This window comes from Labrus bergylta, chromosome 4, assembly GCF_963930695.1.
Source record: "Labrus bergylta chromosome 4, fLabBer1.1, whole genome shotgun sequence".
Lineage (NCBI taxonomy): Eukaryota > Metazoa > Chordata > Actinopteri > Labriformes > Labridae > Labrus > Labrus bergylta.
Window position 1 is genome coordinate 19,005,214 of NC_089198.1, and position 122,232 is coordinate 19,127,445.

General features: G+C 40.6%; 6 protein-coding genes and 1 long non-coding RNA gene across 8 annotated transcripts; 3 read left to right on the forward strand and 4 right to left on the reverse strand.

Annotated features, from left to right (window-relative positions):
- Positions 1–7,071: 7,071 nt before the first annotated feature.
- LOC109984082 (spindlin-W-like) lies at positions 7,072–13,454 on the reverse strand. Its single transcript, XM_065953954.1, has 5 exons — positions 13,336–13,454; positions 12,643–12,684; positions 11,079–11,338; positions 8,931–9,164; positions 7,072–8,362 (listed from the first exon to the last, which is right to left on the reverse strand). Exons 2-5 carry the CDS (start codon positions 12,660–12,662, stop codon positions 8,157–8,159), a joined length of 720 nt encoding a protein of 239 aa, XP_065810026.1. The 5' UTR covers positions 12,663–12,684; positions 13,336–13,454; the 3' UTR covers positions 7,072–8,156.
- An 18,363-nt stretch (positions 13,455–31,817) lies between these two features.
- LOC109984052 (potassium/sodium hyperpolarization-activated cyclic nucleotide-gated channel 2) lies at positions 31,818–67,689 on the reverse strand. Its single transcript, XM_065953955.1, has 8 exons — positions 64,200–67,689; positions 61,128–61,551; positions 57,567–57,728; positions 49,878–50,096; positions 39,111–39,257; positions 38,661–38,901; positions 38,399–38,563; positions 31,818–37,863 (listed from the first exon to the last, which is right to left on the reverse strand). Exons 1-8 carry the CDS (start codon positions 65,390–65,392, stop codon positions 36,914–36,916), a joined length of 3,501 nt encoding a protein of 1,166 aa, XP_065810027.1. The 5' UTR covers positions 65,393–67,689; the 3' UTR covers positions 31,818–36,913.
- Positions 67,690–67,840: 151 nt separating this feature from the next.
- Positions 67,841–73,908, reverse strand: LOC109984013 (E3 ubiquitin-protein ligase RNF126). The gene is made up of 9 exons (XM_020633986.3): positions 73,755–73,908; positions 72,684–72,742; positions 72,519–72,579; positions 72,189–72,427; positions 71,925–71,993; positions 71,772–71,841; positions 71,402–71,495; positions 70,700–70,815; positions 67,841–68,918 (listed from the first exon to the last, which is right to left on the reverse strand). The coding sequence occupies exons 1-9, from the start codon at positions 73,827–73,829 to the stop codon at positions 68,766–68,768; spliced, it is 936 nt and encodes a 311-aa protein (XP_020489642.1). The 5' UTR covers positions 73,830–73,908; the 3' UTR covers positions 67,841–68,765.
- Positions 73,909–75,670: 1,762 nt separating this feature from the next.
- On the forward strand, positions 75,671–84,106 carry sugp1 (SURP and G patch domain containing 1). The gene is made up of 14 exons (XM_020634022.2): positions 75,671–75,822; positions 76,294–76,462; positions 76,623–76,723; positions 76,980–77,228; positions 77,385–77,508; positions 77,872–77,972; positions 78,830–78,953; positions 79,037–79,362; positions 79,818–79,924; positions 80,124–80,301; positions 80,433–80,539; positions 80,900–81,045; positions 83,237–83,366; positions 83,531–84,106. The coding sequence occupies exons 1-14, from the start codon at positions 75,804–75,806 to the stop codon at positions 83,555–83,557; spliced, it is 1,908 nt and encodes a 635-aa protein (XP_020489678.1). The 5' UTR covers positions 75,671–75,803; the 3' UTR covers positions 83,558–84,106.
- A 776-nt stretch (positions 84,107–84,882) lies between these two features.
- stk11 (serine/threonine kinase 11) lies at positions 84,883–102,934 on the forward strand. Its single transcript, XM_020634023.3, has 11 exons — positions 84,883–85,233; positions 86,037–87,008; positions 91,691–91,774; positions 91,978–92,067; positions 93,079–93,211; positions 93,400–93,536; positions 96,014–96,141; positions 98,579–98,636; positions 98,773–98,966; positions 101,184–101,432; positions 102,191–102,934. The coding sequence occupies exons 2-10, from the start codon at positions 86,725–86,727 to the stop codon at positions 101,390–101,392; spliced, it is 1,317 nt and encodes a 438-aa protein (XP_020489679.1). The 5' UTR covers positions 84,883–85,233; positions 86,037–86,724; the 3' UTR covers positions 101,393–101,432; positions 102,191–102,934.
- Positions 102,935–105,131: 2,197 nt separating this feature from the next.
- On the reverse strand, positions 105,132–117,312 carry LOC109984034 (voltage-dependent calcium channel beta subunit-associated regulatory protein). 2 transcript variants are annotated; one of them, XM_020634019.2, is made up of 11 exons: positions 117,171–117,312; positions 116,818–116,994; positions 113,726–113,797; positions 110,736–110,881; positions 110,518–110,579; positions 110,265–110,427; positions 109,989–110,169; positions 109,704–109,847; positions 108,334–108,532; positions 107,399–107,597; positions 105,132–107,311 (listed from the first exon to the last, which is right to left on the reverse strand). In XM_020634019.2, the coding sequence occupies exons 3-11, from the start codon at positions 113,771–113,773 to the stop codon at positions 105,430–105,432; spliced, it is 3,024 nt and encodes a 1,007-aa protein (XP_020489675.2). In that variant the 5' UTR covers positions 113,774–113,797; positions 116,818–116,994; positions 117,171–117,312; the 3' UTR covers positions 105,132–105,429. The 2 variants fall into 2 exon arrangements, with proteins under 2 accessions (XP_020489675.2, XP_020489676.2); XM_020634020.2 differs by having other exon boundaries at positions 117,090–117,304.
- Positions 110,920–116,212, forward strand: LOC136179058 (uncharacterized). Its single transcript, XR_010666329.1, has 2 exons — positions 110,920–113,853; positions 115,916–116,212. It is a non-coding gene; the product is annotated as an uncharacterized lncRNA (long non-coding RNA).
- Positions 117,313–122,232: the final 4,920 nt, after the last annotated feature.

The following is a 122,232-nucleotide window of genomic DNA, read 5'->3' on the forward strand; positions in this document are numbered from 1 at the left end:
CTTCTGGGGTTCCTCTTTGTCCTAATAGAGTGTCCATTCTGCTTTCTTTTCTCTAGTTTGTACACCCCCTTCCTTTCCCTCCCTCCTTCCTTGCTTCCTTCCTTCCATCCTCCCTCCCTTTCGTCTTCTCACTAAACTGTCCCCATCTTCCCATCCCCCCACTTCCAATGACTCCCAGTCTTGTTGCATAGCTACCAGCTTAGAAACATACTGGAGATGCAGGACAATCTGTCTGTCTCTTTTCTCTTTCAGTCCAAATGTGACTTATTGGGGGGGAGCTGCATTTATTTTTTTCTCAATCTAATCTACATACTGTGCACAGATTGTATTGCATATGTTCCACAGCGTTTATTCTAAGTGCTGGGCTGTGATCCCCCCCCCCCTCCCCCTCCCCCGGTCCTGTCTCTCTCTTTTGAGTGGAGCTGAAAGGTTGGCATTACAACAACAAAGGAAGGATGGAATGTCAACAGGCTTCAGAGAGAAATGGGTTTGAGAGAAACACAGAGATCGGAATTGCATGTAGTATTTCCATCTCTGAAATCTAAAGTTCACAAGCTATCAACACAGTACTCAGATGCTCTGCAAAAGCTGTGACACATCCTGAAATGTTTTTTAACTCTGAGGTCTGTACAGGTGACGATGCAGAATTGATAAATCACGTGTCGCATTTGAACTGTGCAGGGAAGAGTCAAGCTTTAATGTTTCAAGGCTCTGTGTTGTTACAAGGTTGTTAATCTCCTCTTTTATTGCAGAATGAAGCTGTGGACGTGGCGGTCCTGAGAATGGAAGTGTTGTTGGTGCTGAGTGGAAGACTAGTGATTTTGTTGTGACGCTTATCAGAGAACAACAAGTCCCAGTCTGCCTCTAAGCACAAGCAGTGTACTTCAGTTTACGTCTGCTTTAACCTGCACAAATCAGAACGTGTTCACATTTCAGTCATGTCTTTGTGATTGAGTTTTCTCCTTTTTATTCAGTTGCAACAGTGCAGAACCTGCCCATAAAAAAAGCCCTGATTCATAGCTGCCTGCTTGTGCCTGTGTGACTGCTACAGCTTTCATGTTCAGCAATTTCAATCACCAGCAGAATTGCAATCAAAACCATCATGTATGCATGAAAATGAATTTCGAATTAAAACAGCTTTAAAACCTCAGGGGACTACAGTAAAAAAAAAGGGTAAACAGCAGACCAAACAGTCTGAAAAACATCACAATCCCTCGTTCCAATTACTTTCCATTCTACACTTTTTACATCTTGTGCTTCAAAAATGTAATTCTTGATCCATATATCATTTGTTCATAAATAATCTGTAATTTCTTATTTTCTTTACTCTCAATTTGATAAATAAACCTCTTGTGTGTATTTCTTCAGCTTCTCATCTCAAACCACCACACAATACTATGCATGCAACACACACTGGGTCCTAAAGAGATCCTAAAGGAGAAAAGAAAATGACTATCTTCTTTATGTGTCCTAAAACTTAGTAGACTCCATACTGTGATCCATCATATTCCTCCTTTTAGATGAGATGGCGTGCTGCCAGAAAGCCTTAGAGCGTAACTGTGTAACACTGATTACGTAGTGGACTAAATACACGTCATTCATCAATAAGAGAGGGGTCTAAATCCCTCTGTGGACTTGAAGGACTGTCCCATTCACTGTTATGGACGACACTTCTCCTGTAGTGCTTTAGTAGTGATTCTGCCTGGATTTTCTTTTTGATTCTGAATGGTGCCAAAGAGAGCATAAAGTGTGAACTAAATAGCAGTTCTATGAGTTTATGGTCAGAAAAACATCCAAGACTGAGTCATGAACACACAAAAGCACCCCCACCCCCTTCTTGTTTAAATATGTTGCTTTTTATCACAATTAGAGGCCAGAATGTTGCCTGCGAATAGGGTAGTACACGGCAAGGCATGTTCTTCACATTTATATCATTGAACTAATCTATAAAAATAAAATACAATTCTTCAACTACTAACAATTCTAAAGGGCAGAGATGCTAGAAAAGATATAAGTCCAATACATCCTTTTCTTAGCTCCACAACAGGTCTGCTAGCTAGTGACATATTCAAATATAAAATAATATTTCACTTAAACAAACAGAAAACACAGTGACAGACACAGATTTCTAATCATCAAATTCTTAATCAGTTGTCAGATTCTGACAGACGTACTTAAATATATAAAAGCAGTAGAGGCTAGGATGAGTATTTATATAGAGAGGAATTTAAAATGATTGGAGGGGAATGGTGGTTAAATCCTGTGGCTACAGACAGACAATTACAAAACGCACCACATGTGCTCTATTTTTGCTGTTGTTACCAGGATACCTGCATGAGTGACCTGACAGGATCCCCATTTACTGTTACGAATGACTAACAGCCAACCATGAACAGAAAAAATAGTTCTTAATATCAAGTCACTTTTTTAAATGCAACCAGATCAATATTGGGCAAAGCTTGTTTGAATTACCATCAGTGAAATCCAAAGCTTACATGAAGCCAACATGTAAGTTACATTTGAACACCAAATCATCATCTCCACATGAAAATCAATCATGCGCCCATCTCCTGCTAGTAACGATCCCAGACAATGCTAACAGCCCCCAAAGCTTACAATGCTTTAATTAAAAATGCTTCGTGGCTGGTCTCATTCACACCGCACCCTGCAAGTCTCCAGATTGGCAGCATGCTGGTTTTTCATATATAAAAATCAGGGACTGGCTGCCGTTGCTAGGCAACACAAAAGAGTCAAGTGCATTTGTTTATTGGCCAATAAGAATATAGACAAAGTTTCAAGGTTTTTGAGGAAGGTCCTGTCATAATGACACTCTTGAAAGAAATAATCGTTGATTCTCTGGAACAACCTTCATACATTTGTGTGAATGCCTTAATAGTGTTACATATAGAAAGAAGCCTTCATGGAGTTGGTACACAGATCCCAGCTTCAGTCCCTCCTGTTTTAACCAACGTTCTTCTTCTCTTTCTTCTTCTTCTTCATACTACCAGTAATTAAGCCTACTATCAATAAGCTAAACTTGCACATGCATGCAGTTTATTGCAACAGTGCATCCATATGTTTTACTGTGAACAGTAATGTAGACAGTTAGTGCAAATTCATGCAAAATAAATCTAATTCTTTTATTAAAATGTTTTTGTTTTATGATCATGGCTGATGAAATCAAATCAATAATCACAATAACTGAATTTCTGTCAGATTTATTTATTTTATCTTCATTTGAACTTTTGCAGTCTATGGTAAAAAAAAAGAAGAAGCACATTAGTCACATATGGAGCAACGGATGTTAGTCAGCGTAAATCACAAACATCCTGAAGTTGTCTAGAGGAAGAACACAAAGTCTTAGAGTATTTATATTGATAACCAAATATTTGACACTAGCCGCCTTTACATACATTGATGAAGGCCTAATTGTTTGAGTGAAACCACCTCTTGTGTCTCTAATCGATCTGAGTAGCTCAACATGATCAAATGATGTTGACCAATGTTGTGATTTCAAGACCTCTGTAATGCTTTGTAAAGGCATTTTGCTTTGTAAAGTTGGGTCATGTGATTTCAAGCTGAAATTACAAGTTTGGTTTAGACAGTTGTTGGAAGAGAATCAATTCACATTCATGGAAACTTGGGTTAGAAATTATTATGTATGAACAATAAAAACAGTTGCCATGGCCATGAGTCCAGGCAGATGGTTTCATGAAGAAAGAAACTGTTGGAAAATGGTGATGGATGTGCAAAAGGAAGTGCACAACAGGTGACACTTTGCATTAGTCACTTTCTTAGGAGCACAGACCTTGTGTGACACGCGCTCTCTCTCTCTCTCTCTCTCTCTCTCTCTCTCTCTCTCTCTCTCTCCCTCCTCGTTGTTATTACTCTCTGGGCATCCAGCCTGGTGCGATGATATGCCAACTGCCCCCCGCTGTCTGTACTGGCACCCATCGTCACCAGCACCCTGGCACCTCATAGAAGAGTCTCTGGAAGAAGGAGAATCAGTCAGAAGCCGGCAAGTGGCTACATTTCTGGTTAGAAAGAGCAGGAATGAGGAGATAACATGTTAACTTGTCATCCGCACAAAGCTGACATTTAATGAGCTGTCACAGACCTGACCTGTGACAGATACTATACTGTGACAGACATATGCTCAAACTCATGGCAGACTGTGCTTGGAATTTCTAATTCACATTTCTAATTAAATGTAAGTATTAAGTATCTCAAGGAGAAGAAATAAATGCTGCTGTCATACAAAGACATATGAAAGATAACTAGACCTACCATTATACGGAGGCCTTCTGCCTGATCAACGCCGCTGCTTCTTTGATAGGCCACTTTGTGATGCTCAAGTAAGAATTACAGAGAAAGTTTATGATAGCTGTCTACTGTTGTATTAATTCACAATCATTTAGAAGACATTTATCCAAAAGGATTAACTGTTGACGTTTATGGTTGATATCCACCTTACTTAATCTGCCAAAGAAAACACAGAGGTCTATCCGGAGGAAACTGAGTAAAGTCAAGCTTAACACAATCAAGCAGCAGGTCTCCTGAAGCTCATGGCACCTGTCAGTCAGTCCACTATTTTGGATCAGTCCCATAGGTAGCAGGAAGCTGGTAGTGGAACAGGTACGGCGACAAGAGGAAGTTGTAAGGTGTACAAAGGCTGTGGCTCAGACTAAGCAGGGACAGGGGATGAACTGGGAAGCTTAATTGGAGGGCCTTAAATTCTTGATAGGGGCTACTTATGGTTTGCTACCATAACCCCAGAAACTAAAACATTGAGTAGACAGGCACACATTACATTAAGGCATATTCTGTCAGATTGTAAAATTAGCCTGTTGCAAGGTCGTTATACATGATGACATAACCTGGTGTTGAAAAGCTTAGCAGCAGGAATTGAAAGTAAAAGATGGCAGGTGAATTCAGAATGTAATCAGGAAAATAATGTAGCTATTCAGTTTGTTCATGAGGGAGAGAAATGGAGGAGGTAGATCTTTGAGCAGGCACCATTGAGGCATTTGAAAGAGTGCTTATAATTGGGAGATGCAGTTAAATTACGTGGTTGTTGTGCCATTGTGTTTGCACTAACTAGACTTGACTGTGAATCAGTGGATAGTTTATTTTATAGAACTGACTGTTCCCTCGGAGGACTCTGTGGGGGAAGCATATGAGAGGAAAAAGGTTTAGGTGCAGAAGTTGAACAGCGAGGGTGGAAAGCTAGGGTTCGTCCAGTAGAAGTGGGATGTAGAGGGTTCATAGCTAGATCCGCTGTTTCCTTTCTGGGACTGGGAGCTGGGTCTGCAGAGGCAGAGTTAGTGAAAGATACAGTAGTAAGGGAGATGTCGGTGGACTTGGATGAGGAAGAGTAAAGCCAGTTGGAGCCAAGATAAAGGGAGGAGAAAACCATTTGTCTCCTTTTTTCTCTCTCTTCTCTTTACACATGAATATTTGGGGCAGTTGAGCGACAGCCCGATCAGGCAGTGGTGAGTACCAGCTCAGACCAAACAGCTCACCCTAGTAGGGTAAGTCAGAGGTTCCTCAACTTCCTAAACCAGAGACTGGGGACCCCCACTGTCCCTGGAGATGATTAATGACAATAGCTAATAAGCCTATCCACACACTGGTTACATAAAAGAACAGCACAAAAGAATTCAACAGCCAACCATATAATTTTTTATATATTACTTTTCTGTATAAAAAAAAAGGCTTGAAGAAGAATACAATGAATGTTCATGTATGAACTGAATAAACACAACTTAATAAACAGCCACACAGGTGTGTGCATCTGTATGTAAAGTGCAGCAGACACATATATTGTTGCTGCCATGTGCAAACTTACATTTCAAATACTTTTACACGTTCATTTAATTTCACTTAAAGATATGGCTTTATTACAAAATTGAACTACTTTTTGGTGTATTTTTTTTCCCAATAATGAGTAACATAATGATTTAATTTTATGCGGTTGTGGACGGTATCCCACGACTGCCGTCTTGGTGGCTGATGACCCACCGGGGGGTCCCCACCTCCACTTTAGGAACTACTGGAGTAGGTAGTATCACTACCTGCAGCTTGCATGTACGGAGCCTGGGTCTGTTGAAGTTAGCAATGGTATTCGGGCTGTGATGGCCATGTGGTAGGGTAGGTAAGATATATAGAAGTTCTATGTGTGGGTACGATGTGCGGTGAGGGCTAGCAAGGACGTGGGTCACTCTATGAAACTAGAGCTCACTGTCCGGCTTTCAAAGGTGTCGTGGGACAAATTGGACAAAAAAGGGAGGTTCTCACTCCTTCCTCTTGCTGCCCTTCAGTCTATACAGTTGAGTTGTGGAAGTCAGAGAAACCTTCAGGTAGGGTAGGTAGGATCGGCTTTGTCTCTACCTGGAGTTTGCATCAACAGAGCCTGGGTCTGTTGAAGATGGCAATGCTGTTTTGTTTGCGGTGGCAACTAAGGACCATAGGGTAGGTTATGTAACTAATCAGTGAGACTTAAGGACATAATTGGAATGAGGGGTGTCTTCACCAAGCACTTATTCTTTTATTAGGGCACAAGTACCTTGTGTTTATTTAAAATTCAAAGTTTAGATACTATTAATTATTATTGGAAGCAGCAGCCAATCAATTTTATAAGTGTTTCTTGTATCAATTGAAATATAAAGTCAAGCTCTGAATTCATGCATGTTTTTAAAGCAGAGTATTTGAGCCTATTCACTGTTATAAAGTATTCACTTTGATCAGAGGAGTCAAGGAGAGTGGGACTTAACATTGTGATCCACGTGCATCATTGAAAATACTCACATTCTGAATAGTTCATTTGCGTCTCTATATCAGCTTTAGAAAAAGACATAAAACTAGAGGTCATACTAGTTTTACCTTAAAGTGTAGAAAAACATTAAGAGAGGGTTAGAAGACCACAGACAGCCCAATCATAGAGACAGAAAAGCAGATATCAGAAAAGATCCAAAACCCTTTTAGTCAAGTACAGTGCTTGTTTTTTTGTTTTAGTGGAAAAACAGGACTCATCTTACATGTAGTGCCTAACCAGCTCAAATGTGTTCAATATGTTGTTGCCCCAAAATGATGGATTTATTCACATGAATTATCAAAACATCCCTTCAACATTTCACAATTACAGGACAACAGAATCATTTTCAAGCAGCTTTGTTGAACGTTCATAAAAATGTCTCCGATTATATTTACAGAAAATAAAACATATTTAAGGTCACAAATAACAGGCCTGTATATATCTTATCACATTACTTATTTTTGGCAAATAATAAAGACTTTAGTTCCCAAATACTAAACAATGTTGGAGGCCAATTCAAACTACATAAATAGTGTGTATTACAAACACGTTGAAACATCTTGACAACATCAGAATATTTTTTCATATATAATCATGTAGAAAACTTGCAGTTTGCATGTTGAAACATAACAGATATATGATACACGCTTTTTTTTTTAAAGAATAAAGATTTAAATGCGAGAAGTGAGACAGTCACTTCTCACTGATGTCTATACAATTCAACTGAAATCAGACTTCACTGTGATGGTAAAATCAGCACACTGGTTAGATGAATGTCACCTCTATAATGAACTAACTGAAAGGCCTACCCAGTGACACACATAAAGCACTGCAGACAAGATTTGCCAAAATGTTACCATGAGAACAGCCGGATATTCCAGATGAAATAAATGGCACAGGCATATCAAAAGAGAAGAGATACGTGTTAAACACAGAGGTGTGGGTAAGAAAGGTGATTTTTTTTTTTTTTTTAAAGTTTGATGTTTTTTTCTTACAAAAAGTATGAATTTGGAGTCTGAAAGTTGCACTATACAAACATGGTTTCACCACACTCGTAGCTCCATTTCATCTGCTGGGCTTTAGAACAGCTCTCAGACATGCTTTATTTACATTGGAGGAACTCGTAGTCAAACATTAAGATAAACTTCAAACTGAGAATCAACCAAACCAACATGTCTTATGTCAATGTGTAATTGAAAAAGAAACCAAAGAAACGGCTGTATTGATCTTCGGCACAGCGCCTCCCACTGGAGCAAAACTGAAATCAGTAACACTTTTAACAGGTAACGACTGGTGGGTCAGAGACGTGCCATTGGCTGAAGATGAGAGCAGACAGTCAGTACTAGGTGGTCTTCACCAGATCATAGACATGGATGTGGACGTCGTCGTCATATTTAATGTAGTACACTGTGGGCTTTGCAGGAACCTGGTAGATGACCAAGCCCGTCCTCTTAATTCCGTTATCTGTGACGTACTCCACCTGTTTACCCACAAGGCTCTCTGGCTCCTCACCTGGCTTCCTGTCTGCTGGAAGTAGGTGTTTGTTTTCTAAGTAATGGAAACATAAACAACAGCAGGGTAAGAGAGAGAATGACAAAATACACAACGTTTGTACTGTTACTTTTAAGAAGCTAAAGTTCAGGTTGTAAATGATTTGAGTGCTTATCAGCCAAAACTCAGTTTTTGGACAATCAGATGTTCTTCATATTTACCTATGTTTACGCCTGTGTTTGCATTATGTTTCTCCTGAAAGTATTGCTCGATTAAATAAATACAATCTAATTGGATGTGACAAATTCTGAACTTTGCAATGTGTTTATTGCAAATGTTCATATCCAGTAAAAATCAAGTGCAAATAATTGTGCAGTCCTTCTCCTAACCTTCACTGAATTCTAGTTAATATTGACTCTTCATAAGAAAAAAATAGGGTCCGTAATTATTTCTTGTTTTAAAATCCATCAGAAACTCTGTACAGAATGGTGAGGGGAAAAAGACACCACAGAGATTGGAGTGTTTTGTAATGCTGACTATGTAAATGTCTCCCGATCTCTTCCTCCCACCTTCCAGCAGTTACTGAAATATGAAACAATAAACAACAAAGCCCTCAGTACTGTACCTGATTCAGGCAGGACACGGAGATCTCCGTCCTTGTAGTCGTCCCACAGCTGGTACATGTACAGCACTGGATCTTTCTCGTAGGTGATGTAATACCAGTGGGTCATGATGGGGGCTCGGGACAGCACCATGCCCCGCCACTCGTTTTTCTCCCCGTCCTCCTTTTCGAACAGATGCTCCACAGCTCGGCCCACCAGCTCCTCGGCCCCTGGAGGCACCTTGATCTTATTGTTCACTGTGCAGAGAAGAAGCATTGTTAAGTATTTAACTTTAGAGATCCAGAACAACACCGAAAAGAAGGAATGCATTGGCCTAACTCTTCAGCCGGACCACGCCTCCTCAGCTGGACTTACTATCAAAACATTCTGAAGCACAGTTGTCTTCAGTAAGTGGCAAGGATGAAAAATGGGAGTAAAACAAACAAATATCTGCTTAAATTAAGGACATCTCGACTCAACAGAGATCCCGACTGTTTACTAGAGACACAGTGGACATTGATATAGGGCCAGAAATCATGTTTCTTGAATTTTATATGTACTTGATTTCAAAGCGAGGGAAGTTTACAAAGCATAGAATGAAGGCACACATGAGCCCAGCTCGATCAGTGATGGATGTGAAACTACATTCACTTCACAGTCGGGGTGCAGGGTTCCAATTAGTTCTCTGTATTTAAGTTGTTTCTCTTTACTCTTTCGCTTTCAGTTATGTGTAAAAAGATCATTAGGTGTTTGCTTTTTGGGGCTTTTTAGGTCGGGTAGAATCAGTTAAATCTGAACCAGTTTGCTTTTCCACTTCCATCACTGCAACACCTGTTGGTTTGCTGTTTGCCTGGCAAACTGAGGGGTGTCCAAAACAGCTTTGTGGGAGTGTCTTAAAGCTGCCTACCTTCTCTGGTCAAAACAAATATGAACCATTCTGGACCGGAATTTAAACTCAGAAGGAGGACATACTGGCTGCTGCATTGTTGTCAGAGAGCCCAGCACTTCAACATGGCATGTTTGTTTAATATCTCATGATAAAGTAAGGTAATCTTTTTATTTAATTCAGTATAAATCTTACATATTGCTCCTTTAAGGTCTTAACTTCCCCCTAAACAAACAGGTAAAACATGGGAAGAAATACTGGAGTAGGGGAAGAATATATATATATCGCTCTGTGATATTAAGCATACAGTAAGTGCTTCTGTAACTGCATGGTTTGTCCTGCCGCTTTATAAACATAATGTCACAAATCCAAACGTACTATGAACATATTACATCACCTGAGGATCTATACTGTCCGCGGAAAAGAACATCAATTAATAATTCCAGAAAAGAAGGCACTTTTCAGCTGAATTAAAGCTGTTTACTGCTTGCTCCCTACTAATTCCAGTAACCAGTTTGAGCTTTCTGCCAATCACTGGCTGTAAGAGCAGTGACTCCCTCTAACCTTGACAACCTGCATACCCTCTATAGTCTCACATTATTTATCACCTCATGTTGCTGAAATAGCAGCAATTAAATCTGCAAAAACAAAAACATGGCAGACTAACAGTTTTGCTTTATGTATACTTTATCCAGGGCCTTACATAAGTATCCATCATGCAGGAACTTGATGTCTAACATTTGATAAGACAGCTAACAAGGGAAGCTAAGCCAATAACAGTCCATTTGAATTGTAGAGGATATTACTGTTAAATGTGGAAAGATTCCAGGGGGCATAAACTTAGGTAAGGAAAAGTTTAACATGACCTGAAATTATTGACTGATGTATCAAATTGTTTCCCCTAACTGAATAAAGTCAAGAATTGATTAGTCTAAAGTGATCACACTGTCAGTTTTATAAATTAAATGGACAGACTATCACATCCTTACAAAACAGTGTCTTAATAATCTGGCTTTATGATTCTGTCAGAGAGAACAGTGGTGCATTAAGAATAAACCGAGAAGAACTGGGTAGAGTTAGCACTAGCACCAACAATCACACCACTTGAAGGACAGAATGGGAAAACACCAACTCAAACAGCAAAACAGTGTGGTGCTGTTTAACACACAGCATGAATATGATCAAAATAATCAAAACCACTTTCCAATACTTCACATTTTGAAAGTGCAGAAACACATGAAGCAAAACTGTGTCTATAATTTCCGTCAGACTGTTTCACACTCACCGACTTTCTCTGACAACACCTGCAGGTTGGACACCCGGTTGTCTTTAAAGAGCTCGATGCCATAAACACAATCAAAGCCGTCATATTTGACCATGTAGAGAGAGCTGTTCACTGTGAGCCGTTCCAGCACGGTGCCTTTCCACTTGGTCATGTTACCCTTCTCCCTCCATGTGTGCTGAATCCTGCGGCCCAAGAGGTTGTCAGGGTCTGGGCTCAGGGTCGGCGCTGAGCTCTCACTCAGCTCACCACTGCTTCGCTTCCTGGGTAGATTGGGGAAAAAAGCTTTATTAACATAAAATTAGTTGTTGGTCTAAAGTAGGATGAACCTTTTGGGATACTTTATGAGCCTTGCAGTCAATACTGTATTTGTTTTGTCTGCACACAAGATATGAAATGAAGTGCTGCCGGCTAAAAACAATGAGGACTCTATTATACAGAAAGGCTTAATATGCGCCTGTCTAAGCCTTTATAATAATAAGGGCCCTCATTCACTAATATCTTTCACTAAGTATTTTCTGAAATGTGTTCTTAAGAAGGTCCTTAGAGGGGCGCCAGCGGCCAAGTGGTTAGTTTGCGCTCCCCATGTACAGAGGCTACAGTCCTCAAAGTGGGAAGTCCGAGTTTGAATCTGACCTGTGTCTCCTTTGCCGCATGAAATTCCCCACTCTCTTTCTCCCTGATTTCTGACTCTATTCACTGTCCTGTCTCTCATTAAAGACAAATACAGCCCCAAAAGTTTGTTTTTAAGTTTAGAATTCAGTGTTTCCCCTAGGTTTACAGCGTTGGGGGGGTGACATGCCGAAACGACGACACAAACACTTGAAGGAATCTTGGTGTTCATGTGTTACTTTTAATGACAGCTGTCCTTTTCTATCGGAAAGGTATCCTAAATGACTTCTTTACCTGATTTCCGACTCTATCCACTATCCTATCTCTACAATAAAGGCACAAAAAGCCCAAAGAAAAATCTTTTTAGAAAAATAAACAAACCCCAATATAATGGTAGTGGAAACACTGGAATTAGCAGATTCTTAGCAAATATTACTGTAATGCCACGTTGACATCAGAGTCAGTGCTTATTCTTTTCATACTTTCTGTAGACTGACCTTCTGTGTAGGTCAATCATTACTGACTCAGGCTGTGCTGACAAACCCAGCCAAAATAAAAATCTTAACTTCTTTATAATCCTAGTATGAAGGCTTAATATGACTGAATCATTCAAAGAACAATATCATAGTTTATAAAAGACAGTCAACGTATTCTACTTTTGTATATTTCATACAGCCTGAAGGATGTGATGAAACAAAAGACAATATTTATTTCACATCTCAAACTGCACATGGATAATGAGTCCTCCAAGTTAAATGCCAAATGGCTATGAGGGAAATAACTGAAACACTGGGATAAAAGTTGCAATTATAAGTCATAGATTTTGAAGGACATTAGTTAACAGATCACATTAAAGTGTTTGCTGCTTTGTCTTTCATGATACAAAACGATGATAACTGTTACAAACTTTAACACAGCAGGATAAAAAAACAGTGAAGCCAGACTTGTTCCTTACCTGCCCCGTTTCTTTGACATGTTTCCATAAATTCACAAAACCCTGAGACACAAAACGCAGGTTAGCTAGAGAACATGACAGAACCAGAACCAGAACCATACCTTTCTTTCATATACATCAACACAAACAGTACTGCGCTTGATTTACTGCAGATTGACTCACGACAGCCCGAAAGTCTGCTGCCCAAAACTTACTCAACTGCAGTCATGCAAATTAGCTTCCCGGATGTAAACAACATAGGTGCGACAAGCCAAATGCTAATGCTAACTAACTAACTAACGCAGCTAAATGCTAACACAGGTAATACATGTACACAGTCTAGTGTAAGGTACATACATATGTAACTTCAGCAAGACTAGCCCAATAAATGTCGACGTGTCGAGTTTGGTCATTAATGTGCAGCTACAGTGGGTCCAAAACTGTAAACAGCTATGTAAGCAGTGATGCCTTTAAGTGTCTCTGTTTTATTGAATATGAGTAATAGTTATGAGCTTCTGTGTTTCTTTACATAAGCTAGCTGAACAAAAGGAGATGCATCGCCATGTAAGCGCTGATTTTACACTCTGTGTTTTAACATTAGCTTCTAAATTGACATTAGAAAACAAAGACTGACCATAAGACCTGAGGTGACATGTTTTATATATTTGGTTAATTCAATAGGCGGGAGTCGGTAGAATAATGTTGTGGCCTTACCTGATCTATAATTTCACATGTGTTAGTCTTTGAAGAGCAGATTCCAACACCTAACGTACGCAAGACACACGGAAACGATCACCCCGATGTGGACTACAAGTACCAGAAACCAACCACAGCGCTCAAAGCACTCTGGGACTTTGAGTCCCTCCAATGTTCTTTAATGTGAATGAGTGAAATCAATAAACGAATAATCACCTAACGTTGACCGGTGTTTTATGTTTGTTTGTTTTTTACTCGGAAGGTGATGATATTTCTAGTATTTTGTTCAATTTCAATTTCAGACATACAGGCCAATAAAGGAAGTCCCAAAACTACATTACCCATCATTCATCAAGTCCTCAGTTTTCAGGAATTTTAACACCTTCCTTACGTCATGTAAGTTATTGTAAAAACCACAGACAAAGCTAGGCAGCCTATTTGGCAATGTCTTTGAGTTTAGGTTACATTTATTCCACGCAGACAATTTACTTTTATTTAAATTTACTGTACTTCTTTCAAGGCGCTTATTTCATGGCATATTGGAAAAAGGGGAATTACAAATTAATTTACAATTTAATTTTTTTGGGTTCTATGTCAGCCTGTAGCCTAAATATTTAAGGTTAGCTTAGTTACAGTCCGTCCGTAAGATTTGTCATGAACAAAGAAATGAAACAGAACACAACTTGTACATGTGCTGTTTATGCTGTTGAATGTTTAAAGAGTTTTAGCAATGAACTGATCAAGTAACTTCTGTTATTTAATAGTTGTATGAGATACTGAATATTTAAATTAAAAAAAACCTCATTGTCTGTTTAAAAGAAGTTCTCAGTGCATATAGGCTATTACAAAAACACACCACAAGCATTGCTATGACACGAACATGCTTAAGACCAGGTGACTAGCTGAAATGCTTTTTTTCACCACAAGATGTCAGACTAAACACAACATCCCTGCCTCCGGCCTTTCCAGCAGACTGATGGACTGAACGGTGTGCAGAGTGAATGATGCAGTACCCTTGGGTGCACGTCTGACTGCATTTTCAGGGTGAAAGCTTTGGTTTTATCTTGTGCCAAACCACCTGTATGTGTATGACTCACCTGAAATGTGGTCGTGAATGAAAACAGCCTGTTAATGGTATCACACAGCAATCAGCAGTTATCAACCTAATCATAAATCCATCATTGTGCCTCAATTACTTGATGAATAAGTTTATTTTAATCGCACAGCATATTATCCGTTCATAAATTGTGACTGACTCATACCAGTTATTTTACAAAATAATGCCCACATCACACACAATACACATATTATAATCAGATAAAGGGTAATGTGTGTCAGTTACAGAGTTTTTGTTTTATAGTTTAAATATTGAACATAGGGGGTGTTTTAAATGCTCATTCTAATATAAGTAATAGACTCAATAAATAAATAATACATTTAAAAAATAAAATAAATGATTCAACATCCCAAATGTTATTCCTGGAAGAGCTGACGTTTTCCAGCAGCAGTCAGCAGGAATTCATTTATTAAAAAAATGGATACCTCATAATTGCCAAGTTTTTCGGTAGGCATGTTAGAGACTATGGAGGAGCCTTTCTTATGGCGCTGGAGGGTAAACTCTTGACCAAGGCCTTAATTGTGATGCACACATGTCTGGTTTAAAAACTGGATAACTTTTCTGCGAGAAACAGGCAGTTTTTTTTTTTTAATCTCATCTACAGTTCTTGAACTTCTTTTCACCAGCCACTCAGGGTCTAAACTTTAATGAGGCTTTTCAGAAACAAAATGATCTCTTCACCACATCTATTAATAAAAGCATTTTACCCACAGAGAGAAACTTTTTGTCCGCCATTAGCAGCTTCGGTGGTCTATGCGGCTTCAGCAAGTCATGATGCTTGTTGAAAACGGTTTGACCACAGAATAATTCAGATCAGTTCATTACAGACGGTATTGTTTGTGAGGTGTGAGTCAGTGCTGTAAAGCTGACAGCCTTCGTGAGGAAGCCAGTGTTGTATCGACACAAAGCTGTCCGCCGTCCAAGGTTGCATCCTCATGTCCGTGTTGTTGTCACAGCAACAGAAAAGGCCTGGATGTTGGAGAAACGGGCTGGCAGGCCTTTTTTTTGTTGCTATTGTTGTTTTTGGTGCATTTAGTCCCATATTGTTCTAGAGTGGAGGTCACTGGAGATTTGAGGAAGTTGAATGAGACTCTGCACGGATATCTGCTACTTGAATTTCTTGGGGTTGAACGGAATGTTTTACAATAGTAATTCCTGGAAATCTGAACCGTTATGGTTCCTCATAGTTGACTGATATTCTCTTCTTTTACACAACTTGCAGGTTTGTCTGGTGCTGCCATCTAAGGAGGGGGAGTTCACAGCAACTCTATCCCATAGGACACCATGAGAAAACCATCTCCATATGAAGTTCTCCACTTTGGCAAGTATCTGTCTCTTCCAATTGATTAGATAACTATTATTAGCAACAGCCTTTGCAACCTGAACTTTAAGCGATGGCATATCAATCTGTATCAAGCATGTTATGAACTGACTCGAACTTGACTGTGATTTTGTGTGTGTGTGTGTGTGTGTGTGTGTGTGTGCATGCATGTATGTGTGTGTGCGTGCGTGTGTGTGTGTGTGTGTGTGTGTGTGTGTGTGTGTGTGTGTGTGTGTGTGTGTGTGTGTGTATATGTGTGTGTGTGTGTGAAGTAGGGTGTCGGAGCTAAAAGAGAGGTGAGTGTTTTCAGCTTTAATTGGCATGGCTCTTTTTCTTTCTGGTTCACAGCTCACCTCTCTAAAATGAATACATCCAACAAAACCATGTAAGCAAAATCAAACTAAAGTTGTAGAATCACAATCTAGAGTGTTATGATTTGTATTGTATATGTGTTTTTCATGTTAAGATTAAAGAAGACTTAAAATCTTCGAATGCAAAGATGTGACCCTGGAAGCTTATATTAAATATTTGGCTTTGTACCTGTTGGATGGTCTGGTGGTTGGTGTTGCAATCCTAGTTCTTGGTTTGATTATTGTTGAAAACTTCTCTGGTCTGATTGTCAGCTTGGCATACAATTGTGTGTCAGTAGAGTCCAGGGTCTGACCTGGGGAGGTATGCCCCCACATGTGTTATGCTACCACACATGCCCCACAATAATTCTAAAGAATGATTGGCTGGTCTGAGGTCCAATTTAGATTCAGAAATCTGATGGTGGTGGTGAGGGGCAGGCAATGACAGAGCATTGTCTGGTAAGTGTGGAGAATGACACGTGAAGTGTGAAATCAGTGCAGCTCGAGTTGCCTGCCTAGACTTGCTGGCGGGTGTCTCTCCCTTTGTAAAGTAGATATGACTACTAGAGACAGAAATGGTAAATAAATGCTATTTTAAAGTGTGCACAGATACTTAATGACACCAGTACATAATTCAGTGCCCACAGTCAAAAATGTCTGGACAGAGGGGGCTGATTTCGCAGTGGGTAGTGTGTGCGCCCCCATGTATAGAGGCTGTAGTTTTCCAAGTGGCCCAGGTTCGAATCCGACCTGTGGCTCCTTACCTGCATGTCCTTCCCCACTCTCTCTCTCTCCCTAATTTCTAACTCTATCCACTGTTCTATCTCTATAATAAAGGCACAAAACACCCAAAAATAAATCTTAAAAAAAAAAAAAAAAAAAGTGCGGACATACAATTACTGCAGGAGGTTCATAAATGTAAAAATAAAGAACTGAAAACAAAGTGGATATGTTAGTCAAGCTATAACTTGTATTAAAAACGCACAAAAACCATTAGACAGTCTTAAATAACAATCAGGAATGCCAGAGAGTATGAGTATAACAATATAATGTAACAGAAAAAAAACGTCATGATGGACAACTGTCCTTTCTGAGAACTGATGTAGCCGCAGCATCTGCCAACCAGCACTTAACCATGCCGCTAAATGTTTAAATGTAATTATATCCAGTGGGTGTGATAATAAGTAAATCCTCTCATTAATTGGGTCTTAGGATTGTGTTGCTCTTGCTGTCACAGCTAATTGACCCCAAGAATAAGGTGGAGTACATCTGCCTTCATTTATGCACAGCTCTAATTAACACCACCACCACCAGGAGGGGACGCATTTGCGTGTGAAAACATCGATGTGGTTTTAAATGTGTGTGTATGTGTGTATTTGTGTGTATTTGTGTGTATGTGTGTGACATGGGATCTCTTGACCCCAATCAACCAAGCCACACCATAGAGACAGAAGCTTTAATATAATGCAGTTTAAATCATTGTATGTGAATATTTGTCTTTCAAGCTTCATGTGATTATTATGTGTACCCACACTTTAAAGAAACTAGTCCCGGTCTTGTTTGTTCATCATCCCCTAAGGGTTTAAAGAGACATGTTATCATTCTTTAAAGTGATAAACCAACTTGTTAGCAAACAGTTTGAACATCCATCTGACATGACGCAATATCATTATTCATTTGGAGGCACATTTCTTAGCTGGCAAACATGAGTAAATTAATATATTTTTGGTTTTGGTCTGTTTTGGGTCTTTACCAACTCCTGAGAAAACTTTCTTGCGATCTTGCAGCTACACTAAGTTTACCAGCAAGTCCCAAACTTAATCTGTCGACTGTTCAATGCTGAACTAGTGCTTCCTTATTAGAGCCTTTTTGGCCCAAATAGGCAGCCTAATATGGCTGATAGCGAAGCAGATGAGGCAGTGAGTGGGGAGCCAAAGTCAACATAATAACACAGATGTATGTGGAAACATTACGTCTGCTCAACGGCCCAATGCATTTGTTAGTGGCAAGTATGAGTAAAACACATGTGCAGGCACACAGAAACAATGCCAGTCCAAAGGAAACGTTCTCACATGAGATTAAAATTGTAAAATGGTCACATTTTCTTTACTTTCAGACATTTAAGTCTAAAAAATGGCAGTTTGGATAAAAATAATTACTTAATTTTTTTTTAATAGTAGTTATAGTTTATAGTAATAGTAATAGTTTTATAGAAACATAACTCTAGATTACGGATATCGCAAAAAGCCAGTGTTAATTACAACTTGGGTCCAGCGTTTGAGTTACATCAAAACATCTCAAACGTCCCCTGGTGACTTGATGCATTAAAGGTCACAAAGCACACCTTCTCCATGCTAACAGATGGGAGATAAAATCAAAATACCTGTCAAATATGTTTTTCTAAAACATGATTTTTGTTGTTACAGTTAGCTCTCATCATGCTGATTAAGTCATGTTAAAACAAGGTGGTTGAAAGCCATGATTGACTCTGTTGACAAATGTGGCTCCTGTTGTGCTACTGAATAAGGAGCAACAGAGGAGAGGTAACAAACACAAGGGTCATTGAACGTTGAATCATAGTTAATGCATAATCTGATGTGTCTGCTTTAGACCAACACAAAAACAGTTCTGCGAGGTTAATGTAATTTGTTTTTGGGTAGGGAAATGGGTGGCACTTCAGCACGGCAGCTCATACTTTGGCTTCACTTTCCTGCAAAAAAAAGGGGGAGACACGTTTATCTTTATACACAACACCTGGTTCAGACAAATGAATAAAAAAGACGCTGCTGTATACATCTGAATGGGACTGAATGAAACTGCAGAATCATGGGACATTTCTTTCACTCACTGAGCATTTACTGAAGCAGTCACATGATCCCCTTTATAAATACAAATAAACTACTACATTGTTTTTTCCTCATAAACATTAACATATAAATACGTATGTCTTTTATTTGAAAATATGACCTGGCTGAGACCTCTGCACAGTCTCTATAGGTGCCTCCTGGTATTTACAGAAGTGTCTAGATGGATATAAGTATGAAGATGACCCCAATGTCATATTGCTTTTTTGTGCAATTGATTTGAAGGTCAATATACGTGTCACCTCAGAGGACACACAAGTCTGTCCTTTTACTCCTCATGGATGCAGACTGTATTTGAGCTTTATATTATTTTCCTGCTGAGATAATAAATTGTGCTGCCGTATTGATCACTCCCCTCCAGAGGTGATATGGATCTAATGTTGATCACAGTTTATTTTCATGAGTAACAGTGATGTGATTATTCGCTGTGGTCGCTCTGCAGGACTTAGTGGACTTTCTCTGCCCACGCCTTCACTCCCTTGTTCTTCAATCCTTTAATCTCTACATAAACCTACTCTGACTTCATAGTCCTGAGTCATACTCTATCTCCTCTCCTCTCCTCTCCTCTCCTCTCCTCTCCTCTCCTCTCCTCTCCTCTCCTCTCCTCTCCTCTCCTGTGTTCTTCTTGTCAATCTTACACAAACAGCAGGGTGCACTGTTATTTCAATCAATATGCAATGCTGCCTGAGTCCATACCCTTGCTCCATGTGTTTACATGATTGTATATACACAAATGTATTTCTGAAACACTTTCTTTTCCTTCAGCTGCTGTTTATTTTTATCTTCATCATTATAAGTGTACTCAAATGTAAGTGCTGATGTTCTTTTGCCAAATTGGTAATCAAACAGAAGTACTAGCACCTGACCATAAGCTTGAAGATCAACTTCTCGATTTCTAGATCAAGATGATGTTGGACACAACATGTAGACCTTATGTGCCTTTGTTTCCTTATTCTGTAAAAAAATGTTCACAGTTCAAAGACAGCAAGAGCATTTTCTTTGTTAGCAGAATACTACAAAAGGTACACAGAACAAGATGAGCAAACAGACCTATTGACATCTGTTTGACGTATTGCTTTGTTCAGGGTTTACCAAGGTTAACAAAAAAATCAACCTCAGCAACAAAATGTAAATAGTTTCCATTATGTCATTATGCATGCTCCCTCTTGATGTTATATTATTATTAGGGCTGTCAGAATTCTATAATTGATTTCAATCAAATTAGGTCTTAAATTAATGAAACCATATTTTTATCGCAATTAATCACGCCGTAGATAAGATTCTTCAGCGTCTCTCTGTAGTCACAGTGATGAAGAAAAACAAGACTGCTGCATCTTTGAATGTCTCATTTCACTTAATGTTTATGTTGCAACCTTGGATCTACCAGAAAGACAGTCATAATTTCAAAATAAAAGCCTAACAGTTTTTATTTATAAATGTAAAATAATGGAATTTCAAACAAACATGCGATTAAAGATGTGATCCATTGCAATTAACTATTGAAATGTAGCAATTAATCGCAATTAAAAATTTGCATTGTTTGACAGCCCTAATTATTACACATCCGATTATTTCTTTTGCTGCAGGTGAAGGTTAAGCTACTACTGTTAACTGTTTCTTCTACTCCTTAGAGGTCGGCTCTCTCACATCATTTAATAATGTATGATACTTTGCATTTAAACCTGAAGCAACTACAGTTGTCAATAAATGTAGTTAAGAATAGGAAAACATTTCCCTATGAATTGTAGCAAAAATAGCCCCTTAAATGTAGAATAGAATATAAATACTTATGTTAATATATTTATTTAGGTTCTTAAATGATCTTATAGTTACATTTCTCTCTTAAGAAGCTTTTCTGATCCAAATGGAATCCAGGATTTGCTATCGTCACTCGTGTTTCCATGAAAATATAAGTAATTTCTGCTGCTGTGGTTATATACTTGCTGTTGGCTGTACAACTATAAATAAAAACCATCCTGACCCATCAAATAAAAGCTTTCTGCCCACTGAGCAGTGTAATAGATGGGATTATCAAGCTTTGCCAATCACTGATTTGCACACACTAATTTCTGCTCCGGAGGGCTGTGAATCTGCAGTAAGTAGAGCATGTGACTACATATGGGAAAGATATGTCAATCAAGGCAGATTTCATAGCATGTATGGATGTTGTGCTGAAAAAAAAATCCCTCAACATAAAAATGCCATCTGTAACCAGGCTGTAAACTGTTTCAAATCTTCAACCTGCTTTTTCTAGTAGACACTTTTGTGACACACATATGAGATCAGATGTCTTACAAACGTCATCTGACTGCAATCTGCTGCTCTGGTTGAAAATAATTGGATTTCTTTAACTTTTTGGTGTGATGTCGTTTGTGGTTGTGAGTCTTTATGACGAAAGCAAAGCTGAAGTTGCTGCCACATGATCGCTTTGGAGTAACAATGTGCCTCATCCTTCTCCCTCCTGCACCCTTTGCTTTGTGTGTTTGTATGTATGTGCGTAAATGTCTTTTTTGGTGGTGACGATGTTGGCGGGGTGGGGACAAGCTGTGTGTCTTGGTGTGTGTAGGGCTTCTGGGTGAGGAGGAGACAGAAGGAGAAAGAGGGAGCTGTTCTGCAGCTTTATCCTTCCAGTGACTCAGCAATTTCACAGATGATTTTTTTTGTAAATAATCCCCTCTTCTCATTTCTGCTCCCTTCACTCGTTATCCCCTTTGCCCTTTTCACACTCCACCCCCATCCTCTCTCTCTCCCTCCCACCCTACCCCCCAATAATCATTTATGTCTCATTACTTAATTGCTTTTGTTGTATAAAAATAACATCTCATCACTGTAATGACTCTCAATTAGACAAAAGGGCAAATTTGAAAAGTCATCATCAAACATTCAGTGTCTTATGTTTGCTTCATTTCTAAGAAGACGATTGAATTGGGAAACATAATGTGTTGGAATTTAAAAAAAGGGAATAGGCATTATTTAAATTTGGATCTTCAGCTGAAACCCCATCACTGACATAACTCATCTGTTTAGTACAGAGAGAGAGAGAGAGAGAGAGAGAGAGAGAGAGACGTCAGTTGCACTTTGCTGAGAGCAAAGAGAGAGACGCAGGGACAGAAATAGAGCATGCTGGGATATCTGAGGAGAGGGAAGAGGCCCTGGGTATTTTGCCATCCTAGATAACGCCAACTCTGCAGCATAGTGGGGCGGAGGACTAAATCTAACAGAGACAGTACGGCGCAGGAGCGTGCACTGGGTCATCGAGGGTGTGTGTGTGTGTGTGTGTGGTGTGTGTGCGTGTGTGCGTGTGTGTGTGTGTGTGTGTGTGTGTGTGTGTGTGTGTGTGTGTGTGTGTGTGTGTGTGTGTGTGTGTGTGTGTGTGTGTGTGTGTGTGTGTGTGTGTGCATGCATGTGTTAGATGGTCTGATAGAAGAGAGACAGGAAATTGAGAGGAAATTAGCTTATGTCATACATTATGATGAGTCTATAAGAATAATGGAAACACTGGCGGTATCCCATAATTATGATTTGGCATGTGTGTAACTTATAAGCAGAAGATATTGATCATTTTCACAACTGGTCTAATATGTGTTCATTATCAGCACATTTTGGTGTCTATCTGACTGTATGCTGGCCTGATCAGCTTTTTTAAAGCTATTTATTTTGTCATGATTCAGTAAAACATTTATTGTTCATTTTAACCATGATGCATCTATCTTTTTACAAGTTCAGTTTTCACCTATGCAGAGGCACTTTTTGAGGGCATTTAAGTGTGCATATTTCACACCTGTCAACAAAAAACAACAACAAAAACTGTTTAATCTGAAAATTTCAGCCTTTCTAGCTGCACTTAGTGGTGCCTATAATGTTAATATAACATGCTAACATACAAAAATGACACCTAATTATTAATGTTGTCTGTACCAGAGCAGAGAGTCTGTACAATGTTCACTAGCATGTTAACAAGTTAATATGCATCTGTTTGTTCTAAGCCAAAGTTTTGGCCTTCCAGGAAGAAGTCATTGAATCATGGAAGTTTTTTCTTGTGGGGAGTGGGAATGTCTTTAAAAACGTTGTGGGCAACATATCCAGCATTTTGGATAAAAACATGAAATTACCACTCGTTTATGGGTTAAATCTAGCATCAAAACCATTGGGTTTGAAACGAGGGCAATGGCAAGGGAATGAGGCGAGGTATTGAACAGAAATCTCAAGTTGACTCAAGTTGTACTTTTTACATAACCTAGTGTTTCTTTTGACATTTAATTTAAATATTTAAGAGTCAAACGTTTTTCTTTACCCAACAAAATAGCCAAGTGGATCTGGTGCATTAAACTATATTTTTAGAAACACTAAAACAACTGGAATCAGAAATATAATGCAGAAACTTTTGGTAACAGTTGTGAATTGGCATCACCAGAAAGTCTATCTCACACACTCACCCAGCACCCTCAGATTGAAAATGATATCTATTAAAATGTTAATGGAAAGCCAATAGGCGCCGTAAATCTAAGTCATCAAGACTTGTTTGACTTTTCCCAAATCTTAGACTTCAATCTCATTACTCACAACTAATTTATATGTATTTCAGACTCATGAGGCATTTTTCAAACTAAGTCTAATAACAAATACTGGAGAAAGTAGCCTAGATAAAAATGGATAAAATGCATAAAATTCAAAATTCATGGAATATAACAATAAGAATTAATGGATGGAAATGACAACAAAACATATCATTTATAAAAAGTTCAAAGTTTATAATTGTTACTTGTCCTTGTGAATCTTCTTGGTAAGGTATTATTTTAATTTCAAAGCAGGGGACATAAACCACTTAGAGTCCACCTTTAATGACCTTCAAATGTTAGTTTGCACATCGGGCCCACTCACGTTCCTTTAGCCAAACGCTTTGATGGACTGTCGAAGCGCCCACATCTAAACCAGTATGACACACTCTTGAAACAGACACAGTGAGGCTCCATGAAGTAAATAGAGATAAATATGTCACATCTTGGTGAGAAACAAACAGATACAGAGCCGGCTCATTAGACACTCAGCTGAGCACAGTGGATTTGGTACATTTTTGCAGCATCAGTTTGTCTGAGCAGGACTCACTGAGGACTGTTTGTTCCCAGCTGAGAGAGAGAGAGAAGGTGCTGTAAGGACCCAGGGGTGCTCTGTGTGAAGGTGATGGATGCTTTGGGGTTTCTCTATTCTCCTGACAATAACATCATCACTGCTGTTCAGAAACAATCGTCTGTTTCAGATGCCTCAGCGTTCAGTCATCCATCTCTTCTAAGGCCACTTAAAAGGACTTCCACAGATTATGTTTCTGCACAGACAGCTGGATGCGACTTGTAAATTTAAGACCCCACAGCAGTGTGTTAGTGATTATGGTCACATCGCCAACACAATGACGGAGCAGAACAGACCAGCCCCTGGGCTAATGCTCGACAACAACCACCGACCCAAACTGCAGCCTGAATTAAAGCGCTTTGTTAAAGAATCACAGCAGCACTTCATCTTGTTTGTAGTGTTTCTCTGTATTCTGTTGTTTTCCCTCTAACTTCATCTAAGCTATAGTTTACACAAACAAAATTAATTTTCAACAGCTATGAAACAGAAAAAAATGACCCTTGTGCAAAGCCAATGTTGTGTTGTGCTTTCCATTCTTCTAAGTGTCAAAATAAGGGTTGTTCCTTTCAGTGTGAATGTCTTTGACAGAACATTAACTACATTAGAAGTTTCACTTCAATTTTGACTCTGCATTAAAAATAATATTTTGGAATCAGCAGACCTGAGAGTGCGGGTGGGAGTGTGGAGGAGTGTGGAGGAGCACAGACAGGTAGGGGGGAGCCAGGTAATGGAGGGCTTTATAGGTGAGGATGAGGAGTTAGAACTGGATACGCTGGGGGATGGGGAGCTAGTGGAAGTTATGAAGGACAGGGGTGATTTGGTCACGGGTGCGGTAGTGTGTTGGAAGACGAGCAGCGATGTTTTGGATGGTGAACCATAGATGAGTCTGTTGCAGCAGTCTAGTCTGGAAGTGATGAATGTGTGGGTGAGGGTCTCAGCAGCTGAAAAGGAGAGGGATGGACAGAGGTGGGCGATGTTTCTCAGATGGAAAAAGGCTGTTTTGATGATGTGTTTCATGTGTTTTTCGAAGGACAGGGTTGTATCGGAGTGTGCAATTTTCTTATTACAGTAAATAATTTCTGTTAAAATTACATGTTTAATTTAAATCACAGCTCTTAAAACTTCTCCAAAGATTTTTTTGCTTCTTTCATTCCTGAAATCCTGCATCAAGGGGAGAGAAAATGCAAAAAATGAGAAGTGGCATCTATTAATGGCTGTTAATCTTCCTCGTCACTGTTTCTACTGGCAGGTTGCTGTATTTCTTGGCACTTCACTGCCACCTGTAGATCAGAGGAATAACGTGACACAATTGGCAGGAATGTGTGTCACCAGCATCCTCCTGAAAGTGTATGAAACAGACCTACTCATAAGAACATGGCTCAGTATAAGTCGTCAAAAAAGACTTTAAGTGCACCTTTAAATTGTGTTAGATAGATACATGGATAGATACTTTATTGATACCGAGGGAAATTCAAAGCATCCAGTAGCAGGTTACAAAGACGTACATGTTTGTTACATATGTTACAAATTAACCACAAAACCGACGCCCCCCTCCCATACATATATATTAACCCGAAAAAAATATTTAAGAATACCCTAGATGAATCAAAATTTTTAGAAATGTTTAAAAAGTAATAAATAATAATAATAATAATAATAATAAAATTATCAAAAAACAGATATTAAATAACAGTCAGTGCAAACATTTAAGGTGCGATTTAAATAGTTGAGGTTATCATTAAAGTGTCCAACTAGAGGCTGACTCTTGGGACAGCTGTGCAGATGGGAAAATGGAAAAAGGAATATTTAGTCCAAGAGTCACTGTGTGCTTTCCCCCTGCCATAACCGTGAGGTGTTTACAGACGTATGGCCAGGGGGACAAAAGAGTTCTTGAGTCTGTCTGTGGAACAGGATTGTGACAGCAGTCTGCCTCTGAACACACTCCTCAGCCTGGTGAAGGTGCTGTGCAGAGGGTGGTGGGTGTTGTCCATGATGGAGTGCATTCTGTTCAGGGTCCTTCTCTCTGCCGCCGTCACTAGAGAGTCCAGCTCTGCGCCCACCACAGAGCCAGCCTTCCTCACCAGTCTGTCCAGCCGTGCTGCGTCCCTCTTCTTGCTGCTTCCTCCCCAGCACACCACAGCATAGAAGAGGACACTGGCCACCACGGACTGGTAAAACATCTGCAGCAGCTTCTTACAGATGTTGAATGACCCCAGCCTTCTCAGGAAGTACAGATGGCTCTGTCCCTTCCTGCAGATAGTGTCCATGTTTGATGACCAGTCTAGCCTGTCGTCCAACTGCAGCCCCAGGTACCCGTAGGTCTTGACCACCTCCACGCCTCTCAGTAGGAGGGGGTGGATGGTATTAAAGCGATTGAGAAATCAAAGAACATGATTCTCATCACGCTGCTCCCTTTGTCCAGATGAGAGTAAGCCCTGTGTAGTGGATCATCATCCACGCCTACCTTCGCCTGGTAAGCAAACTGCAGTGGATCCTGAGCATGGTGGACCTGGGGTCTGAGGAGATGGAGCAGCAGCCGCTGCATGCCCTCCCAGACCTCTCTCGTGTTGTTGTTCTGCAGCTTCTTCTCCACCTTCCTTCTGTACTCCTCCTTTGCCTCTCTGAGCCGGACCTTGAGTTCCCCCTGCACGCGCTTCAGCTCTGCCTGGTCTCCTTCCTTGAATGCCCTCTTCTTTCTGTTAAGGATGGCCTTGACATTACTGGTAATCCAGGGCTTGTTGTTAGGGAAGCAGTGCACATTTTTTGTGGGGACCACAACGTCCATACAGAAGTTCATGTAGTCAGTTGTGCAGTGTGTGACCACTTCAATGTCCTCACCGTTCGGCTCTTGCAGGGTGCTCCAGTCAGTCGACTCAAAACAGTCTCTTAGTGTCTCCACTGCCTCAGGAGACCACTTTCTGAAGGTGCGCGTGGTTACTGGGTGTCTCTGAATCTGTGGCTTGTACTGTGGGTTGAGAAGGACCAGGTTGTGATCAGACTTCCCCAGTGGTGGTAGAGGGTTGGCAGTGTAAGCTTCTTTCACATTTGCATACAGGAGGTCTATTGTCCTGTTCTAGCTTACAAACTGGTGAAAGTCTGGTAGTGTTGAGTCCAATGTAACATGGTTAAAGTCCCCAGAGATGGCAATGAATGCTTCAGGGTGTTGTGTTTGTAATCTCGCGATGGTGGAGTGGATGAAGTCACAAGCGTTCTCAGCATGTGCTCGCGGAGGGATGTAAACACGAACAACAATGGCGTGGGAGAATAAACAGAGCAAACCCCCCTCCTTTCTGGGTTAGGGTTATTGTCTCTCTCCGCTCTCACTGTTGTGAAGCCCGGTAGATCCACGTTAGTGTCGGGGGTCTTTTGTGTTAGCCAGGTTTCTGAGAAGCACATTAAACTGCACCCTCTAAATGTCCGGTCGTTCCTCACAAGGGGAAAATGTTAAATGTTTATAATATGAATACACACCTAATGCACCCTGGTGACTTTCATGTGTTCCGCTATCTCTGATAAGTTCAAAATCTCTGCAAAAAGAGGAACATTGGGTTTGGGAACACTTTTGTCTTTCTGTGTGTGTGTGTGTGTGTGTCTGTGTGTGTGTGTGTGTGTGTGTGTGTGTGTGTGTGTGTGTGTGTGTGTGTGTGTGAGAGTGTGTGTGTGTGTGTGTGTGTGTGTGTGTGCACTCTGATGAATAGCGGCAGTGTCACTGGGAGCACAGTCCTTGACAGAGCAGAACAGATGAGATCATTCAGAAGCCAAAACATTGTCCTGGCTCTCATCACTTCAGTTGGCGGCCCAGAGCAAATATTATAGCAGGAAGTGGATGATGGAGGAAAATTATTGAACAGGCGCCTTCATTTCCTGTCGCAAAATTATCACAGCTGAAAGAGCCTAAAGACCCAGGGAGATTAGATGTTTTTCTAACAAAACAAAGCATTCTGAAGGTAATGTCTGCTCAGAATGTTATTTCTCATTTTCTTCATTAATCATTTCTTCTCCTCTCCACATTGCTAGAATATATCACTGCCATGCGCTCTCCCTTTTTTCACTTCACCTCTATATGTCACTCCTTTTCTTTTCACTAGGGGCTGCATGACGTTTCTGGGGCGTCTGTAATAGGAAGAGTTTAGCAGAGTAGATGTATGGAGTGCTCCCTATAGTCTTTTTTTTTTTTTTATCCTTTAGAGAAGGAAAACTTAAATGCCTTTAAAGAGTTAAACTCAAGAAAAATGTATGCTACATTTTCATTTTACACTAAAAATAGTGTTAAGGGACTTTCTCAGGAAGCTAACATGTAAAAAGTTCATCATTTATACATAGCATTGCGTGGAAAGGCTCCATACTGCATGCCGGCTGTGCCCTTGTTTCTGCTGTTGCCCTCCTCATCCTCCTCTTCCTCCTGTCCCCCAAGAGTCACTCTACTCATATAATTTGTTGGTTAAAGCAGAACACAGATACAGTATTTTACAGAACAAGATTTATTGTTAACATTTGAATTCACATTTCGTTACTCAGGGGCATTAAATAAATAGTTTAAATGTAAGGTGCAAAAACTTTAATTTTAACTTTAGTACTATTTTTAGATAGTCCAAGCTGTCATTGCTCAAGAGGCAGGGTACACCCAACAATTCACAGGACTAACATCCATCCATCAGTCCATCCATCCATCGGTTATCTGTACCGCTTGTCTTGTATGGGGTGGTGAGGGGCTGGAGCTGATCTCAGCTGTCATGTGTCGAGAGACAGGGTGAACCAGGGACTGGTCACCTGCTAATCACAGGGCTGATATATAGAGACAAACAACCAATCACACTCACACCTACTGGCAATTCTGAGTCACCAATTAACCTTACCGACAAAGGAGACAGAACATGACTCCACACAGTGGGCCCCTTGTTTGGGATTGGAATCAAGAACCTACCTGCTAGCACAGTAGTTTATAATGCAATATTTACGAGGAGAACAATCATAGTAAAACAGAAAGCAATAGATCATCGGCACATCTTTAATAGTTGGTCATATTATTTTTTAATTGGGTTGTTTGAAAAGAAGATCTAAGACATCATTGTAATGGTCGATATCTATGGAGTGAGACTGATGGGTACAATGGCTATTAAAAATGAATTCTGTTTAAAGGGGCTATATGTAACTTATATACGTATATGTAAATACTGCGTTTGTAGCGATACCGCAGGCCATTAGGCGAACTGCTCTCCCTTGCGTGCTCGTCATACGTACTCGTACGTACACAAACGAGCATCATCATCGGCCACGAAACACTGGATATTTACCAGCATAATGTTTACAGAGGAGGTAAATGGTCATACACATGAAAGTCTGTGAAGGAGTCTGTGTGTCTGTATTCATTCTCCAGCCTACAAACGACAGTCTCTGCAGGCACTGGCTGAGAGCAGGAGTGTGTGATGAGTTTGTCCGCCTTTAAGAGCTCCTAGGGCGGATAGAAGTGTGTGGAAGGCGGCCTCTGGCTGTAGCGGGAGTGTGAAATGAGTTTGTACTGTTGATCTCTGTAAGTGGAGCGGAGTGAGGAGGACGTTGAGAACATGCATAAGATGTCACTTCCTGGAGCTTTCGCGGAAAATACGACCCGGGGAAACTTTTTATACAGGCAACACAGACAGACAGTGAACATCTACTTTTTCACATCAGTTAACCGTTCGCTTATTAATGGGCGATTAAAAACGATTTATGTATGTAAAAACTTACATATAGCCCCTTTAATGACAGCAGGTTTTATACATTGAGAATTATGTTCAGCATAATAGGTGGAAAATACATTTTGTTGCCGTATCATTTGGCTGTGTGCTTCCAATGAGTAACAGTCTGAATTGTAGTTCAGTTCTTTGTTTTACAGGCCAAATGTCCTTGAACTGCTGTGATCCATGAGAGAGAAAAAAAATGGTAAGGTAAAGGTAAAGAACGATATGAGATCAACCAAATAGAATTGAACCTTTTTTTCTTTTTGAATAAGATGGCAGAGATTATAGTAGAGCATGTGACCTGCCCTCCTGCCACTAACTGTGTATTTTCCTCTTGATCATTTCAGCTTGACGCACTTCTCACTTCCTCCTCTGCCAACTGACTGTCCAGCAACTGAGATGTGACTGAAGCTGCCTGCAGCTGTAAAATGATTTACTGTAACCCCACCCCCCCCTCGTCTCTCTGTGTCTTGCTCACTGACTCATTCATGGAGCTCGGACCAAATGCTAATCCTGGCATTCAGATGTGAGCTGTGTTCTCTAGATGCTCCCCAGTGCAGAGAGACATGGCTGAAGCAGCATGAGCAGAGGGCAGGAAGGTGAATGTTTGTGCCTGTGTGTCCTCTTTCCAAATACAAAGACATAGAAATTCTTTTGCGTGGACTCCCACAAGAACATACGCAAATGTTACGCCAATATCAAACTGCACCGGTTATAGTTAAAAATGCAGGTCTTTACTGGAGTGACCCCTGGGGAACACCACCATTTTAGCTTTAAAGGCAGACCAAAAGCGAAAAATTTGCAGTTGTGGATCTGTGCGAGGAAAAACCGGAAAGAGATGGATGGGACAGGGGGAGGATGCCAGAGAGAAGCTAAATAAGCAAATTGCCCTCTGGAGGTAAACAGCCAGGGGGGTAGCGCAGGAGATGCTGATATGATTAATTGAAGTAGGACAGCCAGGGACACAGCAGAGGACCGGCACTGCAGAGGAAAGCAGGTAGAGGACAATGAAACTATACACTCACACTACGTATAGCTTCACAACCTGCTGTAGTATCTGCCTGCAGCCACTATCAGTGCATTGCTTCCTCATTGAATTACAATGAAATGGTTAGTGTGTGTGTGTGTGTGTGTGTATGTGTCAGTAAAGCTAAAGAGAGAGAGGACATTATGTCACGTCAAGGTAAAACTCTGAACGCGCACTGCGGATGGCCTCACCCACATTTGTACCAGCCGCATGGAGGCAACATCAACGATGTGTCTAAACCTCACCTTGCATGTAATTTTAATCTTTCTATCTCAGTGTGCCATGCATAATCACTGAGGATCCAGACAGCAGTGTGTGTGTGTGTGTGTGTGTGTGTGTGCAGAGGAAAGAAAATAGAGAGAATGGGTGGATGCTGCTCCCAGGCTGCCAGAGGAGTGTGTCCTTGGACTGCCCTCATCTCTGACGTACACACCCACCCACCCTTTCACACACATGTACACACACACACACACATGCATGCACACCGCTGTCACTGGTTCATTTACTCTCTCTCTGAATCAGACAAACACAAATGTAGGGCTTTCATTTGCACACACGCTCTTTGGTACAAGAATGAATACACTTGCTGCTGTTCTCTGCTGTCTATACACACACACACACACACACACACACACACACACACACACACACACACACACACACAGATTTACACACGTGCAAAGCTCTTAGACTGGGCTCAGACATCTCATCAGGGATGCAGCAGAGCCCCTGTCTGCAGAGAGGGAGAGAGAGAGATCTCATCTATTGTGGGGTAGAACAAGGGTGGAGGGGTTGTTGGCTGATTTACAAGGCTAACGTGTGTGTTTGTGTTTTTGTTTGCAGCGACCGTTGTAACCCCAGGAGCTACAGTAAATGTTCTTAACACACACACACACACACACACACACACACACACACACACACACACACACACACACACACACTGCAATGAATAAAAAGTCCACACACAGATATAAGTATGCCAATGCGCTCATCTTTTTATTGCACAACAATGTATCGTCTTTTTACGAACGCTTAAACGACATTGCCACTGACTGACAGACCAGCTTATTGAGAGAGACCAGGGTGTGGCTCTGTGCACTTGGCCAGCAGAGGTGGTGGACAAGACAGCCTTTTAGACGCAGGATCAAATCAGAACCCACTGGCCCCCTTGCTGCCAGCTGTGCAACTCAGTCTGAAAGGACTGGACGGCAGTAATATCATCAGAATCCAAAGTATCCCCCGACCCCTTCCCTCTTGTGATCCTTTGAGATCGATTTGGAAATGCTGTGGCTTGGGCTCAGAACTGATTTGTTCCTGGACTGTAGACATCAACTTAGACAGCGCTGGAGTTCTGAAATACTTTTAGTTAAGAGCAGAAGCGGAGCACAGCCTGAGATGGTTGCAGATTGGCCTCCAGAGAGAAGGAGAGAGGACACACGCTTTGTCAGATATATCTGTGCTGTTGACTACATGGTGCTGGTAAAGTGTGTCTGGATGTCCACACTGAGCTGCTCGTGCATGCTGTGGAATGCTACTAAAGTCGTTTCTAGGAGCATTACAGTGTTGGGTTTCTTTTTCGAACGAGTGGATTTGTGACTGTGTAACACTTTCCAGCTTGTGCCGGCGTCTCTCTCAGCTGCATGTGGGTCTAAAACCCCCTAAATGGCGTCGTATTCTCAAGTGGGACCAACATTATAGAAGGAAAGGCACAGGAACACACGTACACACACACTAACACACACTAACAAACTCAAGCACACAATACACAGAGTCCTGAAGCAGAGAGAAGGCTTAGGTAAGCTAAGCAGGCTACAGTAGCTACGACACAAAGGTTAAACTGTAAGACTAAATAAAATCATTGTACAGTAGTTGGTTCTTGACAGTGTCTAGATCTGAAGGTCCCACTAAGAATCGTACACAGAACTCTGCTTAGAGAAGAAAAATACAAGCATGCACTCTGCTTGGAGCTGTCAAGGGAACTCAACTCTGGTTTGAGATCGTGACTGCTGAGGCTTGTTCAGCCTTGGAGAGATTTTTTTTTTTTTTTAAATGGCAAACACCAAATTAGTGTGCAACCAGCGTCAGTGCTTAAAGACCTGTGCATCAAGACTATTTTTAGAAAGATTTTCCAGCATACAGTATATGTTGTGTGTTTTTTTGTTTTTATATTGTGCAGGCGTCTCCACCGTTTTGTTTGTCACTTTTGTTTCTGTGTAGCAAGCAGGTCATCTAAGCTAACGTCTAGACTGCCGATATCCACCAGAAGCCTGTCAGAGCTCACCCTCTAACTGTAGAAAATGTTTTTAATACAGCAGGTTGTGGACAAACACGACAATGTGCCCCACATCTCTGTTTATACCATATGTACAGAACATGAAAGTACAGAGTACAGCGCGCATGGTGTTGGAAGGCTCAAACCAACAAAAATGTGCAATTTTGTGTTTCCCAAATCAGGGAAAATTATATATACTGACATTGTCATTTTAATTCAGAAATACTAGTCATCATCTAATTTTTTTTTTTTTTTTTACATATATTGCAAGTTGAAAATAAAAACACATATTTGCATTTTTACAGGCACATACATACCACAAAAATAGACTATGTGGAAACTAGATATACTAGGCACAAGGTATATACAGTCCATGTGCATGGGGCACATTGCAAAAACAAGAACCAAACAAAATATACTGATAAATCAAAGACACTTTTACAAACAAAAATAATACCCTGATTTGCTAACATATCAACACCAAGGCATCCAGTACCCTTTAATATCTGGTACAGAAAGAACGAGAGGTTTGAAACGTAGAAACTCTCAATAATTGTCAGTCAGTGTCAAACAAGTATGAGGGATTTCAATCCCACTTCACAGCAAGGTCCAGAAGAAGAACCATTAAACAATCACACTTTGAACCCCCTGTCATTGGGCGAACACAGCGCTGTGTCACACACACGTCGACAGCGGCTGGAAGCCAGAACACACTTGTGATACGGACACAAAACGGATATCTTACAGAAGTGTGTGTGATGTTAGCGCTGTATCAGGTTCATGGCGGAGGGTTTGAACAGAGTGGTACTGATCAAAGTCTGGGATGCAATCCTTTGAGTTGGAGTGAGTTACACTTTATCTTACTGGATGGATGCAATGAAATAGAGACGGTGCCTGATATTGCCTGAAACGTTCCGGTAGCTCTTTAACTCTCTGTCCATCTCGCTCTCACTGACTGTGGACTCATTCAAATAATATCAGCACAGTCCTGTTAGCAGCTTAATAGGGCAAACTCTGGTATTAGCACAAAGGAACAGGGAAGAGGACTAACTGATTGCACTGAAACAGTATCGAAGCACACAACAGCTATTGACTCAAATGGACTTGGTTCATTCACAATCGCATTGGCATTTTGGCATGTACCTTTCCCATAGGAAATAAAAAAACAATACAAAGTGATGCTGATGAAACAGGTTGTAGAATTGTGACAAAGAACAAGATTTAGTGCATGTGACTGATCAGGAAAAAAATGTAAGTGAAAATGTGGCAGCTCTACAGAAACAATGAACCAGGGTTTACAAGCCATATAATGAAGCCCTTGGATAAAAACAATCACCTATACCTTGTTTCGAAAAGATCTATTTAATCAAAGCAAGTGTCAGCCAGTTTTGCTTAAACAATCTAAGATGCTCCTTTTTTTTCAGCCAATCAAAATGCAAGGGGAGTCTTTCAGCATGGTTAAATCAACAGGTTGATTATGGGAGGATGGACAAGTGTACATAAATCAATGGCAAGCCACGCTGCAGCACTCAATACATCTCTCTGGAAAGGTAGCAAACCTGAGTGAAATGTCCATCGCATCGATTTTACAGTTTAGCTCTGGATTGATTTCTCAGAGCCAACAAAGTTGGACGCGGTGTTTATTCAACACATTGAATCAGCTGCCTATTTTCTACCCCGATTGGATTCACTTTTTGTCCTTACTTTTTAACCAGATAACAGCTCCAGGAGAAGTACTATAGCCGTATGAGCAGAATGGAGCATCGATTTTCATTTTGATTACAAGGTCGAAGTGCAACAGAAGGTGCTTAATTGAATGTCCTCAGTGCGCGCTTTAAAGTTCAAAGCGGTTACGACTTGCTCTTGTTCACGCCGAGAATTAAAAAAATTAATAGAAAAAAAGTATCCTCTCATGTGTAAGGGGTGGTGTAAGGAAAGGAGTGGGGTAGCATACAAGTAAAATACAGCAACTTTCAACCCAGAGAAGCATCATAGAACTTAAAAAGATCGCAGACACTCAGCAAGACATAAAGCAACGGCCACAACCCCCTTGCATCATAAAAGCCTCTTTAAACCTCCATCCCTTTATTTACATGGCAGTTTAAACTGATTAGCTGTCTTCCTTCTCGTATGGCATACATTCAGCAAGAGAAGGCTTTAAGGTTCAGCAGGATCATTGATTTTGAACAAATAGAACCACAGCCTCAACCATATCTAAAAATTTGAACAATAGGATCGAAATGTTGAGACATTCATGGGGGGTTTGAGGTGATCTGAGCACACAGAGACTTTGATATGGAGCAAAGAGTTTTTAAAGTGAGGCATTTTTACCCCATGCCGCCCTTCCCCAAACCCCCATTCAGCTTACAATTTGAATGGGCTTTAAAGTGACATTTTTGAGGATCTGACTTGCTAATTTCAAAGCGTTGGTTCCTCCTGTGACTTTGAACCTGTTTGCTTCTGTTTTCTACGAAAATGACACAGCCTCTCATTCCCTCCAACATTTTTGGTTAAGGTAACAACATGGTCACTGGATTACAATACCTCAAGTGAAGCCACAATAGCTGCTGGATTCTTTAAGGTTTCACATTGAGAATAAAACAAAAGGAGAAAAAAAAACAAGTTCACTTTCCTGTACAGCATATGTATAGATATTTATATTCATATATATTTATATATAGGCGGGGTAGAGTATTGCAGAATCATATTGCGTGTGTTAATCAATAAACCTAGACAAAAAACAAGCAAGTATACAGTATGGGTTGTTCACAAATGTTTCCTTTCGATAAAGCTCAGATTATTTAACCACCTTTTGCCTTCAGAGTTACAATCAGAACACCGGCTGAACATCTGACCGCCTCCGAGGTGTTTCATGAAAAACAGGTCAGAGCAGACGTCAGCATGTCAAACCGATTACGCTTGACAAAGCAGTGCAGAGAGTGTGTGAGTCCATTCTCTGAAAATAGAACCAAAAGGTAACCAACAAACTCACGCACACAAACTTACGCCCACGTATACACAAACACACAAACCAAATATATGGCTTCTAACGTTGAATCAAGGCAGTTAAATAAATGGCATTTTCTTCTATGTTTCTTTTTTAGTTGATACAGACACAACCAGACTTTGTGTTCGAGCTCAACTTTGGTTTGGGTAGATACAATGAATATAATATCCCTCTGACTTTTTCATCAACTATTTACACATCGATGTAAGATCGACCAGCGGTCTAAAACACTATTTCACTACTATTTGAAACAATATGAAGAGCAATGTGTTCTTTTGCTACGACAGCTTATACAGAAAGGAAATGACACTCAAAAACACTTTGAACGCTTAAAATGTCATTGTCATTTGACCTCAAGTCCCTGATTTTCATTTTTTAAGTCCAGCTCCAGCTAGATTGCATTGCATGGATTCTACACAGTATGCAATAGTTACATTAATCGTACTCTTCTTCATATCTTTACAGTAAAGACAGCGATATACAGTAGGTGTTTGGAAGCAGAGTGTAAGGGGTGATACTAAGACTAAAGGTGCTGGCACAGTAGACTAGACCAGTTCCACCTTAAGTTATACTAGTTTAATTGTATAGACTCCTCCTAGCCAAAGTGTCTCAAGATTTGAGTTGCTCTTTTTCTTCTGCCGACTCAGCACACAGTGCATCCAGGTCCAAAGATGTGTGGCGCTGGCGGTAGCTGATTGGTCATTCAACAGGCTGACAGATCAGCTGGACTGACCTAAAACAAACAGATTCTCCTACAAAAAAGGCCTCTTTCCTGAACTCTACCAGGGTCACAAGTTGGAAGACAGCCGGGATCTGGCAGAGTCTAGCTCTGGAAGGCTGACAATTGAATCTTTCTTGGGGACTCCAGAGTCTGGAGGTCCTGATCCAGCAGCTGCTGCTACTGCCCCCACCCTAGAGGGTTCACCGGGAGGGGGCGTGGAGGCAAAGGCAACCCTCTGCGGAGCTCCTGCCGATCTCCCAACCCCGGACGGCCCCGGCAGGCTGGCATGAGACGGCTGTGGGGGGCCAATGGAGTTGTTAGAGGTGCGGGTGGATGGTGGAGGGCTGGGAGCTGCAGAGGCAGCTTGTGGTGTTCCCTCCTGGGGGAGTGAAGGCTGGGAGGCAGACAGCGCCCGGGTATCCTGGCTCAGGCTGCCTGTATGAAGGGAGTGGGTGCTCTTGTGTGAGGCTGGCCTCTGCTGGGTCTGTGTGGGGCTGGGTGCATGGTGCTGTACAAGGGACAACTGGGAACCAGAGGGTCCTGCACTCGCCATGTACTGGAAAGTCCGTCCTGAAGCAGCGAGTGGGCTTTGGACGGGTGGGCTTGAGATCGCAGATCCAAACACCCCCCCAAATGCCTGAGGGGGGTGAGACTGAAGAGGAGACATGGAGACAGGACTGGCCAAGTTCTGCATCACCTGGAACCTTCTAACCATTCGAGGAGACTGCAGGGTCCCTGGGCCCACAAGAGGACTCGCCATCTGAGGACAGAAGCTCATCGCCACTGCCTGCTGCAGAGTAGCAATAGCAGAGCCCGTCTGCGGCTGGCCGGGAGGAGCAAAGATACCACCGATGGAGGGGGTCATAGACATGGCCCGCGGTCGCTGGAGGTCCACCAGCTTCACCATCTCACGGTCGTACTTGACGATCTCCTGGATCATCTCGTTTTCCTGGTTGTTAAACACCCCAGAGTTGAGATCATGCTGAACCTTGTGCATCAGGATGGAGTTCTTTTTTCCTGAAGATAGAGAGAAATGGAGAGATTATCACAGAGCAAATGGAGAAGGACATTACAGAGAGGACAAACAGTAGAATTCATGAATGGTAACAAGCGAAATTGGAATAAGAGAACAATATGAGGTAGATAAAGCATGTGATGTCCTTCACACCAGGTACATCCTCCTGCAGAACAAGCCCTGAGGAAAATGGAAGTGTCACTCTGTCCTCTCATCTACTGTTACATACTGTAGTCCTGTGTCATTTCGAGGGAACAATGTAGCTCATTTTATTGCAGATTTCAACACTTGTGTTCTGGAAACATTAGTGAAGAGGGGAATTAGTTCTTTTTCTGTACATGAGGTTAATTTCAGAGTGCGTTTAATTTTTTTTTTTTTTTTTTACATTTTTTTCTTTTTTTTGTCTTGTTAGAGGTTTGTTAGACTTCATACATGTACTAATATTGGGTTATGATCACATGATGTCGTGCTTGTTCCATCTAAATGATGATTTAGTTATGAATGTATAGTTTGTTTTGATAAGTTAGGGATTTTTACCAATGCGGTCCAGACGGTCAATAGCAACAGTCTCAAAGGCTCGTCTCATCATGGGATACTCTTCCAGCACCTCGTTGAAGTTGTCAACAGACAGTGAGTAGAGTCTACAGTAAGTCTCTGCTCGCACGCTGGCTGTTCGCCGACCTCTCGTCAATAAACAGATCTCTGAAAGAAGGAGGGAAGAGTGTCACATCTTAAAATGAAGAAGTTCTACATAGCATCAGCAGAATGCAACAAATGTAAGCTGCCAACTGTATCACACCTCCAAAATAAGAGCCATCAGAAAGTTTCATTGCAAGAGTTCCCTTAGTGATGACACTGCAGACCCCGTGCTGAATGAAGTACATTTTCTTCCCGATGGTTCCCTCTCTTATGATGTAATCATGCGGCTGGAAAACCTCAAAACGCAGCTTGGTCAACATGGCGGTGACAAAGTTGGGCTCTGCATTGGCGAACAGCGGCATGGAGGCGACGAGCTTACGACAGTTGAAGTTAACAATTTCCTAAGAAAAGACAGTGTTAGTGTTGAATCTGTCAAATTTGCATATGAATTACTACACCACCAGAAAGTGTCTACTTTAAGCATATGTGAAGAACAAACAACAAAATAGAAGCTCAAATTAACACATTTGTCATTATTTTAATTTAATAATCCCTACAATAAAATATGATACAAATTGACACATTTATGATGATATTGTGTGTGTCTTACCTCTCTGAGAGGCTCGCTGAGTTCTCCTAGAATGCTCTCCTCATCAAACATCTTGCCCTGGTATCTGTGCTCATAATAGTCATGGATCTTCTGTCGGAAGTCAGCAGGTAGCTTGTGGAAGGACATATACTGCTCCACTTGTTTGTACTAAGAAAGAATGGGACAAACAGAGATAATTTTAATGCAAAGCATATGATGATAAAACATCCTTATTTCCAACTCTATGGCTGTTTAATTGTAGTGTCCTGCTCAAAGGGTGAGTCTTGTGATAGTCTACGTTTTTCATATTGTCTAAAAAAAAAAAAAAAAGGGCAAAACTAATTTATTTTTGACTCTTTAGTCTTAGCCTGATGTAGATTATTCATCTGGAACATTGAGCTCCATTGTTGTCAAAATACTATCAAAGCACAATAAGTGAGCCTAACTGTTGTGACATAACACGTAACATGCTCTATCATTACGCATGCATCATATCATTTATTCAAAGTTAATCCAATGTACAAGGTCCTGCAGCTCTGACACAACCAAATGTGTATTTCTGCAAAGTTGAAAATAACCCCACAGTTAAACACCTTGCACTCCTGTTAGAGTAAGATTTGTGTTTACAATATATTACAGTGTCCAGATGATTCATGAAACTATCAGGTCTTTTAAAGCATAAACCTAAATATTTATGACAAGTTTGTAAAGACTGAAACAACTAATGGGATTGATATTTTGATCTACGGTAAATAAGTATTGCAGATCAGACTGCTTGTTTATGACTTTCATTCATATCATATTCACATTCATTCATATTTTTGACAGAGACAAAGATATACAATAGTTCAAGTTGTATCCATTAAATACACAAACCGAAAACTTGGAACAAAAACAGCTTTGGAAACAAGACAAAGTCAACCACAGACCTTGAAAATACCTCTAGACGATACATTTGAATAAAGGTTTAAAGGCATAAGGGATCAGGTCATGTGTGTTCATACATATCTTTACACACCTTTGTCTATACAACCAGCAAGAATCGCAGCATAGCCTTTTACCTGTCACCACTTAAAAAGCACAGGAAAACACATTATTTTTTCTAATATTCAGCAAGTTGTCACAGAGTTTTACCTACAGTCAGAAGTCAGTCTAATTCGGCAGCAAATCCCAACTTTATGAAGGTCATGATGTTCAGTTAATAAGAAAACTGTTTACAGGATGCTGATGCAAAGCTGTAGTTGATGGTGCTGTTGAACTCTGTAGCATCCAATGAGATTTATGAAACATGTATACTCTGGTAGAAAACAATACAATAAAAAAATCTTATTAAAACTTAATGTGATTCAATAGCACCACAAACTGAAAGTTAAAAAATCAAGGTCATCAATAAAATACGCAATGACCATTTGACGATGAATAAACAGTGGTTCACCCGATTTTCTTCCAGTGAGTCAACAAACACAAAAAGAAGCCCCAGCACACGCCCTTCAGCTGTCAACTGAAATTATCCCACTAACCGCGGGATAAATGTCGCCTAGAAGTTAATCAATGCCTGATCAATGGAACGTAAAGGTTCAACACGGCAACAACACAAACAATCAACTTCTATTGTTGAGATATGATAATCACAATCCATGCAGAGTAAGCACTGAGGAACAGACATACCCTGGCTGCAGAAAGAGGGGTGGGATAGATGATAGGTAAACAGAACAGACAGGAAAATGTCAAGAAAAGATTTCTGTTTGTAGTTTGCTGTCAGGCTGTGTGTACTTTGACCCAGCTTAAATGAAAAGCTATACAGAATGCACAGCTCAAGCCTGCATCTATGAAGTGGTGTGAAACAGATCTGAGAGGCAGAGTGACAGCTCAGCAGGCCGACACATACCGTACTATGGACTGTCTTCACAGAGCAAGAGGGTCATCGTCCATCTCCATCCCAAAAAACTCTTCTGAATGTCACATAAACTATCAGCTGTTATTATGGGACACCTTCTGACTCTGTGTACGGCAGGTCTGCTTTGAAGTAGCGCGACCAGCCCGCAGCTGGAGCATCCCAGGCCATTTCTGTTTCCGACAATATTGTGCATAGTGTCCTGTCAGGGGCCCAGAGCAAAACAATGAGGCCCACCTGCTCGAGTGGTGTTACAAGGTCTGGGTACACAAAAGCAACCAGATAAATGTCTCGATTGGAAATTGTTTTCTGAAACAGACAGAACGGCTCCCTGTTTGCTAAAGAGGGATATATTTGGCAAACAATGGAACTACTGCACACTATGAGCATTTGTTTACACCGGGAGAGTCCTGTAGTACAAGGTAATGAAATCCAGCAGTACAATGATTCACATTTCAAGCTGTAAACAAAGCATATTATATACCACACTTAGTCCCACCTTCAGCGTCTGCAAGGTACACACCAGGCTTTTAACTAAGTTTAATAAAAACCTCTCTGCAGAAATAGTAGATTCTCAGGGAAGGGTCATGGAAGAAAGACAAAGTCTGCCTGCGGTCGGTGGTAAGGGCAAATGGGTGAGATAAACATCACAGGAAAACCTTCCTGGAGATCTCTTTCAGGGATCTCTAATTTGGTTATTATTTAAACCACCATGATACTTACACTATAACTGTTATTATATCTGTGCCTAAACCAACGGCAATAGACATTAAACATATTTCAAGATTGGAGGAGAACAAGCATTACCCGTCTGTATACAACAGAAAACCTGTGAGACAACGCACTGTGATTTACAACATGACATAAGAACATGCTGACAAACCCTTTTATAAAGTGATTACAGTTGATGTGATTCTCTCAAATGTGTTTTGGACAAAGTAACGAGTGAATGTAAACTTCACAAATCTTCATCATTCTTATTTGGGTGGATATCTTGTCCTACCCATTCCTGGCTGGACTCTGTGACCCGCAGACATCAGCAGACAGTTGGCATCTTCCCCTGCGTTTCTCTGCCAGGTTTGCACTTCAGCTATTTACAGTTCTTGTTTATTTTAGGCAAAGCAATGCCTTGTGTTCAGTGTGTACATTCTCAGCCAGATCCTGGTGCAATTTCCTAAAATGATGGATAGGCTTTAAGTCCAATATTGTCACCAAATATGGATGGAAGACCCTTACCCTATGACCCAAATAACACTGGTCTTGTCTAAATCAAATTCACAATGCAAAACACCTCAAGGTTTCTGCAGCCTATTCTTTTTTAGGATTATGCAAATGAGTTACCATGATTTGAATTAAAAAGCAATAACAAAAAACCCAGAAACTCTATTCCAACAGTCAGAAATGTTTTAGCAATAAAAGTCCCTGTTCTATGTAAAAGTTCATTAAAAACCTTGGTCTCTGCAGTGTAAACCTCTAAAAGTCCCTTGTAACTGGGGTGTGAATGCTGCTAAAGGTCACCTTAAAAAAAAAACTGACTATTAAACATCTCCATACATGTTTTGATAGTGTTAGCATTTTGTGTATACTGATGACAGCATCTAGCTCACAGTAGCCCAAAACCCTGTACCAGCATCAGGGGTGAAGGAAGAAGGAAAAAAGGAAACTCACTTCCTGATTATGTGTTGATTTAATGCTACTATGCAAGAATCACAAAACATACTGTTTCTGTAGAACGGACGATTGTATGCAGCGATCTCACTTTGCTACACAAAGTGAAGACAGTCACAGTCAAGAAAAAGAAATGTGTGCTTCAGACTGATGCCATCACCCAGACTTATGCCTTCTGCCATATAACATAAACATAAATAAACAAAACATGTCAACATTTTAGAATCATTCAGAAATCCATGTAAGGAAAAGTCTCCCTCTCAGGGGCAGCTGTTCGGCTCCTCTGATGGAATTACACAACAACACAGTCTCACCTGCATGAGTGACTCTGCTTCCTGACATCTGCAGATGGAGAGTGGCCTGCAGAACTGACCCTGTGTCACAGCGCTTTACCCAACGTGTCAGAGCTATCACTGCAGCTGGCGTGCAGCTCTTACAATAAAATTGCTGATTGTGGACAAAGCGGAGGTGTGAGGTTAGTCTGGCAGCAGGGGGAAAACCTCACACTCGCCGTAAAGACGCGGCAATAAAGAACATGACGTGAAACTCATGCCGTACAGAGGATTGTGACTCAGCTGAGTGCGAATGAATGAGGCAGCAAAAGCCTATCTGATTGGACTTAGATGGTGGCATTTAATGACTTGACTTTGAGGGCCATGTCACAGTGTGCGTTATCGATCATCAACAGGCGGACCTGAAATCTCTCCAGTGTCACAGAGGAGAGGAAGCAAGCGTCAGAGCATCCAAAGCAGAATGACAAACAAAACTAAATGATGAAAGTGAAAATTACATTTTCATCCATTTTCTGTATCACTGTTGTGACTTCATGTGGCAATGCAATGCTCCACTGATATTTTGTGATATAAACTCCTGTGTTTTACAGTTTGGACTCTTTTGTCCAAATGCACAAAGCAGCCATTTACGTCTGATGTTAAGGTCATGTGCTGTTATTGTTGTGCTGCAGTGTTTAAGGTTCTTAGTCGTAATAATCTGTCGTAATTATTACTTACTTTTGTTGTAAGATGTATCTGACTTAACATGTCGCCTGTTCTCAATTGGTCATCACCGCCTACGAACTACGAACTGTAAATCTAGGGGGAAATCGACCAATATGATCTGTCATGTTTAAAAAAATGACTCTTTCAGCTACGAACAAACAACAGTTAACATAAAAGACCTTAGCCAAATGGTTATATAGTTTTTGTTGTTGAAATAAGACAAGAGCAGTTAGATCATTACCATTTTCATTTACTCACAGCACAGTACAACATCATGTGAGCTATCCACCTCGGGTGTGCTGGAGGGAAATGGCAGCTGTGTGAATATGGTCAATTTCCCTCCTTGTCTCCTCACCTCACCTCTCCTCTCCTCTCCTCTCCTCTTATGAAATACTAATTCAGGTTCATCCCAAATGTCCATGTGAATGTGTAATTAATTCACTCCATTTGCTGCACAATAGCCTTTTAATACTATGAAGCACATTCACCAAAGAGAGAGAAATCAGATAGTGGTAAGTTTGAGCTTGTCTGTCTTCATTGGCAGATGTGTATTTAGGGAGGAACAACACACTGCGGTACAAAGTATCATTAAATGAAACAAGGCTTCTGAGGCAACACTGAAAATCTTTTATTTCAGTCAAAGGGAGTGACGACCAAAGAGGACCAGCTGATAAGAGCTTGTTCATCAGACACGTTTTCTACAACAGTAGTGGATATCATTTGGCTCAAAGCAGGACACACTGTTTTTGTTGTAGACGTTGGCACGGGAATCTCTTTGGCCACTATCTCCTCAAAGTCAGCCTGGTTCTGGATAATTGGAGCGATCAGTGACAACAGACAGACTACTGTTGCTGATGGTGGCATAAAGATGAAGAGAGAGGAGGGGGTCGGGCAGAAAACAATACTATTTCCTGTCCTGTGTAACGTCTCGTCAGAGAGCTCAGACTGCTGTCTGCTCTCCATCTCAGTCTTGCTGACTGAGATATTTTTCCAGGACTACAAGAGAGAAGAGCTGATTCGATGGTAAACCTCCTGTTTGGCCCCTAAGAGCTGATTATTTATTCAAAACGTGCATCTGTGTAGACCTTCAGTATATATATGTCTGTCTCATGTCTGAATTGCACAGTCTGTGATCTAAATGAAAGCATGAGTATAACACCCAAACATTAATTTGTAAATTGCTATAATTCTCTTAATCCACAGGTCTCAAGGACCAAATAAGAAGTTCTGCAAAAATTTAGATTCTTAAAAAAAAGAGTTCAGCAGGCCAGTATTTTAAATACTTTCACACAAAGTGCACACGAAATCTAATTTGTGCATTAGGGTTTTTTTTTATGAAAGGCTTATTGACATGACACAGGTAAACATTAAATTAAACATTAAAATAATGATGGCTCACATCTGTTAGGCTGCTCCAATTTCACTTCCCTGGTGCTGGGCATTCTGCCCTTGTTAATATTATTATTAACAGCTGTGCCTCTACTGCTCTGACAAATCAAAGTGTCAGGAAGTGATGTCACATATTGATTAACAGCTGCTGAATGTTGAGTTTGAGAAAGGCAAACTCTGAACTAAACATAGTCATCATGTTGATGAAATAAGACAAGTCATCAGTTGAATGATGTGATAATACACTAATCCGCTGCAGTCACACAGACATTGTTTTTGTAACAAAGTAGCAGTTAGTATAGGAAATTGTAGTGTAGTCCAAAAATGTTTTGCAGTCAATTACTGCTTAAACTGTTCTTGCCCTCACTTCATCCAGACAGCATAACGTCTTCTCTGCTGCTTGAAACATTTTACAATGCAGATTTCATACAATACTATACACCAACAATATTTCTTCTCCCTGCTTTCACCACAGCTTGACATTTGAGTGTCCTAAATAAATCTTTGGTGTCAAAGGTCAATCAGATTCGACATAACCAATAGCTGAAGTGGTTTGCCCCTCACCGCACTGTATCAAGGGACGATGCAGTGACACTAAGATCCCAAAGGAATTATGAGTTTTAATTTTGTATGAATTCAAGTCTGCGATAGATGTCACTCAAGCCCACACAGTCCATATGCACCATTCAAATTGTCTAATTAGACCATAAAATAGTCACATCAGACTCAATGGACAGTAAAGATGTTTTTAACTCAGTGAAAATAAGTGTTGACAGATTTTTCTTTTTTACTAGTCTGCAAAAACACCAATCCTGACTTTTGAATAACAATGAACAAAACTTAGATGATTAAAAGAGAGATTATGAAGAAAACGCCCCGAATATAGAATACCACAGAAGGAGCAATGGGCTGTAATGTGAACACTGAGGATGGATTTTTGGTTCTTCATTATTCTGCTAGAGATGCATAAATGCAGAAAAAGACATTTAAATGCTGCAAATTTTTACATAAAACATGGTAATGTCAGAATACTGAGGGACCAAAAAATCATGTCACTTATGGTCAACCATGCATATCTGCATATATCAACAAACATGAATTTTGATGTGCAAATTTCCTTAGCTCAACACAGCACAGACAGCTATAAAGGCGGAACATTAAAGGTGGCACAATTGGGACTGCCTCCATGCATGTATGTAGGTCTGTCTGCCCCTCTGCTGTGTGTCACTGTGCACCATGTATAAATAACTCAGAGGTCCCTGCACAAAAGCCACCAAGTGGAAATCTGCCTAAATTTAACCAGCGTGGATTGTGAGTTTGACATTACTGCTGATCCGAAATGGAAACTCCGCACAATGCTTGCTGCAGCCTCAGTAGGGCTGCACCAGACTGCCAGCAGACGTGTTGTGCTAACAGTCTCCCAATGAGAAAAACGTCACTCTCAGTCCTATCTGGAGGCGTGGCGAATTCAGCCGGCAGCATCAGCCCCACTGGCATAGCTGCCACTTCTCTGCTCTATGCATTTATTTTTATTTTTTATAAACACGTCTTTAGCTGAATTACTAATCCTCACAGAGCAGCCGGAAGAAAAGAGAAGAAAATATGACAACTGGTCAGAAGAAGGGTTTTGGGGAAATGCAATTTCTTCCCTTCAGCAGAAAAAAATATTTATATATTCTGCGGTGAGGCTGGGTTAGAACAAATATTTAAATATGAGTGAATACACACAGACCAGACAATTTGTGGAATGAAATTCTGACATTAAAAACCTGCATGTTTCCTACTTCTCAGTTTATCCTCAGACTGAACAAAACAGGCTGTTTGAGGATTATACACGTTTGTGTGACTCATCTCTGCTCCTAAATACATAAGACTTACGTTTTTGTCGGTGTTTAGACTGCTTATGGTGCAAATTTAACACTTAGGTGACTTTTTGTTCACTGTCAGACAGGAAAGGGGACAGGTTGCTTGTTCTCTTGACCCCTAATGTGGAAGAAACATGTAGGATGGAACCAGATGGATTTCCCCCCTAGCCTTTTAACTTCATCCAGGACACACAGAAAAGACAGGAGCACCAGTAATCACTTCACTTGCTGAATCGCTGTCTTCTAAACCCTTTATTGGATATAATTTATACCCAAGGGTCCAGACTTATGGCTGATATACCCCTACAGGAAGTTTCACACAATACTAGATGGACAAAAAGACAACATGAACACTCTAAACGACTGCAATCCACATCTTGCAGTGCACCAGCAAGACTTGTCGACAACAAGGCCGTTTCCGTCACCCACAGGTTTCCCCTCCCCCTCTCTGTGCTCCCTATAGCAGATAGTTAGCAGTAGCAGTGTACCTTTCAAGGACACCAGCACCAGAGAGGAGAGAGAGAGATGGAAAATAGATGAGAAATGTATGCTGAAGGGTGAGGAGAGAGAGGAAAATTAAGCTAACTTAATTAGCTGCATTTATGAAGGGACCATGTACAATATTGAATATAAACGTTGCCATTTGATGCATTGTACCAGAGAAAGCTCAAAGCTTATTTGCATCTGCGGGTCAGGTTGAAATATTAAGGAGGTGGAGGGGAAGACAAGAGGGGATGAGAAAATGTGAAGAGGGCAGTAAAAGATGCATAAGAGATGATACAGAGTGCAGCTAGAGTGAGAACCGGTGAGCGAGTGATCAGATAGAGAGAAGGAGAGAGAGAAAGGCAGCCATGGTTGCTTACGTCACCTTCAGGATGACATTGGCAGGACACACAGGTCTGCTGCCTCATCAATTCTACTGCTGCCCAAGGGGACATCATATCACACACACACACACACACACACACACACACACACACACACACACACACACACAGTCTCTCTCTCTCTCTCTCTCTCTCTCTCTGTCTCTCTCTCTCAACCCCATCACACACACACACACACACACAAGCATACGCCCAGCCCTTGGCAACGTGGCTCTACCTGGCCAAACACACCCGCACTCTCTGATTGGATGCTGAAAGCCAGCAACACTCCCCCTGCTCCCCATCGAATGAGACTCTGCTTGGAAACAGACAGGCTGTGCTGTTACCACCTCAGGCCACTGCTGCAGCACGTCTCAGCACCGCTCTGATCCACATCATGTTTTAAAAGATGTCAGACAGGCAGAACAAAACGAGCTATCCGCCTTTAATGACAAAAAAAAAGCATGAGGGGTTAAACAGGATAATGTGTGATTAAGGTTAAAATGCGGAGGAGAGTGTTTGGGTGTGATCTGATGCGGCACTGCAGGAGAATACACAAAGTTACACACAAAAAAAAAACACAGTTTCTAAAATTCACATTCATTGTATCAAAACCCTGCGCTCTCAATACATGAAAAGATGACGCGGGAGACTCAAATTTCCATTTATCAGCAGCAAATATTCAGTGATGCAAAATCCACTGCAGCCAATGATTAACAACAAGAGAGAAGGATGTGATCAAGAGCTATGCTATTGTTTAAAAAAAAAAAACAATCTCAACCACTGATGAACCTCTTCAACAAAACTGACTCAACCCTGGTTCAGTAGGGAGAAAACTTGCAGCCACACGTTATTAATCAATATTTACATTCTGACACCCATAAGGTCATATGGGGTTGTAACGTCATACTATGACATTTTTAAGAGCGATTCATTCACCCACATTTTTAAGGCTGCTGCAAGTAAACTTTAAACAATATCTCTCCAGGGCGGTAGAGACCATGTGCAGAGGAACAAGCACTTGTCCCACTGCTCGCAGGTTCTGCTTCCAATTCTGATGCTGTTTGGTGCATGTCATCCCCCACTCTCTCTCCCAACATTTCCTGTCTCAGGCAAATCAATATCTCTCCTTCATCAAGCTTTTATAATATGAAATACAATCAATGATCATACTACTCACCGAAACAGCTCAAAAACTATCTGGCTCATGTTTATGGGTGCAGTTACTCACAACACTTTCTGTTTAACAACAAACAGGTTAAACTACCAGCTAATAATATATACGAATGGAAGATTGAACGATGTAATGTTTAAAGTGGAATATCCACTTACTAAGATCAGTTTCAGTGGTGACACCAACTAATCCTAAAACCAATAAAACTATATGACAAATTGTAGGCGATACTAAAGATCCAAAAGATGCCTTTCATGTTAGAGTTTAATGAAGCCACTTTCTATAATCTTAACATGAAGCAATGAAGAAGTTACTGGCGAGTCCAGAGAACAGAGTCCAGAACATAACTTCCCCTTCATTTTAAATGAATCCTTTATACATTTCAGTTTTGGAACAGTTCAAACAAATGAGAGAATACGTGTTCAATAGAGAGTTTGTAAGCTGTTGATTTTAGGAGGTTTTTGAGAGCATAAGACAAAATGAATCTCATGCTTCTCCTGTGTTTTTAAACCCTATAATGCCGTGGGTATTATATTTGATACAAACATTTCTGAGACCTATTGCATCACCACATGGTAAAAACTTTGCTCAAAACCCTGTTGTATACAATCATTTTTTTTACATTTTGTTAGAGGGCCAAATTAAGGATTCAAATTCAAAATATTAGAATTTTCTGTCCATTATTTATCAGGTCAGGCATTATAGGGTTCAGTTAAATTAAGTAATCCTTCTACAGGTAGTAGTTTTATATTAACTAAAAAGCATAAGAGAGAGACTCATTTTCTCTAAATGTGGGCAAGAAAACACTGAGTATTTTCAAAAATGTCGAACTTCTACTTGGAAAATACATGTTTAAAATTGATATCAATGTGTTAACAGCAAACAGAAAAGTGTTGAGAAGATGGCACAAAGTAGACTTAATGACGCTCTTTACCTTCTCCTGATACTGGCGTCTGGAGGAGTCCAGGGATTGTATAAGAGCTGTTGCATGACCAATGAAAACCGCATAGCATGTAGCTCCTACAATCATACTGAGCATGGTGAGCCAGATATCTGATAGACTCTCCGGGGCCTGTCGACCGTAACCGATGCACAGCATGTGACTCATGGCTTTGAATACAGCGAAGGAGTACAGCTCTGACCAGGTATCATTCTGTGGAGAGAGGAGAAAAAAAGAGACAAATAAAACGTCAAAGGACACCAGTGTTACATAAAAAAGGCATGTTTTGAGGCACAGAGGAGGGGACTAAAAGGAAATCTTCGGGGATGGCGAGGTCATGGAATAGCACTTAAACAAATGAGAGCTCGAGGGAGAGAGCTGCATTAAAAGAAAGAGGTAGGATGAGGAACGACATCAGGGGAATCCTTCGAGGCCTAATCAGTAAAGTGAAGACAGTTTGGAAATTATTTCCTTTGAGAGAAATGATAATGAGAGGTCATTAGATATGCCCTTACAGAGCTGTGTGAGTAGGAATCTACTACAGGAACATAGTGACAGCCAGGCAACGGTCACCAGGCTGCTTGTGTTCAGATTCATGAACAAATGAACAAATCTAAGGCTTAACTTACAAAAACGAGAGGATTAAGCATGTTTCTGGGTATCTATAATAACATATTGTTCAGAGTATATACTTTTTACCTTTAAATATGTGTTTTTACAATGATATTGTATGTTTAAATCCTTCATCAGAAGAGAGGGAGTGTGGCTGGGCAATCCACAGGAGATTGATTGATCTGATACTTTGGTCTGCGGAGCTTTCTTTGTTTCCCTTTTCTCTTTCATTAGCACTGAGTTGTGACCGCCATGACCCCAGCATGAACACACTGCTGATGCCAATTAATTCAAGATAAAGCCCAAAAAAAAAAAAAAAAGAACATGGGACTGAGGCCATTTTCTTGTTGGATTAAAACAACTCCCTCAGACAAGCTATCCTGGGTAATGAAATTGTATTTATTAAATCACATCATCTGTGAAGTTAAAAACAGCAACCCTGAAAACATCTTAAAAGCCCCAAAAAATGACATTTTCTGTCACGATACTGACTAGCACACAGTCCTTTCTAAAAGTGTGCGAGAGTACACAGACGTTACAGTATGCACTCATGCAACAAGTACCTATATCCTCTTTTATAACCTATAAAAGTGCATTAGCAGTCTTTTAGCGCATCTGCTAACATTATACACTACACTTCCCCCTCCCTGTTTTTTTTCTGATCTATGCATTCATTATTATCCCAACACCATCCTGTTAAAACAATGTTGTCTAAAGTGTCAAATTGTCAAAACAAAAACAAAAAAATGTTTTCAGCTTTGCAAATTCTAACTGTTTTAAATATGTTTATTTAGATGAAAAAGTTTACCAAAAGGGAACATTGGATCCTTCAGTAAAATTCACTATATTCAGGTACATGGTTTTCACATGAGCTAAGACTGTGAAAGAGAAAAGAAGGAATGCATGGTGTGAAGGTATTGTTTATTATTATTATTATTATTATTATTATCATTATTATTATTATTATTATGCAGGTATTAGCTGATAAAGTGAGGAATCAAATAGTTGAATGACGAAATACAATACATTTTTGGATATTTAAACAGTACATATGGTACAGATTGAATTATTTTTGCTTCTCAAATGTAAACCTCTGATGCTTTGTTTTTTTAACAGTGTGAATTGTTAATTTTGATGTTTTTTTTAAGTGTTAAAAGACCTTGTATCTATTTTGACAAAAAAAATGTACAAATCCATAATAGAGTGCTAAATATAGACTGATGAATAGTTAAATGACTCATTAGTTGCCTTAACAAGTAAACACATGTAATGACATGCAATTCAGCAGGTGTTTTCTGTAGATGAAACTGTTACGGACATGAAAGGGCCACACAGTGATAGAAGGGCTCCTCCGTCATGAGCAGACTCCAAAAATAAATACAGCTCCACCAAGTGGGCTGAGGCTAAATGGTGTATGTGCAAACAGAAAGAGAAACAGTGGAGTGAAACAGATTGAATAATAGATGAATGATGAGCACTTCAATTCTGAAATAGCACAGGCAGGAGAGAGGGAGAGAGAGACTCCAGTACCCTCATAAGTCTCAACAGCCCTCCCCAAAGATTTCAGTTTGGCAACTATCCGAAGCTTCGTTGGTAATCACTGTCTCCATCAGTCTGGGTGAGGTTGGCTGATAGCGCAAGGGAGCTTTAAATTTATCCTCTAGTGTCCTAAAACGCCTCTTTGTTAGTGTTGCTGCGACCTTGCATCCCAACAGGCCTTATATATCTCATAAATACACTCTAACATAAATGTCACCTGCCCGGCAGAAAGTCAACATGCAGGTTAGTTATAGCTCTCGTAGGGACAAAGAGTTCTAGCATCTGGCTCAGGGTGTTTGTTAGAAGTCACACTAGCAGCATTTGGCGCCTGTAAAGCTTAAGAAGAAAGGAACCGAAATACAAAATTTTTGAGCATTTATGTGTTATGATTGGTGTGTGTTTGGCAAAGTGACAATGGAGTCAGCAAAAACAAATGTCACACTGTCACAGGTGAGAGTTTGTGATATCACATGTTGGGTTGGCTGAAGAGATGTAGGAAATACATTCCTTGTTTAACCCACAGTTATACATAAATTGTGTTTAAAATCCTCCAGTTTTGATTATTTTTCTACTTTGTTAATATTATAGCATGTTATATGGTATCTGCAATTTGGGCACACTCTAACCCTTAGCCAGGAAGCAAACCTGGTCAGGATGGCCTGAGTTTAAGTGAGAGAGTGAACATGGCTAAAAAAAAACTCCAATTATGATTAGTAACAGTTATGAATCATTTATGTTTTACCATCAAATTAGTTCTAATTCGACAACCATAATATCATTGGAACACTATTTGTTAACCTGACAAATATGTTGATTTGGAACGGAATAATGAAACATGAATTTGCTTTGGTACAAAACATGATATGCAATAATGTGGACACTTGGAAGAGTAATATCATAAATAAAATTATATAGGTGATAAGTTACTTGCTAGTCGGAAGACTAGAAAAGCGATACAAAAGCACTATACAAGCTCAGGCTCATTTACCATTTACTGACTGACACTGATTATTGTTTGATGGGAAATCTGCAGATTGACTCTGCTTTGTAACTTGTAGTAAACTGCCTATTAGCCTATTTGCTTTTTGATTCCCTGTGTGATCTTTGAAACCCACCACATTTCCCATGCTTATATTTTCTAAGTGTCACAGAGAACAGGGTACAGCTCAGGCTGATGACAGAGTCATTGTTTCAGGAGGGATCATTTTATCAAAAATGCAACATGAATGTGTAGACATTTTACTCTAACCACATATTCTAACCTCCAGGTAAAAAAGTCAAGCGATCAGCCACTTCTTAAGGAATCATCCTCTGCACACCAATAATGTCTGTACACAATTTTATGGAAATCTTTCAGAGAAATATTGAGAAACTTCGGTCTAGTTAAAAAGAGTGGAGCCACGGCTGACCAGCATTTAAATCCCTGGCATAACGCAGCTAGTTTGGCTCAAAGTCATGAAAAGCTCATCCAAAAACACACAGGAAAAAAAAATATTTTAAAACATTTATTTAAGTACTCATTCCGTCACTTTAACCCTCTTTGCACAAAGTGTTGAAAGTGTTTTTGGGGTCTAATTGATACAGGGATGGAAGAAATCACAGGGTGAAGCAGATCACATAAAATTGAGTTAAATCACACTGAATGACCGACCACTTTGTTTGTCCATCGTCCAATAATCCAAACAAAAAACTGAAGATAATCAACAATGCAACAAAGGTTTTGGCCCGTCCCTGTCACACACCCACCACTTTAGTCTACAAAGGCTTATCTGAGTTTATTGTACAGTCAGCTGTCTGTGTCTCTTGCTCTTTTCTCGTCTGCCTCAGTGAGTGTGTGTGGTCTCTTTGTAGTCTGTTTGGTGGGCAGTGAAATATGTTGTTTTTGGATGTGAACGGCAAGTCATCCATTGTTCCCCCGACAGTTCATTATAAGGCCAAAAGAAAAGAAAAAATTCTCTTCATAAATTGTTCTACTTTGACTCTTGTACAGGTTGTCAACATGCTTATTATTTTATTTTTGCCAAAATGGAAAAGATTCAAACATGTTTGTGTAACTATCTTATGCGAGCCCTGAATAAGATAGATTACAGCTTGCCTGGCTACCTTTAGAAGAAGAAGAACACATACTTTATTAATCATGGGAGGGGAAATTTTCCAATTTTACACTCGTTGTTAAAAATCCAGCCTTTTTAATAGACGTGCTCCAGGCCTGTTGAGGTGCTCTGTGAGACAGTTCATTATTGATGTTAAAGAGTGAGGGAGAACACACTCTTTACCACTGAAAGTTTTGTTTATTTGGGAAAGTTGTATCATTGAACAACAGAGAATGACATCAATATTACAGGAACATGGAGAGTTTAAACAAGTCCGGCCTGGATGAGACAGGGGTTCCGTCGTTGCAGCCCCTGGGTACCTGGGGCTAGCACTAGCTGTGGGGCTAATGAGCTCCGGCTCTAACACATCTCTCTGCCCCTGCTGTCACAGCCTGACCCACCGTGTTTTCACCATCCCTGCTGTCAGAGTCCAGGTTGAACTTGCCGTTAATATCGTGGTTATAATTTAACATAACTCAATGTCATCAAAGAGGTACACTTTCCCGACCGAGAACGCCCTGCCCTGACAATTCCAATCTCTAGGTGGTCTGAAGTCTCGTGCCCACACCGGGCAACAGTAGCCTGCACTTGTGATGAGTAGATTTCAACAGAAGTTGCCTAAGTGCTTCTTGTGTGAAGTTTAAGTGCAGTAACATTACTTGGTGCATGAGTAGGATATTCCAGAACTGCTTGTCCTCAGCACAATGAGATCCTTCAGAACAAAAACACCTGAGTTCCTCTGGGACAGAGATAATCACATCCTCTCCTCTGCTCTCCCAGGAAGCAAACACCACCCAATCCCCAGTCCATTTATAGAGGCAAGACTGCAGCTTTCACTTTCCATGTTTGTATGTCGTTACAGGCCAGGGGAGTAGTTTAAATCAAATTTGCAAAGTCCAGCAGCTGACTGGAAATACTGTTTGGTCAAAGTAGGTGAAGAGAGTAAATAAAAGGATTTAACACCTTACATGACAGGCTTGTTTCTGCAGAGGCCGCGTCTGCTGATGGTGTGGGGGATAATAGGAGAGACACATCTCTGTGATGTAGACTCTGTCAGGGATGGGTTCACACATAGTTGTAAAGAAAGTGTTGAAACTATACACCCTGTGTCTGTCACTTAACGCTGTTGTCACAAGTCGCCTCTAACACAGTGATTATCTGCCCCCAAACGCTCTCTGCTGTGGAAATGAACAATGTGACATACAAGACTGCATACAGCTAATAATAATCATAAATTAAAATAATGAATGGTTGGAAATCGAGATGTACTACAAAAACAACTTGTGTTCCCCTTGGTCTTACGACTTCCAGTGAATCTAATTACTGTGCTGTGGATGTCATTCAGAGTTACAGAGTGTTCTCAATGCCCTCCATGGGTGCAGCCTGTGGGCCGTACACTGCCACCACAGCCTCTGTAGGGTGTGAGGCTTGATGGATGGCCTGGCTGTAACACAATGGATAATGTTACAAGTTGTCAACCACTCAATAGGGGGGGTGGTCTCCGGTGGCTGTAGTCAGCCTGTACCATGCCAGAGCGGCCCTTTAGTTTCAGAGTGACGGCTCTCTGGAGACCGACTGTCTCTGATTATACACAGAGAGCGGGCAGTGGAGAAGTCAGTGGCCTGTCAGACCAAAACTTCATCATCCTGAACCTCAGACTCGGCTCTATACACAGAACAAGTCGTCCTCTGAATTGTCAGGTAAGTTCATAAAAACAGGAATATTCAAGGTCTTTGTAGTGGAGGCTGTATTGCCTGAAGGCCTTTTCAGGGAAGGTTAAGATGGTCTACGTTATCCATATAATAATATAATGTGATTTATCCTGTTGTTGTTTTTTGACCTGACATTGTGTTAAATATATTTACTGAAATAAAATGTATGTGTATACTGTATATATATGTACTGTCTATTTGTGACTGCTTCGTAATGTTTACTTTTGAAATTTGTGAAAAATACCCATCACAAATTTACAATATGTCACCATCAAAGTCAGATACTGTTTAACTTCTATTTTGCTGCTATCTGTGCATATTGCATATATTTGGGCGGCTGTGGGTCAGTTGGTAGAGTCGGTCGTCTCCTAAACAGAAGGTCAGGGGTTCAATCCCCAGCTCCTGCAGCAGCATGTCCGACGTGTCCTTGTCCATGTCACTTAGCCCCAAGTTGCTCCTGCTGCATCGGCAGCATCATATGAATGTGTGTGAATGGGATTAGTTTCCTCTGATGGTCACTTTAGAAAGAGCCTCAGTGTGTGAATGGGTAGGTGTGACCTGCAGTGTAAAGCGCTTCGAGCAGTCAGAAGACTAGAAAAGCTTTCTATAAGCTCAAGTCCATTTACCATTAAAAGAAAATAGATTGATAGGAGAATCTATTTATTCAGGATCAGGTCATCATCAGATAATTTTTATTTCAATTGTACATAATAGTAACATTTATCAATATTCCTCCATATTGATAACCAGCTCCTTAACCAATATTATAATAAAAGACGTTATCAATACTTGCCAAATAATTGCACTAACTCTGCACTAGGTTTCTGTCTGACAAATTAAACATGGAGGAATTTCTTTCCAGTCACCGACATGGAAAATCTGACATTTATTCTCCTTGTCACATTAACTTGTTTGAACTGAAATTACTTTTGTACAGCAATAAAAACAAGAGTCAGTGCTGTCGTCCAGGAAATACTTCAAGTCTTAAATTTACGGACGTGTTCACGGCAGGCCCTGGCAGAACCCAATCTGTTTAAAGCCCCATTTGGACGTGTGCCTCGTGTCTGGGTTTGTGTGGTCGCCCCTCACTCAGTCAAAGGCTGGGCTGACAGACAGACCTATAAACAAGCAGCTTTTATCTCTGTGCTAGAGACACAGCAACAAAGAGCCCAGCTGCCCGGCCGTACCCACCCCATCCCTCTGTTTTCCCCTTTTATCTTTCCTGTCATCGCCCACCATGCAGAAAAGGAGGTATGTAGGGATCCAGAGGTGAGCACAAACCTCTCTGCCTTCTCTTTCACAACGTCTTCATGGGTATCCTACATTTGTTTCCTATGTCTGGCACAACAGCTGCATGCTACTGCAGAGGGCAGTGATAAGAGTAATTTTCTTGATTTGTTGGAAATAAACATTAACTTTTCCTCCTGAGATAAATACAAATATCTCTTCAAATATTGGATGGATTCCTTTGAAAAAATGGTTATAATATGTATGTACCTATTTCATTAATGCCAACATTGACTAGTTGTCAACTGACTTTTGTTTTTTACAAACTATACTAGAGCTTCGGCTGACAGTCACACAATATTTTCTAATGATGGTCCGAAACTTCAATCAATATTCTGTGACCATTGTTACCTCTTTTGTGAATCAACTCAGAACAGAAGATGTAAATCTAGTTCATATAAGCTGATTTGTATGCGCAGACATGAATCTCTGACACTAACCTCCATCTTGTTGAGGGACACCCAGCAGTCTGAGGGGAAGTCCTGCAGCATTGGAACAAGGAACTGTAGGCAGCCGTCCCAGTGACACAACAGCAGCATCATACCAATCAGGTTAAAGATCCGCATCACCGCACTGGCCAGGTCATAGGTCATATGGAAGATCTAGATAGAGACAATGGCAGAGTGAGGAAAAATTTACAATGGGATGGGAGGTGTGTTGGATATGGAAGATAATTTAGATAAGAAGACATTCATTGCTAAAGATGCTGTTTGTATTTCTCTGTGGCATTATAGGCTTCCCACTCAGCTCTACAGTCTCCTATGGATCGTACCAAGTTTGATTAATAAGAAGGGGAGACAGATTCCCATCAGTCCCAAATCAAACCCAGCAGGAGACAGCAAGATATTTTTTACACAGAGATACATGACATTAATCAGAGGCTCACACACACACACACACACACACACACAGTCTATTCACACGCTCAAAACACTCACAAAAGCCTGAAGGCACACTGATACAATAACACAGACAGACATGCTAACATGTACACAAACCAACAGAGTGATGGACAGGGACCATCATGATCCTTAACAAGTGATAGTCTTTGTTGTCCCACACATCAATCATTCTGAGTCGCTGGAAGTTCCTGTAGTTTAATCACCTGACAGACTTCAGGATGGGGCCTAGCACTTACCTTGTTGCATTCAACACCAACATCATCTTTAAAAGCTCTTAATATGTAGAAGTGTTGGATGAGCCTACTATGACAAACTGAGAAATGGGTCATCTGTTACTCAGTGCAGCTGAGGGAGAAGTGATACTCTGTGATGGGAGTGATGGCGAATGAGACTGGACATGAATCACATGTGCTGATCTTTCTAAAGCTGCTTAACCTTTATAGGGTTTTTACTGTCAGTCTTTATCAATCAGAAACTCACAAAAAATACTAATTTGTCATATCTTCTTGACTTAGGATGGATGAGAGGACACAGCCATATTGTGTTTGCTGATGGAGATGTTCAGCACCACGGTCAGCTCTCAGACACATACAGGAACCTAAATCAGAGTTCTTTCGTTTCCAATACCACGGTCAAAAAATGCCAAAAGATACCGCTGAAAATGCAGTATGGGGTATCAGCGAATACCCCAATTAATTCCCCGTTCTACTGGCTGTTAATGGCCAACACATTTTTAGAATGACAAAGAAGAACTGGCTTCAGGTGCAACAACCAGCTATTAAGGAGAGTACTGTTGGTCAAAGCTAGCAATACTTAATCAATCAATTTTTAAGAAAGAAAAGACTGAAGGGAAACTGTGATTTTGATACTTTTTTGAATGAAATTGAATGAAGAAACAAAGGACGTCAGGGAGAATTAGCCAGTAGAATTAGCTTGTTTCTAGGTACTAAATCTGTTTTCAGGTATGGATTCCATCAGTGAGTCAAACCATACAACAATGACAGCAATTATGAAAGCCTTGTAATGCCAGTACTATACAGCCCCTAAAAATGTTTTCCCAGTTTTTTTTCCATACCTTTTTTTCAGAAGGTACTCAGAAGGCCACGTAGCAATTGGAATTAGTGTAAGGTGCCGAGATCTGGATTTCCAAAGTAAACTATGAGATATCTTCAAAAAGAAAGACTATTGTAACTAGACATTTCCACTTTTAGTCTCTCATTCTCCATCACGTCTTCGCTCTCATTCTCCATGCATGACAAGTATCTCTTTCCATCTCACTCCTCTGTGTGTGTGTGTGTGTGTGTGTGTGTGTGTGTGTGTGTGTGTGTGTGTGTGTGTGTGTGTGTGTGTGTGTGTGTGTCATATCTTCAGAAATCCAATTATCCAAAGGTCAAGTTCGAAGCTGGGCCCCACTGCGCTGCTCGCCACTGCAAAATGCCAACACAAGGCTGCCAATACTGGCATACACAAAAAGTCGAGTGATCTCATGACATGGTTGGACCTCTTGTCTCCTAGGCTGCTCTCCTTCATTTGAGGAAGGAGTAGAAGGAGAGGCTGGAGCAGGGACCCTGACAAAGTGCATCCCTCACAGAGTGAATAAAAGCAGAGTGTGCCAGGAAGGTCAGGAAGGGGGCTTTGAGTTCAGGCTGAGTTCAGGAAGGAGGGATACTACCTAGCAACAGTACCAATCTTCACCTGTAAAACCACTTTCCTCACTCCTCTAATTCAGGGGTGTGTACAGGATTATTTGACTGGAGGGGCCCAAACTGTGTTACGGTCTAAGTGAGTGACATGCCTGCTGCACACAACTTGATGATTTTTCATTGATATTTATCTTTTTACCTTGACCCTGTCTTGATCCCTTAATGTCTTGGTCTTGTCTTGGTCTGGGAGCACTCGGATCTCAGGTATGTCTAGGTCTCGGTTAGAGTGGTGTTGACTACAACACTGCTTATTTCTCTAAAGATAAAAGATGTTGATCCAAATTACAGTAAAACAGACAAATTTCTACAGATTCTGCATTTAAAAAAGCTGAAAAAGCAGAATCTTTAGGCAGACCGGATTTTGGTGCAAAGGTGTTCTTGTGATTGATTCGTAGTACAAGGAATTTTCATCAACTAGTGTTCTAGCAGGCATTTGCAGTAGACAGGAAAATGGTCCGTGCGGAGAAGAAGCAGCACACATCAGCTGTAGTGCTATCTCAGAACCCATGGGGCTTCAAATAATGTTTTTAAAAGATAGTATCTGCATAGAAGTGCAGCTAACAATCATGGATCATGGACGTCATCTCTCAACTCTACCCCTCATTCTCGCCTCACAAGTTGCTGGTTGGACTTGAAGTCCCGAAAGTTGCCCATCTCTCTGAGAGGCATATATCTTGGTCACTACTAGATGGGTTCGAAAAAGTGTAAGCATACAAAAAAAAGCCTCATGCAAACTTTTGCAAAACAGCTCAATGATTTGGTTTGCTCATATGTCCTGTCTCCTACCGGGCAGATAGACATTCACAGTTTATGGGGTGACACATGGCATGGTCAATCAGATTTCAGGGGGGCCCATGCCACTGGAAACACCCTTTCCACTATTCTTTTAAATGAACAATTAGTAACACATATAATACAAATATACAGCCCATTATTGCTGCTTATTATGATCATTGTATAAGTTGCTCTTCTATGGTGACTTAATTGATTAAGTGTGTTCCCGCCTGTTAATAGGCTTCTTATTAAATCAGCTGATGCCACCTGTGGGATTGCCAGGTCAGACAGATGGTGGGGGGGGGGGGGGGGGGGGGGGGGGGATGTGTGACAATAATCGAAATTAGAATGCAAAGTAAGTTAAAGCTGCTGACATTAGACATTTCTCACCAGGTGGCAGGTGAGAACATTAACACAGAGCCTGCAGGCGGAGGAGAGCAGGCCGCTCGGAGCAGACAGAGAGGCAGATTGTTGGTTTGGTCTCCAGCCAACATCAGCATGTTTGAGGCAAATCAGTGACCTTTTATCACCAACTAGGTTTGGTGTTTCTTCCTCTGTTGCTCAGAGTTGTGTGATTAGAGTTAATACAATATTTACACAAGGACAGTCATGAAGCTCTTACCTCTTCCCATTGGTGAATGTAGCGTATTAATCTGGAGAGCCTCAGCAGCCTCAGGAGACTTAGGATCTTGGTAAAGCGGACGATCCTCAGCGCCCGAGCTGTCTTGTACACCTCCGAGTCGATGCCTTTCTCCACTATTAGGAATATGTAATCCACTGGGATGGAGGAGACAAAGTCCACAATGAACCAAGTTTTTAAGTACTTCTTTTTAATTGTTTCAGGGTCCAAAATGATGTCCGAGTTGTCCTCGATGATGATTCCTGTGCGAAAGTTTAGCACCAGGTCCATGAGGAAGAAGGTGTCAGAGACCACGTTGAAGATGATCCAGGGCGTTGTGGTCTCGTCCTTGAAGAAGGTGATACCCACAGGGATGATGATCAGGTTGCCCACCATAAACAGCAGCATTGTGAAATCCCAGTAGAACCTAGCAGGCATGTGAGCGTGTGGTTGTGGTGTGTACATGAAAGTGTATTCAAATGGATGTGTGTGTGTGTATGCGTGTGTGTGTGTGTGTGTGTGTGTGTTGTGTGTGTGTGTGTACAGGAGGGGGAAAAGGGGTGGGGAAGGACAAAAATAGAGTCAGATAAGAAAAGGGAGTTGCAGTGGAAAGCCGATAGGCACAAGAGGCTTCCAAACACAAGATGGAAAAGCGTAAACACACTTTGCCTGCCTGAACATGCATAAAGCAACAACAAAGACTCATTATGTTAAACTCACCATTTCTAGAATTCATCTTCCACAACAATATGTCAGGAAATACTTTTCCACACAACTAAATTCTTAAATTAAAACTAAATGAAACATATGACTGTCTCTGTTCATGTAGTTGGAAAAGTATCGACGCAAAGCTGATAAGGTATTTTTTCGATATTTAGAATTGGTTGTTTGTGACTTAAGTTCTTGAACTCTTCTGGCTGCTTTTTTTTGTCTAAAATGAAAGTTTGAATAGTTATAGTTTGAAGAAACATCTTCACCCTCTCTTTGTCTTAAACTGGTTTAAATAACATGGGATGTCACTGAGTAAAAACACATTTAAAGAGCATTGTGTTTCTTCTCATTGTTTCAATTGTTGCAGCATACTACTAAACTGTTTGTTTCCATTTATTTGCACAATGGCTGTATATTCCCTGTGCTGTTTGTCCTTCTCTCCTTCTGTTTTTTTCCATCCTTGCCAGGTGAAGCTACTGATTGCACAATGAGGTGTACCTGGCCTCAGAGCTTAAAAGCCCAGTGTTGAGTTCAGGAAGGTTGGCTTTAGGAGTAGTGACTGCTGTGCCTCTCAGCCAGGGATTGTGTGTTGTCTCTTCATGGGGAAATTACTAGTTTTACTAGTAAAATTTGTATAAAATCCAAGACACATAGGCATGTAAATAAAACTATTTAGAGTTTCAGAAGGGTTGAACTTTCCCTTTCAACTATATTTACCATGTTTCAAGCCAGGGTCTCTGAGACCCCAGACAAGAGTGACATTTTTGTGCAGCTGCCATTTTAGATTTACACTTAATTCACATAAAAAATGAAAAACTCACTGAGCATTAAGCTGATTAAACATGTTAAGCATGCTTCTAAAGCTTTTAATGAGGACCCTGGGTCTCCAGGACACCTGATATCACTTTAATAAACACAGACCTTTCTAGCACATAAGAAGGTAAGGGACTTGTTATTTGCTACCAATGGTGATGTGACGGTAAGGTGAACGGGACAGAGTAACAGAAGTGGTGTTTGAGCCCGTAAGAGGAGGCTCTGCAGGACAGGTGCAGCGCTGAGTCATTACACTGCTACTTATGCAACAAGCTCGACTATTCCACTTCCCGGCAACAACAGAAAATGCCACGATGATAGGTAGGCTAATGTTGGAGGCAACGTTGCTGTTTAACCTAGCATCAATTAACATACGAGTTACTGGGGGGGGGCAGCTGTTGCATCACATTGTGTGGGATTTTACACGGTAAAGAAAGGTCTCAGAAGAGGCCCTGTCGTTAAATTACCTCTCTGTTGTTGAAAAAAGTGTCTCAAGTTTAGCTTTGGTGGTCTACAGACTAGACATGTGATCAAAAAATGGGCCAAACGTGAAGGTGGTATTTTTTAGAATAGAGCTCAGGAGCGCGAGCCGACTACAAATTAGCCGGGAGCTGTCCACCCGGTGTGGTGCTGAAAACAAACAGCACCATAAGACAACTAAACCTACTCATTTTCAATTCAGCGACGGGTAAATACCAGAGAGAAAAAAAAAACATCTAATTATTTAAACTTAGTCACGAGGAGCCCCCCCCCCCCCCCCCCTCCCTGATTCGTACATGTCCCTAAATATTTGCATGAAAGAAATGCCGCTTCATGTCCAGCTGGGTCATTAGGGTTTAGGCTGAGATACGTAAACAGAGAGCATCCGTCATTAAAATACAGGATCCGGGGAGTCGAAAAGGCGGATGTGTCTCCAGTGAGCATGCTTGAGGTTTTCGCACACTTGGCTCAAGGTGACATTCCATTACTGAGTGCATCGCGTACACACACGTACACACACACACACATACACACACACACATAGCCTATATCCTGTCAGCACGGCTCTCGTCGCAGAGCTTAGACAACCACGAATAATAACCCAATCTTTGAATAGTAATGGTACTATTTGAGAGATCTGACACTCAAATAAGCGCCAGGGCGCTGTCCTCTTTGTTAACTGTGCGCGTGCTGCAACGAAAAGTGGGGTTGTGTTAGCAGGCCAGGCTTGTTGAGCATCCCAGACATGCTACTGTACATGCAGACAGGAATAGGATTTGTTTACAACCTTGAAAGGACACTCTCCGCTTAAGTGCATTTGCCTGACAACAGGTTGTTTGGGGGATAAACGGCCGTACGTTGCAATGCATCGATTACACTCTGTACATATTAACTCAGAGGGGATTGAATGAAAAATCAGCCGCATCTAGCCTTAAATAATAACCATGAATGTGTTTCCATTGAGCGACAGTGGTTTCTCACACTAAAGTGAGTTGTAGATGACAATGAGGACCCACACGGGCCCCTCATGACTTTCAACCTGCAACCAACGGCAGCCCCAGCAGCTCTTACCTGAAATCACTGTAAGGGTGGATAATCCAATTTCCAGCTGATTTTACTCTCTCCTGTTCTCTCTCTACTGCTTTTTGACTACCATACATGCGTAAGGAGAATTTGTTAACTCCAGGCTGCAGCATACTACTAAACTGTCGCTGCATGAAGCTGGCTTGGCTGCCCTGAGGCTCCGCGTCCTCGGCGGGCACGATTGGCGGTCCATCCTCCTCTGACTTCTGGAAAGTGACAGAGTTCCTGGGCTGCTGGTTCTGAGTCTGAGCCGGGCCATGCAGCGAGGACGAGGCTTTCCGACTCGGTGCGTTGGAGAAGGACACCTTGGAGTCCTTTTTCTCGGGCACGCCGCTGGACACGGGGGTAGCGCCAGGGTTAGCGTTCTCGCCTCCCTGTCCGCCGGTCAAAGACCCACCTGGGGTGATGGAGCCGTCCATGCTGGCGGTGGCCGAGTTACAGCCTCCCCGCTTCGTGCTCCCCCCGTCCTCGGCCCTCCCCGACCCTCCTGTCTGCTTCTCCTGCTTGGAGATTATTGAGCGCAGGCTCCCGGTACCCGAGTCCCTCCTGCATTCTCCGTTTTTGTTGCATTTCATACTGGAAATTGTAACGACGCTGTTGCAACCATCACCTGCTGTCGCGTTTAAAACCTCTAACGCGACCGCTGATTCCGACGCCTCCGCCCCAGATGCTCGGCTGGTCTCTCCGCGCCGGGCAGCATCGCCCGGACAGGGTGTCTGAGTCTCGGCAGATCTGGAGGCAGTAGTGGGCCGTGGAGCGGCGGGAGCGTCCTCTGTGTGCGTATGGCACGGCTCCTTGTTGGAGTTTCTCCTGGAACCCGAGGACGCGGCTCCCCCTCCTGGCGTAAAGTTCTTCATCCTGATACTGCCGCCGCCGCCGCCGCCTCCTCCTCCACCGCTGCCGCTCCCCCCGGCTCGGCGCAACCGCGGATGCTGGAACCTGGACTCCTCTTCCCCGTCCTCCGTCTCGTCCATCACGACGTTGCTGGCCGCACCGGGCTGCTTAGCGCTCGGTGCGCCGGAAGAACCAGAGTCCAGACAGTTCTGGCTGCTGGTGCTTCTTGTGCATTTGGACGCGGTAGCCTTAGGGGCGCTGATGTGGCTGCATCCGCCTACCGCCTTCTTTTTCATGGTGGCAGCAGTCGCCGGTGAAACCTCATTCCTGTCCATGACATTGGGCATATCAAATTTTGCCACCAATTATCTTTACAGAAAACCAATCAGAGGTGGAGAGAGATGAAGAGAAGAAGAGGAGAGAGGGAGAGGAAGGAGAGAGGGACAGAGGGAGGGGTGGACGTGACTTATTTGCAAACTACTGCGCTTTTACTTTCACTAGTCATTGTGTCAAAGATGCTTGAGCATCAAACTAATTGAGCCCTTTGACTGCGTCAGATATCATTAAACTATTAGCGTACGCTGCTGCTAATTCGGCTCCAGCTTTTTTTTTTTCCAGTCAAGGCCTCGCAGTCATGACCTACAGCTTAGATGAAGAGCCTTTAAGTGGCTTTTTTCACAGAACCACACGTCCATTGATGACTGAAATGTTGTCAACAACTCTTTATACTAACAATAAAAGTTTAATTAACACGTGTTAATGAAAACTCCAATGATGTCATATTTTAGAAGGTGTTCTCAATGACATCCTTCCTGAATAGATGTCACCCATCGAGTTGGTGCTTAGCGCACCCTAGCGGCCTCACAGGGGTAGCACAGAGGTTGTGTGGTATTCACTGCAATGAGATGTTGACTCAATAGCGGTGCCAAACTTTAAACACTATCAACAAAGTCTACAGAATAAGTCTAGGTCTCTACAGAACAAAACGCGTAGGCTTTTGTCACTCATTGGTGTGAGATCTTTAAGGTGTTGAAGTTCACCACTCCGTGGAAACATACTGTGCCATTAACTTCCCACAAATGGGTTTCAAAGCAAAATTCAATTCAAATTCTGGACAACATGGTGAGGTCATAGAAATATTATATTCAGATTGTGTAAGATACATTTTATTAGGCATTTCTAATGGAAGAATATACAGCAGTATATGTCAGATAGCCTAACTGAAAACCAGAAATACGTCCATAATAATATTTGATCACTGGCATATGTTGAGTTAAATTTGAGACATAATTGATTTTTTTTAAATAATTGATTCATAATTGATCGTTTTTGTATACTACAATTTGGCCCTTTGGCAGGGAGAATTAATTGAATGTGGCCCTTGCCTTGACCAAAGTTGCCCATCCCTGATATAGACCTACTTAAAAGAAATATACCTACACTGGATTTTTATTTCATCCATGACATATCTTTTACTTTTCCAAACGACTTCTTACCTTTTCACATCAGTGCAGGGAAGAAATAAACATCATCACTCTATCACCCTTCCTCTTCTTTCTTTCTGTCTCCCTCTCTCTGCAATCCTAACTTCACTTCAATCCTCTAGCTGGACAGCTGCACCCACGTTCAGTTCTATTTCCTGGAAGGTCGGTGCATGCAGAACAATGCTCTCTCAGAAATGAAGAAGACACACAGATTTAGTTAAAGGATTTGAATACAATTAAAAGTGTCACAAACAAGTAGGCAGGTAAGTGGTGGTGGGGGCAAAGGCCCAGAAACATTTTAGTTAGAGACAAGAGCTGAAATGGATCTATGAATCAAAATTAGTATTGACCTATATGGAAGATTGAGTTATTACCTTATTTTTGTGGAGCAAAGACACAAATTTGCTGGACTTTTAAAGACAAATTAGCATGCGTCTCTTTCCAACATTTTAGCAAACAATTAAGCTTTAATTGCTAAACCAGAACCTCTGTATTGTTAAGGTCAGCTAATCATATAAGTTAAACATTTTGTCAGGCTCACTGTGAATGTCTTAAAATGTGACTTTGATCAACCTTGAGAACATCAGGTCTGACATGCTACTTTAATGTAGGAACTCTAAGACTTATATCAAGATTAAGTTTGTGCTTCGTCACAAAGGCGAGTCTTACAGTGCTTAGGTAAAAGTACTCACCAGTCTTGGAGCGTGGTTGTGTTTGGGACTTGGAAGTAAACACAAGGCTGAGTTGTGATTAGTTATCTGAATTATTCAGACAGATAGCTGGATGGCGATAAGACAATGTGGCTGATTCCCAGGATGATCTGTTAATTGAAACTCTGTTTACCTCTAACTGCAGTTTTGTGTTAACTTCATTTCCTAAATAATCCTAAGAACACACTTATTTTGTAGCATTACTTATTTATAGCATTTATTTATATTTATTGCATCCCATTAATCCAGCCATCCAGATTTACCAAATAATTCACTTTTTTTGTCTACATCTGTAAATTTTGCAATTACTGTACATAGCACAGACTCTTGCACTTTCTGCTTATTTGCACTTCTGGTGAGATGCCAAACCTCATTTCGTTACTCTATACTTGTATATGTGTAATGACAATAAAGTTGAATCTCATCTCATCTCATCTCATTTCCACATGTAAGCACAGTGGGCTTATTTATTTAACAATGGTTGGGATCGGTGCTTGGTCTTTGCAGACACCACAGGCCCAGGTATCGTTGTCAGGACTCTGTAGTTTGAGTAATCCATAATTATTATTGAGACATTTAACTGCACATACTTGGCAGGGAAAACAGTTTTTTAGCACTTTATTGTGACTGTACGAAAAATCAGTAAATAAAATAATAAACACTTGTTTTGTGAAACACATTTGGTCAGTTCCATAGAGGTAACATAATCCCATGCCTTTTTTGTCTTGATTATCCTTTTACATCGATCAATCTCAGGAAAGCATTCAATAATGAGTCGGTTTTGAGCTACGCGCATCGTTACTTGTCAAAATACACCAAATACACTGGATCAAGCTGTGATATAAAAAGAATCTTATAAAAAAAAAAGTCTTAAAAGTCATTCAATGCAAAAAAAAGTAAAAGAAATATCCCTTTTTTGTTCAGTAGTTTCCCAAAATTCACATTCTCAACATCAGACAGGATTTTTGTGCAAAATAAAAAATAAAGCTGCAAATAAATTTAAATTAAATCTGATGCATACACTTAGTTCCCTTTCTGCAAGGTTTGAGTTGATCCGTTAGCCGTACAGCAGCTGACAGTTCAAGATGAATTCTCTAACTACACACCTACAGTATGTACTCTGCCACCACAGGAAATGTTTTTATTAAAAAAAGAGCTTTTCGTCTCTTGTCTATTAAATATTTTTCCACCTCTTGGCAAATAAACATCTCCATCATGAAGAAGTCCACTCAAGCTCAAATTCTACTCCAGTTCTTGGTACAATCTTACCTTTATTATCACTATTCACAGTCTCTCTGGAGCCTTCTTTACCACTGCCCTGTCCCACCCCGAGAACGCCGCTAGTATAGCAGCAGGAGCTGTGCCCAGCATCAGTTCAGCAAAAGATTCAGAGTTCACCTCGATATTGTCCTCTTGAATTGAAACAGACAGCTGTCCTGGTCTCAGCTGTAGAGAGGAGTCGCTGTGGCCTGTTTCACTTGTTTTGTGAGATTTCTCAGATGTGAGGTGGCCTTGAAGGTAAAATTCTACGAGTTGCTGGCAGCGTTCTCATTGCTAGGTGAGCTGGGGGAGGAAGAGGATGAGGAGGAGGGGGAGAAGTTCATTCCTGATAACCCTGGCGGGTCTGTGGCCGTGTTCTGTCCGCTAAGACTCTTCCTGCACACAGGACACGTATCATGCTGCAGGAAATATGAAGGACAGAGACTTTTATTAAAATGTGAAGTATTTTCAATATATTTACAAAGTGACATGAATGAACACACAATCGTATTTAATAGAAAATGATTGCTACGTATTTAACTTTGAAAACACGTCAGGCCTATAAGGTGGTGCTGATGTAAAGAAAATCTGTAAAGTGTAACACCAATGTTCAAACAATAACAAACTCAATATGAATAATATTTAAGTGCACACCAGTTATAACTTAAGAGTTTGTTTGTAATGTTTATCTAGTACCTGGTTTAGAACACTTTGTCTCTCATAAAGCCAAAATAATTCCAAATAGCATAGTTGCTGTTATTTCAACAGAATGATCTCATCAACCACATTTGTCTTGCTCTTGTCCCCTCACTCAGCCTCTGTGCCAAACAACTTTGTAGTCCACAGCAAACGGACATTAGAAAATAATTGTTTTTCTATTCAGTGCATTTCATTTTTGCCTACTGTGATGTCTTTATTGAGCATGTTAATATTGTGATGACACCGAAAATCCGCTGCCTGACCAGGGGTCAGAAAATCAGCAGAGACACCTCCCACTCCCACCAAGGACTGTTTTCGCTGCTGGACTCTGGAAAGAGGTTCTGCAGCCTCCGAAGCAGAACTTCCAGGTTCTGTAACAGCTTCTTCCCACAGGCCATAAGACTTTTGAACACAAAAAAAGAATCCCTCCATTCCCCCTCAAACCCCCACACAGGACTACCTCACTGGACTGTAAAATACAATATAACATACATCACAAACATGCAATATATTTATCTGTATAGAAATTTTATACATAACTTTTCTTTTTATATCTGCACCTTATTTTTCTATGTGAATACTTGCTGCTGTTTTTATCCTGCAACAAAATATCATTCTTATCTGCACTGTAAAGTACAAGTTTGAATAACAATAAAAAAAGTCTAAGAAAAGCATTTTATGGTGCTGGTAAGTTTTGGTATATATTGGTGTTGTTGTATTATTGTGTTGAACCTTTTTTTCTGAAATTGTTCTGTATGTTTTCTAAATCTTGTGCATGTGTCAAAGTGAACAAGACTTTATTTCCCTCCTTTTCTTTTTATTGTCTTTCTTTTTTTTTTATCAAAGTGTTTTGTGTGCTTCGTAGGTTAAATAAAATGTGGAATGTCATGTATCTTGGTCGCATGTTATCTATAAACATCAGCAGAAAAAATGTGATGTTCTGCACTCGCTGCAGAATGGTTAGGGCAAAGAAAAAGACAATCCATCCTCCAAAGACACCACAATGACTTTATTAAGAAAACAAATCAAACCCTTTCATTTGGTATCTATGTTGAAATGTTATGATTGTTCTTATTCAACCAAGTGTTGTATTTTCATTTTATACTGTACAGTATTTCAAGGTTTAGAAAATGTGTACCCTATCCCAAGAGGAAGTTAAATGCTTAGGTTCAATCATCAGAAAAATCCAAGCAAACATAATTTTTAACCCAAAGAAAGCTTGTCTTTCTTTTTGTCACTGAAAAGCCATCAAGTTCTTCCCCTTTAACTAAAACCTCTGGCTGCTGATGTTTGTGTTTATTTACACTTCACTTATTAACTTTGTTTAGGAATACTTTCCAATGTTTTAAAAAGCACAGTTTACTGTGATAAAATAAATATCATACACAACTCTGACTTAAATTGAATGTATTTATATTCAGGCTGATGTAGCTGATACCTTTTCAATCCTAAATCAATGTCTGATATCATACTAACGGATGTTTTTGATATATTTACATACCTGTTCAAGCCACGGTACTATACAGTCGTTGTGAAATAAATGATTGCATGGCAGTTGTCTAACACTCTCCTCAACGCTGTAGTCTTCTTTGCACACCGGACACTCCAAACCAGCACCTGCACAAACAGAAAACCACAAACTGTTAGCGTGTGTGTGTGTGTGTGTGTGTGTGTGTGTGTGTGTGTGTGTGTGTGTGTGTGTGTGTGTGTGTGTGTGTGTGTGTGTGTGTGTGTGTGTGTGTGTGTGTGTGTGTGTGTGTGTGTGTGTGACACCCATGGTCACAAGTTTCAGCTGCATGGAAAATTCTGACCCCACAGATTCTGTTTGTTTGAGTTAAGGAAACGTTCAGCAGTGTACGATTCAATTCAGATTTTCAGGCACTTTACTTCAATACCACTGACAGTCTCTACAGTCCAAGTAGAGGTTCATATAAACATTTACTAAAGATCACACATTAGTTTGTTATAGCATGAAACTACAAACATGTTAAAGCACTTTTTAAGAGGGTGATTATTGTCTGAGACATGCAATGCATGGGTTTACTTTTTACGAGTTATGTCAACAAGGTTGTAGGGGCATGTATGTCAACGTCATTCAAAAGAACTTTTCCGATCTGTTTGGTTCTCGTTACTTCGGGAACAGAATGGTTTGAGAGTCAATAAGTGAGAGCGTGGAATAAAAAAAAGTGAGAATGAGACTTACCCACATGTTCCTCTGTAATGGAGGTGGTTGGTAAACTCTTTATCCTTTCCCTGTCAGCAGGAGGGGGACCCGTGTTTTCAAATTGGTTCAATAACTACAATTAAAAAAAATGAAAATTTGTACCAAAAAATGGCCCTTCTACATTTGAAAGCATTTTTTTTCTATAAGTGACAACTCTTTTAAATATGAAGTCTGATTTAAAGAATGAATTATTGGCAGCAGCAGAAATGCAATTTGAGAAATGCTGTGTGTTTACTGTCAACACATTTTGAAATGAAGAAACACCCCACATTTTTTTCTAAGAAGTAAATGATAACATGATTCAGAAATATCAATCTCTCTGTCATGAAAAAAATATCACTTTTTATACCTGTGTTATGATAGCATCAAGACCATTGGCCCCCCAGGCATAGTCCATTGGATTGGAATGTAGCATTCCCCTGCAAGACAACAACATGGTAAATAAAAACACAGCAACAGTAATATCGGAATCTAAAAACGGAGCACAGTTTCTCATACTTACCAAGGGCCCATTCCGATATTTGGCATGGCTGTAGGTGCTATAATTCCATTTACTAGCTGCTGGATAATGCTGTTAAGGGAAATAACAATTGAAATCAAATTTAATTTTTCAAGGATTTTTTTTAAACCAAATTTCCACATCATGTTCAGAAGTATCTAAACACAAAACTAAAATCAATATTGGTCAAGAAGTTATTATTTAACCGTATCCTCTTGTGTCCCACATAAACCTCCCACACTCACTGTACTGCTGAAAAAGTCTCACCCCTCTAATGTGGGCACTCCTTCATGGCGCGTACCCTGTCGTCGAGGAACGTGCCGACCCCGGGGTTGCCTTGCACTGTATCGTTGCCGTGACGCCATTTCCCTCTCTCTCCTGTTTTCTGCCTCTCTGTTGTCCTCTGTGGGTAGCCGTGTTCGAAGGTCGAAGTTTTCATCAAAAATCCCAAACGAGAAGGGACCATACCCAGAGGGAAATGTAAATAAGTGCTGGTGATCAATGTTCTGATAGAAAAGACAGAGACTATGTCAGCATCAAAGAACTAGATGGACAGCACGTTTTCATGTACCAGAAGATTTAAAAAGTCAAACTGACCTCAAAGGCTGGGCGGTTCTGATCACTGGAAGATGATGTGGATGCGGACCCATTTTCCGTACTGAATGAACAAAGTGGTAAGGTAAGGACAGTAAAAGTCTAAGACTCAGAGAGCTAGATGAAAATCAAATTGATAAAAATGAGGTACACAATAGGTCTCTGTACCTTCTTTCTTCAGTAAGTTCCTCAATGAAACCAGAATCACAGCGTGGACAAGTGTAGTCCTACAGTCAAGATATACAGTATATGTATTTAGTTTGTCAACATTGTAACAAACATGCACAAAGTTGTCTGTTTGTCAGAAACACCTGGCTAAAACCATAGACTGTAAATATGCTCGTATGCACTCTAATTCAACAACTTGGCCAAAAAAAAATCATTCTCTAGTTGGGGTAACAAATTTGAGAGAAATGTTGTTTGTAAACTTGATGCTCTTTCTAGATTTTTCCAGTTGTGCTGCTATTGGCTTGTATTTTGCTTTCTTGAATTATAACTCTACGGAACAGATTAAAATACAGAAACTTAAAATGTACTAAAGCCTCTTCAGGTGACTGAATCGACAGAAGCACAAACTGCAGTCTTCGTGTATAAAAAAACAACCCACATTATTAGAATTTATAATCAGTAATTGAATGGGACTGTAAATTGCAGTTCTAGCAGCTGACTGGCTCTTAGTTACGTTAAAGTTACTCTAACATTCAAGAAGCTTCTCATGGATGGCTTGACAACAGACTGCTTTGGCAGGCAAGCGGCAGATGATTACTGGGATTGAAGCGATATTGCCAATATACCTTCAGGGTATACACACGACACGGTTACAATAAGACTTGTGATGAATGAAAGACACGTTTTAATCACTGAATCAAACAGACACTTGAAGATAGCTTCAGAACACAATCGTAATCGTACTAAAAAAAAAAGTGAACCTGAGCTTTCTTATATTAGCTGACTGACGCTACCACTATAATGCGCATCAAACAAGCCGAAACAGACTCTATCTAGCTGCTGTAATTCAACATTGTTAAAATCATCGCTGTCTAACAAAAGACCATAATGCGAGTGTAACAGAGAACTTCAACACTACCATACTGTACAGCTGCTGCCATTGAAGGTAGCTAACTAGCGTAGCTGAACAGCAGACGTGACTGCACGTCCGCCAACCAAACGCACACAAAGTAACGACCAAATGTTACTAATCACTGCCTGTGTGGACACAGATTTCTCCACAGTCCTTACCGGTAAACGCGGACAAATCTCTGCTGAACACCGGTGACAAAAGAAGCGGCAGGGCCGTGGGGGAGCTTCAGCCATTTCTAAGTAGGAGAGCAGCTGAACGGGTACATACGGGTAGCGACGAGGGACAACAGAGCTCGAGACACCTGCGCGAAATTAAACGTAAATCGTCACTTCACGTGCGCCTCCAAATCAAAACAAACGAGCGTTGATTAATTTAATATTAATTTAAAGTCCCGACTGAAATCGCTACCTTCAGTTAACAACAGAAAATGTAACAAATGTCTGCATTATTATAAAACCTTTTCCCCTCTATCTAAATAATGATTTCACTATTTAAATGCGTCTTAATTGGTTTATTTTACTTTATATTCTGTATATTACTGGCTTTCATTTGTACTTTCCTTTATGTACTGTATGTTATTTAGTTATTTAATCTGTCTTTTACTTGTGATATTGTTTTTTGTTTACCTGACTGTATATGCGCATTACTCTTCTTGAATAAAGCTAAAAAAAAATTTAAAAAAAATTTAAAAAACGGGTGAATGCGGCCGGTTCGGGTAACGTAAATGACGCCACTTCCTTACTGAATTAATCAGACCAGGGGTGGGCAACTGGCGGCCCCCATCAACCCTCAACGTGGCCCTCAAGTCAATTTTTACATATCAATGAATTGGAAACATTTAGAAAATGTGACAAAATCTGCGATGAAAACATGAAAACCAGAAATATGTCCATAATAATATTTGACCACTGGTATATGTTGAGTTAAATTTGAGACATAATTGATTTTATCAATTTTTGTATTCTACAATTTGGCCCTTTGGTAGGGAGAATTAAATTAATGTGGCCCTCGCCGTGACCAAAGTTGCCCATCCCTGAATCAGAAGAAATGTGTATATATGTGTATGTGTGTATGTGTATACAGAAATATCTGCCTACTGTGCACGCTTACTGAATAGTAGGTACTAAACAGTAGACAGCACGGATAGTAGGTACTGCCTACTGCCTACTGACAGACTGAGTAGGTACTTGGCAATGTTGCAATGGGAAGTACCCATGGACTGTAAATATTACAGTAGTAGAAGTACCCCGGTGACGGAAACATGCGAACGCCAAATGAACGATCATGGTAGCTTCAAGCAGACGAATTCCGGTACAAATACAATAATGGAAAATTACACAGTAACTACACTGGAAAGAGTTATTGTTATTAAAAGTGGACACTGTATATTCTCTGTGATTTCCCCTCATAGGATGTCTTCATCTGTCTTTATCTGTTAATATGAATCACTTTAATTTAACATTCACAGCCATATTAAAGTTCTAAATGAGGACATAAAATTGGCAATTAAACTCTATGCCATTAGGTAGAACACCGTAACATAAACTATGTAGAAATGACTGAATATGAATGTAACAGACTCCATTTCTGTATCATGTGCAAATGTTTGTGAAGCTGTAATGAGGGGTAAAATCTGTACGATGTGCATGTCAATATTGCTCTTTGGGCTTTCATAACAGATACCCCTGGTTTATTCAGGTGTCACCTGTGTATTTGTGGTTAAATGATTTTAGTACTTAAATCAGTATTTCTGAGATATAGTGCAGGCTATGTGGTGTAATCTGTTAGTATTACAATGTGCTCTTATTTTGAAGGATACACGTTCGTAAAAGGAAGTTGTTGAGTTAATGAGCATTCTACAGGGATTGTCATGTCGGTGAAAACGGCAATAAAAGGCACACATAAATGCTCTATGAACCGTCTGTGGGAATAATTTACACGCAACACGACAGTATAAACTTTATCTTATACAAAAAAATATATATATAATTGTGCGAAAGCTAAAAACTTAATCAGCATCTGACATCCTGTGTAGCTCTACCTAGATGTATTAACTTAAGCGTTTTATTCTTGAAACACTGTAACCGGAAGTCTTGCTCTTATTTGTGCTAGCGGGCTAAGCTATCTGTAAACTGCAACTGTAGCAGTGAAGGCCTTACTTGAGTTTGTGAGATTCTTTTGGAATATATTGTCCTCCTACCAAGACCATGGATTACAGCGATTCAGGTTAATATCACCTTGGGCTAAAATGATGGTCCTATTTATAGCAGCTTTCCCTCGCTGAGGTTATAGCGAGTTTATGAAGCCGTGCGACAGTTTTCTTGTTAGCAGTTCAACGTTAGCAAGTTGCTGGCTAAGCGAAACTAGACCCCCTGTTAATTAAAGCTTTACCTTTTATACACTGACCTTATCTTTAAATGCAGCCTTCATACCCACAGTCACCCATCACATTCAAAGGCTTGTGTTATCAAGACTAGCTTTGTTGTTTGTTTGTTTTTGTATCGCAAAATTAGAATATTATTCGTGTACATTAATCATCTGAAAACACAGAAATATTAAATATTTGGGGGACAATCCAAAATAATTGAAAGGAAACAGGTCAGAAAAGCATTCTGCAACACTATCTGCCTGTTATAACATGTTTGTTGTTGTTGTTATTTGTTGTATTCAGATTTTTTATCTTTTTTTTTTTTTCAGGTCGAGGAGGATGGAAGTCTAAACCTGAACAGCCTCAGAAAAAGAAGATGAACTTAAATATTCTCCGTCAAGAGAAGCTGATAGCCCAGAAGAAGAAAGAAATTGAGGAAAGAATGGCTGAGCAAGCAAAAATGAATGTAAAACCTGTAAACAAACCTCTGCCTCCAAGGTACCAATATCTGCCTACAACGACATAAACACAGAGTTAACATTCAATTGATGGAAAGTACAGCAATGCCTGGTGCTGTCAGTCACTATTGTTTTGTGTGAATACTTTATTTAACAATATTGACTTAATGTTATATTAATAAAGACAACTCTGTTCCCAGTGTTTCTCCCAGTCTTCAAGGACCTAATTCAAACAAGTTTGCAAACGATGGAAGCTTCTTACAGCAGTTCATAAGGATGCAAAAGGATAAATCAGAAAATGGTTAGTATCTTTTATCGGTTTGACAGAAAAGATTACTGACATTTGTTTTGTCATGTATTTATAACGTGTGTGCTAGTGTGGAGTTCAGTTATGTTTGAAAATTTACCAAAGCAGCTGAAAAGCAGGTTAACAGTGCACACACTAATATTGCTTACTTTTTTTGATAACCTCCTATCAAGTAAAACAAAACTTGCCGATTCAACAGACAGAATAACTGCAATTAGTTTAAGGCCAACACTGGATTTTGTTGTTCTAGGTTCAACAACTGATGCCACAAATCCCTCAACTTCAGCTCCATCACCAGGAGGAAACGCACTGCAAAAAAAGAGCATTCTTGTTGGCAAGAGGCCTGGCCTTGGAGTCAGTAGCATGCTTAGTCAGTTCAAGAACTACTCGCAGACAAAGAAGAATCCTGTCGTCAGCCAGAGACCGAGTGTGTTTTGTTCTCCAGACGATGATGAAGAGGAAGAAGAGGCTGATTACTCCAGATTCTTAGAGATGAAAGGTAATTCAAGGCCTGTGTTTTTCAGTATAAATCTGGCCAGCGACATGGCTTGGACGATTCAGTGCATCTTCTGTCTACTCCTATGGCACAGATGCCTTGTGAGTGGCATTTATCAAAGGTGTCCTTAGAGTAATTGTACTCATAGCCTGCTTAAAGTTTCTCCCCCAGAGGATTCAGACACTAAACTTATCATCGATAAGATGGCCTCCTTTGTGGCAGAGGGAGGACCTGAGCTGGAGAGAAAGGCCAGGGAGGACTACAAAGACAATCCTGTTTTCGCGTAAGTGAAGAAGACAATATATGTCATCCTGATTTAATTACTCAATTGTGGTCACTTGGTTAAGTGTATTCCCCTTTCTTATATCCATATATATACATACATTATGCAAAATATTTATTGTTCAATTTTCTTTTACAGACTTTAAAGTCTTTGTATATAGACTTGATTTTATCGTATATATAGTTTGTATTGCATATAGTTACTATTATTGTATTTTATTTAATTTCTTCCTCTAGACCTGAGTATCTTATTGAATTCATGTTCAAGATCATATATGCTCTGGATTGACAATTAACCTCTTGAATCCTCAAATCAAACTGCAGTTTCAAAGTCACCTGATTGATTTTTGTCCCTTTCCTTTAGATTTTTATACAATAAAAGCAGCTTGGAGTATCTCTACTTCAAAAATAGAGTTGCAGTTCTGAGAAAGGATTTACTCGGCCCGGAGAATACATCAGATAATGGTAAGATTACCTTTTCTCACACACTCACATTTGTGTCTTTTTTATTCATCTCACATTTCCTCTCACTTATACAAAATTGGTGTTGCACCAAACAATGGCAACAACAGCAGGGGCAAAAGACACATTCTTCTCTCTCTGTTAACTCCAGACTTGAATAAATGTCTTGAAGAATCCCTTATTTTGTGTTTCATAAATTATCATAATTTTCCTATGAGATTCTCCCTTTGGGTCTCTAATTTGGAGAAGCTATAATGCTGACCTATGTCTGATGTGCATTGTAAAATTGTAAAATCATTTTAAGAAGTCCTGAACTGATTCAGCATGAAGCAGCTTCTTATTTGAGGTTGTTTTAGTTACAGCAGTGGTTTCTTAGTATTCCTCTCATTTTCCTGTGTTGGAGTCGAACATTTTTCGTTTCCAATAGGACTTTGAAGGTTGCAAAGAGGGCACACCACTTCCACCAACAAATTGTGATTTATATTGCTTGGTCTGTATTGCTAATCTCTAGACTGGCCTCGTTTAATCAGAGCGAGGTTTTGAGGATTTAGCTACGATTAAGATTTAGCTGAATCTTGCGATATGCATTAGTTTATACAAGCAGATACTGAAAGGTTTCTCAGAGAAGGTGTACTGTACCCACTAGTGGACTGCAGCCGCTCTGGGAATTTTAGAGTTTCATTTGTTACAGTTAAATCCTCACATCCATGCAGTTCCCCATTCACCACCCATGTCCCCCTTGCTCCTCCTTCCTCTTCTTATCCCCTATTGGCTCTAGACTGGTGGTGTGTGAGGGCCAGTTGAGTACGGTACAGTAGTTGAGTGTGAATAGAGTCCCAGTACTGATAGGCTGCTTAAAGTCTCCCCCCCAGTGGACGCGGAAACCCTGCAGATGGCCGAGAAGCTGGCAAGGTTTGTGTCAGAGGGTGGTCCTGAGGTGGAAGCCATCGCTGCTGAGCACAACCGAGCCAATCCTGCCTGCAGGTCAGTCACTGTACACAGTATTTAACTGTGTATCATAATTTAAAGTTCCACCTCACACAAGATATTCACTGTCTGTCCTTCAGTTTCTTGTATGACCACCAAAGTCCGGCCTACCACTTCTACAAAGAGAAAGTACAGGAGTATCGTGCTTCAGTCTCTCAGAACTCCTCACCTCCAGCAGAAGTGTCTGGGACACACCTTCTACGACCGGCCATACCCTCACCACTGGGAATCCCTCCACCGCCGAACCCCACCTCCCTGTCTAAGACTCAAGACACAGTAACTCCACCTGTGAAACGGAAAAGAAAGAGTCGGTGGGGGTCAGAGGATGACAAAGTGGAGCTGCCGCTTCCTCCCATCGTTGTCCCTCCAGAGATTGTTCAAGACATTAACACACCCGCCCTCTCTGGTACTTGAAGTAGCACTTCACACACACACACAAATATGTGCAAATTGGCACTTTATTCTTTTGAGAATTTTGCATTAACCTAATCTGAGTAAAAGCCTTGTAGAATGCATCAAGAGTATATTTTTGTAACTGATAACATTGTCATAGATTTTCACATACATGTTCATACTGATGTGCATACTTGAAATAGTCCAAAAAAAAAGTGATTACAGTAAAAAAAAAAAAAAAAATTAAAAACTGTGATTATAGTAAATATATTTATATATATATATATATATATATATATATATATATAGGTACTGTCAACAATTTCAGAATAAGAATACAAAAATAGAACCAAGTATTGCTTATTGTTCAAACAATGTTCTGCAAATCACATTTCCCTTTGTTATTTTCATTCAACTATTAGGTCATGTATTTATAAGTACTAAACTTTGTTGTGATGTTTCTTTCAGTTAATGAGCTAAAAAGTCTCGGTTATAAAAAGGGGAAGCCTCTTGGTCTGGTAGGAGTGACAGAACTCTCAGAGGAACAGAAAAAACAAATCAAAGAGCAGCAAGAGGTAAAAACAAAGTCAACTCCCAATATAACTAAGGAATGTAAAAAAACATTTTTGACATATATTCGGCAATTGTTTTTTATTTAACTTGTCTTTAATGGAATCAAGTTATTCACACCAATAGTTAAGGACTATTACCTGTATATTACCATCTTAGTAAACATGTTCCTGTCTCTGTGTTATTATTTCTCACACACTCTAGATGCAAGAAATGTATGACATTATCATTAAACACAAGCGTGCAATGGCAGAGATGCAGTCAATGTGGGATAAGGCCATGAGAGACCATCAACATGAATATGACAGCGATGAAGAGGTGGACCAGCAGGCCGGCACCTGGGAGCATCGTCTCCGACAGATGGAAATGGAGAAGACCCGAGGTAACGATGACCACCACTATCAGGAATTGTTGGTTATCAGTGGGTGTTTGATAAGAAGTCCTTATTAAGTGATCAACTGTTACTGTAAAAAAAAAAAAAAAAAAAAAAACGATTTGTTTGTTCTGTTCCAGAGTGGGCCGAATCCCTGACAGAAATGGGGAAAGGGAAACACTTTATAGGGGACTTCCTGCCCCCGGAAGAGCTGGAGAAGTTTATGGAGACCTTCAAGGCACTAAAGGTCAGTTTTTCTTCCATTTTCTGAAGCCTAATAGAGAGGGATTTTCTGTTACACAACCATTGGGAATTGTCATTAAAAACAGTTTTGAAGATGACTTCACTTTGAAGTCAAGATGTAACTGTTAAATAAAAATAAAACACACCATATGTGTGTAACTGTTAAATAAAAATAAAACACACCATATGAGTTCTAAGTCAATCAAATTAAATTTCTGTACTTGAATATACTTTTCTTTAGTGAACAGACTCAGGTGACAGGCAGTGTTTAGTAATTTCAATGTCATCAAAAGAAAAAGCAGAAAATCTTGCCTTAACCTATGTCATCAATAATCTCTCCTCTCTACTTCTCTGTGTGTTGCAGGAGGGCCGGGATCCAGACTACTCTGAGTACAAAGAGTTTAAGTTGACGGTGGAGAATCTTGGTTTCCGAATGCTCATGAAGATGGGCTGGAAGGAAGGTGAAGGTCTGGGCAGTGATGGAAAGGGCATCACGGCACCTGTTAACAAGTGAGCAGTCTTCTTATGTACATCTGGTTTTCACTGAGTCATGGCCATGTTGAATGTTCTCTCGCACGAGATTGGTTTATCTTTAGGCATTACCTTGCTGTGTAATAATTGGAACAGTAAGTGGCTGTTAATAAAGAATGACATCCATAGCACATCCAGCATTTGCAACATAGCAAGGGGTTACAAAGCCTCGCCTTCCCCCCATCTTGGCCGGTCTGACCACATCAGCCTGCTTGTGACCCCTGCATACAGACCTCTCATTGCAAGGATTAAGCCCACAGTTCGCACCATCAGGGTCTGGCCTGAAGAAGCCATGGCCAGACTACAAGACTGCTTCGATGAGACAGACTGGGACCTCTTCAAACAGACTTCCACATTCAACAACCACACAGACCTGAACACCGATGCCTCATCTGTGCTGCACTACATCACCTTCTGCATGGACAATGTAACCACAGAGAAGAACATACGCACACTCCCCCAACCACAAACCGTGGATGAATGCAGCTGTGGTTAACCTGTTAAAGGCTTGTGATGCTGCTTTCCGCACAGGGGATCAGCCAGGTCCAAACTGAGGAACGGCATCAGAGAAGCGAAGCGGTGCTACAAAATGCGTATAGAGGAGCACTTTAACAGCTCTGACTCCCGACGCATGTGGCAGGGCATCAAGACAATAACAGGCTATGCAGGCAACAACAGCAGCCCAACACACACTGCCAACCCATCCCTACCCGAAGATCTGAGCCGCTTCTTTGCCAGGTTTGATTGCAGGGACAGTCACAACAACTCACCACTGACACTGCAACGGGACCCACCAGGTGCGCTGGTGCTGAGTGCCCACGAGGTGAGAATCAGATCACCAACAACAATGAGTCAGCCTACAGAGCAGAGGTCGAGAACCTAGAGAGCTGGAGTCAAGACAACAACCTGATCCTCAACGCGGCGAAGACTAAGGAGATGATCCTCGACTTTAGGAGGCTGAAGTCCAACGTCCACCGCCCCATAAACATCAACGGCGAGACAGTGGAGGTCGTGCAGAGCTTCAGGTACCTCAGTGTCCACATCAGCCAGGACGCAACTTGGTCCGTTAACACCACAGCGATGGCCAAGAAAGGACTCTAAAGGCTCCACTTTCCTGAGGTGCCTGAAGAAAGCACGACTTCCACAACAGCTGCTGGTAAACTACTATAGGTCAGCCATTGAGTCTGTCATCACCTACTGTATCACAGCGTGGTATTCTGGCTGCACTCTAGAAAACAGGAAGTCTCTCCAGCGCATCATCAGGACCGCAGAGAGGATTACCGGCTCCCAGCTCCCCAGAGTAGAGGACATTTACAAAAGACACGCTGCACCAGGAAGGCAACAGTCATCATCCGTGACATCACACACCCCGGACATGCCATGTTCACCCCCCTGCCCTCTGGCAAGCGCTACAGGGTGCTGTACACACACACACACACGACCTGACTCCGTAACAGCTTCTACCACAGAGCAGTCTCACTCACAGAAGCGACACCCGCTGACTCTCTGCATCACAGAACTTGTACAGTGACAATAAAGAAATCTTATCTTATCCCAGTATGTTAATGTATCTCATCTAATAATACTGTTACATACAATTCTTCCTTTTTTCCTAAATTTAAATTGTATGATCATCTTAATATGTACATCGAGACATATTTTACTTACTGTGTAACATTTACTGTTCAATACTTTACATGCAACACATCACTTCCTTTTTTTTGTTTTTTTTTTACTTGAATGCATGTTTGTTACTGTGGATCTCTGAATGGTGTGCACTTTCAGTTGGAGCTACTGTTATTTTGTGGACAAACATCTTTCTATTACACAACAATAGCCAGTTTCGCAAGAGTAGCTTATCTGCAGTTGGCTATGAAATCTCTTTATGGTTGCACTTTTTGAACAGATTTTTTTTAACAACTCATAAGATATTTAAAGTGATTGTTTCTTTCTTTTTGACATAGCAGCAAAAAATGGAGGTTGTATTATTCACACCTTTGCTTTATCTTCTGTGACATGCCAAAATGTCCACTTTGAAAAGTGGGCTGTAATTATATTGTTTTTTCTTTATCCAGATAGACCAAGAGAAACAGTAGTATTTCGTTGGCTCAACAGAGAATACGAAAAGAACACATTCATTTTGTGTGTCCCTCCGTCTGTCCCACTTCAGGGGAACCACAGCAGTCGATGGAGCTGGCTTTGGAGTCGACCGTCCGGCTGTGCTCACCAAAAATGACGATGAATATGATGCTTACAGAAAGAGGATGATGCTGGCGTACCGCTTCAGGCCAAACCCACTGGTAACATGTTTCATATTCTTCTAATGATATTGGCAGTAGTTTTGAGTTTGTAAGTTAATGTATAAAAAAACAGTTCAAATGTTTCAGAGTTGTACTTAACAGGGTTATGGGCCTTAAAGCAAGATGTTAGTATTGAATCTAATGTTTCTTCTTTGTTTCCACAGAATAATCCCAGAAGACCGTATTACTGATATGGAGGATTTTTCCCGTTTATACTTTTCTCTCTCTCTTTTTTTTTTGTAGCATAATTTAAAGGCTGTTTTCTGCAGCTGCCACAGCTCGGCTCTGTTGTTCTATGGAGACTGCTGCTCAATAGAAATTTTTAAATTGAAAGTGTGTGTGGAGATAAGTAGAAACATAAGGTGTATTCTCCATTATATTTGAAGTTTCATTTGGTTGAAAAAAAAGTTAAATGTTTTCCCTAAATAACTGATCAAATTATTCTGCATTTCTGTAACACTGTAACAACTTCCATGTACACTTATATTGCCTGAAGCCTTAAGGATTTCCCTCTGTTGTCTGTTACCATCTTAATCCCCTTCAAAGCTGGTTTCAAATTGCATTTTAAAATAAATATCATAGTACTGTATTATTACACAAACTTCTGTATGATTCTCAAATTATATAATTTTCCACAGTGTGTTGTATCAGTATTTGCTTCTTTTCACTAAATGCTACAATGCTCCAAATAAAAAAGGCATCCTACAGAAATGTGAAGTCGCCACACACTTGTCTTATAACTACTGCACTCGTGTGTTTATTTACTGTTAATAAGGAAATCAGGAGGAGCTAAGCTCAAGTCGCCTTGTTTATGATATAGCTGTTTCAAAAGTGCAGGTATTCAACCTAAGGCTGTGTCTCCAGACTGCAGTGAGTCATTGACTCAAGCTGACCAGCCAGTGTTGAAGAGGGCGACAGATCAGTGAAATCGGACCTTCACTTTGCCATTCCCCAGGGGGCTTACACAGGATAATTATAACTCCGAAATCCCAGCTAAGCAAGAGCTGCTCTAGTGTTGGCCACAGCGTCATCAGTTTTACTTTTTTTTTTTTTTGTGGGGTGTAGGGTGACAACTAACTTTTATTTACATTTCACATTCATTGTTAAATCCATAATGGTTCATTAAAACATTTCAGGTTATGTAATAGAATTATTTTGTTTTAAGTATTTTGGATGCGAATCTGTGCAATTGAATGGCTGAGTTTAATACTAGTAAATTTTAAAGTAGGTTGAGGGGTCATGCAATGCAAGAAAGTATGACCAGTTAAAAATATATATTTCTGTATACATTTTTTCATTATAATCGCTCGGGCTTCATAAGTGGTTGTAAATAAAAGGAGGGTTAAATACACACCTTAATACTAAAGGGTTAAATACACACCTTAATACTAAAGGGTTAAATACACACCTTAATACCAAAGGGTTAAATACACACCTTGATACTAAAGGGTTAAATACACACCTTGATACTAAAGGGTTAAATACACACCTTGATACTAAAGGGTTGAAAGAGTCCAGGTAATATTTACAGTCTGTGGTCGCGCCCTAAAAATAAAAAATTTGAATTTTCTAAAACTGATCCATAAATCGTAAAGGTACAAAACGTTACAAGTGAAAGTGTTGACACGGATCTTAAATGTTGCCGAAGAAGAAAAAAAAAACAACTTTGATTTGACGCAGTAACGTCGGGCTGTCAGCGCGAGGAGCAGGGGGAGGTAAACAAGATGGCGACAACCTGAATGGAAAGACTGAAGCCAAAGTGTCGGAACATTTTACTGACACCCTCGTGAAAACAGTTTTTTTTTCAACAAGAACCTGCACAAGGGGAGGAAAAAGGTGACGAAAACACAAGTCGACCCGGTTCCAGGTGAGATCCGGGATTAGTCGTTAACTAGTTAGCCTGTTAACTGTGTAGCTAGCTCGCGTTAGCTGGCTGTTTTCTTCAGTGTCGAGGTTCCTGATTGTGTGCGAGAGCTCACCGGTGAAATGCGTTTTGTTACGAGTTACGATGTTATTCCACTGAAGTGTGCTTGATGCCTTTTTTTCTTTTTCTTTTTTTTTTTTATAAAACTTGTTTCACCGGCAAACGAAGGTGAAGTTGGCAACATGAATCTCACGGAGTTGGCTAGCTTAGCCCCCGTTAGCTTCAGCTGTGTGACGACGTTTTTTGGGACATCTCCCCCCCAGCCGCTCACACTTTGTCCTCCTGCACATTCATTTAGTTGCCACTGTTTAAACTCAGGCTTTTGGGGGTTTAAATCTACTGTGTGTGTGTGCGTGTGTGGGGTGGGGGGGGGGGGGGGGATGAAGAAGAAGAAGAAGAAGAAGAAGAAGCACGTCGAAGAAGCAAATAGTAATAGATGACGTCCATTCAAGCAGACATGCTATGTTAGCCTACAAGCTAATACTCATGATATATATTTAATATGAACATCGTTATCTTCATCTACAACTCCCAGCTCTTCCAATTTAAGTGTGTATTTAAATGTGTTTTTGTTTAAATACAGTTTCTACGTGTTCATTGAAACCCTCAGCAGCGTGTTGTTAACCCTTTAAGGTGAAGTGTTGATGTCAGATTGTTTATCTAATGAGGCTTATTCCATCCAGAAGCTAGAAAAACCCCTCTATCTGTACTTTATTTCAACAAAGTCCTAATGCCCTTGTTCACAGGCACCGGCCATTGGCAGCCGCGGGAGGAGGATGGAGGAGACCTGAGGAGGGGTCGACACAGTCAGTCTACAGGAGCCGGGCTGATACTGCTGCATGCGTTTGGCTGTAGATCTGTGCTTGGATACAGTCCAACTGTACACACACGTGTTCCCTGAGAAAACTATGCTATGAAGCATGGACCTTTGACAGAGATGCCTTGCTGCATGGCCTTGAAACAGGACTGGTTCCCCCCACCTAAGGCTGTATGGTAATAAATGTATGTAGACGTGATCTAGAGTAAAGCAGAGAAGGATTCAAGATCCATTTCATCTGTCATTTTCTTTATGTATCTGCATACATAAAAAAAAAACATTCTAATTGCACTTGTCACAGAAGTAGAACAAAATGCAAAGTTTAAGCACCAACTTGGCACTGGACCTCACTGCTTTCCCACCTCTGTTTGCACCAACGGAGTTACCCTAATGTTTACAAATTGGGATCGATCCTGCACCTTCTCCCTCAACTCTCAGGCTTGATTCCCACCTTCTCACATGTTCAGTATTTTGTAATTCAACTGTAATTCATCTTGAGGATTTAAAATTCTCAAAGCAGAGCTGAAAGGTTACCAGTGGATTACCCTCCAGCAGAAATCATAGCTATTTGCAAACAGTTTTGCACAGAAAGCTAAGCTGTGGCTGTAGAACTAGTCATGAGTACCGGCGAGCTGCATCATCTTGACTATCTCAATGAAAATGAACTGATGGAGATGGATACGTTCATTCATCGCATTGACTCTACTGAGGTCATCTACCAGCCCCGGAGAAAGAGAGCTAAGCTGATAGGAAAGTACTTGATGGGGGACCTGCTGGGGGAAGGATCTTATGGCAAAGTGAAGGAGATGCTGGACTCAGAGACTCTTTGTCGCAGGGCTGTCAAAATATTGAAGAAGAAGAAGCTGAGGCGGATTCCCAATGGAGAAGCCAATGTGAAAAAGTGAGTATGCTTAGGTTTATTAGCTCTGTATAACACAAGTGTTACACATTTCTCACCTGTACACTTTGTCTTTTGCATGCTAAAACTTGTAAAAGCCTTATGGCTCAAATATTTCCCTTCGAATAGATGAAATTAATAGAGTCCCCCATTAAAATGCTTCAGCATGTTATTAAATTTAGATGTCCGAATTTAAATATGCAGAATTGTGCTCTGCATCACTAGTAACCATGCCCAAAAATGGGCATTAAGCACACCCTAGGTATTTGTCATCATCTAGTGGATTAAAAGCTCTTTCAGCTTGTGTCTAAAAGTTTGCCTATGTAAAACACTAATTTATTTATTACATCTCATAATGTTAATAAGGGTATTTAAAAACGGTTGTCAAAATCAGTTTACAATGATTTTTTTTTAAATAATAATATTACGGTAATTGCATGGTTAAGTACTGAACAGCTAGTACGGAAGTTATGTGGCCAACAAAGCCTCAGCCTTGCTCGCATAGAAACACAACAATTTCACCATTCAAAAGTCATAAGAAGACGGATAGCTGCTGAATGACTTAAAAAATGTAGAATGAAACAGTCAGAGTACATTTCACATTATTGTACATACACATTACAGATGCAGTTTTTTTCTTAGTTGAAGGCTAATTATACTTTTCAAAACCAGATTTTATAATTCAATATTGACTCTACAGTCTCTGTTTGAATGCCATCTTCCTGTTATGTCTATATAAGGTTAAACCCTTGTTTCCAAATGAGTGTCAGAAGTTTTAATCACACAGTACTTTATTAAATATGACTCCAGCCTCTCACTGCGGGACTGCACTAATTAGAGAGGGAGCTTTAGAAAACTGTCAAAATTAGTTCACTCAGAGAGATGGGGTGTTTTTAAGTGGCAGCGAGGATGGCAGCACCAGAACCACAAAATGATGAGTAGTGGTGATAGGTCAGTATGACTCATTTTTTGAGTTTATACTGCAAAAGCTTGTGTTTATCAGGTAACCAGACTTATTGTTTAGGTCTTCATCCTGGGATAATGTTTTAACAATTTGAAGAAACAAAACTTAAAGTCAGGAAATACCACATTGCTCCTGCTCAGTTTGGGACTGAAAGATTTCTTCCAGCAGCAGCTGCAGTTTTCTATCAGTCTCTACACTGAGACCCTTCAGCCATGGTGCTGTGAATGAATGAAGACAAAAGAAATCTCAGGCAAATATTTAACTTTGTTATTTAGATGAACCAAGAAGAAAGCTTGCTATTTCCAAGCCTTGATCTTTCCGCAGGGTCATAATATAATGAAAAATGTCCTTGTTAGAAGGCCATTAAGAGGCCGGGAAGCGGGGCTGTGGGGTAGACACTGCATGCTACAACTGTTCCCTGGGTTGAAAAAATCCCACGTGACAGTTTGGTTAGTGAAGGTTGAAAATAAAATGAACACAGTGAAACAGAGTGAGGTGATTAAAACCCTTATGCTATTTGCAAGAAAAGTGATTATGCTCCCCTGAAAACTTGAAGGAAGTGTCAGTTCAGAGTTACCTGTTCACATAGACACCTTACAGCAGAAAACTCTCCAGGTGGAAGGGCGGCAGGTGGGTGTCTCAGGGGGAAGGACACATTGTAATAGTCTGACCCTATGATGTCATTATTTGCCTTTATGTCAGTGTTAAGTGTAATTGGACATGTTTACACAATCATCTTTAGAGTGTCAAAGAACATACTGGCAAGCAGAAAAGAATATGAAGCAGCTTCATGCCATGCAGCAGGCTGATCGTACCAGTTGCTCTCCGGTGGTGGTGGTGGTGGGATATAAACATGACCACCCCTTCCCGTTTCCCTGTGGTGAATTTTCCCACTAAATGCAGGAATGTTACAAGGGCCCAGGTAATGTCAGGATGGAAAATGTGTCTATTTGCGTTCACACACATGTAGCTAACCTGAAAACTAAGTTGTAACTAACTATTGTTTTCATATTGATTAATCTGCTGATTGTTTCACAGATGCATCTTTAACTCCTTAAGTCTATAAAATGTTAGATTTTTATTTTATTTTAATATTGGTCTTCAAATTGCTTTGAAGACCAATATTAAATAAAAACATAAACTCATCATCTATTGTCATGAACGACAGAAAAAAATCAGGAATTCCTGAGTTTAAAGAAGCTGGAAGCAGCTGACATGAAACCTTTTTTTATGACAGAAATATTTAATGAATTGTCAGTTTTGTTTATTTATTTGGCTCTGGTCAAGAACGGAAGGCAGTTGTTGTAGCCCTTATTTCTTAAAAAACAAATATGTTCTTAAGTGGCATAATTTAAGACTGGGCCTCAGCCATTTCCATAATCTGTGGTTCAGCAGGTTGAGCATCTTTTTACAGATGAATACTGAGAAACTTTAGCTGTAGAGGACTGATAAAAACGTGAACATAGTCTCAAGGTTATAACTGCGGACAAATGAGACTTTGCTAGTTTCTGACTTATAACGAATAAATACTGGTAGTTATGTTGTGTATTAAATTCAAAATGTAAGGTCAAATGGTCCAATTTGTGTAAATGATTTTCACAAATTGGAAAATTGGAGTCACACATTTTAGAGACGGTAGTTATCCAGGGCCTTGTGCTGCAGGTGGACAGCTACTTAAAACTAAGTCTGTCCAAATTTTCCATGTAATTCATTTTATTGTGTCATCCTGGTGTTGTCCCAAATGTCCTTTGTAACATCAATTATTTTTAATCCCCTCCCTGAAGTCAGGTTGGATAATCTGGAGTCTTGTCCATGCTTAAATCTCCTCAGAGATGTCTTTATTTCTCTTCCAAGCTTTACTGATATTTTACGCCAAAGCCACAGCGTTAGACGACATGGTTGTGGCTCCCTTGGTGAAGGCCTTATGTGTCCCAGTCTGAGGAAGCTTGATCCCTAATCCTGTAAAGGCCTGTCTGTGTGTGAATGCAATAGTAGGCCGCCAGCTACTCCATTCAACCTCTGTTTTGCATTCCTGTCTGCCAAACACTTCCTACTTTGACATGGTTGCCATGGGGATGGGCATGCTCATTCTGGCATTGATCTAGCAATGCCACTCCTGTTTCTACAACAACTGTCCAGGAATGCAGATCCCTTGTTTGGTATGACAAAAGGACACAAGGATGCATACATTTACTGTTAACAAGCTCCTGACATCCCAGTGCTGGTGAATCATTTTATCAGTTTTTTAGGCTGCTGCTTGCTGCTGCTTCATGCTTGAGAAGCTGCTGTATCACAGATTCCTGAATTCCTCAAAGCTTTGCAGTCTGTGTACATAAGCACATAAGGTCCATCAACACAGATTGGACTGCAGCGGTCATGGTGCTTCAGTGGCAGCGCTGCTCTGTTTAAAAATCTGTTTTATGGAAACATTCAGGGATACAGATGCAGCTTGGTTTGTTACATTTCAGAAACATCATCTGCAGGGCTGATGTGCTGTTAAAAGCGGGACTATTGATTATGCCGAACCATATGTAAATCACATTTCTGTTCTTCTTGTGTGCATGTGGTGACTCTGTATTTTTATCAGTGCAGTGATGCAGCAGCAAGTGCTTGTGTGCGTCTGAGTGCAGGCAAGAGGCTGACTCGGTCAGAATATCCATTTGTCAGGGGTAAGATGATTGTATATGAGGCAGAGCACTGACACAGCTCCAAAACTGCTGGCTGATAAGGGAAAGAAAAGAGGGTTTTGAGATTGTGTCAGAAGGCACACTCCTTTTTAGCTTTGAGCTGTTAATGTTTCATACGATAAAGCAAATGTGTTATTTCTGGGAGATGTAGGAATAAAATGAAATAACAGAAAGATTTTTATCTCATATAATTCTTAATATATTCACTGAGAACAGAAATGGAGACTTGCACATTATTGTATCTACTCACTCACTTCTCACTGATATGATGTTGGGGGGGAAATTCATTTAACCAAATGCCATTATTTAGGATTTTTGATCTCCTACATACAATGCAACTCTACATGGCTCAAACTGATGGCCTTTACTGGCACGTCTTTCTGCATCCCTTTTCACTGGGCTCTGCATTAAGACAATCATACACTGCTATTTGAAATCGTTTAGATGACTGGACTAATTGTTTATGAAAAATGTTGGTATTTCCATTCGAGCGTGCATGTGGCGATGTCTGCTTCTTTATCTGTGCACTTCCGATCCAAATTCATTAGTGTCGCCTCTCGCAGCTCTCTGATGAATGTTGAGTCTCCTGGTGGTTCAGTCATGCTGCAGTTTTAAATCTCCTCTCCTTCTGTAGCCAAGTGTCAGGATCTCTGTGTTTATGGGACTGTTGTAATTCACTGCTGCTGCACTCGGCCAACATCAAGTCCTACAGTATCATTCTTGCAACTCTGTTTCCCGTCATCATCTTTTAAAGAGTCTCTTAAGGGATTTACTCTTAGTTTTAGTGGACACACACAGAGGGTTAAGGTTTTGTTGCTCACAAAATTAATTAAAAATGTATGTGAAAGTACAAAACAGAAACTACTGACTGAAGTGATTTGAGTTGCCAGAGCCTCATTGCTTTTGTATGACACCTGCTTCTATAGCCAGCATTAACTGCAGTCTAGGCCAGAATGTGATCAAATAGCTCTCAGGCTTTGTATTTGCTTGATTGATCCCTAACTTGTTGTTTTTGCTCTTGTGTCCATTTATAGGGAGATTCAGCTGCTAAGAAGACTCCAACACAAGAATGTGATTCAATTGGTGGATGTGCTCTATAATGAAGAGAAGCAGAAAATATATCCTTATTGTGTTGTATAAATGTGGATGTGCTTTTTCATATATAAGGATTCGGTCATTACAGGCAATAAATGATGCTTTTGGTAGAATTGATTTGAACAAAAGTATTTCTAGTTGTTAGTGATCAGCTGTCTAGTAATAATCTCCCTTAATTAAAGGATCTGTTTTTTTTGGTTTGGCAAATCCTTGACTCCTACTTTACGTATATGGTGATGGAGTATTGCGTTTGTGGGATGCAAGAAATGCTGGACAGCGTCCCAGAAAAAAGGTTTCCAGTATTTCAAGCTCACGGGTAAGTCTCTGCCCCCCCCCCCCCCCCCCCCCCTTTTTCTCTGCTCCCTCTTTCTCTCAGTGTCTCTGCTATATTTAGTCTGAGTCTCTCTGCAGCCATTGCTCCAAAGCTAAGTTTAGATTCAAGAAAGACTGCAAGGCCTCTACTGTCACAATAACTGCCCATTGATTGTGTGGAACATGGTCATTGTCTAAAAGCTACTGAAGCATTAAGACTTGAGTCAAGGTTCATCTGACCACAGAGATAATAGTTTAAGATTTAGATTGTTGTTCATGTGGGATTGAATGAAACTCATACACCCAGTGATGTTGATAGGTTTTTCAATGAAGTGAGACCTCAAGACCCACGGGTGAGTAGAGTGGGTCCCTGGTAAATGGAAGCGATCCAAAATGAAATGTATTAACTCTTGTTTGATGATGATATTATATAATATGAATATATAATTTACAGATATATTAAAATGTGCTCCAAATGTAGCTTGTCTTGTTGTATTGAGTACAAATGACACAGTAAATGAAATTATCATTTGAAAAGCTATTTGTATGTTGGTTAACACATGAAAAATACAGAAAATACAGCTACAGTATTTTTTTTTTCTTTTCCCCGTGGCATTTTTAAAACATTTTTCCTTTGAATGCTAACTCAGGAGAAACGGGATCGCGCTGGTTAAGGGATGCACCATTAGAAAGTATTTTTTAACAGTCACAGGAGTATATATTTTTTTAATTTCACGACAGCAGGTTCCCTGTAGTGTTAAACTACAAACAGCATTAGTAATGGAAATGTGAGTTTATTCACCACTTTTTGTTGAAAAGTCAACCTTAATTGTTGAAATGCAATCCATGATGACTGGCTAGTTGTTGTAAACTAACATGTTGAGAGACTGTGCACACTGGTTCTTGTCTGTGCCGATAGAAACAGGTTGTTTTTGCTGATTTTATACAGGTTTGTTGTTAACAATGGATTATTCTGTATTGGAAAGATGTATTGACAACTCGGTTTTCTTTTCAGGTATTTTTGCCAACTTTTAGATGGCCTTGAATATTTGCACAGCCAGGGAATAGTTCACAAAGACATTAAACCAGGGAATCTGCTGCTGACCACAGACGGCGCACTTAAAATCTCCGACCTTGGAGTAGCAGAGGTAAGCTCGGGTTTTAGCCCTGGGAGAGCATGTTTGTTTTATTTAACAGTACCATCAAATGTCTACTCATTTTTTTTACCATTTACACATGTCTTGCCAATTGTTAGTGGTAGTTACATGACAAATCTCCAATTAGCTGGAGAAACCTCTTAAGTCCATACTTATCTTACTCTCTTTACATGTTTCAGGCCCTTCACCCATTTGCAGAGGATGACACATGTCGCACCAGTCAGGGCTCTCCGGCCTTCCAGCCTCCAGAGATCGCCAACGGACTGGACACCTTTTCAGGGTTCAAAGTGGACATTTGGTCTGCTGGAGTAACACTGTGAGTAGTCAGAGAATCTTTAAAAACTCAGTGTTTTATAAGACACTAGATCTGATTAGTAGCATTGTTTCCTGACACAATCAGATATTGATAGTTTGTTAGAGAGGATTTCTCCTGCTCATAGACCAACTGATGGTCAATTATCAGCCTGTTCGACAGTGATTGGTGACTGACTGGTCGTCACCATAGACTGTAAATATTAACAGATGAAGCCTGAGTGACGTCGACCATCTGTTACTGCAGGGGGCTTTGGGAGCCCATCAATGGTGGTTGCCAAGCTGGAAATGCTGTCTCAGCCTAACTTTCATTCAACCTAACAACAGGCTAACAGCTGGAGCTGAGGCGGGTTTAAAGCCTCCTAACAAACCACTAACATCGCACCCACCCATCTATCAGGTCAGCTACGCGCCTTATTGTGAATAACTCTTATCCTTCATTAAATCAAAACGGATGAGTTATCAAAAAAAAATCACCCCATACAGTAATGAACTAATCAGACCAATTTTAATTTGTGAACCAGGCTGTTAACATGTACATTTCTGGAGTTGAAAAAAGCTTTTCGAGTGTGGTGTGAATGTGACTGTGGTTTTTCTGCAGCCAGCTTCAAGCGGACACTCGACAAACAGCAGGATTTTGCACTTCTGCATTGGTATTTTTTAACACCAGAGGTTACTGCTTGGTCATCACAATCATGCCAATCTCAGAATAACACACCAACTGAAAATGTCATACCATGTGCACCGCGACAAAAACTAACAGCCACACACAAGCTTACACTGTAGGCAGTGTGCACGGGAGGTACCTATCAGCAAAGAAGAACAAGCTTTGAAATACTAAAGAATGACACAGAAAAAGTTGCTCCTTGTACCAGAAGGTAAAGGGGAGCAAAGTATGCTTAAATATTATTTCATCAATGTTCCTAAAATAATCTTTGGTTGCAGTGGGACACTTAAATGATTAAAGCTTTTGAGCATGTGATTCAAAAGTTTGACCTGCTGTGAGGCTTATCACTACACAGGAAATATTATAAGTTAATGCTTATTGAGAAATAAACTACATAAAATCATTTTACAACAGCAAATACAGTTCAATGACACAGAGAGAGAGAGAGAGAGAGAGAGAGGCAGACATCTAAGAGACTTCATCTCTAATGAAATGGTCACCAATTGTAGTCATTTGTTTTGTAATTCATCCTGCATGAGTCGGGGTGAATGCAGCTGAAGAGAGTGAAGCAGTACACTTCTCTCTGATTTGATGTATTAATAAGTAAAATGAATCAACTAGGGATGAAGAGAGTGTTAATGACAGCTGTTTGAATCTCTCTAGAATGTGCTTTTAATGCAGTAAATACAATTGATGTATTGTTTTAATAGACAGATAGTTTTATTTAACAAATATAAGGACACTTCCACCAAACTTTTTGAAATCTTGAATTGGCTAAAGAGAGTGCAATCGATGCATCTCTGCTTTCTCATCCTCCTTTCATCGTGAGCTCTAAGCATCACTGAGGTTACTAAAGATTAATTGCCATGCTTAAGAGACAACCTGACTTATTAAACATTTCACTCTGTTCTCCTTCTGCAATATCCTCAAATAGAGTCTTTACTGATGCTGCTCTTTGTATGCAAAGTGTAGGACATAAGGGGATGAATACATTCACTCAGATGATACAGAGCGGTTTGACAAATCATTGTGTATGTGGGCATGTTAGGCTGTTATCACCAGAGCTGTGGTTAATACGTATGAAGGTATATTGCTGTTAGATTTTAGATTGCAGGAGATTATAATACTCTTAAATTGAAGGGCTTCCCCTCTAAAACTGCATGATTTAAATCAGTAGTTAACCCTTCATTGATTAATACTGTGTAAGTCAAATCTCTGCAGTTTTTTTTCTTAGCTGCAATGTACACTGAGCAGCGCATGAGTAAAATTGTGACATGCTTCAAACTTAGAGTCTGAAAATGACCACAAAACTGACTGAGGAGAAGGGGGATCAAAACAGAGGGCATCATGATGCCTTATCAGCTGCTCCCACTCTCTCTAGCCTGGTCATGGCCGTCAGTGAAGTTGGTTAGACCACCTTTTTTAACCAGATGTCGATACGTCCTCCTATACTGCTGTCCACCCTGACTGACTGTGTAGGAGATAGAGATGCTCTGTGTTTCACTAACATTTAATTTAATACTTCTCAGACTTTCTTCACTTCACAGAGGACAGACAGTCATAAAATGTTGGTCCTATAGGTAAACCCTGACTCTTTTGTTGACTGATACACCAGTTAAGTGTGGCACTGAATTAATTAACAAAGGGAGAAATAGTCAAAGCTTGGTGATGAACAGTCCGATGCTTTTAGACTGACAACTTTCTGAGTTGTACGCTCATCTTAATTTCATGTATATCAAACATTAGATATGTCACTGTGTCGCAGTTTATGAAACACTAACAGTATTTATTGACTTCTGCTTCCATTCATTCAGATACAACATTACGACTAGTCTGTATCCATTTGAGGGAGACAACATCTATAAGCTATTTGAGAACATTGGAAAAGGTGACTTCACAATTCCTGAGGACTGTGGACCCCTCCTGTCGGACCTGCTGCAAGGTGAGTGTGGTTTACAGCTCAATATTTAAATGTAACGCTGTGAGAGTGTAGTCAGATATCTGTGCTGTAGTGGCTGAGTGTAGGATTGATCCATTGACTGATATATTTTTGCCTCTTTAACAGAGGTAGTGGAAAGGCTTGCTCTAATGGACACACCTACCCATTCACACACAGTTAACAGAGGCTGTTATGTAAAGTGTCTATCAGTATTAACTACCCATTCATAAACATTCACACGCTGATGACAAAGCAGCAGGAGCAACTTGGGGTTAAGTTTCTTTCCAAAGGACACATGTGGCCACAGGAGCTGGGAATCGAACCCCTCACCTTCCGGTTGAGAGACAACAGACTCTACCACTAAACCACAGCCGCCCTGATCAAGTAGTATCTGTATGCTCTGCAGGTTTATAGAGAGACAGAGAGAGTAGATCCGCTGTTTCTCCCGTAATGCAATTATTGTGGTCTTACAGCTCACGTTAAGTTTATAAGCCTTTTAATGCTGCTGTTTTTGTTCAACTGTTTGCTCATAGCTATGCTACATCTGTCTACACAAAGGCCCACCTGTTGTGATAACGGAGTCACGAGTGAAACTTAAAAACTGAAGTTTTGTTAAGGCAACTTAATGCAACATTCTGCTGAAGGAGCAGAAACACACAGGCAGAGAGAAAGGATAGAGGTGATGATGTCAGCCTTGTAGGTTGGTGTAAAAAAAAAAAAAAAAAAAAAAAACCCTGTGTTAGGTGGTATAAAAAGGATGCTGCATTGAAGGGATATCAGTCAGCATCTCTCTCACTTTCTCTCACTCTCTCTGCACTGTGTCACTTCCTCACAGCTTGGCCATGTGTCAGAAATTAATCACACTCTGCCTTCTGTTTAAATTCGCATTTCTTTGCCATTATTATAAGTCTATAAACAAAAGTAAAGTAAATCCAGTCATGTCAAAGGATACATGTGAAATATACAAAAGCTAACTAAACCTACAGCTTTATAAATTCTGCAGGGCTTGAAAAATAATGGTGCAATCAACACAATAACTATATAATAATTCAAAAATATAGTATTCAAAAATAATTCATTTATCATGGGTGTAAAGAAAATGCTAGATGAACTCTGACATGGCACAAAAGACAGAACACACAAGAGTAGATCATCATTTTAAAATGCTGCAGAAAAGGTACAAACTGGTGCATCAAATAGATCCTAATGCTGGAACAGATTTGTTCGGTGCTAAAAATGGTCTGCAAGAAAAAATACTGATTGTGCCAACTATTGAACAGCAAATATTTTACTATTTAATGGCATTGACTAACATGTTGCTGCTAAAGTCATGACAAGACATATTTTAGTAGTTTAGTATTTGTTTATTTCTTTTTTTTTAAATCTGTAGTATGTGGGTTTTTTTGGGGGTTTTTTCCGTCCTTTCCTTATACACTGCATAATATTTCCTGTGTCCATCCAGTAGATGGTGCTGTGACACTGAATGTCACTGTGATTCCTTAGCACAGGAGGGTCCCTCAAAACTGTAGAAATCCCTTCTGCTGTTGACGTAGTTTCCATTGATCTTGAGCCACTCGCAGAATACTAAAGACATCACAGTCAAGCATCCCTTTTCCAGAGAATGCTGCAATGCTCCTGCTCCTTTCATAGTGAAACGTATAACCAGCCGAACGACATGTTGTTAAGATTCTCACGGCAGCTAAATAAAACCCTAGAACGGAGATTGTTATACATCCTATCCTGTTTCTTCAATATTTGAAATGACTTTGTTACAAGAAGGTATTTCGAACAGTCTCTCATCCTGCATGATCAACCATGACTAAGGGGGAAAAAAACATCCTGTTCTGGTGCTCTGATAACTCATCATCCCTCCATCCCCCATTTTGTGGGTGTGACGTCTGTGTGTGATGACGCAGCACCTTAGAGATTGTCAGTCCATAATTACATGGTCTAAAATAAGACTAGCGCCACAAAAGGTGTCCTTCAGCAAGCGCAGCACTACTATCAGCACTCTGCATGCTGCCGCTCTCTGCCTATTGGGAGGCAATTACATTATTAGGTGTGGATAGGCACTGCATCATCATCATCATCATCACTGCTGCCTTATCACACGGACACTCTGCTTCTCCCACAGATTCCCCACTATATGATAATTAAGGAACAACATCTTCATTACATTTGTACAGCTGTTATGCTACTCACATTGATGTTTCTTTACTGTACCTCATTGACTCCTTAAGCTTTGCAGAATGCCCTGAAACTGTGATATATGTGATTATTACTTGCATTAATTCATCTTCCGTGGATGAGTTTATCGTGTCGTTAACTCACCACTCACAGTCTCTGCAGCCTCCCACTAGTTTATTTAAAACACTTGACAGAAGGAGAGGTGTGAGTGTAGAATCTGTGTTGACCTTTATAATGTTTGTTTGTTTGTCAGGAATGCTCGAGTACGACCCTGCAAAGAGGTTTTCCATACAGAACATAAGGCAACACAAGTGAGTGATTGTATAGAGTGATCACTTTTATTCAAATTAATTATGTACACATTTAAAAAGTCCTTACCTGCAGCATTTTTTAAAAGAAGCATTAAAGATTGATTTGTTGCTAACATGTTCATTTTTTTTTTAACAGCTGGGTACGTAAGAAACACCCTCCGTCTGAGCCCCCTGTGCCCATCCCAGCCAGTGCAGAGAGCAGGGATCCCTGGCGGAGTATGACGGTGGTGCCCTACCTGGAGGATCTGCACGGCTACACAGAGGAGGATGATGACGATCTGTACGACGGAGAGGATGAGATCATCTACACTCAGGACTTCACAGTGCCAGGTGAGGAGGAGCTCAAACCTTTCTTACAGGTTAACTTGAGCTTATTTGAAAAAGTTTTATTTGAACATTTTGGATTACAACAGTGTTGATGACAATGTATTTAGTGTTGTTGTTGTTAATTCTGTATTCTTTCGGTTTGACTTTGAGAAGATGGTTAGCTGTCTGTCTGCTGCCTCATTGTCAGCCACTTCCTCCTCTCCAATGACGAATATGTACCATCTTTCTTACAAATACATTGTGTGAATACGCAGCTCCCGCTATGCCGTGCTTCTGCAAAGCCGCAGCGCAAAGTGAATTCACAGACTAGGACGCCAATATTACGTCATCGGTGAATCAATATGACTATACAAAGATGTGATGACGGCGGAGTTTAGTTACTGCACTTAAAAGAAAAAAGCCTTTTGAAAAGGGGCTCGAGAAATAAACTGTAAATACATAGCCTGCATCTTCGGTAAACCATGGGGGAAGGTGCTTGATTTGGTTTAAATGTAGCCAGAGGCACATTTCACACTACCAGCTGTGTGTGTTTTCTCTATCCTCTGCATGCATGTGTCTAGCTCAGCCTCGCTCTCATCTAAAAAGGCATGAGAAATATCCAGAAAATATTACGCATTATTATTAAAACAGACCACCTCACAAACCTCCACAAGGGAAATGTCTTTTTTTATTTATTTCATTTAATTATTCATTTATATATTTTTTTATTCCTGTCAAAGTTTATAATACGGGTATCATGAGAATCCTAAATTGTTTTACAGTGTCTACCTTCTTTGATCATTTTCAGTGTCACATTACAAAGAACTGTTTGTTCTAAAACTGCAAATACAATGAAGTAACACACGTATGTGGGCCCTGAATCAAGACTCCATAAATAAATAGCTTCTACTGTATATCCCTTCAATTTGTTATTCTGTTGGTAATTAGTATTCAGGCAAACCTACATTTTAGAGGGTAGGTAGATAAGTTGGCCAGTTAAATATAAGAGACACAGAATATTGTAGGGTGGACAAAAAGATCGATGTTACAGTCTATCAACAGCAGCTCAGCTTTTATTCTTAGTTCTCTTATAGTATTAACTGAATATCCAAATTAAATAGTAGGAAGATTTTTTTTTAACCTACTGCAAAGCTGAGTCCCTCTCATCCACAGTAGTTTCAATTTTTTTGTCTGTCTGAAAGAGAATTGAAAAATCCTTTGTCATAATACGAAGTATGACACGATTAGGAAATGCTTGATCATGAGTGCATAACATTACAGGATCACAGCATCAAAACATGCGTTAAAAATAGAAATTATTACTGCACAGTAAGCCATGTTTATTGCTCTAAAGAAAGTGCATTAAATACAGTAAGACACAATCTGAGATGGCTGGTTGACTGCTTCTAGAGATGCCTGTCACTGATTAACATTGACATGTTCCTTTTAGTGAACTATACAAACTTAACCAGCCTGTTAATTGACTCTGGGTTGAGTAGGTGGCGACTTTGTCATGTTTCCCAACTCTTCTTTTTATCTTTCCCCCAGAATTCAGATCTTTTATCTGTTGCTAGGCAACAGCGGGTTATAATAGATGCAGTAGTCGGTGTCGGGTATCAAGAACTGGTGCCCCACATAAAACCAAATAGAGCTGCAGAATGTGAATGAAGAGGTCTAAAAATAGTCCAGTAGAGGAGGTTTTGGTGTGGGAGTCTAAATGGTTTTTCCAGGATTCACTCCCACATGCTGAGCGCCGTCGCTCACAGGATGCTGCATCTGAATTAAAAGATAGTGTGGTAAAAACAACAACAAAAACCTGATAGAGCTGGTGGTTCTCTCTAATTCACGTCTTTAATGTTACAGCTCTTACAGTGTGTGAACTTTAAGTTTCCCAGCCACTTACTCATACCAGCAGTTGAAATCAATCATTAAAGTCATGGGTCTATTTTTTTCAGCCAGCCGATTTCCTGTTGTTGTCTTCTCTTGTTTTTTCTTACAGTTGTGGGACCTGACATTTGCTAGTTTCTGCTGATAAGAAATTTTGAAAGGTCTCCTCTTCAAAAACATGTTTACAGCTTTTACAGCACCAGCTCTGCTGTGACTTCATCGATCTTCTCTCTAACACACATGCTATTACCTCACATGTAATAAACTGTCGGTCAGCTAATCAGAATTCTTTTTGAGAGTGTTGTGAACTTGTCTTGAGCAAAATGTATTCATGTTTTTTTTGTTTTTCTTTAGGACAAGTGGCCGAAGAAGATCTGGATCAAGGGCACGCAGATCACAGTCCGCCTCTAGCCAAGCCACTTTGTGTTAACGGCACAGAGGGGGGAGGTCTGAACAGCAAGGCCAAAGCCGAGCGTCGATCCTCGTCTTCATCCAACCCCTCACGTAAAGGAGTCTCCACAGCCAGCAAGATCCGCAAGCTCTCCACCTGCAAACAGCAATGACCTCCTCCCCTCCCTCCCTCCCTCGGCAACATCCCACCTGGTGAGTGTGTCCACTGTTACCAAAAGCTCAGACTGAATCGGCTCCATGAGTGTTAAGAGGGGCACCCTTTCAATACAGGGGAATGAGAAGTAGATTAAGAAGGAGCAAAAGAATACGTTTGAACAGAGACATTGAAATGAGTATCAGGCAGTAGGGGGAGTAGAGGTGAAAGCAATGAGGGAAGAAGAAGTCTGTGTTGAAATTCAGCAAGCACTGCTCTGACTCACCATTGCTCCCCAGGCAAACACATGGGCGGTTTCCTATAGTCAGAGAACTAAATCTGGACTGGTCTGGTATTGGAACATTTTAATTAATCCTTTTAGTCCAAGGCTTCGTCAAAGGCCCGCTATTCAGGCAAAGAAAATAAACAGATTTTTGTAACAAGAGCACACACCAATTTAACAGGTTGTCCCCTCTGTCCAATTCCCACCCACAGTTTGCTCTTTGAATCTCTCACTCATACAAACCACTCACGGCATGACGCTGTTTGTCATGGGTGCACTGCAGAGGAGATGCTGTGTATTAATTTGTTCAGGCGATGACTCACTCTGGATGAGAGAAAGTGGGCTGTCGGATGTTTGTCTCTCTCTTTCTCACCCTGTAGATGAGTCTTTCCGTTTTAACTAATTATCCTCGATATTATTTTCTGACAGCTTCTACTTTGAACTCCCTTTTGGTTGTGATATGTGATGACATTTGGAAATAAAAGTCCACCCTGATGTCTGTAATATTCAGCCTTCTTTCTCTGTCTCTCTCAGGTTGATATATCCCCGTCCTTCTGTGTCCAGAGTTCACACAGTTGTGAGAGAAACCTGCTGACGTAATGCCCCTGTACCTCCTTAGACCGCTGGCCTGCAGAGTCTTATGAAGAGGCACTATAAGTGACTGGGAGGAGGAGGACAGCATGAAATGTTCTTTTTGCTCTGAGACTGAGGCACTGGCTGTGAAGATGTTTTTTTTCTCTCTCTCTCTCCCATACTTTGGCTACTTTCAACTCCTCTGTCATCCAGTTCTATATGCTAGTCCCCCTCTTCATCTTCTTAGGAGAGTGAAGTGTTGCACAGGACTTTACAGACACCATCACCTATGTACCCCACCCATCCACGTTCCCCCTCCCCCTCTCCCCCATCTTCTGTTTCTTTGACTTTTGTTTGACGGTATCCTTATGGGCAGTTTTAAAGACACATTGTGATGTGTACAAAATTAAAGAGGAAAAAAAGATGACGAATGCTATGAATAATTCTATATTTAGATCTGTGATGAGAATACTTATGAGAGTACTCTACCACCAAACGTAAAAAAAAAACTGCATGCTGTACAGAGCTGGAAGAAAGGGAGAGTACTTGGTTTGTGGACGGACTGACAGACTGAACCTTGATATCCCCCTCCTCTGACCTGTTGGGGATTTTTGATTTCCATTTAAGGTTTTTCTTTTTGTCTTTTTTCTTTTCCAATGAATATTTTTTAATTATTATTTATAAAAAAAGATGTCCCAAACAGGATGTTTTGTTGGATGATCTTTTCTTTTTAAATTGATTTTTTATTATCCATTACACCTAAGTGGTTTATGTCCTGATTGATTACTTTTATTTACGGTAAATTTACACAGTTTAGAGGAAACCTACACTTCTTTCTGAGTCAGAACCTAGAATACAAGAGCTGATGCTGCTCAGCTGCAGGTGTTGTGTCGTCACAAGCACCCATTCGCCTGTTTTCCAGTGATGTTCTTTGTTGTGCCGATCACATCAGCAGGAGCCCTGCCTCCTCCCCCCCCCCCCCCCCCTTACGCAGCCAGGCCTATCATCATCATCATCGTCAAGATCAGAGAGCAGGTGAGTCACAACTCGGAGGGAGGGAGAGCGCAGCACTTATCACGTCACTAAGGTCGAAAAGAGAGGCTCTCCCTTCAACGAGACACATGGTGAGGAGGAAAAATATAAAGCAACATTCTTAGTAAAAGAGGATACTCCTTACTTTCTGTTTTCATGACAACATTCAGTAGCTTGTCACACAGTACAAGTTATTACGTCTGATATGACTCACACAACAGCATAAAATCAGAGTTAACAGAGTCCCCCTCTTTTTCCTCTTCTTTTATTTTTTTATTCAGAAAAATCTTCAGTCCTAAAACAATTTATGCCTCATTTGGTCCCACAAAGTCTAGCCTTTGTAATGGCTGCAAGACATTGAATTTTCTGCATTACTTGTTTGAGTTCTAATAAATCAGATGGTTGTCCATGGATGCGTACAAAGACGCGAGTTTCACAAGATACACACATACTGTCGCTCGAAGCCACGTGTGTTTGAGAGGGAAAGGGACAAGCTGTACCTTTTTCAGATTCCTGTGAGACAATCTTCACATGTAGAAACGTGCTTTCATGTTGAAGAGACGCAGATTGATATAAATACAGAATCGTTAATTACATCTTTCTATCCATACTGGGATAGAAAGAGAAGGAAAGCTGTGATTTTGCCAGATTTCAACACGTTTAAAAAAAAAAAAAAAAAATGATACCTGCAGAATATTAAATGAGTAAACTTATAGAAAGCCAGTATTTCCCTCGCTTTTTTAAAAACAAATCTCCTAAAATAAAACTAACAAAGTGTTGGTGCGTCTTTCCAATCGTATTTGACAATGGTCTTTCACTTCCCCCAGCCTTACTGTTGTTCTCAGACTGAAGCTCAGACAAAAATGTTAAGAAATTTGTGACAAACGTGCTTTAAAAATGCTTTACACTGTTGGTTGTTGAACAGCATAAAGAAATTCATTTTTATTTCCAGCTGTGGTTTAACACACTTTTTGTTCTCTGTTGTATTTTTTATACAGCAGCAGAGCAAGTGATGTGGGATTTACTTAAAAAATAAACGGAGGTCCCAGCATTTGTGCATATGACAGAACATGTCGAGCAGAGTAGCAAAGTGGCCTTTTTCTACAAGCTTTCATTGTTAATATTGATTTCTTGTGTTTTCAGTTAAGAATAGTTACAACATAACCAGACTTAATTAGTACAGTGTGAGAATATTCTGTTTGGATTCAAGAGCAGACAGTGCTGCTGCTATCAGTTTCAACCTCCGCCTTCACAGCCTCAACTCTGTCCCTGGACCATCTGTGTAAAAGCCTGAGAGGCTCTGGTGCCAGTCTTTTAAAGTATCATCCATCAGTCTCCCTCTCAGCAGAGTCCCAACAGAGATACAAAACACTCAGCTCAGGCCCACAGAACCTTCAGGATATGATGATTAATTAGGATACATTAAAAAAAGAAATGTGAAATCGCTTTTATGCAGAAAGTGTTTTGTTTTCTCCACATCTGCATGTATTGTCAATGAGAGAGGGCAGTAAGCACTGAAGCAGTGCGATCTGTTCTAAGAAACATCTGTTCTTCCTATTGCCAAAAAAAGAATCCACATTTTTTTTATTGAGACATTTACCCTTATGGTGATTGAGACAAGGACACTTGAGGACGATATGGTTTAAAAAAAGAGAGACATGGGTGACAGAAAATGCATCATTATCTTTCTTCCATCAAAGTGCTTCATGTTTTAAAGTTAAATTTGTAAACTATTCACATAAACATTGTTTAAGACACAGAGTAGCATGCGGGAAATTCACAATTCAGTCTGAAAATATTGATTTTTCTTCTGAATATGGGCCTGTATTTGTATATCTATGGTATAACCGCATTTGAGTTTTTAGGAGTGTTAAAAAAAAAAAAAAGGGAGGGGAGGGGGGGTATCACATGGCGTCACAGTGGAAATTAAGGTCTGAATGGAATCGCTAGAAGAAACTGGCCATCAAGAAGGTAGATCTGTCCTTTAGAGTATATTGGTGTTTAGATTTTTCAGTTATGACAGCATGATTATCACAAGATTTGTCCAAATGTAAGGGGAACAGAGAATGACCAAGTATCTTACATGATGTTTTAAGTGCTTTAGACAACTTCAGGTCTGCTGTCTCTAGAGATATGGATTTGAAATAAAGTTGAAGCTTGTAAGCAGGTTATGTGGGATTGAAGCCAGGTGATGCTCGCACACCAGCGAGCACCCTCTCTGTTCCTCCCTGACTGAGCTTCTCAGCAGTGCGCAGGTCCCCATAGAGCCTCTCCTCTACTGCCACCGCCAGCTTGTCTGTCAGGCATCTTTCTGTCTGCAGGGAAACCTCTGAGAGGATCGCTTGACTACTGTTGTTGTTCCTGTTGTCGACTTTGGGATCCATGAACCTCCTCTGTGTAGTCAAAGTGGTCAAAGACTGGCTTGTTGTGCTTTCTGTCTCCGTTTTCATGGAGACTTGGCAGCCATCTGCGGCACAGGTCGTCTCTGCACAACTCTTTGTTTCTTCAGTGCCTTCAGAGGTTGAGCTGGCTGTACTTTCTATACCACCCCCCAATGCCCCTCCACATGATGGAACTTTGTCTTCCTTGTTCTCTTTGGCTGCTTCTTCACAAGCCGCTACCTCACTGGCTTCTTCATCAGCTGCACTTGCAATGCGTGAAAGAGTGCTGTGATACCTGGTGTCCAGAGGGTATCCTGCACTGTCACCTCTCCGCAGAGGGGTAAACCTCTGCCTCTCCAAAGATGGGGAGTACCTTCCCCCAGCACTTGTCCCTGGGTCGCTGTATTGCTTGTGTCTCTGCCACTGTTTCCGGAGGTGAACCCTGGATCGGTGCCTGGTGCGCAATGGAGATTCCTGCTGGTCGAACCTCGGATCGTGACGGAGGAACTCGTTGAACAAAGCGTCCGTCTTCTCGTCGATGCTGTAGTCACGGCGGCAGAGACGAGGTTTATGCGGACTACGGGGCTTCATCAGTGGAGATATAAGCTGTGATTGAGATTCTGAAGGTTTCTCAGGATGGAGGGACTTCAGACGTTGTCGATATGGTTCTTGAAGTGTCAGAGATTGGCTGCCAGTTTCAGATCTGTTCTTAAGTTTCTTCTCCTTCTCTGTTCTGTCAGCCATCTCATCCTCCAGCTCCTCCTGAAAAAGACGGGCCTCAATGCTCTCACACACTGAACCTTTTCTCCCTGAGCTTGTAAAGAACATCCTTCTTTCAGACGCCGTCTTTCCTCGAGGAGCTCCAGGAGTCCCGAAAAGTCGCATTTCTTCAGGAGCTCTGGATGGTGCTTCAATAGAGGCATAGCCACTGTCCATCTGGAGTAGCTTACGGTTGCCTGCCTCCCCTTCCCCTCCTGCCCCACTTCCCATGTCACTGTCTCCACCTGACGCCCCTCTGATCCTTCCCTCCGCCCTCTCTCCCTCCCCTTCTCCTTCTCCTTCAGGCTCATCATCCAGGTCTTGGGACAAGCAGCTGTCCAGTCCAGAGCGAGCCCCTGCGCCACTAAGGGATGAAACGCTGTCAGCATCACTGCGGATAGACTCCCGATCCGTGCTGCTCTGGTCTGAGGAGGCGTATTGCTCAAGAGAGGCACGCAAGCTCCAAATGTCTCTGTACAGGGAGGGAGGATTTTCCGAGCTCTCCTGACGAACTATGAAAGTAAAGGATGAGCCTGAGTCGGCTCGTCGTCTGGCTTCAGCTCCCAATACCGCCTCATCCCCATCATCTAACTCTGCCTCACCTTTTTTCCTCAAGTCTGATGTCACACTGTCTGTTTTTGTGTCTTCAGCTTTACTCAACAGGTCTTCAAACCTTTCCTTTATGGCAGCGTCTTGTTCTTCCCCAAACAAGTCGTCTTCTTCAGCAGATTCTCCCTCAAGTCCCGCCGTTTCTGTACCTGCACCAAACGTTGTTTCTTTTTCTACTCCTGTTCCATTTGCTGTGGCTTTCTCTTGCCTCTGAGCTTGACAGTCATTTGTAGGCAAACAGAGATCCTCTCTTCTGACGCTGCTGTTGCCTCCTACGTCCGCCATGGCCTCAAGTTGTAGCCTACACAGAGGGAGTTAGAGGGTCAGTTCATCAACAGTTCATAGAATTTCATGGTGCAAGTCATTGGATAATGGAAAAGCTCTGTACCTGCTGAGGAAGGATGTGGGAGCAGTGGCTTGGTGAGACAGAGACTCTGCAGAGAGTGCCTGGAGGCCGCTTGTCTGATTGGGAGTTTGTGGGAAAGATTCAACAGCCTTGTCTCGAAGAGGAGAAGAGTCATCTTCAGTGTGATCAGTGGTTTCACTTGCTGCTCTCTGTCTCTGAAATGGCCTTCTCTTGGGAGATCCTGTTAGAAAGTATATTAAGATCCTAGTTGACAACATTTTACTCCCCATTATTAATCAGTCCCTCAAGGAATGCATTTGCAACCATTTACCCCCAGTCAGCCAATTCCTGGCTATGTTGCATAAGCTTCCAATTTGTCCAAACATCACAACCGTTGTGAAATTTGACCGATAATCCTTTATTGTACCCAATTTTTCTTTTATATCTTTCTAATGCTGCATGCTTAAGAATGCCTTTTTTATGTAAAGCAAATAACTGTGCTGTTCAAGCGAGCTCTGGTGCAACATAGCATACCGTTTGTTGCAGAAATGCTACAGTGTATCTGTAGTAATAAATACAACACTGTGTATTCTTGTGTTATTTAACAGTTTTCCAAACTCTAGCTGTCCACTGAGCCATCCCATGATGCCTTGGGTGGGGTCTGCCAACCAGTCGGAGACTGTGCTCCCTATGTTACACCAACCATATGCTCTAATCTGTGATATGTGCTCATGTGTGTGTCAGTACTGATCTCAAATAGACTTGAGCAGTGAGATAGTAATCCCCTCTGTCACATTTCAGTGACTTTATGCTGGAAGACAAATTAATGAGATTAACAGAATCAGAGTTCTTCTTTGTGAGATTACCAAATTAAGCCTATGAAACCCTGGATGGAATGTACATAACCACGCTTTTGCAAAGTTAGACTTTAGCCACAAATTCAATCTTACTCATCCATCTATGACATTTATCCAAACCTTTAGCATCCAAGCTGGCAGCCCGGTGACTGCTGTCAAACTTCCACCTCCTGAAGTATGGTCCAGCCCCCTCCAGACTGGCATGACGCCGCAGTTTAGTGAAGAAATGTAGAACTGAACTCTGGCCCAAAGTTTGAGTCAACTCTCCTCTCACCTTCTTTTCTCCCTCGGCCTGCTCCCTGTCCCCAACAGCCTCCATCTGCGAGAGGAAAAGAAAGGAGGGGTTAAATCACACAGGCTGAGATGAATCGTGACAGGCAGAGGCAAAGCCCTCAGGGGACAGCAGTTTGTCATTTTATCACCCAGTTGCAGTGATGACTGATGTCACAGTGCATCAGTGGTTTTTCAGCCGGTAGCTTTTCACAGCTCAGTTTATGGATAAAGCTGCACTGAAGAGTCCATCTGTGTAAATAAAGTTTTGGACCAACAGTGAGAATTCTTAACAACTTGTAATTTCCCTGCTGAACAGATTATGTATGTATCGTTTGCAGTTTTGAGGAAATGTATGATAGAAATGATAAAATATCAGCTCTTGTATAAAACGTATCCCTCAGGCTGAGAGTCTTACTGTTTCATAAGCAGCAAGACCCAAGGAAGAAATTATTGATTTTGCCTGGGAAATGCGAAGGTTAAAAAAATACAGAGCATCTCCTTTCATGATGGGAAATGTAACTTGGGGTTGTAAAACATGGCTCGCTCTAAAGCCTTATTTGTGTCTATGAGAGGCTAGGCTAAATGCTAACGTTTGCACGCTTTCGCTCTCACAGACACAATTCTAATAAACTTTATTTATGGTGTACTTTTCAAATCTGAGTTAAAACATTCTTCACGAAGGCAACAAAATAAAACGTGAGCTCAAAAATAATAATTACCAAGCATAGTGGTGTTAAGCATTTAAGTTTAAACATTTACTAGCTTTTGAGTTAGCTTGCTAGCATTGGCTCTCTAGCTGTAAGTGGTTATCATAATTGTGGATTTAAGGAAACCAAAGTCATTTTGAAAGCAAACATTACTTGCCCACTGTATAAAGTACTGCTGCATTAATACACCCATGGCCTCATGGTCAAGAGCTTTCTAAAAGGTTATATTTACTGTTGTGTAACTAATACATTATATAGCAATTAATCCAATTGTCATTTTTCAAAATGATTAATCAATCTCATGAGGGAACCAGAGTCAAAGACCTTTTACAAAAGTCATCAGTTTTCATGGTCCAGATGTCATGAATGTCCGTATACATTTTCCTTCCAGTTGAGTTTGAGATGTTTCAAAGTTGATCGTCCAAACACACTCTAATGTACCAAAACAGATAGACTGACTTTATGTAATCATTCTGACTCTCAATACAAAGTGGAAAATTGTTAACTTACAGTCTGGGAGCGTGTGTGTTGTGGTTTTAGGCCTGATGAGGCCTGTCGGGGGCCCTGGTCCAGGATGGTTGAGTGGTGCGGGTCTCCTGGCAAACCTCCGCTGAGGCCCTGTCCCTTCCAGTCTGAGACTCTCCTGTCAGTGGGCTGAAGAGAGAAATCAGCAGATTCAGTTTATTTATATAGCACATTTCAGCAACATGGCAATTCAAAGTTCTTCACACAGGACATCATCAGCTTAGAGTATCTAACCTGCCATGCGAGATAAATCGGTGTGTTTAACGTTACCTGATAGATGGTGAGGGGCAGTTTGGGAGCAGACACCTCACTGATGTTGACAGTGCTGCTCTCTGTTGAGTCACACTCCATGATAGTGAGGATCTTTAAATCACATGGAGCTGGAGGAAGGTGGAGGTGGGTCAGCCGGGCGTTTTTCAAGTGATGGAAGTCACCCTCAGTCAGAGTGTACCTGAGAAAGCCAACAAATCATCTTATCTAGCTCGTCAAGAGCCTATTCAAGCTAAAATGTTAAAACAAAATCTCTTTAGCTCAGCTGAGTGTTACCTGCGTCCTTTATCCTGAGTCGTCTTCTCCTGTACGTAAAGTGCAGATTCATTGAAGGAAACTCTGCGGCCAGTAGACCCGGTGGAGACGAATCGTTCTGACTCTCCATCGTGACAGCTTGAAGCTGAGAGAGCGTCTGATTCATCCAGATGAATGGTAATCTCTGAGTGACAAGGACAAACACAGAAAACGTTTGTTACAAAAGTTGAGAAGAAGATTTTATGTAAGAACTTAACAAATACCCAGCTCTGACCTTGGGTGGGCTGAGAGTCCTCAGCATAGGTGGTGTTTGTCTTCTCAAGGTCATCGCTGGCTCTGAAAGAGAGAAAAGAAGTCTTACTAGTTCTGCTTTTTCACCAAAACAACAACCCCTCCTCACAGCTTTCACTTTTCGTATTCCATACAGCTTTAATCCCCTGCTGCTTGCAAAAGAATGAGAACCTGCCAGGTCCCACACAACGAGTCACCCACCTGGAGTAGCGTCGCCCCCCCATGCAGCAGCGATGACAGAAGAGTAGCAGCAGGGAGAGCAGCACCAGCATCCCCCCGGCAAAAACACTCAGCATCACCAACAGTAGCACATAGTTCTCCACCTGACCTGCAGACACAGGCACGTCCTGACAGAGAGCACCAAGACAAGAGGTTAGGACCCCAGTAGTACTCTATTTCATCCAGTCCACTTGATCATGTTTCCTAAGGATCGACGGGCTGTGTGTTGATCAAAAACAAAGCCTCTAACATTTATGTATTTATTTATTCCAATTTTTGCTATTGTAATTTGTTTACGAATATATTTAAAAGCTTTACTAACTGCAGTTTACGTTTTATTTTACAGAGGTCTTATTCATTTTTCAATTATTATGAGACAGCTACAACACACAGCACAAAATAAATACCCAGCAACATACATTATGGATGTTGTGTTTGATTACTGTGTAAGTCTTTAAACACAAAATATCTATTATCACCCTAATACGTTTGAACTATGACCCTTCGACATTATGCAGTCATTTAATCACTTATTAGCAGTAGTTCAGATTGTTGAACTGGACTTTTGATTTGATTTAGTGCTTTAATAAGTGCTGGATTTCCAGAGTTCAGTTGTTCATATTTTACATGAACTGAACAACAAATTCAGATGAGAGATTTTTCTTTCTGCAGTATTTACCAACTGACAGAACATAATTTGGCCTTTTACCAGACTTAAATGCCCTGATATCTGTCCTTTACTCTCACTGCTCTCTGTACTCACTAAAGAAATACGTAGCAAAAAAAAACTTCTTTAAGAAACCATTTGTCCAATTAAGAAAGTCCCTTCACCCAAATCCCCAGTCAACTGATAAAACAAGAACAAACTCTTCCCTGTTAATACTGCTAGCATTAGAAATTGAAAAATGTACAGAAAATATTCACTATGTCCCTGCTAAAATAAGTACTTAAACCCAATAATAACTCAACCCAGGCTCTAACTTTACTCTGTTTGAGCTGCATCCATTAAATGTCCATATCATGGTGTTTAAATGGTATGGTTTGGAATCCTAACTCATTCCGCTACAAACAGAGTAAGTCTGAATCACACATGTGTTGTGATGTGTTGTGATGTGTTGTTGTTGTTGTGAGCTCAACCGCTACATCAGACCTGCTGCTTCAGTAATGGATTATTTCCCCTTTGAGCTCTGCAGCAATGAGGAATGTCATTGTCACATTACGCTGCCAGATAAGCGCCGTTATATTTAATAAGTGGTGGAATTAGCACTGAAAGACTTTCTTAAATCACCACTCCTCACAGTGATTCTTATCCACACACACTCATATAGACCCTGCCTGCTTACACGCACATACACAGAGACTGCTACTCTCTCTGATTAATACTCTCAGTCTTGGCTGAGAGAGCTTGGGGATGCTAATCGAAACGTCAGCGAGACCCTTAATTCAATTTCCAAGCTCTTCTCAATGAGATTGAAATGAGGCCTCTGTAGGCTAAAAATGGAAAATTTGGAGGAGGCGGACGCAGACGCAAATGAGCAATCCCCACACAAGACTATCCTGGCTCTTCTTCCGATGTCCGTATCAAAAGAGAGCGGAAAATAATTGGGCTTTTTTTAATGCATAGATGGAAAACTCTTCCATTGCATCATGAGCATTATAAAATGTTAAAAGGTTGAACGACGTCAGAGAAAGCAAAGAGGTGGGGAAGCTTCTTATAGAGCGCAGACTGACCTTAAGATGAACGTCAACTTAACAGGGGGAGCAACAAGGTCAAATCTGCTGCTGACTGCAGGTACAGACATTCAGGTTTCATCCCATGAGAAATCATTATGAATTGATCTACTCATGAATCTTCCCAATTGATCACTTTGTCCAAAACACTCTTGTCTTGTCTTCAGCTCCCAAAAATCTAAAAACAATTTAAAAAAAGATCAATATAGTCAAAATAGCTGCAGATGAATTTCTTGCCATCCATCCAATAACGGTGTATTTTATAAAGCGGAGGATGTGTCTCACAGAGAGCCAGAACAGCTGTTTTTATGTTGACTCTGCAGTCAGTGTAAATGGCCGAGCTAGTTTCTTAAGAAAAAGCAACAATCAATCCATGTCAACTTCAATCCTAAACTCAATCTAACAGCAAAGGAGAGGTACAGCAAGAAAAGGCTGACGACTGTGTATGTCAGAATGACTGTAAAAGTATTTTCCCCCTTTTTCATTCAACCTCAAACCTGCTTCAGGCCAGAACATGTAAAACTAGGTCTCAACACACACAAACAGGCACACGTGGAGAATATTTTCACAATAATTAGATGCTGTCATGGCCTCATTCATATGAAGTTTATGGGGAAAGACTGTATAATGTGTTTGAAGCTATGAAAATAACAGAACAATGATGCACATATTGATACATCCACATGTGTGTTCAGCAGCAGTTAATCAATCAATCTGGATTTGTATAGCACCAATTCATGACAAATGTTATCTCAAGACACTTTACATATGAGCAGGTAAAAGAGCTTATTTTGAAGAGGAACAACCGAAGAAGAACAAGCAGCACTCGCACACAGTTTGTGAGTTCCTTCAGCTTGTGGAAATCTTCTGTTTTAAAATGCTCAGTCTTACAAGAACAACACAAATCAATCAATTGAGAGCCATATTGCTAACTCACACTGTGGAGGCAAACGACTGTCAGACCCCCTTTACACAGGCAGCTTTAACTGTCCGATAATCAATTTCTCCAGAGACTGCATTACACACAAAGATAGCAGCACAAACGGTCTTGTTTCTCCGTCCAATCCTCTTTGGATACGGATCAGGTTGTCCTACACACCTGGGATATAATACCTGTGAGTGGTGTTGTTTTTTCAGGCTGCTGATTGGTCGATTCAGGTTCAGTTTGATGTGTTAGGTAATGTGAAAGCTGTGTGTATGTGCGTGTGTGTGTGTGTGTGTGTGTACACAGCCATACTCACGGTGGAGTTGTCGGTCAGACTTGTCAGAACAGGCGACTCATCGCTCATGGTCCAGGTCAGCGTGAGTGAACACTGCAGAGGACGGAAGAAGTGAAGTTCGATGGAGCTGTGGCTTTTTATATTAAAAGGTGATGTTCCATTTCTTTTTTCTTATTTTCAAGGAATCACAGGAAATATCAAATCAAATGTTGTTTTGAAGACCAAGCTGTGTTGTAAATCTCCACTGTTGCTTAAACACAAGTTAAAGCACACCTGGTGACATTTTCCTTTATGTCAATGAATACTGAACTGTAGTTGTTTTATGACTTAGTTCCACCATTTTTACTCAGCTTCTTCAAAGAGTGTCGGGGGTGCATGTGTTCACAGTACAGAAGGATCTAGAAGCACTTGTTTATTGGATTGTAACCCTCTTGTTGCCATTATGTGAGGACTTTGGGGTATGAATCACAGGCACTAAAGCACATCCTACACATTAAGTAGCCGCCTGCCTTTTGCTGATTCAAGACACTGAAGTCAAATCGTCAGTAAGAGTTTGAGTATCACCTGAAGAGGAATTTAAGTTTGAAGTTTATGAATAAATTAGGCTGTATTTGTTTATATTGTTTAAAGTCATTATCTTCTAAATTCATACCGAAGAAAAAAGAAATGGGGATTAAGAGTCTCTCCTTAAAAGATGATTTAGAAAATATTTCATGCCTAAAAGAATACTTGGCGTTGGGGTTTCTCTCGGAGTGTTTCAACTAGTGGCCTCATTCAGGATACAGACCTGACTGTGGCCAATCAGGATATAACATATTTTTATCCATAACTCTGGGTGACCCATGAGAAAAAGAAAGAATGACCGGCCAAAATCAGAACAGCTAAGTGTAAAATGTCATGGCATTTAGTCTCAAACATGTCATTTGGCAGTGTCCTTCATAAAATGTTCCATACTTGTGTTTAAACTCAGTTTGTAACAATGCCTTTTTTACTATTTTAACATCATCATTCCAAACTAAACCTAAATATAATGACATCAATTCTCAAAGCTCTCCCAGGAACACAAATTATTCCAAATGACACTTTAAACTTTGTGTTATGCCCCAAAGTGACAAAGCGAGTTGTTATCTTGATTCAGTCCTGTGTGTTCAACTATGACGTGTCTTAAGGTTCACCATCATCTCCTGCAGGGTGAACCGTACAACACAATAACCAAAAGTCCGATGACATGCAGCTCTCAATCTGTAGACTCCAAGCCTGTCTGTAAATTAGACTCTGTCAGATGTGTGATAAAATAAACAGAAAGCAGAGGAGTCGAGAGTACATGATTATTTACACAGAGAGCAGCTTGTGTAACATCGGTCCATGACTGCATACCTTACACACGCACACACACGCACACACAAACCCTGCCGCACACTCACTCACCATGTGAGAGTCATGTTTTATGTAACAACTCGTACATTTAATGGCTCAAGGTAACTATGAATAGGACGGAGCACTGAATAGCAAGAACATCCCAACAATAGATACACACACACACACACTAGCACACACACTGACACCATCCTAAACAATATACAGTATATCTGGTTGTTTTTTTACACATTAACCTTTTGCAAATTTAAGAATTGAAGATATGTGTCTCCTAGAAACGCATGTTTTATATAGGCTTTTTAATTTATTTTACTTTTATTATCATGATAAACAAGAATTTAAGTGAAGATTAACCTGAATTTTAAAAACGCTGTGATTTCTGAGCTTTAGATTCAGTTTTTCTATCTCTTTCATTACAGACCTGATTAAGATACCTTTTTTTAAATGACAAAATGGTTTAAAGCCACCTCGTGGAGGAATTTAATGATTAAATCGTCTTCTCCATTTTATCGTTCAAGGTCTCAAAGGCGTCCTTGTGTAATTCTCTTTTCCTTTTCTTTAAGCTCACAGCCTGGATAACAGGGAAGCTTCTACTCATTTATCAATTACTTTATTTACTGACTTCCAGAATTGTCTATTTTGTCCGTCCCCATATTTGAGCAGAAGGTGAAGATCATCCGGTATGTTCTTTCAGTCAGACAAATCCTCTCACTTTTTGTTACCTTCTAATACTCCTGGTTTAGCCTAGCCATTTTCTGACTCACACACTTAATTAACTTTGTTGATCCACGGGGGATGCTTTTCATTTTGGGGCTTTTTGTGTCTTTATTGTAGAGATAGGACAGTGGACAGAGTCGAAAACCAGAGAGAGAGAGAGTGGGGAACGACATGCGAGAACGGAGCCACAGGTCGGACTCAAACCCTGGGCTGGATTTTGGGGGGAAAAAAAATATTTTAATGTAAAATAACGACGTGAAGCCAAATATTCCACTGTGTGAACATTATAACACATAGTTAACTTAAAGTTACATTTTCATTTGATGTCGATTAATTTTTCTTCCTATGTTTTTTTTTACCTTTAAGGCTATATAAGAAATAAAGGGATATCCATTGATGTTTAATGGTTACAAATTCCATTTGTGGCATGCATTTATTGTTCGTAACTTTATTAGTATCTTAACAATAAAACATATTTGTTGTATATTTACATTATGTTATTTATTTAGTTGAATTCTGTATCAATTACCCAGAGTAAGAGTTTCTGCACAATTAACACAGTTAAAGTTGATGAGTGCAGACTTCTCTTCATCTTTTTCTTCTCTGACAATTCTTCTTTTTGTCATTCTCTGCCACCCCCTTCTTATCTTTATTGTTATTATTCTATCATTGTCTACTTTTAATTATAAACTTCTTAGCTTCAGCATGTTTCGTTTATCACAAGTAAACAAAATGCCCACACACACAAACATGCGCACATCACACAAACAAACACCGAGACAACAAAAATCTTGAGTGCAGGCTATATGCGTGCGCGAGTGTGCGTGTTAAATCCTCACATCATCTCTCGCACTAACCACAGACAGTCGCCACATCTGGCAGACAGACAGATATCCACAGAGATACTTTCTAGTTAGCGGTCTGCAAAGATTTTTAGGATGTTCAAGCAGCACCAGTATATTGAGTAAGGGAGGGGTGGGGGCTGGATGGTGACGGTGTCCAGATGTGCAAGATCTTACGGTGTATACAGGCGGTGTTGAGGCTCCGTGCAGACGGACTACAGAGACCCGCTGCAGCCAGCGGAGCGCGGCAGCAGGAGCAGCCTCAGCATCATCAACATCAGCAGCATCTTCCCCTCTCCTCCGAAAACCCTCCGATCACAGCTATCCCACATCTCTGCGTCGTGTGCTCTCAGTCTGCGGGGAACAAACCACGATCAGTCACACAGCCCGGACTCCACTGCCCGTTAAACAAACATCCCACACTCAAGCCATGTATCCCAACATCTTACATAATGAAATAGTGACACATTTCACACGTGCGGTGTCCGCGGACTGGTCCTGATGTGATCGGGATACAAGATTGGACTTACCCGGGTGAAAAGTCCGTGAGAAGCGGCGCTCCACAGGCAGCCTGCCCCCTCTGCATACTTTATTTTAGCTTCGAATGAAGACTGTAGTTATGAATGAAACCACAGACACACCCACCGCCCGCTCCCGACACACCACGTGACCTGCGCTGATGATGGTGGTGTATGTGATGATGTGAGATGGAGGAGAAAATCCGTCCTCTGTCACAGCGACGTGCTCATGAATGGCGGCAGCTGACCCGCCTGATTTGTTGTCTATATTATTTATTAGGCTAGTTAATAACTATTATTTCATTTGTGTTTATAGATATAGGCTAGCTTAGACATCCTGATGTTTTTTCTTTATATTCCTGTATTTACTATTTACCTGATGTAAGACTCGACTGAACACAGATCTACTGTGGTCGTTTTTGTAATCTCACTTTTCACCACATGGGGGCACCATTGCTCCGTCGGTTTTTCATTTGAAATGTTTTGGGGTGGAAGTTTTTTTAGAAGATTTAGCCCAGACCGTCTGTCTGTCTGTCTGTCTGTCTGTCTGTCTGTCTATCCGTCTGTCTGTCTGTCTATCCGTCTGTCTGTCTGTCTATCTGTCTGTCTGTCTATCTGTCTGTCTATCCGTCTGTATGTCTGTCTGTCTGTCTATCTGTCTGTCTGTCTGTCTGTCTGTCTGTAGTCGGTGCCTGTAAGATTACAGAAAGTATGACAAAGTATGGTCTGACTGTTTGTATTTTTGTGAGGCCTCGGGTTTTTTTTTTAGACATGCAGATGAGATGCTGTTGTTTCAGGAATGTGACCTCATGTTCCCTTTACTGTGTTGGTGTATAAACTTCTCAGGCTACGCATATTACATTCCAGGACATTTTGAAACATGTAGCTCCTTTGTCTCTTTTTCCACCAGGTTAAGACAATAGAAGACTGTGTTCAAAGTCTACTTCATCTCATCTATAAACATACAAAGCTATTTGTTAAGGGTAACATGTATGATAGGACTACTGTGCATATAATAAACATGTCTAGTTTTGTCTAAACATCACAATAAGCACCCTAATGGAACAAAAATGTTCAACTTTATTTTTAATAACTTGGGCTGAATAGAAAATATAGCTGGAAAAATAGACCGTTTACTCTTTCAAGATTGTTTTCAAACACTTATTTTCTTACGGAGAAATACAGCTCTAGTTTTATGTCAGTTTAAACCAAAGATGTGATTTGCTTGCTATGTTTTCTTGAATTTTACACTGAACAAGGAGGAAAGTAAGGCAAATGGCCCTTTGGCACAGACTTTTAAAGTCAGCTGACCCTCTCATGGGAGAAAGACTTGCTTGTTGTGTAGTTCAGCATTTTGTTTCTCTTTTCGGTAGTTAATCCTTGAATATAGTTTGTTGTGTATCTCCCTGCATATTTTGTGTGTCTTTTTAAGTTTCTTTATTGCTGTTTCATGTCACTTTGTAGTCGCTTGAGTGTCAGTTTTGCCCATCTTTGCTCTTTTCTCTTGCTCTCACTTTGTGTTGCTTTACTGACTTTCCAACAACAAATGTTTACAGTCCCCTTAAGTAGATGCTCTGGTACCCTGGGCAGCTGGACCTGTGTCTGATTAGCCCATTACATAATCCATTCATATGTAGTAGTAGTAATTTATTCAGTCAACATATACAGTTTTCCATTAGGAAATGCGTAGAAATGCTAGAATAAAAATACAAAAATGTACAAAGGCATGCGCATTCAAGAAAAACAAGGAGAACATTTTGACTGAAAATGTGTTGGCTGAAGCTTTAGCTTATTACAGTTTTTCTCAGTCGCTTTGGTACATTTCTCGAATCATCCTCGACATTTGCAAAACTGTAAGTGCATTTCTCAAAACAATTCGTACAAATAGCAAAACACCATGGATCACCTGCAAAAGCCAGTGTCTTGCTCAAAATCCTTAGTTCATCTCTCAAAAGTGAATATCTGTGTCAATGAACATGTCAGTGCCATCAGAATGACAAGTCCTTGTGTCATTGAGTACGGATAAGACAGTCAAATTGCTAAGTCATGTTGTCAATATAACAGTGTACTCTGGAGGGGTGTTCTGATACAAACTATGGCTAAATTGGCTATTGTAAATTGTAAGTTACACCTTAGTGTATGTGGGAGATTGATTGCAAGAGACTGGACAAGATTCACATTTACACTTTTACTGTTTGTACTGTAATTTGTTGACAGACCATGTCATTGCGATACAGAAAGGAAAAGACAGCACTGCATAGCACAAAGAAAAAAACAAAGTAGAAATGCAGGCCTCTGCTGTGATGTCATCACACGCTGCATCTATGGCAGCCAGAAGGGTCATCTGTGTATGTGGCTGGCGATCATATACTTTCCAGTATTTCCAGTTGTTCACCCTTCGACCAGCCTCGGCCATTGTAAGCCCGTGATTGACAACGTGGTCTACAAGTGTGGCTCGTATCTCATCAGGAACGCGCATATGTCCTCGGCCTCTTCTGCCTCTTCCTCTGTTTTGCCTCCCAGCTCCTCCGCCACACAGCCTCACTCCTCTTCCTCTTCTTTTTCTCTCTGGTTGTTGACCCCGTCCAATTCCTTGTCCTTCCATTGTCAGACATTGTAACATTGTGTTGTGCTCCAGCTATATATATACTTGCCAGTTGATGGTTCATGAGATGCAACCAGAAAACTGGTTGATCATTGGTTGATCTAATGCTTCACACATTTCCCTTTGTTAGAGAAAGTCAAGATTCACCTGGGAGCAATTTACTAATTCAGGACAGATTTAGAAAAAAAGTCTAATGGAAATGTATAGAAATATGCTTGAAATATTATGACAACTTGTTCAACCATTTTGCATGTAAAGACTTATGCGATGAACTAATGCCTAAATGTTGTGGGGGGTGAGACTATTCAACAGAGACCCATTATAATACATTTTGATCAAAATGACATAAGCAATTGATAATGTAGGAAACAGCAGACAGCATTTGCAACTTGTTCAAAGAAATGAGAAACTGCATTTTTGATGTGCACAAGTGACACAATGATGTGAAGCTTGAACAAGTAGTTTTTTGAATTTCAATTCTGATCTGAGAAATGTACCAAAGCGACCGAGAAAAACTGTAAACCTTAAAAGTCTTATTATTTAAGGCACTGCTAGTTTGTTTACAAAAAAAACAGAACATATCAGAACAAAATATATCCAAACAATTTTTTCAAAACAAAACAAATGACACAAACTAAAACAAAACAGAAGTCACACACAAAAAAATAATCAAACCAACATTTTATATAAACACCATTTTTTTTTTTAAACAAAAATTTAAATCTGGAAAGTGAACTACACTTTCTTAATTCCATGTCGTAACTATTCCATGTGTGATGACCAACTTATTTTCTTTCCTTATCGGGAGTGCCAGGTTTCTGTTCTCTCTTGAGTTTAACATCAATCATTTATCAGAAGATCATCTCGGCATACCCAGAAGAACTACAGTATTTCATCATTTTTTGCTGCAGGGCAAAAAGAAATTATTCAATTACCTTGAAATGTTAACAGACAGTGTTTGAATATTACATTACAGGCCCATCAGTTGTTGTTTTTTTCATAAATTCCACTGATTGACAGATCCTGGAGAAAGTAATATGTGTGTGAGTTAAGTTGAATAAACCATTTTGTAGCTCAGAGAGAACAGAGTGCTGAAGACTGAAAGCTTTATAAAAACCTCTGATCATTTAGTACAGTGACTTCTAATCCAGATCTGAGAACAGTAGTGATCGAGTTGCAGTCTGGGTGATGTAGGCGCCAGGCTTTGACGAATAAGAAAAACGCATGGAATAAAATAAAAATGTAGTTCTACTGCAATTATTTTGATATTTATTGTTCATCATAAGTCTGATAATGTTACACAAGTGCAGTGCTCAATCAGTGGAGTTCACTGAAATGCTTTCCTAATCTTTGTTTCATCATTGAACTATGAGAAAGGTTTCAGAATCAAATTCAGAATAGGGACTTTTAAGAGACAGATTACTGTTTTGAATTTCAAATACTATGCATACCATGGTTTGTTCACACGCTCCAACATGTAACATTCCTGCATCAAAATGTTCCAAACTTGCCTGCTTTTTGCAAAATGTGAAGAAGAAAAAAGAATAATAAAAAGCATTCCTTAGAAAACATGAACTTTGTCTGAGGTACGTTGTCTGGGGTAAATCCAGATTAATTATCTGCAATCGTAGTTGTTTAACTGAAAAAATATCCCTTTGCTGTATTTAAGGCCTAATAAATGACCTCTTGAGTTGAAGGTTGAAATGCCCAAGCAGGGAACAGCATGAATCTATTCATAATTGGGCATACAGGGCTATTCCATGACGCAGTTCTACAATATAAAACCTCTCCCAAATAAAAATAAACACAATATGAGGGGGGAAAGGAATATTTTGGGGGGAGTTATTTATTTTAATTAATGAGGGGACAGATGGTTAAACGTCAGACCATGATTAAAAATTATTTTGACGCATTTCACTCAGAATTTAGAAGGATGCAAAATAATATATCTGAGATAACGACCCAAATGCTCTCCTCCATCTGTGTTCCTTTATTTTCAGACAACACATCAGCCATTTGATGATGATCTCAGTCTATAATTGAGATTTTGGTTGACATATTTAGCACTGATTCCATACATGCAAATATTTTTATGACTGAAATGCCAGGTACACTAATGTGTGACATACCAGAATATTGAAACATCTGGGAAATGATGCCAGGAGAGGCCGTAAAGGGGTAGGAAGAATGTGGCTCTCTGTGTGTGTGTGTGTGTGTGTGTGGGTGTGTGTGTGTGTGTGTGTGTGTGTGTGTGTGTGTGTGTGTGGGTGTTTCTGTACTTGTTGACGTCAGAGCTGCGTCTGTGCTCGTTCTGGAGAGCAGGACATCCTGTTGAATTGTTCTCAGCGAGGCTTGAAGAATGTAAAGCAGCAACCTCTCCCGTCTAGCTCAGCTTTGTAAAACGTAGGCGGGATATGCCATAATATGGAGGGGAGGAGAGAGGGTTTAGAACACCTTGGGAGGACAAGA

What these genes read in the sequence shown, in the direction of transcription:
- LOC109984082 (XM_065953954.1), bottom strand. Translation starts at nt 12,662, where the DNA reads ATGTCAAAGAAACGGGGCAG. An exon ending in ATGTCAAAGAAACGGGGCAG is followed by an intron (nt 11,339 to 12,642) that starts GTAAGGAACAAG and finishes CAATCTACCCAG; the next exon opens with GAAGCGAAGCAGTGGTGAGC. An exon ending in GGTGTTGTCAGAGAAAGTCG is followed by an intron (nt 9,165 to 11,078) that starts GTGAGTGTGAAA and finishes TTCTCTGCACAG; the next exon opens with TGAACAATAAGATCAAGGTG.
- LOC109984052 (XM_065953955.1), bottom strand. Translation starts at nt 65,392, where the DNA reads ATGCCCAATGTCATGGACAGGAATGAGGTTTCACCGGCGACTGCTGCC. An exon ending in ACATTCACCAATGGGAAGAG is followed by an intron (nt 57,729 to 61,127) that starts GTAAGAGCTTCA and finishes GTCTCTATCTAG; the next exon opens with ATCTTCCATATGACCTATGA. An exon ending in TGATGGCTCTTATTTTGGAG is followed by an intron (nt 38,564 to 38,660) that starts GTGTGATACAGT and finishes TCCTTCTTTCAG; the next exon opens with AGATCTGTTTATTGACGAGA.
- LOC109984013 (XM_020633986.3), bottom strand. Translation starts at nt 73,829, where the DNA reads ATGGCTGAAGCTCCCCCACGGCCCTGCCGCTTCTTTTGTCACCGGTGT. An exon ending in GAACTTACTGAAGAAAGAAG is followed by an intron (nt 72,580 to 72,683) that starts GTACAGAGACCT and finishes TTGTTCATTCAG; the next exon opens with TACGGAAAATGGGTCCGCAT. An exon ending in CATTACAGAGGAACATGTGG is followed by an intron (nt 70,816 to 71,401) that starts GTAAGTCTCATT and finishes CTGTTTGTGCAG; the next exon opens with GTGCTGGTTTGGAGTGTCCG.
- sugp1 (XM_020634022.2), top strand. An exon ending in AAAGGATAAATCAGAAAATG is followed by an intron (nt 76,724 to 76,979) that starts GTTAGTATCTTT and finishes TTGTTGTTCTAG; the next exon opens with GTTCAACAACTGATGCCACA. An exon ending in GGAAATGGAGAAGACCCGAG is followed by an intron (nt 80,302 to 80,432) that starts GTAACGATGACC and finishes GTTCTGTTCCAG; the next exon opens with AGTGGGCCGAATCCCTGACA.
- stk11 (XM_020634023.3), top strand. Translation starts at nt 86,725, where the DNA reads ATGAGTACCGGCGAGCTGCATCATCTTGACTATCTCAATGAAAATGAA. An exon ending in TGGTCTGCTGGAGTAACACT is followed by an intron (nt 93,537 to 96,013) that starts GTGAGTAGTCAG and finishes CCATTCATTCAG; the next exon opens with ATACAACATTACGACTAGTC. An exon ending in CCTGTCGGACCTGCTGCAAG is followed by an intron (nt 96,142 to 98,578) that starts GTGAGTGTGGTT and finishes TTTGTTTGTCAG; the next exon opens with GAATGCTCGAGTACGACCCT.
- LOC109984034 (XM_020634019.2), bottom strand. Translation starts at nt 113,773, where the DNA reads ATGAGCGATGAGTCGCCTGTTCTGACAAGTCTGACCGACAACTCCACC. An exon ending in GGGGGGCGACGCTACTCCAG is followed by an intron (nt 110,580 to 110,735) that starts GTGGGTGACTCG and finishes TCTCTCTTTCAG; the next exon opens with AGCCAGCGATGACCTTGAGA. An exon ending in TGCCAGCTTGGATGCTAAAG is followed by an intron (nt 107,598 to 108,333) that starts GTTTGGATAAAT and finishes ACTTTCTAACAG; the next exon opens with GATCTCCCAAGAGAAGGCCA.